Here is a 127,285-nt window from a genome sequence, read left to right on the forward strand (position 1 = left end):
CCTGTGCATATATTCTTTGGGGGATCTCTCCCAGTCCTCCCCACGCCCCGCTCCTGGGAGATCTGCCAGTCTGTTCCAGTTAACCAGGCCTCTGGCCCCATCTTGTCCTTCCCCAGGACCACTTGCTGTACCACATCACCTTTATTCACTAGTGTCATTGGCCTGAATGCTAGCCCTCCCCTTGGCCTTTGAGAAAACTACATTACCCAGAAAGGAATGGGCCCACGTGGGCGGAGCTAACGGGTGTTTTTGGTGTCAGTGCATCCCGTTAAGGCGGGACTTCCACCTTCCTCCTCCTGGTGGGCATTTTGACCTCTTCAGTTCAAGGACTCACTGGCTTCAGCTCACTGGACCTGAGTAGGAGGAGGCCTGGGAGGCAGCGTCCTTGCTGTGCGGGGTGTGTCTGAGGCTGGTTGAGCACCAACAGGCCGGGAGTGGGGCCTCCGTGCCTCCGGGACTCCACTCTGCCCACAGCGTCCCCGCAGCCTGACCCCGTTTAACCCCCCAGCCTTGGGGACCGGAGCCGCTCAGGTCCCGCTGCCCAGGAAGCCGCATCCAGAACAGTGAGTCTCTCCTGGGTGACACAGGGTGTGATGGGGGATGAGGGCTACAGGCTGCAGTGCCACCTTTAAGGACACGGTGGTGGAGCTGAGGCAGGAGGATTAGGAAAACCCGGGCCTGTTTTGGGTCTAAAGGCAACAAAGAGATGAGGTGTGGGTTTTGCACGAGGAGGTTTACTTTCACTCTCAGAACGCTGGGAGCATAGATGGTTGTGAAAAAGGAGGGACATTTTGTGGGGTAAGATTCTAACTTTTCCTGACATTGCTCAGAGGAAGGACAGACTAGAAGACAGAGGACAGGAAGGTGAAGTCCTGTCAATGGTCAGGTAACTGGCAAGAGTGAGCACTGAGGACTGAGCTCAGAGATAACACCGGCATCTGGAGGGCACCTGGCCTCTGGGCTGGACAAGGGCACTGAGCAGCCTGAGCCCACAGATCCTGGCGGTGTTTGCCAGGCTCTCAACAGACCATTTTCTTTACAGGAATTCCTACTAATGCAGAATGAGTTGGGTGTACCGGACGGTGAAGATAATTTCAGGGCTTCAGAGTCTTGTGGCCTCTGAGATAGTTGTGTCCAGGGGCTGTCCCGCTGCTCTTGTATCCCTTGGGCCTGGGGACTTTGAACAGACACTAAGCCCAGACTCCTAAGGTCATGACTAGGGCTTCCTGTAGTGGACCATGTATTTAGCAACCAGTGTACTGAGTGGTAGGTCCTGCAGGGCATTGGTTACAGATTGTGCAAAGGCTTGTAGGGAAGAGTGAGCTGACTTAGGAACCCACAGATACTTAAATAAACATATATATATGTATATTTTAGATATAGAAAGGAAGGGAGAGGGAGAGGGAAGGAGAAGCACTGATGAGCAAGAGACAAGGATTGGTTGCAGCCTGCACAACCCCTATTGTGGATCCAGCCCACAACCAAGGCATGTGACTTCACCAGTGCATGGGTCTATACCAGTGATGGTGAACCTTTTGAGCTCAGCCTGTCAGCATTTTGAAAAACCCTAACTTAACCCTGGTTGCGGTCTCACATATAGAAATTTTTTGGTATTTTCAACCATAGTAAAACAAAGATTTATATTTTTGATATTTATTTTATATATTTAAATGCCATTTAACAAAGAAAAATCAACCAAAAAAATGAGTTCGCCCGTCAACTCTGACACGCGTGTCATAGGTTCCCCATCACTGGTCTATACTCACCCAACTGAGACAAATCAGCCAGGACTGTAGATCACTTTAATATAGGAGCCCTGGCCTGTTTAGCTCAGTGGATGGATCGTCGGCCTGTGGACTGAAGGCTCCCAGGTTCAGTTCTGGTCAAGGGCACATTCCCAGGTTGCAGGCTTGATCCCCAGTAGAGAGCATGCAGGATGCAGCCAATCAGTGATTCTCTCTCATCATTGATGTTTCTATCTCTTGCTCCCTCTCGCTCTCTGAAATCAATAAAAATATATTTTAAAAAATATATAGGAAATCATGGTCAGGTTGGTACCAGTAGTAGTAGCTCAGAAGGGACAGTGTGAGCCTGAGGTCTAGCTTTCCTGCTGGGGCCACTGTGGAAGGTGGGTATCACGACACAGCAGAGAGATAGAAGTTATCATGTAGAGTGTGGGGGAGAGGTAATCATTTTGCAGTGGCCAGGGCCTTTAAAAGATGAGTGGACCTTATATTATTTAGAGGCTGAAGAGGTATTCCAACAAAGTAAGACTAGTGCTGGTACATATTAACTTCTCTAAACACTCACCAGGATTTTGTTGTGACCCTTGGTGTGGCCTGGTTTTGGCGAGTTGCAGGCAGTCTTGTGGATTAGCTTAGAGGCTTGAGTGGTCATCTGCGAAACTCACTGGGCATGGTCAGAACGCCATCGGGTGTGGGACTTGAGTTGCGGTTAAGTGAGAGATGTTGGCAAGCATTCTCTGGACAGCAAATGCTGAGTTAACTCAGAGGACAAGGAGAGCACAGTGGGGGCTGGGGCTGAGGGAGTGCAGGTGTAAACCACGTATGGAAAAGAGTGATGTGCACTTGAAGAGGGAATGTGAATTGATGGCCACAGCCCCCTGACATTGACATAAGAGTGAATGACGAGAGAGTCCATTTCTGGTGGTGTCTGGATGATCCAGTACAGTGACTTTTAGTGATTGCTTGTAAAGAGGGGTGTTTTGGTGCTACATTCTAGGTACAGAGCTTCGTTGCCATTTAACTAACCATCTGTCTTTTGTTGTTGGGGGTGACACACAGCTTGATAGGAATGAGCTAGCCTACATCAATATTACCCAGGCTTCAAAATCTCCACTGGAGTGGGTAAGGGAGAAGGGTAAGGGCTAAGAGATTATGGATGTGGTGAACTATAATTTTGGAAAAAAGTGATTAGGAAGTAATTTGTCCTCACCACAGTAAATTTTCATTACCTTTGAAGTTGTGCTTCTGAGAATGAAGCTGTGTGAGAGAAGTGTTGTTCAAAGAACTCTGTGCAGCAGGTAGTGCAAAGACATGGCCTCCGTACCTTGGTATTGGCGTCAAGAGGGTGCAGTGTGATGCCATGTATTTGGTGTCTTTGAGAAACAATATGAGGGTATTGCTTGACAAGGCCAGTATCAAATCACTCACACTATCTTTATGGCCAGCAACTCTGTTTAACCTATGGTTTTGACACCCACTCTGCTGATAAAAGTCAGTGTGGTGTACACAGGAGTCCATAGCTCAGGTGACTTATCTGCCTTTATTATAGTGGGAAGACAAAATGTCAGTAGGAATATAAGAAGACAGTGGCTTTCATGGGATGAAGGCCTGGTATTTTCTCTGATGTGTGGAGTGGACAGAGCAGATGGATGTGGAGGGTGGGGAGTATGACAGACTAAGAATCTTAGGAGTGAAGCTGATCTTGGGCTGTACTGTCCCCATTATGACAGGATATGAACTTTGAGGACGTGGCCATTGTCTTCTCTCAGGAGGAATAGGTGCTCCTTGATGAGGCTCAGAGACTTCTGTACTATGATGTGAGGATGGAAGTGTTTGCACTTGTGTCATCTGTAGGTAAGACCTTGATGTTCTCCCAGTGTCCTGAGGTGATGACCTCTATTCCTTTATTCCTCAGGCAGAGCTTTCTCTCTCCCACAGTGGGAACATGGCCTGTGCTAATTTTCCCCACTGCCTTGTCAAATGTGCTGTGGTTGCCAGGGATGAGCTGGATGGAGAGCCCTGAATACAGGTCTCCATGAACATCCCTAACACCTGTTACCTCAAAAAGTAGAGGAAACAGAGAGTCAGGAGTCTTGCAGTGAACCTAATAGGTCCCAGCTTGCACTTTCACTTCATGGGAGGCTGACAGTGTCCATATGCATGGCTTCAACTTCTGCGCTCTTTCTCTGGGTAATGGTTCTTTGTGGCAACCTGGGTCATGTTATGGTCTTCACTTACATGAACTATGGCTGTTGTTTTAAGGCTTTCATTCAATTGTTTGTAATATTCTCTTCCCTGAATACTATAGCAAGCTGTATTGCTCTGGCCCAGTGATGACTGCTCACCTCTTCATCACCTGTTTCTCTGCACTGGTGCCCCTGTAATCATCTGCAACATTGACGTGCACATGTGTTATGTGGTGCACATATGTGGTAATTAGTCCTCGAAACCAGCTACTCCTTTATTGAATTTTACTTGGAGTAAGACGGAACCAACCTCTTGCTCAGCTTGCCCCCTTTCCCAGTCAACAAGCCCTGTTGAATGCTGTTAGTTGAAGGATTAGCCGGAGCACCATATTCTAATCCATGTGGTGCTTGCCATTTTTGTTTCATATTTCTGGCGAGGCCTTTCTGTTTGTGATCTTCATTAGCCCAGAAAGTTATAAGAGCCTCTTATTAATCCTTCCTGCACATCTCTTGTTTTCAGAGAATTGCATGTACCAACTGTGATGTTTAACACACCTTTGCAATGGGAATTCCCCCTGTCTCCCCATTGAACATTCATTTCTTCACCCCTTCTCACTTTGCAGGTTGTTGGCATAACATGGGTGATAAGGAGGCCTGTTCTGGTCAAAGTGTATCTATACAAGGAGAGTCACAGGTCAGGGCTTCTAAGACAGCTCCAGCCACCCAGAAGACCCTTCTGTGTAAGCGGTGTTTCTCTGTGTTACAACATATTTTGCACCTGACTGAGTCAGATGTAGCATATTTTAAGCAGAAAACATTCTGTAGTGATGCACGTGTTGGAGACATTTGTTTCAGTGCAAACCCTCACTGTACTCGGCTGCATATCTGGCACTTTGGCCAGAAGGGGCGCTCTGTGCTGCCTGTTCCTAAAACACATAGATAGGAAGGTACTGACATCAGGCCAGGCCTTGACGTATGGTCTCATGGCCCCTTCCCGGCAGTCTGTACTCTCTGTTCCTAGATCACATAGATAGGAAGGTAGTCACTGTATGATGCTATACTGTGTCGAGAAGTAATTATGTAAACAAGGCTTTGTAACTTTGTGGTTTTTGCAAATAAAAATGCTGTAATTCTTGTAGTCTGGGCTGCAGTTCGGCCTCTGCTCTAGCAGGGTGCTGTAACTGTAGCCAGCTGGCCAGCGTAATAAAGGCTCTTAAATTTAAATTCTGATTCGGTAGTCTATCTCGCTGAGTGAACCCATAACATTTGGAGGTCCCAGTGAGATACCCACATCCCAATGGGGAACGAATACCAAGGAGGCCTCCAGTCTCCGTTCTGTGTTCCCGGGAGGCGGAGGAGACTCCACCCAAAAGTTTCAATTCGGAAACCGAGCCACCTGGACTCGGGAGAGAGGTAAGGAAGACCTGTCGTTAAGCAGGAATTGGGACGTCCCCTGGAAGGACCTATACGGAGGGCTGGATTCAGCAGTACTCCTGCTCCTGACGCGCGGCCAGGATGGTGGCCGGGGTCTCTGGTTTGTGCTGCTTTAGGCTGCACCGGGTTTGTCTGTCTGGTGTTTGTTATCTTGGTGTTTGTTGTCAAAAAGTGATCCGGTTCTGTGTGCACCCCGCTGCAATGTTTTTTGAAAAATTTTCATGACTTCAAGGAGCGAGCTGCAGGTTCTGGGCAACCTTCGGTTGCATTTGTCTAGTTTGTTTTGTCTTTGTTCCTTGTTGTCTTTGTCTTTGTCAAAATGGGTTAGGGTCAGTCGTCTTCTTCGACCCCCTATCAATTAGGCCCACTCCAAGCGAGTGGAAGGGGAGCTTGATCACCTCCCGGGAAACCATAGAGCTCCCTTAGGCAATTAGTCAGGAATTGGTGGAAGTCAAAAACTCGGACTGTCTGGTGTATGAATATAAGATGAGAGTCTGTGTGAAGCGAAAGCTACTATGTGCTGTCTGGCTGTACACATGAGAGTATTTGTTATCTCTTTCTGTTTCTCTAGCCACTGAGCCAAACCAGCCAGGGCTACACAGATATTTTGAGATTCAACACAAAAGCTTATGTGAATATTGAATTTGTTTTGTTCCTGATTAGTATTGCATTCTATGCATAACTACCTCATCTATGGATCTGTCTCTAAAATTGGTTATTTCGAGGTTTGGGGTATGATAAATCAATCTGTTTGCAATATTTACATTCAGTTATCTTTATAGATATGCATTCGACTAATCAAACTATTGTAGTGTAGGTGGATATTTCACATTTTAACATATGCAGAACTGTCATTTAAAATTGTCATGCACTTTGCCTTCCCACCCACACCCAGCATATAAAAATTCCAGTTTTGTTCAACCCTGCAAGGATAGGCAATGGTTAATTTTTTTAAATAGTAGGTCCGGAATTATCTATATATGAACTTGCTTTTGCTTTCATTTCATTTCTGAAGAATTTTTGGTGGTGAACATTTTTTCATACATTTACTTTCATTTTCTTTATCTCCTCTGTTGAGATGTTGGCTTGTAAATTTGCCTATTTTTAAAATTACTTATTATTTTAAGCAATATCCGGACAGTTCACAATCTAAGACATATATTTGAATTTCACTCATTCCTCCATAACTGAATGACTTCTTGCTGTATGGAACTATGGGTTTTGAATACTGTAAGGAAAATGTTTTTCTCAATTTGTAACCTATGTACAATTTAAATCCATATGTACCATATACTTACAGGTTTTATATGCGTTGTTCCCATTCTCCACCACACTTTTCTAAGTATAAGCATTCAGTAATACATTAAGTGAAGTCTAGGTTTGTAATCTTTGTTAACTTCCCTCATGTAAATACCCTCGTTGTGGTTAGTTTCAAAATGGCAAAATGATGGCACTGAACAAGGATATGATAAGATATTTCAGTAGGCAAATCATCATATTTTATTTCCCACATATGATAAGGTAGGAATCAATAACCCCAAGAACATCTGTATATCTAAAAGCCTACTATGCAAATTATCCCCACTAGAGTTTGACTGGGAGTCTGATCACTCATATGACATGTGTTGACCACTAAGGGGCGGCATGGAATGAAGGAAGTCCCCGGCTGGCAGCCTGAAGGCCCTGATCAGCCCTGATTGGTGGCCAGGTCTAGGGACGCTCCCCATGCATGCATTTTGTGCACCAGGCCTCCAGTTTATAATAAAATAGTAAAATAATTGGGAAATGCAGGTGGTAAATATTTCTTTAAAGTTTTTTTACATATTATTGATTTAAAAAATACATTTCAAAATGTTTTTATTGATTTCAGAGAGGTTATGGAAAGAGAGAGAGGTAGAAATATCAATGATGAGAAAGAATCATCGATAGGCTGCCTCCCACAGGCCACTGACTGGGGTGGAACCCACAGTTCAGCATGTGCTTTGACCAGGAAGCTGACGATAGTCACTGTGGTGGGTTTTGACAGCCAGGATCAGAAAGTGGGGTCATGGTTGAACTGTGGGCACTGTGGACGGACTTGACCTTCTCTGCAGGAGGCCTCACATTTTGCCTTGAGCCCTAGATTCCCTTCTGATGGGTTCCTCTGTACCAAGGGAACTTTCCTGAACTGAATACAAATAAAATGTCCAGGTGCTGACACTTTTGGTTAAAGGTGTGTCTGTAAGGTACTTTAGTATACACACCACAATGATAGTACCCCAGAAGGAAATGACTTACACAGAGGCATCCACAGAAGTTCAGAGGATCTGCCCAAAATTCACAACAATGGGACAGGATATGGAATAAAAGAGACAAAATTTGAGATAATGAGCAGCCTCAGACATTCACAATAAATCAAGCTCAATAAATCATCTTTAGAAAGCCAAAATCAGCCTCGAAGATGCCCCTATTGGATTCCTGTTTTTTAAGTAAGACTACAAGACCTGGCCAGTTAACTCAGTGGTTATAGCTTTGACTCAAGGAGCAAATGGTCTCTGGTTCCATTACGGTCAAGGGCAAAGACCTCAGTTTCAGGTTGAATAATAGGGCCATGTCAGGGCACATAAGGGAGGCAAGCCATCGATGTTTCTCTTTCTTGCGGATGTTTCTCTCTCTCTCCCTCTCTCTCCAACTCCTCCTACCATTCAACTCTCTCTAGAAGTAAATGGAAAAAGAATTGTAGGGTCTGGGAGGAAAACAGAAAGTCTGCTAGTTGGCCGATTCATGCTTCCTACTTAGTGTTTTTAGACATTAGAAACAGGGTTTCTCTAGGGAAAGCAGTTTCTACTACACCATGGGCTCTACACTCTCCAGTTTCCAAAGTTATGTTGCAATCCCTCAGAATCACCTTCTCTCACAGGTCAGTTAATTTTTATCACTCAAAGACTAACCTAAGTTAAAAAATGAACAGATTATTTTATTCAAAAAGCATTGGGGATTTTTGTCCTTAAATAAAAGCAATGAGGGGATCAAGATGATAGCACAAATTGTGTGGGTTTATTCTGACATTCCTGGTCTTCATTCTAGTAGCCTCTTATGTGAATGAAGACAGACTTCCACTGAGATCAGATGATTCTGGTAAATGTTCTTCATATTGTTGTATGTTTTACTTATCAAACTGTTGAAGTATAGGTGAATGTTTTACCTTTTCATATATGCAGAACTGTGCTCAGAGAACATATGCCCCGTATGCACTTATCCTGGCCCTACCACCTCTTCCCAGTCTTTTTCTGGAGGACTCCAGTGACCCCCCTGGCTTCACATTTCTGTCTTATCACCTGTTGTACCAACCTTGCCCCATTGTTTTTGGGGTGTCCTCCACTAGAACTTTAGCTCCCAAGGAAAGAGAACTAGATACTTCCCGAATTATCAATGTCCACACACTCAGTCCTTACAGGTCACAGCGGTGACTTATTGAGAAAGATGCCTTCTGTGAAGCCTAATTCATTTTCTGATGCATATGGATGAATATGAGACAACACTGAGGGGTAGAACTCTTAGGACCATAATTATCCCTTTTAGGAATAGGGAACTGGACATTCCTGGAGAGGACACGGACAGTCCTGTGAACTCCTGGTCCCTGTAAAACAGGTCACATCCTTGCCCATGTGACAAAAGGTGTGATGGGGAAAAGAGGTTCATAGGCTGCAATACCTCCATGCGAGGTCGAGACGGTGTGACCAAACTCGGAGAATTTGGGAAACCCAGTGCTTGTTTTGTGTCTAAAGGAACAAAGAACATGAGGCAGAGTTTTGCACGAGGAGTTTTACTTTCATTCTCGGGAAACTGGGGACAGGAATGTTCGTGACCTAAAGAGGGACATTGTGTGAGGTAGTTCTTTAAACTTTTCCAAAAGCAGCTCAAAAGGGGAACCGACTAGAAGAGAGATGATAGCAGTTGGGGACAGGAGGCAGAAGTCCTATAAAAGATAAGGTAACTGGCAAGAGTGTGCACTGAGGACTGAGTCTTGAAGTAATGTGCTCATCTCCTGGACACATGGACGTATTGACTGGGAAACGGTACTGAGCAGTCTGAGCCCATGGGTCCTGGGGTTGGTGGCCAGAGTCTCAACAGATCTTTCTCTGAACACAGATTCCTGCAAATGCAGGGTGGTTTAAGGATGCTGTTTTGTGGAACTGATATCAGGGCCTCACACTCTTACAACTTCTGAGATAGTGGTATCATGGGATTGTCTGGCCTCTCTTCTGGCCCTTATATCTGGGGACCTTGATAAGACACAAAGCCCAGAATTCTAAGTACATGTCTAAGTTTGTCTGAAATGATCCCAGTTTTTGGCAAACAGTGGAATAAGATGTGAGTAGACTTTCCAGTCATAGGTTCCTTTATGCGCAAAGGCTTAGATTGAAGACAGCTCCTTCAGGAACCAACTGGCGTCCTTTAAAAAAAATAGTTTTCATTGATTCCAGAGAGGAAGGGAGAAGGAGAAATAGAAACCAGAATGATCAGAGAGAATCATTGGTGGGTTGACACCTGCAGGCCCGCCCCTGGAGATCAGGGCCACAAGCCTGGCATGTGCCCCTGACCCGAATCAAACCCGAGACCCTTCAGTTCACAGGCTGGTGCCCTATCCAGCTGAGCAAACCAGCTGGGGCTTGTGTCCATTTTTTTAAAATAGGAACTGGTAACAATGGAACAGTGGTGACGTCTAGAGGAGCTTGTGCTACCTTTGGAGTCTCTTCTGCAGGTGATGGGAGTAATGGAAGAGTTGGAGCAGCAGAGGCAGGTGATCTGACCCAGGTCTCATTTGGCTTCTGGTGGTTAAAGAATAACAAAGCAAATGGATGTGAGGGAGGGGGTACAAATTCTATGATGGAGTTTGCTGTGGCGAGCATGATGGTTAGTGGCCCATGCTGGTGACTGTGGGGTTGAAATAAGGTGTTGGAATCTGGGTTGGTGTTTTATGTGCAACCAAGTGGATTTTCTAATTTTCAGGCTGAGAGAGAGGTAAGAGCCAGGGATGACTTGAAGGTTTGCATTTGGACCTGCAGGTATGGAAGCACCATCAACTGAGATGCAGATATTCAGAGTAGAAGTGTAATGTTCATTGAGGATAGCAAACTTTCATTTTTTGTCTGTTTGGTGTGCAATATTACAGAGAGCATTTCATGAGCATCTGGTACTCTGAGGAGAAATTCAGGTAGAAAACTACTTAAAATCATGGGTGTAGTGACCACGGTAGAGTAGTACATCATCTTAAAAACTTTTTTTTCTCTTTACTTGGAGAAAAAGAGCAATTAAAACAAGATAGGAAGGCAGCTGTTGCATCTTTACTTGTGAATCACAAACCATGATTGTGTTGAGAGCTCTGGTGTTGTCAGTAGTCTGACTAAATTACATACGGGAGTCAGTGGTCATATGTGAGACACACTGGACGTGGCAGAGAGGGCCATAGGTGATGGAACTTGAGTGCTGAAGGCTGTGACTGGTGAAGGGATATCAAGTGCAGCACCAGAATGGGTTGGCTCTGAATATGTGAGATTTGATGTGGTTCTCAGTAGGTGAGGTTGAAGGGAAAAAAACAATCAGGGAAAGAGGTTTTCATAGAAGCACTGAAGGCTCCTCAATGATTGTGGATGGAAGGACTGTAGGCATCTGATTGAGTGTGGACGGAAGGACTGAAGGCGCCTCATTGAGTGTGGACTATGAGAGTTGTTATAGAACTTAATTGAGTTTGAATTTTCCAGGCATTAACCAAACCACACTTACTGAGTAATGAGTAGGAAGTCAGGGAGATGACTATGGGGGCTGGGTCTGTGGGAGTGTAGGTTTGAGAGAGTTATGGTAGGAAGAGTGATGTGTACTTGGATAGGGCATGTGCATTCATGGCTGCAGGGCCACTGAAATCAACATAAGAAGGAATGAAAGTGGAGTTCATTTCTGGTGATACCTCGATAATGTGATATGGTGAATTTCAGATTAATTCCTGAAAAGAGGGTAGATTACAGTTGAACTTTCTTGTCCCAGATATTAGGTGAAATATAGGTGCAACCTGCCTTTTGTTGTAGAGGAGAGTTACAGTGATCAATAGGAATGAGAGAGCCTACATCAGTGTCATCTTGGCTGGCGTTGGGAAGGGTGAAGGGTAAGAGAGAAATACATTACTGAAGGGGTGAATTGGAGTATTGCAAAAGAAGATGATTAAGATGAACCATCCAAGTCACGACGTATTTGTGTTACCTTTGGCATTATGACTCTGGGAATGAAGCTGTGTGAGAGAAGTGTGGTGCAAAGATTTCTGTGCAGCAGGAAGTGCAAAGTGATGGCTCAGCACCCTAGGATTGGTGTCAAACGGGTAAAGTCTGATGCCAAGATGTTCAGGGTCTTGGAATGAGAAACTAGGGAACAACAAGGTAATTGCCTGACAAAAACAGTGTCAAATAACTCACACTCTCATTATGGACATCATCTCTCCGTACCCTATGTTCCTGACTCCCACTGTATTGAAAGACGCAGTGTGGAAAACATGTTTGTAGTAGAGAGCAGGTAGGATCTATATGCTCATTGCCCTTATTGTCGTGGGAAGACACTGCATCAGTAGGAATATAAGGTTGAGTGTCTTTGGTGAAACAAAGGCCTGATATCTTCTTTGTAGTCAGAAGTCTAGGGAGCAGATGGATATGGAAGTTGTGGTGTATGATCAATGCTAAATCTTAGGAGAGAAGCTGATAATGGACTAAACTATCCCCATTATGACAGGATATGAACTTTGAGGATGTGGCCATTGCCTTCTCTCCAGAGGAGTGGGGAATCCTTGATGAGGCTCAGAGACTTCAGTACTGCAAAGTGATGCTGGAAGTATTTGCACTTGTATCATCTGTAGGTAAGACCCTCACATCTCTCCTAATGGACTGTGGTGATGGCCTCTCTTCCTTTATATTCCACCTTTATCTTTCTCTCTCCTGAAGCCACACCATGGGATCTGCAAATTTTCCTCAACCTCATATGAAATGTGCTTTGGATGCCCGTTCTGAGCTGTGTGGAGAGCCCTGAGAAATAAACTCCACAAACTTCTTTAACATTATTTTCCACAGAAACTTCAGGATGCCTCTGGGAGCCAGTCTTCTTACAGACAGCTTAATGGGTCCCACTTGCTGTTTCTCTCCCTGGGAGAGTGACTATGTCCAGATCCATGGCTTCCACTTCTGCACCTTTCCTCCAGATAAAGGTTCTGGGTGACTGCCTGTGCCTGATTATGTTCTTTACTTACATGAACCATGGGCTGTTCTTGTAAGACCCTTCTTCAATTGGTGTTTGTAATATTACCTTCCCTCAAAACTATTCCAAGTGTATTTGCTCTAAACCAGGGCTGGATTGTACCCTCTGTCATCTTTCATTAATTCTTGGAATATTTCAGTTTTGGGTATTTGTAGAGAAGGTGGTACAAGAAGAACCGTGTTTTTTTTTTCACAGTGTGAACATGCAGGATGGTCTTAGTGGAGGCCTGTCCCACCTTAGTGGAAACTAGCAGAACGTATGACACAAGGGCTCATTTGAAATTATACTAGGAATCAGCTAGATTTCATCACTGCTCAGATGGAGGTGCTACTGCCTACACCTCATTTTTACCTTTCCTTTTAACTACATTACACTTTCTGACATGTCATTTCACATATGACTTCCTAGCATTCAGTCATGTTCACCTCTGTGGCATTTTTCCATCGCCTGCTCCTCTGCACTGTTGCCCCTGCAGTATTCATCAACTTTGCCTGCACATGTGTTATGAGGTTTACATACATACTTAAGTAGTCCTCAAAAAACAGCTACTCGTTTATTGAATTTTTTTTGGAATAAGATATAAACAAAATTCTGCAGAGCATGTCTATGTCACCTGCAGACAAGCCCTACTAAACACTGTTAGCGTAAGGAAGGGCTGGAAGTCTTACCTCTCTTCCATGTGGTGTTTGCCATCTTTGTGTCATATTCCTGGTGTGGTCTTCCTTCCTGTATGATCTTCAGAGGCCCAGAACTTCGCATCAGCCTGTTATAACGATTCCTGCACATCTCTTCTTTTCAGAAAATTGCAGGAAGCCGAGGTGTCATGGGCAAAACACTTTTGTAATGGAACTTCGCTCTGTCACCAAAATCCACATTCATTTCCTCACCTTTTTTCTGTTTTCAGATTGTTGGCATAAAAAGGATGATGAAGAGACCTGTGCTTCTCAGAGTGTATATATGGAAGGAGAGTCACAGGTCATGGCTTCTAAGACAGCTCCATCAACCCAGAAGAACCATCCTTGTAAGCAGTGTTTCTCGGTGTTAAAAGATACTTTGCACCTGAATGAGTTACAAGAAGCACAGTTGGAGCACAAAGGCTTCATAAGTGAGGCATTTGTGAGTGAGTTCTGTTCCATAGAAAACTCTCACCAGCAACAGAGATATACCACAGGAAAGATATCCTGGAAAGAAGCTACAGACAAGGCCTCATTTGTGACGAGGTGCAGCTTTTACTTATCAGAGCTGACTTCAACCAACAGGGTCGTTGAGGAACATTCCCAAACTTCCTCAGAGCTTCTACAGCACCAGGCAACTCATAACACTGAGTTGCTACACTGTGGCAGTGAGATTTCACAGGAATTTCTCAGTGGAAAAAGTCATCACCAGTGGGATGAATGTGAAAACGCTGCTAGCCACAACTTGAAAGTTGTTGGATGTCAGGATGTGTGTTCTAGAGAGTGTGGCAAATGTAGGAAAAATTATGGAGGAATCTTTAACCTCACTCGACATAAAGGAGTTCACTCTGGAGGAAAGCGGTATGAGTGCACAGATTGTGGGAAGTCCTTCAGTCAGAGTTCCAACCTCATTCGACATCAGAGAATTCACACTGGAGAAAAGCCTTATGAGTGTTGTGAATGTGGGAAGACTTTTACCCGCAATAATTCCCTTCTTGTACACAAGAGAGTTCACACTGGAGAAAAACCTTATGAATGTGGTGAATGTGGGAAGTCTTTTAGGGAAAATAGTCAGCTCCTTATCCACAAGAGAGTTCACACTGGAGAAAAACCATATGAATGTGGTGAATGTGGCAAGTCTTTTAGGTATAATAGTCAGCTCCTTATCCACAAGGCAGTTCACAGTGGAGGAAAGCCTCATGTGTGTAGTGAATGTGGGAAAGGTTTTACCCACAATAAATCCCTTGTTATCCACAAGAGAGTTCACACTGGAGAAAAACCTTATGAATGTGGTGAATGTGGGAAGTCTTTTAGGGATAATACGCAGCTCCTTATCCACAAAAGAGTTCACACTGGAGAAAAACCTTACGAGTGTGGTGAATGTGGGAAGTCTTTTAGGGATAATAGTCAGCTCCTTATCCACAAGAGAGTTCACACTGGAGAAAAACCTTATGAATGTGGTGAATGTGGGAAGCCTTTTAGGCAAAATAGTCACCTCCTTATCCACAACAGAGTTCACACTGGAGAAAAACCTTACAAATGTGGTGAATGTGGAAAGTCCTTTAGGCAAAATAGTCACCTCCGTATCCACAAGAGACTTCACACTGGAGAAAAACATTATGAATGTGGTGAATGTGGGAAGTCTTTTACCCACTATAATTCCCTTCTTAGCCACAAGAGATTTCACACTGGAGAAAAACCTTATGAATGTTGAGAATGTGGGAAGTGCTTTAGTCAAAATTGTCAGCTCCTTTTCCATAAGAGAGTTCACACTGGAGAAAAACCTTATGAATGTGGTGAATGTGGGAAGTCTTTTAGGGATTATAAGCAGCTCCTTATCCACACCCATGTTCACCTTGAGGAAAAGCCTTATGAGTGTACGGATTTGGGAAATATTTTAGTTGAAAATATAGACTGATGAGACACCTGCAACTTCACACTGGAGAAAAGCCATAAATGTGAAGGGAATGTTTCATTTTTCTTACTCAGAATAACCACACTGAAAGAGACTCTATGATACACAGTTCCCTTAATATGATCCCTTTTTATCAGGACGGACACTCTGCTAGATTCCTCATAAGTTTCAGGTACAAGTGAGTCTTTAAGGAGCTACTTGAACTTGCCATTCTGTCCAGGCCTCCTATTCAATTGATGTCACTATGAGTGATTGTGGCTGAAGTGATTTCTCCTCTACCACCTGGCCCAACTGAAAAGTGTGAATCAGTCACAATCTCTGTGTGCTCCCTTGAGCTTGAATAAATACTGAATACTCTGAACTCTTGGCAGGATCTTCATTCATTTCTCTCTGACTAGGGAATGGGCCTGGTCCATGGTTTGTTCAGAACACCCATCCTCAGAAAAGAAGTGGTACCTCTTTCAGGGAGTTCATGGTTCTCACAGTATGCTGTGATATTTGGCTTAGGTTCTATTTCACCAATCTGAACAGCTCTGGCTGTGGTTTATGATATTTTGTTAAAGGTGTTTTTCCTGTTGAACCTTTAATTGTGATGGTTCTATTCACTGCCTTCAATGTTTTGAAAGCACTGTTGTGATTTGTCAGCATGTAGATGTGAACCAATATTGTGGGGATGTCAAACCTTCAGTGCTTTGGAAAGGAGAATATGCCGGCAGAAAATCATTCTTCATCCAAAACTGGCTTATTTTGCATTGCTGCCCAAGGTGTTGAAAGATAGATTGCATACCTTTGTGGTATTAATTTATACCCTGGTACCTTGGGTCAATGGTCACCCAGAAGAGGAGGCCTTTGCTCTCCTTCCGTGAACAATATGAATTATGTTCTTTGTTCACAGTATGGATTACTTAAATCTTATCAATATTTAGGGGAACTCCTCCCCACATACTGCAAAGATGCCAAGTCCCATGAAGTACGAAATTTCATAGTCTTGTGGCATTTGTTGTAAGAGTTTGAGGTTGACCTACCATTGAGACAGAAACACTGTATTCATAGTGATGAGAGAGACTGCAGTCAATTATATGGAAAGTGGCTCTTCTGAACATAAATCCACAAATATTCCTGGGCCTGTCTCTTGTGTGACCTTTGTGTGCAGAGATTCTCAGCACCCCCAAAAATGTTTGCTGTAGCTGAAGTCATTGTCAGAGAAAATTATGTAATGAATTTGTGGATTCCCCTGGTCTCTGTAAGGTGTTCACCACAAAGTCATTTCTCAATATGTAAGAACTCAAAGCTAAAAGAAGGATAATCCTGTAAACAGTCCCAGGAGGTGTCTTTTGTAACCAGTCATCAATCCTTTGGATTCCAAGACAGTAGTCTTCACTGCCTGCCAATATTTGCTTCCGCTGAGAAAATGATGTTCCTCTCAGGATATAGAAACTGACATGCAAGAAAGTGCACTGAAGCTGTGAAGCCATCACACGTGAAATACTCTTATCTGTTACTATATTCAAAGTGTGGCAAAAGTAGACTTTCAGTTGTGAGTACAGAAAACACAGCTCTTGTTCTTTTAAAAAATATTTTTAGAAATACCTTTGTTTCAGTTTACTTAGGAAAAGAGGAAGCCTCTGGGGGGAGAGAGAGATAAACATCCATGAGCTCTGTCCCACACACCCCTTCCTGCGGACCCAGGCGGGTCTGTGCACTGACCTGGAATTCAACCAGGAACCTTGTAGTTCACTGGATGTCACCCACCCAACTGAAGCACAAGGTGAAAGCAGAGTTTATTCCTGTATTTTTATTTGTTGTTATTTTCCATACCAACTCTAACCCTACAATTTCCACACTCTTCATTTTCTTCTTGCCCTTTTATAATTCCTTTTTCTGACTTGCCCAGTCTTTCATACAATCATTAATTTCCCATCATTTACATTAGATTAGTTCATATTCTTCATAGTTTACTACGTGCTATATGGTGTGTACTTTTGAACCAACACTGGTGTTCATAATGCTACACAGATATATTTTAAAACATTTTATTTGTGTTCAGAGAGGAAGGGAGGGACAGAGAGAGAGGATGGGGAAGAAAGGGAGAGAGATTTACATCAATGATGAGAGAGAATCATTGATCCGCTGCCTCCTCATGCTCCCTACTGGGGATCAAGCTTTCAACCCAGGCATGTGCCCTTGACTGGAATTTGTCCTGTGACACTTCAGTCCACGGGCCGACGCTCCTCTGTCCACTGAGCCAAACCAGCCAGGGCTACACAGATATTTTGAGATTCAACACAAATGTTATGTGAATATTGAATTTGTTTTTTTTTTCCTGATTAGTATTGCATTCTATGAGTAACTACTTCAATTATTGGTCTGTCCATAAAATTGTTTATTTCCAGGAAATGGGTATCCTATCTAATAATAGACAAACGTAGTAATTGATTGTACTTAACTATGCCTCACATTGGCAAATCAGAGCGTTGTGCAAATTTGCCAACAATAAAGTTGGCGGTTAACTTTCATACTTTAGGCAGGGAAGTACAGTGGGAGCGACCATCCAGGCGCCTGTGTGCGGCCCCAGGGGGTGCGGGGCTCAGGCTTGGCATGGCGAATGTGGGGGCCCCACTCCATGTGTGGCCCAGGGTGGCGTGGGGCTTAGGATGTGCGATCAGTAAAGCTGGACTGGGGATTGGTGAATAGGCGCAAGGCAAACCTCCTGGTCCTTCCCTTCAGCCAGCAGGCTCCTATCAATCTTCAGTTTCTACTGAAAGGAGTGTGGCACCTCCACTGTGCCACCTCCCAGGACTCGGACTTGCAGGTTCCAGAGTGGACACTTCAGCAAGGCCTTTAGTGTCTGCTCAGAAAAAAACTGCCACCTCCCTACTCCACAGCTGCTTCAGTGTCTGCAAGAAACTACACATGCTCCTCCTGTGACATGGGGGGGTCAGAGCCTGAGTTGATCGGTTCCACTATAGTGATAGCAGCTGGACCAGTGCAGGGAGGGAGGATGGGAAAGGGGCATGGGGGAAGCACTGGTTCCCTGCTCCTCCTCCCACAGTCATGGCCCTTGGTGCTGTTATGATAAAAGGAGTTGTGTTTTTCTAACTCTGTCTGGGTAAAGGAAACAAGTGTCTGCTGACTTCTGATCTTACTCTCAGAGCTGCCAGTTAATCCCTCTGGATGCAGCATATCCAACCTCCAAAGGATCCGAGGGGCAGGATCAACCTCCGTTCCATAGCTGAGGAAACTGAGCAATAAACACATGTGTCTCATGCCTCAGTGTCAACTCCCACAGAAATCTCTGGGTAATGAATCAGATTCTATATCTAAGGGTATATTTTCTTCTGCTTTCATGTTGAATTCAGCCCCAGGAATCAAATAATATAATAAAGAATAAAATGACTTCAGAGGGCTCAGCATTGTATTCCCAGAGCATTTGGTCCCACACAAACCGCAGAGCTCAGTTATCCCAAGATGAAAGGAAAGGAAAGAGAAATGTGACAGGTTTCCCAGCTCAGTCACAGAGACATCTGATAACCACATATTAAGGACATGACATTAACTTAGGGTAGGAAAGGACACAACTGAAATAGGAGATGGAGCCATTTGGAGTGAGCAGGCCGCAGGCGGGCAGTTGTGGGCAAGCAGGCCAGAAGGGTGGGACAGTTAGGGGTGAGCAGGCTGGTAGAGGGTGTTGTGGGGTGAGGACACTGGTACAGGAGGCAGTAGGATGTGATCAGGCTGGCGGGGCGGCATTTGGTGGCAAATAGGTCAGCGGCCGGGGGGGAGGCGGATGGGGGCAAGCAGGCTGGCAGGCAGAGTGGTTAGGTGCAGTCAGGTAGACACACAGGTGAGTGGTTAGGAGCCAGAAGTCCCAGAGTGTCAGAGGGATGTCCGACTGCCAGTTTAGGCCTGATCCCTGTAAACCGGCAGTAGGACATCCTTCCAGGGGTCCCAGATTGGAGAGGGTGCTGGCTGGGCTGAGGGACCCCCACCCCGAGTGCACAAATTTTTGTGTACCAGGCCCCAAGTTATAAATAAATCTGCTTGGATTATTTGCATTCAGTTATTTTTATTGATATGCATTCTACTAATCAAACTGTTGCGGTGTATGTGAATGTTTCACATTTTAACATATGAAGAACTGTGATTTAAAATTGTCATGCAATTTGCCTTCCCACCCATGCCCAGCATATAAAAATTCCAGTTTTTGTTCAACCCTGCAAGGACATGCAGTGGTTAATCTTTTTAAATAGTAGGTCTGGAATTATCTGTATATGAACTTGCTTTTGCTTTCATTTCATTTCCCAAGAATTTTTTGTGGTGAACATTTTTTTCATACATTTACTTCCATTTTCTTTATCTCCTTTGTTAAGATGTTGGCTCAGAAATTTGCCTATTTTTAAAATTACTTTTTATTTTTTACCAATAAAAGGACAGTTCACAATCTAAACTATATATGTGAATTTCACTCATTCCTCAGTAACAGATTAACTTCTTGCTGTACGGAATTATGGGATTTGAATACTGTAAGGAAAATGTTTTTCTCAACTTTTCACCTATGTACAATTTAAATCCACATGTACCGTATACTCACAGGTTTTATATGCGTTGTTCACATTCTCCACCACACTTTTCTAAGTATAAGCATTCAGTAATACATTAAGTGGAGTCTAGGTTTGTAATCTTTGTTAACTTCCCTCATGTAAATACCCTCGTTGTGGTTAGTTTCAAAATGCCAAAATGATGGCACTGAACAAGGATATGATAAGATATTTCAGTAGCAAATCATCATATTTTACTTCCCACATATTGATAAGGTAGCAATCGGTATCCCCAAGAACATCTATATATCTAAAATCCTAATGTGCATGTTGTCCCCACAAGAGTTTGACTGGGATACTGATCCCTCACTATGACATGTGCTGACCACCAGGGGGCGGCATGGAATGAAGGAAAGCCTCCATCAGCCCTGATTGCTGGCCAGTTCTGGGGGGGATACCCATGCATGCATTTTGTGCACCCGGCCTCCAGTTTATAATAAAATAGTAAACTAATTGGGAAATGCAAGTTTTAAATATTTCTTTTAAAGTTTTGTTTATATATTATTGATTTTAAAAATACATTTGTAAATGTTTTTATTGAGTGCAGAGAGGTTAGGGAGAGAGAGATAGAAACATCAATGATGAGAGAGAATCATTTTTTTTTAATTAAATCTTTATTGTTCATATTATTACATTTGTTCCTTTTTTTCCCCCCCCATAACTCCCCTCCTCCCAGTTCCCGCCCCACCCTCCGCCCTCACTCCCCACCCACTGTCCTCATCCATAGGTGCACGATTTTTGTCCAGTCTCTTCCCACATCTCCCACACCCCTTTCTCCCCCCAAGAATAGTCAGTCCATTCCCTTTCTATGTCCCTGATTCTATTATAATCAACAGTTCATTCTGTTCATCAGATTATTTATTCACTTGATTCTTAGATTCACTTGTTGATAGATGCATATTTGTTGTTCATAATTTGTATCTTTACCTTTTTCTTCCTCTTCCTCTTCTTAAAGGATACCTTTCAGCATTTCATATAATCCTGGTTTGGTGGTGATGAACTCCTTTAGCTTTTCCTTATCTGTGAAGCTCTTTATCTGACCTTCAATTCTGAATGATAGCTTTGCTGGATAAAGTAATCTTGGTTGTAGGTTCTTGGTATTCATCACTTTGAATATTTCTTGCCACTCCCTTCTGGCCTGCAAAGTTTCTGTTGAGAAATCAGCTGACAGTCGTATGGGTATTCCCTTGTAGGTAACTGAGTTTCTTTCTCTTGCTGTTTTTAAGATTCTCTCTTTATCTTTTGCTCTTGGCATTTTAATTATGATGTGTCTTGGTGTGGTCCTCTTTGGATTCCTTTTGTTTGGGGTTCTCCGCGCTTCTTGGACCTGTAAGTCCATTTCTTTCACCAGGTGGGGGAAGTTTTCTGTCATTATTTCTTCAAATAGGTTTTCAATATCTTGCTCTCTCTCATCTTCTGGCACCCCTATAATTCTGATGTTGGTACGCTTGAAGCTGTCCCAGAGGCTCCTTACCCTATCCTTGCATTTTTGGATTCTTTTTTCAATTTGCTTTTCCGGTTGGATGTTTTTTGCTTCCTCGCATTTCAAATCATTGACTTGATTCTTGCGCTCCTCTGGTCTGCTGTCAGGCGTCTGTATAATATTCGTTATTTCAGTCCGTGTGTGCTTAATTTCTAGTTGGTTCCCCAATATAAGATCGAGGGTCTTATTAGTTTTCGTGTAGATCTCATTAAGTTTATCGGCAGCTTCTAAACAGTTCTTGAGAGACCTTAAAAGTGTGGTTCTGAACTCTATTTCTTCCATTGACAATTTTGTCCTGTTTCTTTGTCTCCGCATTTTGTTATGCTTCCTTGGTGCACCCCCTAGTGGTCTTTGTTCGCAGTCTTATAGATAAATCTTGATTGTTGTAGCTAATTCCAGGGAGGGTTTGACCTCCAGGCCAAGTGGCTATGAGAATCAGCTGTGTCAGCAGTGAGAGAACTTCTGTCCTCTAGGGAGGTGCTAATCTAGCCTTTGCCTGAGGCTATCCGGCAAATGCCTCTGTGCAGGGCTTGGGCAGGGCGGGTCGCACAGGATCAACAGGGTGGGCCTGAGAGAGCAGTTATGGTGGCTCTCAGCCCTGTCCCAAGGGGCTCTGCCTCTCTGAGTCCCAGCACCCGCTGCAAAGCTCGGAGAGAAAGCTGCACTCGCTCTGACCGAAGCCAGACAGTCCCGCTTCTCCCGTTTGGGTCTGGGTCCCTAAAGACTCGCCCGGATCTGGTGCTCAGAGTCTGCGACTCCCTCCCGATTGAAAACAACAACCGCGCCCTCCGCTGCCAGCCCGCTCCACGCACTCCGCACCTCAGAATTTGACTTCAGCACTGCGCCTCCTCTGAGTGTCCGTGTGCGTTTCTCTTTCCTCCTAGTTGTAGGACTTCCACTCAGCCAGCGTTCCTGTGGTTCTGGGTGATGTCCCTTCCGTTTTTTGGTTTCACTTTTGAAGTAGTTGTTCAAAGCAGCAAACTCCGGCGTTAACCTATGCCGCCATCTTGGTTCTCGAGAGAGAATCATTGATAGGCTGCCTCCCACAGGCCACTGACTGGGGTGGAACCCACAGTTCAGCATGTGCTTTGACCAGGAAGCTGACGATAGTCACTGTGGTTGGTTTTGACAGCCAGGATCAGAAAGTGGGGTCATGGCTGAACTGTGGGCACTGTGGACAGACTTGACCTTCTCTGCAGGACGCCTCACAGTTTGCCTTGAGCCTCAGATTCCCTTCTGATGGGTTCCACTGTACCAGAGGGAAATTTCCAGAACTGAATGCAAATAAAAAGTCCAGTGTCTGACACTTTGCTTAAAGGTGTATCTGTAAGGTACTTTAGTATACTCACCACAATGATAGTACCCCAGAAGGAAATGACATACACAGAGGCCGTATTGATGATAAGCATCCACAGAATTTCAGAGGATATGCCCAAAATTTACAACAATGGGGAAGGATATGGAATAAAAGAGATAAAATTGGAGATACTGAGGAGCCTCGGACATTCACAATAACTCAAGCTCAATAAATCATCTCTAGAGAGCCAAAATAAGCCTCCAAGATGCCCCTATTGGATTCCTGTGTTTTAAGCAAGACTGCAAGACCTGGCCAGATAATGCAGTGGTTAGAGCTTTGCCTCCAGGAGCAAAAGGTCTCTGGTTCCATTACGGTCAAGGGCAAAGACCTCAGTTGCAGGTTTAATACCAGGGCCATGTCAGGGCACATAAGGGAGGCAAGCCTTTGATGTGTCTCTCCCTTGCGGATGTTCCTTTCCCTATCTCTCTCCCTCTCTCTCCAACTCCTCCCACCATTCAACTCTGTCAAGAAGTAAATGGAAAAAGAATCTTAGGGTGAGAGGGAAATAAGAAAAAATTCTGCGAGTTGGCCGGTTCATGCTTCCTACTTAGTGTTTTTAGACATTAGAAACCTGGGTTTCTCTAGGGAAAGCAATTTCTAGTTCACCACAGGCTCTACACTTTCCAGTTTCCAAAGTTATGTTGCAATCCCTCAGAATCACCTTGTGTCACAGGTAAGTTAATTTTTATCACTCAAAGAGTAATCTAAGTTAAAAATAAACAAATTATTTTATTCAAAAAGCATTGGGGCTTTTTGTACTTAAAAAAAAGCAGTGAGTGGATCATGACGATAACACAAATTGTGTGGGTTTATTCTGTGATTTGTGGTCTTGTTTCTAGAAGCCTCTTATGTGAAAGAACACAGACTTCCACTGAGATCAGATGATTCTGGTAAATGTTCTTCATATAGATGTGTGTTTTACTCATCAAACTGTTGCAGTATAGGTGAATGTTTTACATTTTAATATATGCAGAGCTGTGCTCAGAGAACATATGCCCCATATGCACTTATCCTGGCCCTACCATCTCTTCCCAGACTTTCTCTGGGAGACTCCAGTGACCACACTCTTCACGTTCCTGTCTTATCACCTGTTGTAGCAACCCTGCCCCATTGTTTTTGGGATGTCCTCCACTAGAACAATAGCTCCAAAGGACAGACAACTTGATACTTCCCGAGTCATCAGTGTCCACACTCTCAGTCCTTACAGGTCATAGCTGTGCCTGCCCTTCACTGCTGCCCTCTGTGCAGCCTGATTCATTTTCTGATGCATATGGATAAATATGGGGCAACGCTGATGGGAAGAACTCTTAGGCCCATAATTATCCCTTTTAGGAATAAGGAACTGGACATCCATGGAGAGGACAGGGACAGTCCTGTGAGACTCCTCTTCCCTGGAGAACAGGTCACACCCTTGCCCATGTGAAATCTCTGCTGACACCTAATAGAGGAAGGTACCTAGGGATGCTCAGTGCATCACTCCAGAACTTCTGCGTCCTGGTAATTAGTGGGAGTGCATGGCCATCCGGGAGCACTGTGACCAGCAGGAGGAAGGAACCCCAGTGGGGATGGGGTGAACAATGGAGAAACCACATTGAGCACATGTTCATGCACAGAATGATTGGAAAGCACAGGATCACCATTGATGTAATAGTCAGCATATTTTACTGTGATCCCCAGTGGGAGGGCCCACCAGGGCAATTGAAATGATCAAGAGACTTGGATGCTGGGTAGTGACTGATGTTGATGTAAAAGAACATCGATGCTGGAATGCTTGCAGTCCTGTGTGCTTCCTGATCAACTCTCTTATCATATGTGTCTTCTCCCTCACCACAGTGTAGGAACTGAGACAGCCAGGGATTTAAACAACTTCTCACTCAATAGTAGTTCTGAGTTTACTGCCAGTGAACAATGACCAAACGCTTTTTTTTTTTTGAAGTCCACGCCTTTGAATCTTGCCCGTGATGGCTTAGGGCAGTGGTCTGGAAAGTCATCAGTCACCAGAGCCAAATATCAACAGTACAACGATTGACATTTCTTTTAGAGCCACATTTTTTAAACTTAAACTATATAGGTAGGTACATTGTTACTCACTTAATTAGGGTACTCCTCAGGCTTACGAAGAGCCACACTCAAGGGGTCTAAAAGCTGCATGTGGCTCGCGAGCCGCAGTTTGCCGACCACGGGCTTAGGGGATCTAAGGGAAAAAGTGCACCTGGATGAAGAGAAAGCAATCCATGCTGACTCATGCAGTTATTTCCTACCAATGCACGTTCCTCTCCTTCAACCCTGTACAGTCCCCCAGATTGATTGGCATCATGCGGTGTCCTTCAAGGGTCGCATTACGTTTATCAGGTTCGTTCCCCTACAGACCCCATGAATTTGGCTGCAGCCCCGTGATGTGCTTTGACCAATGAAGAGTGTTGGAGTAAAGACTGTCACTACTAATACAAGAGTCTGGAACCAGCGACTGGCATTCTCTCTGTTCATTGCTACTAACACCTAGCAGGTACCTACATGGTGCCTGCACCTTTATCCTGGTCCCTGAGAACCAGGGAGGACATGTGGCATGAACAAGAAAGAGACCTTCTTTAGTATAAGCAACTGAAGTTTTGGGCCTGTTTGATACTCACCATAACATCTAACCCAGTGGTTCTCAACCTGTGGGTCGACACCCCTTTGGGGGTCGAACGACACAACCCTTTCACAGAGGTCGCCTAAGACCATTGCAAAACACATATGTAATTACATATTGTTTTTGTGATGAATCACTATGCTTTCATTATGTTCAATTTGTAACAATGAAAATACATCCTGCATAGCAGATATTTACATTATGATTCATGAAAGGAGTAAAACTACAGTCATGAGGTAGCATCAAAAATAATTTTATGATTGGGGGTGACCACAACAAGAGGAATTGTATTAAAGGGTCGCAGCATGAGGAAGGTTGAGAACCACTGATCTAGCTGGTCCTAATGGGTGTGTATTAACAATTCTGCTCTCCAGGAGGCAGCAGAGCCTAATGATATAAGTCAGAGCTCTGTTACCAAAAACACTTGGGTTTGCCTTTTATCCCTGCCTTTATTTAACTCTACTAACAGGCAATTTACATAAAGCCTCTGAGCCTCAATTTGCTGTACATAAAATCTTAGGTTGCAGAGAGGGATAAATGACATAATGATGCATGTAAAGCATTGAATTCCAGGCCTGGCACATGTAGTAAACATGCAGTAGCTATTAGCTCCATAGTTTCACAATGTGTACTGAATACAAACATTCTAACAATTTACGAAGTGTTAACTTTTTGTTCTTCGTAGAATTTCAAATGTTGTTTTTAAACAAATGAAATTGGATTGTGTATGTTCTCTCATAGCCTGATTTGTCTCTTAATAATGTGATATGTTTATATTAAACATAAAAAAATCTGACAGCTGGAATAGCTCAGATGTTTGAGCATCTTCCCGTGCTGGGAAGGTTTCTGGTTAAGTTGTTTATGAGTTAGAAGCCTGGTGTTCTGGCTGGATTCCCAGTGGGAGGGTGAGGGGTTGACAGGAGGCAGCTGATGCATACTTCTCTTTTTCCTGTCCCATCCTATCTCTCAAAAATCAACTTAACCAAAAAATCAGTTGGAGAGAACAAACCCCAGAAACTACCACCAGCCACACGATCCTAATGTTGTCATTTTCCAGCAACATTCTGGCTTCCAAACACCAATATTCACAATGTTCAGTGAGTGATTGGGATCCTGCTTACATCTGGGAGGCCTGGAAAGGTATATTACCCAAAGGGCTATGCGCCTAATGATGGCTGGATTTAGCCAATGAAAACCCAGGAGAGGCATATTATCCAGTTGTAAGTGGGTGAGGGTGGGACTTCCTGCATTTACCTGATGCTCCTGTTGACCACTTTGGTCTGTTCACAGAGACTGAGGCTTCCCAGCGCCACGTCTCCAGTAGGACAAGGCATCAGAGGCAGTATCTCCCTATGCAGTGATGTGTCTGAGGATTGCGGAGCCCCAACCCGCCAGAATTGGGCTTTTGTGACTCCTGGACTCCTCCCTGCTTACACAGTCGGATGCAGCCTCACTGGAGGTAACCCTCCAGCCTGGGATGTGGACTCCTCTGGGATCCTGCAGTCCAGGTCACACTGCCAGTAACAGTGAGTAGCACATGTGTGACATAAGGTGTCATGGGGGAAAGAGGTTAATAGGCTGCAATACTTCCATGTGAGGACGTGATGGTGTGACCGAACCAGGAGAATTTGGGAAACCCAGGACTTGTTTCGTGTCTAATGGAACAAAGCAGATGAGGCAGAGTTTTGCAGGAGGAGTTTTACTTTCATTCTCAGGAAAATGGGGACTTGAATGGTCCTGACCAAAAGAGGGACATTGTGTGAGGTAGTTCTTTAAACTTTTCCCAAAGCAGCTCAGAAGAAGAACAGACTAGTAGAGAGATGATAGCAGTAGGGGACAGGAGGCAGAAGTCCTATAAAAGATAAGGTAACTGGCAAGAGTGTGTACTGAGGACTGAGTCTTGAGATAATGTGGTCATCTCCAGGACACATGGGCCTATTGGCTGGGAAACGGTACTGAGCAGTCTGAGCCCATGGGTCCTGGCTTGGTGGCCAGAGTCTCAACAGATCTTTCTCTGAACACAGATTCCTGCAAAGGCAGAGTGGTTTAATGTTGCTGTTTTGTGGAACTAATATCAGGGCCTCACACTCTTACAACTTCTGAGATAGTGGTGTCCTGCGATTGTCTTGCCTCTCTTCTAGCCCTTATATATGGGGAACTTGAGAGACCCCAAGTCCAAAATTCTAAGTAAATGTCTACGGTTGTATGAAATGATCCCTCTTTTTAGCCAACAGTGGAATCAGATGTGAGAAGACCTTCCAGTCATAGGTTCCTATGTGTGCAATGGCTTAGAGCAGCATGGGCAAACTACGGCCCACGGGCCGGATCTGGCCCGTTTGAAATGAATAAAACTAAAAAAAAAACACCAAAAAACCGTACCCTTTTATGTAATGATGTTTCCTTTGAATTTATATTAGTTCACACAAACACTCCATCCATGCTTTAGTTCTGGCCCTCCGGTCCAGTTCAAGAACCCATTGTGGCCATCAAGTCAAAAAGTTTGCCCACCCCTGGGATAGAGTGAAGACTGAGCTCATTCAGGAACCAACTGGTGTCCTTTTTTAAAAATATATGTTTTAATTGATTCCAGAGAGGAAGGGAGAAGGAGAAATAGAAACAAGAATGATCAGAGAGAATCATTGGTGGGCTGACTCCTGCACGCCTACCCTCTGGGCATCAAGCCCACAAGCCTGGCATGTGTCCCTGAGGAGAATCAAACCCGGGACCGTTCAGTTCACAGGCTGGTGCTCTATCCACTGAGCCAAACCAGCTGGCACATGTGTCCATTTTTTAAAATAGGAACTGGTAACAAAGGGAAAGTGGTGAGGTCTAGAGGAGCTTGTGCTACCTTTGGAGTCTGTTCTGCAGGTGATGGGAGTAATGGGAGATTTGGAGCAGCAGAGGCAGGTGATCTGACCCAGGTCTCATTAGTCTTCCTGTGGCTGAAGGATAACAAACCATATGGCTGTGAGGGAGGTGGTAGAAAGTCTAGGATGGAGGTTTCTGTGGTAAGCATGATGTTAAGTGGCCCATGATGGTGTCTGAGCGGTTGAAATAAGCTGTTGGATTCTGGGTTTGTGTTTTATGCTCGGCCAACTGGATTTTCTAAATTTGAGGCTGACAGAGAAGTAAGAGCCATGGACTGAAGGTTTGCATTTGGCAGCTGCAGGTATGGAAGCACCATCAATTGAGATGCAGATATTCAGAGTAGAAGTGTAATGTTCATTGGGGATACCCAACTTTTATTTTTATCTGTTTTGGTGTGCGATATTTCAGAGAGATCTTCATGAGCATCTGGTACTCTGAGGAGAAGTACAGGTTGAAAACGCCTTTAAAGTTGGGGGGAAAGTGACCAGGGCAGAGTTGTAGATCATCTATTTAAAAACTTTTTTTTCTGTTTAATTGGAGACCAAAGAGCAATTAAAACAAGATGAGAATGTAGCTGTTGCATCTTTACTTGTGAATCGCACACCAGGATTGTGTTGAGAGCCTTGGTGTGCTCAGTAGTCTGACTGATTTATATACAGGAATGAGTGGTCATATGTGAGACACACTGGACCTGGGAGAGAGGGCCATAGGTGATGGAACTTGAGTGCTGATGGCTGTGACTGGTGAAGGGACATCAAGTGCAGCACCAGAAGTGGTGGGCTCTGGATATCTGAGATTTGATGTGGTTCTCAATAGGTGAGGTTGAAGGAAAAAAACAATCAGGGAGGGAGGTAATCAGGATTGAAGGTGTCTTATTGAGTGTGGACTGAAGGACTGAGGGAGCCTCATTGATTGTGGACTATTAGAGTTGGTGTAGACCTTAATTCAGTTTGAATTTTCCGGGCATTAACAAAACCACACTTACTGAGTAATGAGTAGGAAGTCAGGGAGATGACTATGGGGTCTGCAACTAAGGGAGTGTAGGATTGAGAGAGTTATGGTAGAAAGAGTGATGTGTACTTGGAGAGGGCATGTGCATTCATGGCTGCAGGGCCACTGAACTCAACTTAACAGGAAATGAAGATGGAGTTCACTTCTGGTGATGTCTGGATAATGTGATATGGTGAATTTCAGATTAATTCCTGAAAACAGGGTTGATTACAGTGGTACTTGCTTGGTCCAGAGATTTGGTGAAATATATGTGCTACTTGCCTTTTGTTGTGGAGGGCAGTGACAGTGATTAATAGGAATCTGAGAGCATACATCAGTGTCATCTTGGCTGGCGTTGGGAAGGGTGGAGGGTAAGAGAGAAATACATTACTGAAGGGGTGAATTGGAGTATTGGAAAAGAAGATGATTTAGATAAGCTGTCCAAGTCACGATGTTTTTGTCTAACCTTTGGCATTATGCCTCTGGGAATGAAGCTGTGTGAGAGAAGTGTGGTGCAAAGATTTATGTGCGGCAGGAAGTGCAAAGTGATGGCTCAGCACCCTAGGATTGGTGTCAGATGGGTAAAGTGTGAGGCCAAAATGTTCAGGGACTTGGAATGAGAATCTAAAGAACAAAAAGGTTATTGCCTTACAAGAACAGTGTCAAATCACTCACAATCTCATTATGGACATCATCTCTCCGTACCCTATGTTCATGACTCCCACTGTATTGAAAGGTGCAGTGTGGACAACATGTTTGTAGTAGAGAGCGGGTAGGATCTATATGCTCATTGCCCTTATTGTCGTGGGAAGACACTGTATCAGTAGGAATATAAGGAGTGAGTGTCTTTGATGAAACAAAGGCCTGATATCTTCTTTGTAGTCAGAAGTGTAGGGAGCAGATGGATATGGAAGTTGTGGTGTATGATCAATGCAAAATCCTTGGAGAGAAGCTGATAATGGACTAAACTGTCCCCATTATGACAGGATATGAACTTTGAGGATGTGGCCATTGCCTTCTCTCCAGAGGAGTGGGGAATCCTTGATGAGGATCAGAGACTTCTGTATTGCAAACTGATACTGGAAGTATTTGCACTTGTATCATCTGTAGGTAAGACCCTCACATCTCTCCTAATGGACTGAGATGATGGCCTGTCTTCCTTTATATTCCACCTGTAGCTTTCTCTCTCCTGCAGCCAGACCTTGGGCTCTGAAAATTGTCCTCACTCTCATGTGAAATGTGCTATGGATGCCAGTGCTGAGCTGTGTGGAGAGCCCTGAGGAATAGACTCCACAAACTTCTTTAACACTCTTTTCCTCAGAAAGTGCTGGATGTGTCTGGGAGCCAGGCATCTTACAGACAGCTTAATGGGTCCCCCTTGCTGTTTTTCTCACTAGTGGGATGACTATGTCTAGATTAATGGCTTCCACTTCTGCACCTTTCCTCTAGATAAAGATTCTGGGTGACTGCCTGTGCCAGGTTATGTTTTTTTACTTACATGAATGATGGGCTCTTCTTGTAAGACCATCCTTCAATTGGTGTTTGTAACATTACCTTCCCTGAATACTATTCCAAGTGTATTTGCTCTGGACCAGGGCTGGATGGTCACCTCTGTCATGTTTCATTAATACTTGGAATATTTAGGTTTTATGTATTTGTAGAGAAGGTGCTCCCGGGAGAACCCTAGTTTTTTTCCACAGGGTGAACATGCAGGATGGTCTCAGAGGAGGCCTGGCCCAGCTGAGTGGAAACTAGCAGAATGTATGACACAAGGGCTGTGCTCAAATTATACCAGGAACCAGCTCGATTCCATCACTGATCACATGCAGATGCCACTGCCTGCACCTCATTTTAACCTTTCCTTTTAACTATTTTACACTTTCTGACATGTTACTTCACCTGTCATTTCCTATCATTCTGCCATGTTGCCTTCGTGGCATTTTTATATCACCTGCTCCTCTGCACTGCTGACTCCTCAGTATTCTTCAACATTGACCTGCACATGTGTTATGAAGTGCCCATACATACTTAAGTAGTCCTCAATAAAATGCTACTCATTTATTAAATTTTTCTTCGAATAAGACATAAACAAAATTCTGCAGAGCTTGTCTATGTCACCTGCAGACAAGCCCTACTGAACACTGTTAGCATAAGGAAGGGCTGGAAGTCTTACCTCTCTTCCATGTGGTGTTTGCCATCTCTGTGTCATATTCCTGGTGTGGTCTTCCTTCCTTTATGATCTTCAGAGGCCCAGAACTTCGCAGAAGCCTGTTCTAAACCTTCCTGCACATCTCTTCTTTTCAGAAAATTACATGAAGCCGAGGTATCATGGGCAAAACACTTTTCTAATGCAACTTCGCTCTGTCACCACAATCAACATTCATTTCCTCACCTTTTTTCTGTTTTCAGATTGTTGGCATAAAAAGGATGATGAGGAGACCTGTGCTTCTCAGAGTGTATATATAGAAGGAGATTCACAGGGCCCCAGAGCACTGCTCAAATAAGTCACAATCTGAGTCCAAGTCCCTAACTCCCAAGGCAGCCTTTCTTTTACTTACACAAAGATGTTGGTTTATGCCTCTAAAGAAAAACCACTTACCAGACTGATGTTAAGAAAGGCCTATCAAAATGGAATAAAGAAAAAGTATCATGACTACATCTGACAATTACATGTTTTTTCTCTATTTTTAACATTGGAAGAAAAATGATGCTGACTAAATTATAAAAATAATAAAGCGTAATTATGTATTGTATTATATATTAACTAGTGGCCCGGTGCATGAAATTCGTGCATGGGAGGAGGTGTCCCTCAGCCCAACCTGCACCCTCTCCAATCTCGGACCCTTTGGGGGATGTCGACTGTTGGTTTAGGCCTGATCCCAGGATGTCCGACTGCCGGGATCGGGCCTAAACCGACAGTTGGACATCCCTTTCACAATCCTGGACCGCTGTCTCCTAACCACTCACCTGTGTGCCTGCCTGATTGCCCCTAAGTGCTTCAGCCTGCCAGCCTGATCGCCCCCTAACAGCTCCCCTGCCAGCCTGATCATCCCCAACTGCCCTCCCCTGCTGGCCAGATCACCTCCAAGGCTTTTATTAGTATAGATATGACCCCTCATAGAAAATTTCACTAACCCTGCAGCCCCTGCTCTACTCAGCTCTCCTGCCGCCCACCTGTCAGGAAGCTGCCAGGAGCTTGATGGGGGCAGTGTGGTTCTGGGGCAGGAGCGGGAGTGTGGGGAGCAGCTCCAGAAAAGTTTAGTAAACCCCAGGTCCCCAGCCCCTCCTTGAGCAGAGCTCAGGGCAGGCTGGAGGCCTGGGTCCAAACACTGCAGCTGCGGAGGCCCCACCCGCCCTGGGCCCCACACTGGGGTCCCGGCTGGGGGTGTGGTTTAGTCGGCTTGTTCGTGCCACCAAGCCCCCCCCAACCCCTCCTCATGCCCCCCTCCCCTGCCGCCCAGGGTGCACACAGGGGGCTTGGCGGTCTGCCGGTGAAAGCGGGTCGGGGCGTCTGCCTGCAGTCATGCCCCAACCCGCTCTACCTGGAGAGCGGGTTGGGGGCGTGACTGCAGGCAGACGCTGTAGCTGCCCCGCCAGCCCTGGTCTGCCTGCGGGGAGCGGGTTGGGGTCTTGGCCAGTGGGGGACAGCTGCGGTCATGCCCCGCCAGCCCTGGGTTGGGTCGCCCGCCATCCAGGTCACAGATAGCAGGCCTGGATGGCGGAGGGTCAGGCAGCATGGCGCTGTCCCATCCTGCCTGCAGTATGCAAATTAGCCGCCATCTTTGTTGGTGGTTAACCGCCATCTTAGTTGGCAGTAAATTTGCATATCGCCCTGATTAGCCTATGGGAAGGGTAGCGGTTGTACGCCAATTACCATGTTCCTCTTTTATTAGATAGGACTAGAGGCCCAGTGCACGAATTTGTGCACAGGTAGGGTCCCTCAGCCTGGCCGGTGATAGGGGCCTATGGGGACCTTCTCGCACAGTCCCGATCAGGCCAGCTGGCTGGGGGGGAGGGCCCACGAGAGGTTGGCCAGCTGCTGGAGGTTGGCTGTGGGAGCGCACTGACCACCACGGGGCAGTTCCTGAATTGAGCATCTATCCCAGGGGTGGGCAAACTTTTTGCCTCGAGGGCCACAATGGGTTCTTAAACTGGACCGGAGAGCTGGAACAAATGCATGGTTGGAGTGTTTGTGTGAACTAATATAAATTCAAAGTAAACATCATTACATAAAAGGGTACTTTTTTTTTTTTTTAGTTTTATTCATTTCAAACGGGCCGGATCCGGCCCGCGGGCCATAGTTTGCCCACGGCTGGTCTAGGATATAGGGTGGAAATGATTGTAAAATACCCTACGGTGAGTGAGTACGAAGGCCGCCAATGCTGTTCTGTGCCAAGATTGACTGTCCCACAGCAGTTTCTCTCCATCACCTGCTCCTCTTGTCCACTCTTCTAAGATGATGCCCAACAGATATCAGGAAGATTTTATGCTCCAGAAATAGGACTCTGATAGTCCTTTACATGAAAAACCAGTCACAGTTTTGTGGTGCAGGGTCTGGCTGGGACTTCTAAAGGGAGGAGGGATGTGACACCACTAAGGGGCAGGGGCAGAAGTGGGGCAGGGTTTTTTTGTCAGAAGGGAGGTGTCTAGCTCTAGTCTTGATAGGGAAGGAGGTTCAGCATAGATTATGGGGTCTGACATTCAGGACTGATGCGTTGAAACCACTTACTCAGTGGTGTCATTGCCCTTTTAGGGTCAAACTTTCCCACTCCTGATGCAGTGATGTATTAGGAAAGACTCAGAAGTCTGCTGAATAAGGAACTTGCCTCTGGGTCAGCCAAAAATCTTAATCAGAGAACCTCTCCCAACACACACACACTCAATGTCTCCAGGCTAAATGGGCTCCTGTATTAGAGAACCTATTCTAACAACCTTGGAATCACTCTAGACTATGCATTCTTTTCATGCTGCACATCAGATTTCTTCACTCCTTGAAATGTTCCCCTCCTATGTTTCCCTTCTTCTACTTTAAGTCATGCTACCTTTATTTCTTTGTAATGGCAAAGAACTTTCACTCCAATAAATTCTTTATAGACCTGTCAGTTTAATATTATTAAAACAATTCTTTCATCACCTCATGATGAAAAGCTCAGAAAGGTTATCATTTATCTATGTAATAATACCCAAATTCCTCAGCCTGGAACTCAAGGTCATTCACAATCCACCAATTTTTCATTCTCATTTCCCAACATTTCTCAGTGAATCCTCTTTTACATACTAGGGGGATTCATTGTCCCTGTAACAAACTCCACCCTTTGTTCATCCATGGCTCATCCTCTAACACCATTCACTTTCTTTCCCTCTTCTATCAAAGCCAGTATTGCCAAAGTGTGATGTGTGTATATCTCTAGTGTTTACATAATATAATTAGGTATTAGACAAAACTTTAAATAACTTTAAGATATAAAGTTGAAACAAGTATGTATTAGGGAATAAGCAAATGATCACATCACACCCACAACTTCATGGATATCATTGTCCAGGACTGGCAAGAGCTGGTAATGCCACAGGTAACCCACTTCTACAAACTCTGTAATGATGGGTATTTTTGCATTATAAGGTTTTAAATGTGGTAATTCCATATCCTTGCCAAACTGAATGGTTCAGGAAGGGGCACATGGTTCAATTAAATCCAATGACAAGAAGTCCAACAGGGACTTTGAGAAAGAAATTTCCTCTCAAGAGCTAGCTAGCAGGCGTGATAGCTTCCCTTGCCCCCCCGCCCCTCCAACCTTTTTCTGGATGTAGAAGCTGTAGATATGAAGAGAGAAACTTCTGTACTTACTTTGGTACCATAAGGGAAGGCAGCCTGAGGACAAAGACAGCCCCCATGGTGAGGACAAAGCTGAGAGAACAGAGTATCAAATCTCAGGAAGGTGGGGGTGGGTAGGTGGGAAGAGATCAACCAAAGAACTTGTATGCATTTATGCATAACCCATGGACATAGACTATAGGATGGTTAAGGCCTGGAGCAGTGGGCAGGATCAGGTTAGAAGTGGGCAATGGGGAAAAAAGGGGACATATGTAATACTTTCAACAATACTTAAAAAGAAATTAAAAGAAAAAGAAAAGTCTGACTAGAACAGGTCATGACGCTTAAGGGAAAAAAAAAGCTGTGCTATTAATAGTGAAAATATTTATGACTGATAACTCTAAACTCCCAGTGCCTTTACACATTACAGTTTATTTCTCTCTTATGTAATGATCTGATGCAGGTGGGAGAGGGACCCAGGAACCATGCTCCTTTGCATCCTGTAAGTTTTGTTCAGCACACAAGTCAATGGAGAAGAGAGAGGAACACATGTTGGAAGTAAGGGCTGGATTGAAAATGGCTCACTTCACTTCCACTCAGCTTCTACTGGCCAGAACTAATCATAGGACCAGATTAGTTTCATGCCAAACTTTATGCCAAGGAAGTAAGAATTTTGTTGAGGAACCAGCTTTCTCTACACAGTTATAACAAAAAGGCATCTATATAGTTAACTAAATTGGCAAACCATTATGGACTCTAACAAGGCATTGTGCTAGAGTCAGAGCCTATAATGTCTGTCTACTACGAGAATGTTCTAGAGCCCAGCCAGTGTTGCTCAGTGGTTAAGAACTGACCCATGCACCAGGAGGACCCCGGTTTGATTCCTGATCAGGGCACACAGCTGAGTTTCAGACTCAATCCCCAGCAGGGGGCATGCAGGAGGCAGCTAATCAATGTGGATGCATCTATGTTTTTCTCTCTCTCAAATCACTTTTAAAAAATCAAAAAAAGAATGCTCTAGAGCAGTAGTTCTCAACCTTCTGGTCCTTTAAGTACAGTTACTCATGTTGTGACCCAACCATACAATTATTTTCATTGCTACTTCATAACTGTAATGTTGCTACTGTTATGAATCATAATGTAAATATTTGATATGCAGGATGGTTTTAGGCGACCCCTGTGAAAGGGTCGTTTGACTGCCAAAGGGGTCGCGACCCACAGGTTGAGAACTGCTGCTCTAGAGACTCAGCATCCTGTTTGTGGCTCCCACCAGAGAGTGACAGGATCACAAGCAACTTCCACAATTCTTCAGAGAATCGTGGCCTCACATATGATACAGTCCTTAAGTACTGGGCCTGGCTCACACCTTTCTAACAAAAAAGTTGTTAGGTGATAGGCATAGACATGAGGAATATGAGAACCCAATTTGTTTTCAGAGTATGAAACATTAGAAAAACGTATAATGTCTTTGGAATTTTCCTAAGACTTGCCAAGATAATAGGCTCTGGACAGTCTGCATGTGCTCAGCTGGAAGCCTCCCGGAATAAACTGTGGTTCTTCTATTTTTCATTCAAAATATATCTTGTCTCAAAGATGTTTCCTCATACTGGTTGAAAATAGAAGTCTAAGAAAGAAATGAAAATGGTTTTACAATGACAGGTCAAGGCAGGCAGCAATTATTGACAAGGCATGGAAGCTGTGATGGGATGAAAGTGATTTTACCGTCCTCTTACTTTAAAGAGAATAATTAAGGGCCAGATACTACTCTTTGAAAACTGTTTTGGTTTTGCACTGAGGCCACACTTCCCATGAGCAGTTCTCTGCTTCTGACAGCCACCTTTGGCTCAAGATCTCCCTGGTGCATTTGCTGAACTTTCCCTTGACTTTATGAAAAAATCAGACACTTCTTCCCAACTTTCTTTTTCTCTCTCACCTGAGATATGACTTGTGTCACAGTCTGATGTTCCTCAAAGCCTATCCTGGCTTCTTCCTTATTTCTTTTCATGTGGGCATTTTGTGTCAGACCCAGACTGTCACAAAAGATCATGCTTAATATTACTTTGTTGACTATGACTTGAAAAGGAAACACATACACAAACATATGCATACCACAAATTTCCAGGAAGGTCAGTCCAAGAACCTGTGAAGAGGGATGTTGGAGAGCTCATGATCCTTGGGGGTACTGGAGAGTCGTATTTGGATAGGGGAACCAGGGAGTCTGAATTCTATCTCTAGAGGTCCTCAAGAAAAGAACATGTACAGGAAACAATAACAAGTGGGTAATAGTGTACCACTTTAATATTTATTATTGGCTGGCTCAAGCTCAATGAAGAACTCGCTAGTAGGCTGGGCTGGGTTGGGCTTGAGCACCCAACCTAACCTACTCTAAAGATCTAATAGACTCTTCAAAATCTTTAGCTCAAACCTAAATTTCAGAATCCACCTACCCTACATCCAGACACATAAGATCGGAGACAGCAAGATTACCTAAGCTCAGTTCAGCCAGTGTGGCTCAGTGGTTGAACATCAACCACTGAGGGCAAGATGGAAATATGGGAACCAGGAGGTCTCAGTTCATTCTGGGTCAGGGCACATGCTGGGTTGCAGGCTCCATACCCAGTAGGGGGCGTGCAGGAGACATTTGATCAATTATTCTCTCTCATTGCTGATGTTTCTATATCTCCCTCTCCTTTTCTCTCTGAAATATATATCCTTATCTAATAAAAGAGAAACATGGTAATGGGCGTACGACCGCTACCCTTCCCATTGGCTAATCAGCGAGATATGCAAATTAACTGAAAGCCAAGACGGCGGCCGGCAGCCAGGCAGCTTGAAACTAACATGAGGCTTGCTTGCTTCAGTGACGGAGGACTCCAACGTTCCCCGCCTCCCTTGCAGGCCTCTGAGCCTGCAGTTTGCACATTGTAACAAATATAGAAGCTAAAAAAAAACCCAGAAACCAGCTTTCAGCGAACTGGGATCTCAGAGCTGGAGTCAGAGCTGGAGTTATACATTGTTTCGATAATAGAACCGAAACAAACCAGATACCTACTTTCAGCAGAGGAGGCCTAAAAGCTGGAGCCTTAGAGCTAAAGCTGGCCCAGAATTAAAAAAAAAAAAAAGATAAAAAGGAGCGGTTGGGAGCTTCCGTCACCCGCCAGCCTGAAAACAGCCCTCAGCCCCTCACCCAGGTTGGCCAGGCACCCCAGTGGGGAATCCTACCCTGAAGAGTGTGTGACCAGCTGCAAACAGCCATCATCCCCTCACCCAGGCTGGCCAGGCACCCCAGTGGGGACCCCCACCCTGATCCAGGACACCCTTCAGGGCAAACCAGCCAGCCCCACCCTTGCACCTGGCCTCTATCCTATATAGTAAAAGGGTAATATGCCTCCCAGCACCGGGATCAGCGTGACAGGGGGCAGCGCCCAAACCCCCTGATCACCCTGTGGCTCTGTGTGTGACAGGGGGTGGGGCTCCAACCTCCCTATCTGCCCTGCTCTGTTCGTGACAGGGGAAGGCACCCCAACCTCCTGATCAGCCCTGCTCTGTGCCTGATGTGAGGGAGCTCCCCAACCTCTGATCGTCCTGCACCTCTGTGTGTGACAGGGTGGGGTGCCCCAACCCCCCCTTCCCCGCCCTCCATGGGCCCTGCTCTGTGAGTGACAGGGTAGAGCCATAACCTCCCCATCGGCCCTGCCCTGAGTGTGACAGTTGCGGCATCCCAAACCCCTGATCAGCCCTGCTCTGTGGGTGATAGAGGGCAGCGCCCCAACCCCCTGATCTGCCCTGCTCTGTGTGTGACAGGGGGCGGTGCCCCAACTCCCCTGTCGGCCCTACTCTGTGAGTGACAGGGTGGAGCTCCTCAACCCCCTGATGGGCCCTGCTCTGTGCGTGACAAGGGGGAGCTCCCCAACCCCCTGATCGACCCTGCTCTGTGCGTGACAGGGTAAGGATCCCCAACCCTCCTGATGGACCCTGCTCTGTGTGTGACAGGAGGCAGTGCCCCAACCCCCTGATTGGCCCTGCTCTGTGCGTGACGGGCTGGCGCCGCAACCTCCCCATCAATCCTGCCTTGAGTGTGACAGGGGGTGGTGCCCCAACCCCCCAATCGGCCCTACCCTGAGCTTGACTGGGGGAGGCATCGCAATCTCCCAATCCGCCCTGCTCTGTGCATGACAGGGGGCGGCACCCCAACTCCCCACTTGGCCCTGCTCTGAGCCCGACCAGGGGCTACACCTAGGGATTGGGCCTGCCCTCTGCCACCCGGGAGCAGGCCTAAGCCAGCAGGGCGTTATCTCCCGAGGGGTCCCAGACTGCGAGAGGGCGCAGGCCAGGCTGAGGGACCCTCCCTTTCCCCCGAGTGCACAATTTTTTTTGCACTGGGACTCTAGAATATATATATATATGTATATATATATATATATTAAAAAAGAGTACCTCTCACCTGGGAGTTGATTTTGTCTTACTTTGCCACATAAACCACATGGAGAAAAGAAGGAATAAAGTGGGGCATCCTGGAATTTCACACTGATCCCACTCACTAGTCTTGGAAACCAGTCCAATCAGATTACTGTTGCCTCTTCTCAGAGTAGGAGAATAGGGAGGGGTGAATGATCCCCCCTCAGGGAGCATACCTAGATCCTTAATAAAATATATACCAGTAACCTAAGTGCTCTACGTGTGTGTTTTGTGTCAGGAGTCTTATCAGTTAGTTCCCTTGAATTGAAAATTCAGTTGTGAGATGAAACAGATACAAACAGAGCAATCAGATCACAATTCAGTGTTCAGCTCTATGGTTCTGACCAATAGGATAGGTGGGAACAATGTGGGCCTGGCTGTCAGTCTGAGTTTCCAAAAAGCGTTAGGTCTCAGTGGGACCCCAGAAGTTATACCACAGAGATGGGAGGAAAAGCAGTTATTAAATGCTCAGATTCTGGCATGCAACAGACCTGGGTTCAAATCCTGGTTCCACATTTTGTGAGGTTTGTCAGGTTCCTGAGTCTGAGCCTTCATTTCCTTATCTATACAATAGGAATAATAATGCTATATGACAGATGATTGCATATATTGAGATACAGCATGGAAAATGTCCAGCCTTTGTGGTAGATGGCCACTTACCATGATGGGTGGTGGGGAGGAACCATTCTAGCTGAGAGGATCAGCAGCAGCAGAGATGAATATGAGGACAGGAGAAGACCAGCTGGACAGAGAGAATGCACTTTGCAAGGTCATGGGGAGTGAGGCTGGCTGATATAACAGCCTAGGTCAGTGATGGCGAACCCGTGACACGCATGTCAGAGGTGACACGCAAACTCATTTTTTGGTTGATTTTTCTTTGTTAAATGGCATTTAAATATACAAAATAAATATCAAAAATATAAGTCTTTGTTTTACTATGGTTGCAAATATCAAAAAATTTCTATATGTGACACGGCACCAGAGCTAAGTTAGGGTTTTTCAAAACGCTGACACGCCGAGCTCAAAAGGATCACCATCACTGGCCTAGGTAAAACAGTCATGTAAGGCTGGATGAAATTCAAACTTGATGCAGAAAGACATAAGGAGACAGAGAAGTTTTTCTAGTAAAGAGTAGTGGTTGGGGATAGGTGTTTACTTAAAATGTTGGTTACAGTAGGGTATAAGAGTTCAAGGGGACTTTCTTTTTGTTTTGTCAGAAATGAGGCTGCATTCTTCTTTCTCTAAGGGTCCTACACACAGGATCCCAGACACAGGATCTACGGCATGGGAGGGAAGATTGCATTTCTTCATCTCAAACAATCAGGGATGCTATTAGAGAAACCTGCAGAAGGCTAAGCAGAGTTTGTCTGTTACAATACCAATTGCTTGCAGAATTGTTTTAGCATTCTCTAGCTATAGATGCACTTGCAATGAAGGTACATAAGGAAATAAATGTGACGTGACAGTGTGAAGTCTTATTGAAAAAGTTATTTCCCAAATGTTTACAATTTACATTTTTAAAATCACAACAAATCCAGATATCAGGCACTTGGCCTCTAATTTGTATTCCAACCTACAATACTTGCCTGGCAAGTATTAAGCCACCCACCGTATTCACCAGACCTTGATCCTTAAGATTACCACTTGTTCCAATCGATGGCACATGCACTTTCTGAGCAGCACTTCAAAACGTATGAAGAAGTGGAAAATTGGGTCTCAAAACAAGAAAAGTTCTATTGAGACAGTATCCACAAATTACCTGAAAGATGGGGGAAATGTGTAGCTAGTGATGTACATTACTTTGAATAAAGCATTTTTGATGTTTCTCTTGAAATTATCATTTTTTGATTACAAAATCCACCTTATTAACCGGTACACCTGGTATATAGGTATCAGTTTCAAACGGGACAGAACACATCAGACATCGTCCTGATGCTTTAGGTGGGCCTGCATCTGTTCACTCTAAGGGATGAAGTATGGACACAGACATGTATGTGTCTGATTGATTGCACAGGCAGAGGAAATGCTGTGAAGAAAAACCAAGCCAGAAGCATCCTTCCAAGTCAGGGCTCAGATAGACCTACCACAGTCTGTCTTTTGACAGTGTAATTGGAAAGGGCCCTTAAATTGGAGTGGCATCCAAGAACCTCAAAAACCTGGAAGAGAACAGGATGACACTTGGCAAATAACAACTCTACTTTCAGAGAAATGCGCAAAAAGTACTAGCATCAGAAATTCCCACCAGGATTTCTGGCCCTATGGGGGTTATGTCAAATACAAGTATTCAAAACATATTGAAGATTCACTATCAGCCTGGCACTCTACAAAAACTTGATAAGAATTATCTCATTTAAACCATCCAATGACTCTATGGTACAGTTTGCAGTTAATCCCATTTTATAGAAGGGAAAATTGAGGCACAAAGAGGCTAAATAACTTGACCAGGGTCTAAAGCTAGTAAGTGGTAGAATCAAAGAAGTATGACCCCAGAGCCTGTCCTCTTATCAGATTTGCTTTGCTGCCTTATGGGGATGAAATTACTGGGCAATGAACACTATTAAAACTCTCCAGGGACTGTAGGGCCCACACAGAAACACTTTCCCTGGGATATCCTCTAATACTGTTCTCTCTGCTTTGCTGGAATGTAAATGAGAAAATAACCTGGGTCAACCATGTCCTTGAATTATTTGTGGAAATGTGGTAAAAGGTATTGGTTTCCTGCTATTCACTAATCTAATGCAAGGAATGATTTAATTCATTTCTAACTAGCTTTACAAATGAATTTGGAGGCAGTGCCTCTGGAGCCAGCCTGCCAGGGACAACTACCAGCCTTGGCTCTTTCAGCTAATCTGCCAGACCCTCAGACACTTGATCTGTAGAATATAGCTCCCACTTCAGACGACTGCTGTGAAAATTCAAATACTTGGAAGTGTACTGGGCATGGGAAAGCCCTCAATTAACTGTTACCTTGCTTTCTTTAGAAATTAAGTATTGTTTCATAATGTTACACCTAAAATTCTTGTAGCCAGATATACTTTGGAATTAGAATTTGGGGGATTTTTAGAAAGGAAACAGGGCATCTAGACTGGACACATGTTATGAAAGTCACATAACACGTGGGATTTGGGACAGGGATATGTATGACTTTTTTAAAAAAATATATCTTATTGATTTTTTACAGAGAGGAAGGGAGAGGGATAGAGAGTTAGAAACATCGATGAGAGAGAAACATCGATCAGCCACCTTCTGCACACCTCCTACTGGGGATGTGTCTGCAACCAAGGTACATGCCCTTGACCGGAATCAAACCTGGGACCTTTCAGTCGCAGGCCAACGCTCTATCCACTGAGCCAAACCGGTCAGGGCAGACTTTTTAATCTCAGTGGGATATCTAGAGATAATAAGCCTCATATCAGGTTTTGTGATGAAGTGAATTTGCTTGACACTACAAATAAATAAATAAATAAGCTCATTTTTAGAGCTTTTGCATTTCTGAATGGTGGACAAGAGACTGTAGATTTTAACTGCACTACAGGGGTTTTACTGGGCATCTGCTCCCAGCATTAGCCATGTCCTCATTGAAGCGGGTCTCTCATTTACTCTTCCAGGACTTGCTCACCTCCTCATGTCTCACTGCAGAAAGGACACTGCAGGCCTGACTCATTGTTTTCTTCCCCACCAAGGCTTCTTCCTTAGCCCATATTTCTTCTCTTGAATAATGGCTCCCCAGCATCCAGTCCCTTTGGAATCCCACCTCTCTACCCAGCCAACTGCTCTGAGCTGTTGCTGGTGCTTTCTAACTGTCCCTCTGCCTCTCCCACATTGTCTGGCTGGGACCCCCATTACTGCTATCCTCATTGGTCATTTGTACCTTTTGAAATCCAAGGATGTGTGTATTAAGAAATACACTCCATTTTAGTAGAGCTCAGGAAGTGTGTCTCAGCGCTGTGGCTGTTGCAATGGTGTGAGCACACTCCACCATGGCATGCTTCCTCGGCACACCAGGAAGTAGCAATGCCCGCCTGAACTAACTCCTAGAGCCATGTGCACAGTACCCCAGCCTTTCAGCCATTGGTCGCCTATAGCAATGTGTCTCCCTCTGATTGGCCGCCTATAGAAACGTGTCTCCTTCTGATTGGTCCCCTCATGCTATATATACCCCTGTAGTTCCTCAATTAAACGGATCTGCATCAATGAACCTGGTCCCCGGGGTCGTGCATGCAGACGCCCTAGTGCGTTGGGGCCCCGTCATCCTCACCCCCGAGGGATCCCCTGCTTCATCTGGAGCCCGAACGTGGGGCCCCCCGGAATGGCTGGACGGGTGAGCGACCCTCTACAGTAAAATGGGAATCTTTCCCCCTTTGGCGAGAGTGCCACAAGCGCGCGCGCGCTCCACGCCTTACTGCAGAGCAGGCAAGTTAAGGTCTCTGAAAAGGAACTCCAAACTCATTGGGAGTATCTATTAAAGTCCAATCTGTGGTTAATCAAGGCCCCCATTTGGGACCCCTCCACTTGGGAGAAGGTCTTGAAAAGGATTCGACCCGCTGAGGTCCACGAGGAAAAACTGTTACCCCCTTCTCTAACATTCCGGCCTCGTCGCCCGGAAGCCATGTCTCCATCCCTCCCTCCACCCTGCGCTCAGCTCCCAAACCGTCATGGTTTTGTTACTGTTGGTGGGATTTGCAAAAGGCACCACCAACTCCTCCATTCCACCGTCAACTGTCAACGGCTGCTGCAAAGGGCACCAACTCCCGCATTCCACCTCCAACTGTCAACGGCTCCCTCAAAGGGCACCCAGTGCCTTCACTGACGCGGGGAAGCATTACTGTGCAGCAATAATAAAGTCCCCTAAAACGTCCACCAACCCCACTTATCTTAGATATACTTAACAAGGCTCAGCATAAGTAGGAGAACTCAGAGCTATAATATACGCCCTTCTCTACTGTCAAAATAGTCCAGTCAACTTATTCTCAGATAGTGCTTACACGGTGCATACAGCAAAAAAATATAGGGTATTCCACCTTAAGAGTTAAAGATACCCCGCTAGATCAGAGCCTCCAACTCCTAAAGGACATCCTAGAGAACCGTAAACAGCCCTGATATATCCAACACTTACGGTCTCATACTGGCCTACCAGGCCCACTTTCCCTAGGCAACGCAGAAGCGGACAAGCTAGTTCTTACCCTACAACCCATAGAAGAGGCCAGACTCCTACACACCAAATTCCATATGTCAGCCTCCTCTCTCCATAAGCTCTTCCCCCATCTTCCCCTAGCTCAGTGCAAGCACCTCATACGTGCTTGCCGATCCTGTGGCCCTCTACTACCCCTCGGGCCTTTACAACCCAGAGGGGCCAATCCCCAAGGACTACAGCCCAATGCCATATGGCAAGCAAATGTCACGCATGTCCCAGCATTTGGCAAATCATATGTCCACACAGTCATAGATACTTGCTCAGGAGCTACGTTCGCCCAGGCCCAAACGGGGGAAAAAGTCAAACATAGCATTGCCACCTTCAAGGCTGCCTTTCTCATCCTTGGATTCCCGTGGGAGGTAAAAACTGACAATGGACCATGCTACACCAGCACTCTATTTCAAGACTTCTTAAAATCACATGACATCAAGCATACCATGGGCATCCCCTATAACCCCCAGGGACAGGCAATTATTGAAAGACTACACAGGGAACTCAAGGCCCAACTGATTAAAGAAAAAGGGGGAGTGATAGGGAAAAATCCTCATACACTGCTAACCCAAGCCTTAACTACCCTCAATTATTTTCATTTTGATGAGCATGGATTAACCCCTATGTATAAACATTGGGGAGGACTCCGGGACATACCATCACCTCTTCCTTTGGTCCGGTAGAGAGACCCACTCACTGGAGCCTGGAAAGGCCCTGACCCACTCTTAACCCAGGGGAGAGGGTTTGCTTGTATTTTTCCAGAAGGCGACAAAAGTCCCGCGTGGATCCCTGCTCGTGACGTCAAACCCTACACCATCAACGATGAGCCGTAGATCGCCACCATTGCCCCCCATGGAGGAAATGGAGGACCTGACCATAGAAGAGAACCAGCCCCGACGGTGGAGACGACCTGGACACCGATGAGCTCACCCCATCACCTGGGGTGACATCAAGGCTCTACAGGACCAAGCTGCGCGCATGGCGCCAGAGGGGAACCCTTCGGCAGGAACGTTATTCTTATTAATGTGTGCTATCATCACTGGTAATAGCACAGGTGCACACAGATAAGGACTGTGGACTGTGATACCTCACCCTGGCGTTCTCATGCCAGTTAGTGTTTCCCAGTTTCCAGTGGCACGTGCCTCTGCTACTCCTTTTACCCGTCTATAAGGCCACCCTTCTATCTCCTTCTGAGTAGTGACAACTCCTTTGCTTTGGTGCCAATTAGGAAGGGGGAGATGTAGTAGAGCTCAGGAAGTATGTCTCAGTGCTGTGGCGGTTGCAATGGTGTGAGCACACTCCACCATGACATGCTTCCTCGGCACACCAGGAAGTAGCAACGCCCGCCTGAACTAACTCCTAGAGCCACGTGCACAGTACCCCAGCCTTTCAGCCATTGGTCGCCTATAGCAATGTGTCTCCCTCTGATTGGTCGCCTATAGCAACGTGTCTCCCTCTGATTGGTCGCCTATAGCAACGTGTCTCCCTCTGATTGGTCCCCTCATGCTATATATACCCCTGTAGTTCCTCAATTAAATGGATCTGGGTCAATGAACCTGGTCCCCGGGGTCGTGCATGCAGATGCCCTAGTGCGTTGGGGCCCCATCGTCCTCACCCCCGAGGGATCCCCTGCTTCACTCCATCTCTTAATGAGAGGCAATTGATGCTTTTTTATTGAAGATTGCTTTGATGATTCCAGAAAGAAGTGTCCTCTCCTCACCTGACATCCTTTTGTTTGTTGCTTTGTTCATACTCCAGTTCTCCTGTTCATTGTGGATATTGGCTGGGAGGCTGTGTAGCATCATGGTCAGGAGTCCAGGCACACGGCCTCCATCCAGTCCTGCCTCTTGCTTTTGCTTATGTGGTCTCTTTATAAGCCTAGGCTTCCTCGTCTATCAAGTGAAGGGACTAAAACAGCTTCTTCATTATTTAGCTTCCCTCATGGTGACACAGTCACTGGTTTGCTATATGTAAAGGAAACCACTGAGCAGAGTGCCTGAGAACAGTATTATGTACATTATGCCAGGAGATCTCCACTGAAGAAACATGTCTCGTTCACGGTCCAAATCCTCCACAGTGCTTTTCATAATTTCTCACACATCATAGGTACAATGAACACTTGTCAAATTTAACTTTTCTCCATTATACTCTTCCTTAATATTTAAGTTGCTTCTAGCCCTTTTTGGAGTGAAGGTCTCAGATACTCAAAACAATGAAAAGATTATAGACAAAGTAGGAAGATTAGGTTCACAGATATACACAGTGTTTTATTTAAATAGGCATGAGTCACAAAGAAACATATTTATTTTTTTTGAATAGCTCAACCTAAATAAAAAATGGAAAAGTCCATACCCATCATCGCTACTGAAGAATAACAGAGTGAGGAATGAAGGAAAGAAATCAGAATGACTATCTGGCTGAGACAATGGGAAGCTTCATTAAGGTCTGTTAAGCCCCAAATACTAGGTCAGTTATGGCGGGGGTGCTTTGAGCTCTGTGAAACTGTAAGTATACATAATTGCACTGTGTAATCCAGTCAAACCTTGGTCTTGTGGAACTCTGCTACCAATCCAGCTGCTGTTCCAGCTGTTTCTTTTCATCCCAAATGGCTCCTCTAGGTTCAAGTGACCCAAGGCAGCAAAGGAGATAGAAACCTTTCCTTTCTCTAGTTTTGGATACCTATGTGACTGACCCTCTGATTAGGTCATCCTCTGCTGTGGCTGTGAAAGCGGTAGCTGGGGAGATGAGGATAGAGGCATAACAGAGACCAAAACAGAAAAACAGCATCTAATCCAAGTTACCAGGTTCACAGAGGAATGCCCCCCTTTCCAGATGCCTGGCTTCTGGGCATACAGTTGACCTGCCATGTGAAAATGACAGAGTGACTGATGAAAGAGAGAGCTTGCCTTCACCTACCATCTTCAGCCCTCAAGGTAGGTGGGCACTTCCAGGACCCCTCAGAATTCCAAGCTGGACACAGTGAAGGCCTAAATATACTGCCCTGAGTGTGCAGGGCTTTTGATGGGGTTTTCTACCACTAGTCATTTATTCCTAAGAGCACCCAATTACTTTTGGGGGGGAATTGTTTCATGCCATAGTGTGCAATCAAGATATGGTGGAAAATCTGGGTTGTGTGTCCTCCCATTTTGCAATGGAATATTTCAAACCAAGCCCTTGAGCCTTCAGTTTGATCCTGTAAGCAGCCCCAGAGCCTTTTAGAAAATTCCCTTTCTACTGGTTTCCCAGAATAAGTTTCTATGGTTTGAATCAAAGAATGCAAACTCAGACCCCATCTGAAACAAGAATTTTGACCTTGATCTTTCTACTAACATCACTTATATTCCTTCTAGACTAGAGGTGGGCAACCCCTGGCACCTGTGCCAAACATGGCACGCCAGTAACTTTTGCTGGCACACTAAACCCTCTCTTATAATCTTCAATTTGCAATTTTTGTGAACATTTGAATGACTTCGATGTTAAATTACAAGGAACTGGCAAGACATTTGATGTTATGTTTGGTTACATAAAGGCTTTTGAAAAGAAACTGGAAGTCTTTAAGAGGGATGTGGATGGTGAGAGATTTAGATATTTCCCAAACCTCAAGAGGCACATCAAAGACCTCCCACAAGATGACAGAACAGACTGTCAAAGCCTTCAAAAGCTGGTTTTAAACATCATCGAGACAACTATTGAGCAGTTCTTCTCAAGATTTGCGAAATTCAGAGACCTGGAAGAGACAGCAAAATTCATGAGGTTTCCAGACAGCATGAAAGTGGAGGAACTAAATTTCAAAATGCTTTCATGAATAGACATGGCTCACTTTGAAATGCAGTTGATTGAATTTCAGGAGTAGCTCAATTTGGAAGCAGAAATTTATTGACCTTAGAGTTGACTTGGAAATCATTGAAAAAAAGCTATTAAGAACAGGAGTACCAGAGAGAAGTGTCGAAAATAAACTATTGAGGACTTCCAATGCCATTCCAGAAAATTGTTTCTGTTTAAAAAACTTTGCAACAGCGTTAATCTCCATGTTTTCATCCACGTACGCTTGTGAATCTTTGTTCTAAGTGATGCATTTTGTTAAGTCTCGTAATAGGAGTAGCCTGACGGATGAATGTAGTAGCTTGTGCATATCTATGAAGGTCATGAAATATAAACCTGATGTGAAATCTCTGTCATCAGTGATGCAGCAGCAAAAGTCCCACTGATAATGTCAAATGGAGTCATAAAGTTTTCTGTCGGACTATCAGTGTACACGTATACATTAAAAAATAAATGTATTTTTCATCATTATATACTGTGTTTTTGTCGCTCGAGTGAATTTTATTATTTCTTCAAGATTCTTCACATACGTACACCTTAAGAGATACCAAGTAGGCATAAAATGTTCTCAAAAAATTAGGGTTGGCACGCAGAAGAATTTTGAGTCAGAGATTTTGCTGGTTTTGGCACGCACTCACAAAAAGGTTGCCCACCCCTGTTCTAGACCTACTTTCCTTTCAAGCTTCCAGGTGTTAAGGGAGCATTCCCCAGAGAAGTAGGAAAAAAAATGAAAGACACCCATAAGCAAGTAAGCCAGGGAGCCGTGACAGGCAGTTTGAGGAGCAAGTCTGCGCTCACTGAGGGTCTGGAGCAGTTAGGCTGGATAGATCCTGTGGAACTGTGTGGGCTGAGCTTACCAGCTCACTGAAGGCTGGCCAAGCTAAGCATCCAAACTGAGTTTTGTTTTTTTTTTTTGGTTGAAAACCTTTTCTCAAGTGAACTGATATGATTTAATTTTCAGTATCAAGATATAATGCAGTGGTGTCCTCAATGCTTATTTCTTGGGACACATGGACATGTTTGATTCTATACTAATCCCTGTACCACTTGAGTCCATATGTAATTTTTGGCATTCTCCCCTTCCCTGTTTTATTTTGAGTACTTATCTCTCATTTCTCATTACTAAATTCATGTCTGCACAATGTATGCCTCTTCTACTTTCATGCTGGCTTAGAAACAAGGAAATGAAGCTGGTTAAAACTAAGTGTAAAGCAAGAGTGAAGAGGGATTTGGTTGTGAGTACAGTCCGTACATCTCAGTGCAAGGCATCACTTTTCCTCCTATAAAACCAGTTTTGTGTTGTATTTTGAAATGACAAGGTTATCCTCCAGACACAGGAGATGTTACTGCGTTCAGAAACACATTTTATTTCTCTCAAATTTTACTCAACTTCCTCAGCTGCTTTCCCTCTCACATGAACTGTTCATCATCTCGGCAGAAATCACTGGAAATCACTGAGTTCTATTTTTGTGTAGATATATACATCAGAGTCTTGTCAGAGAGGAGGCATGGAAGATGTATCAGGTAGCTTTTGTTACTTAACAAGGCACTGTGAAACAGGCGTTTAAAGTCACAATCTTTTGTTTATTTGTTCATTTATGATTCTGTGGATCAGAAGTCAGGCTCCACTGAGGTCTTATTCTTGCTCCACTTGTGTCACTTGCAGACTTAAGCTGGGACATCTGAGATGGCTGGGAAGACTGGCCCTGTCTTACCTCAAGATCTCTCATCCTCCAGGAGGACAGGGAGCCAGCTCAGGTTCTCCCTGTGGGTGCTGGGTTCTAAGATGGTGAGAACGGAAGCGGTGAGGCCACTTGAGACCTAAGCTGAGAAGTCCCACATTGTCACCTCAGCCATAGTCTGTAGGTCAAAGCAGGTCCCAAGACCAATCCCAACTCAAGTAGTGGAGAAATACACTACATCTCTGAATGAGAGAAGCTGCAAAGAAATTGTGATTATTTTCTCTGTTTGCCCCCAATTCTGTGAGAGAGGGCAATTTCCAAACGTATGAGTGGGGAAACAGTCTCTGAGGAGTTAAGTGGCTGTTCTAAATTCACAAATCTAGTCATGTCAAAGGAGGAGCTAAAAACCCATACTATGACTCCTTCCACCTGTCATATTGCTTTTAAAAATATATAATAAGTTATTTTTTTCTAAACATGAAAGAAACCAATGCACTTAAAAACAAAAGACTAAAATAGACAATAAAAATTACCTAGGATCCCCACCCAGAAATGACCCCTGTTCCTCTGCCATCATTTGGCTCTCTTTTCTTTGTGTTTAGTTTGACACAGTTATGTGAATATATAGATTTTACACCTGGTGTTTGTTGTTTAGCTTGTGTTTAAACTTAGGTCAGGAATATTTTTCCATGCTAGTAAAAAAAAATCTTTGGAAATGTAATTGTAAAATGCTGCAGTGATATGATGTCATATGTGTTTTCCATAAACCATTCAGTCCATGCTCTTTTGTTTGACACACAGAGAATATGTTACTTTTATTATAGTAAATAGCAATAGGGTGAAAAATTAAAGATAAATCTTCTTTTATATTTCTGGGTTTTTCCTTTGATCATATTTTTATGGGACTATATGGTAAAAGCTATTATGATTATGAAGGCACTGGGACATTTTTTTTAACTATGAATTCTGCATTAAACTCAAGTGTAATTCAGATTGTGCAAGAAAACATCTCAGTAGTAAACAGCAGGGTTCTAACTACTGGAAATTCTTTTCTACTAGAGTTGGGAACATATTCAATGGATAGGGGCTTCATCTCACGATTAGATCCTCTTCTATAGATATTAATAATTTCCTTAATGGGCTTCACTGTATTACTTCTGTTCACTGTATCCCTGTTCCAAGATTCTGCTATCAAATCCACAAAATTCACCACTATGAGAGTAAAAATGGGGAGTGAAAGAAATAACTCAAGGATAGAAAACTGGTGAGAAGGCTGTTGTAGTTATCCCTTCCTTTACATTTATTCCTTCTGCCTGAAATACTAAACATGGGGTTTGTTTGTAACCCCAACACTTGTTTATTTGCACACTCAATTAATACAAAGAAGTACTCTGCCCACTAGAAACCATAAGAGACTTTCATTTCTAATAAAGTTAATATCAATCTTTAATATCCCACATTCAAAAAAAAACAAAACAACTCTTTCGTGGTGCTTTTACTTTTTTACCAAAGTTTAAGGGTCATGGGACCACAAAGAGAGAAAACCACTGTGGTCCATCCCCAGCCCTGATTGGTCCATTTCTTGCTCTGACCTCATAAGGCGCCATTGTGATCCGATTGCCAACCAACCCTATATAAGGTGCTGGCTGAGCCCAGGAAGCTGTGGGTAGACGTGGTTGTTTGGATTTGTTGTTAGTAGTGGATTGGCGGATTGATTGGTTGTTGCTTTTGACCTCTTCCTTCTCCTCATTCTCCTCTTCCCCCTCCTCCTCCTCTTCCTCTTCCTCGCCCTCCTCCTCCTGCTCCCCTCCTACCACTGATCCCCTTCAGTGGAAATTTTTAAATCACCATGTGTGATTTTTTTGAAGACATCCCGGCCAAAGTGGACTGCCAGTTTGGCAATTATGCCCTCCTCAGTAAAATCAGGAGGGGCTCCTTTGGCCAGGTGAGACTGGCCCAGCACCTCATAACCAGCATGAAGGTGGCGGTGAAAATAGTCAACTGTGAAGATCCCGCAGACGTGGCCGAAGAAATTGATTGTCTGAAAGAACTAAACCACCCGAACATCATAAAACTATTTGAGGTGGTCAACACCAACCACCAGGTATACATGTTTATGGAATATGCCCGGGGAGGTACCTTATACAATTATCTAAAGAAGTGGGGTCCTATCTTGGAGACGGAAGCACAAGCCCCATTCCGGCAGCTGCTGTCGGCTGTCCACTACTGTCACCAAAAACATATCGTCCACCATGACATAAAACCCGAAAACATCCTGCTGGACATGGGGTTGAATATCAAACTGGCTGACTTCGGACTGAGTGCTGTGTTCTGCAAGGAGGAGAAACTCAGCATCTTCTGTGGCACTCCCAACTACAAGGCCCCAGAACTGTTCGGGCTTGAACCATACGAGGGCCCGAAGGTGGACGTCTGGAGCATGGGGGTTGTGCTATACAAGATGCTGACCGGAGTACGTCCGTTTGGGGGAAAAACCTTAGAAGAACTGGAGGAGCACATCTTGAGTGGGCACTTTTCTCTTCCGGCTTTTCTATCTGTACCGTGCCACACACTCTTAAAGACAACGATCGACATCGACCCCGGCCGAAGACCCAACGTGGGATTTCTTCTGCAAGATGCCTGGGTGAATATCGGGGAGGCTGACCAAATGACCCCATACATTGAACCAGCCTGCACTGACATCGACCCCCAGGTCACTGAAATCATGCGGACACTTGGGTATGAGCAGGAAGAGATAGAGTCATCCCTCACGGAGAAGAAGTTTAATAGTGTGATGGGCACGTACAGGATATTAAACATGCAACTTAACACCGGCATCCAAACAGTAAAAGTAAGCCCCAGGTCCTCCTGTGACTCCAACATAACAGTTTGTACATCCGAGGGGACTTGGAGATCAGAGACGGAAGGCAGCGACCCTCGGAATACACCAACGAGCCCAGAGTTCAGTGTGCCCACCACCACACCACCGGGGGGCCTGGACTGGGGTATTGCCACCCCTCCAATTAGAGTGGAGGTGAAGAGGGTCATCCGGTCATGCAGTGCGCACTTGCAGAACATCAGCCAGCCTGGCAGTGCGCACCTGCAGAACATCAGCCAGGCTGGCAGTGCGCACCTGCAGAACATCAGCCAGGCTGGCAGTGCGCACCTGCAGAACATCAGCCAGGCTGGCAGTGCGCACCTGCAGAACATCAGCCAGGCTGGCAGTGCGCACCTGCAGAACATCAGTCAGGCTGGCAGTGCGCACGTGCAGAACATCAGCCAGGCTGGCAGAGAACAGTTGCAGAACACCAGCCAGCATGCCAGCGAACAATTGAAGAGTACTTCCCAGCCAGACACCAGGGGGGAATTAAGGAAACAGAAACTGAAGCCAGAACTCCAAGGTGACAGTAACATGTTGCCTGTCACCCAGAACAGTAGCAGCCCCAGAAGCTGCAGTGGAGGCACAGAGAGAACCACCAACAAAGGCGAAGCTAGGCCATCTTGTGAGGAGACCCGAGCCTCCTCACCTGACCATAGCCAGCGCAGAAAAGGGATGGTGAGGAGGCTTTTAGGGTTTTTAAAAAGATGCTACTGCTGCACAGGAGAAACTAAAAAACCACGCGTAAAAATTACGCGTGTGGTACCGATTTAACATTCAAACATGGAGTGTTGGTGGCCACGCTTCACACACCAAGACCAAGAGGAAAAGAGGGTTAAATTGGCCACAGAGTAAAGAGAAGACAATGAACTGAGTGAGACCATGACCGGACAGTACACCACAGCACACTAGACCAAAAGCGAGGGGAGGTCAGTTCACCGCCGCTCACATGCCAGAACCTGAGGGGAGGACGGCTAACCACAGCTCACTCGGCCAAGACGTGGGCAGGTCTGTTCACCTGCTACAATACAAATAAACCTTGAGAAAATTATCCTAAGTGAAATATGTCAGACACAAAAACACAGATACTGTATGATTCCACTTATATGAGGTACCTAGTCAACCTCAGAAAATAGATTTGGTGGTTGTCATGGGTTGGTGGTAGGAGGAATGGGCAGTTCAAGGTATAGTTTCAGTTTTGCAAGGAAAAAATTCTGGGGGTTGGTTACACAAAAGTGTGAATATAGTTAATAATAATGAACTGCAACCATTTAAAAATAGTTAAGGTAATAAATTGTATGTCATGTGTACTTGACCACAATTAAAAGTTTTTTAAAAAAATTTTTTTAGAAGCAGAAGCAATAGAATCTCAATTTCCTGTTTTGGCAATATATGATATATAGGTAGGGTATTTTTTTTGTTGTTAGATATCTTTTTTTTTTATTGCTTAAAGTATTACAAAGGGTATTACATATGTATCCATTTTATCCCCAAGCCCTAGACAGTCCCCTAGTCTCCCCTATCCCCCAGTGTCTTATGTCCATTGGTTATGCTTATATGCATGAATACAAGTCCTTTAGTTGATCTCTTACCCCCCTACCTCCTGCCCCCCAACCCTCCCCGGCCTTCCCGCTGCAGTTTGACAATCTGTATAGGTAGGGTATTACCATTGGGGTCACTGGGTGATGGGTACAGAAACTTCCTGTGCTATTTTGCAATTTCTTGTGAGTTTATAATTATTTCTAGATAAAAATGTTTTTTAAACAATACTCAAAAATCATCATTTCCTAATTATTTTACTACGATTTGCAATGAACTGTATTCTTGAGATTTTTTTAAGTCTCTTGTACTTCTCTAGTGTTGCACATCACCTCTCCAAAATCTACATTCAGTTGGAAGCTGGAAATCAGTGGGAGTATTTATACCACGAAAATTAGTGAATGCTACAAGCAAGGGCTCCACACTAACAACCCCCAGCCGGTTGTTAAGCTTTTGCCAGGAGCCTGTGGTCCAGGTGTCCTCAGGATTAAAATTAGGTTAGCTCTGAATCCTATGCTTGTGAGAGGATGAGACAAATAAGTGGCGACTAGCTGACCATAGCAGTAACTTAGAAACTTCAAAGCTGGGGATTACACCCCTAGGGGTGTTTCTCCCTAGAGAGCTGTGATAGTTAATGTTTGTGTTCACTTGGCTGAGCTGAGGGAGGCCCAGATAGCTGGTAAAACATTATTTCTGGGTGAATTCTGGAGGCTGTTGCCAGAAGAGAGTAGCATTTAAATTGTGTATTAGACTGAGTACAGAGGATCTACCCTCACCAATGTGGACAGGTATCACCCAATGCATTTTGAGGGCCCGAATAGAACAGAAGGTGGAGGGGAAAATTCTGTTTCTCTTCTGGAGCTGGGATGTCCACTTTCTCTTGTCTTTCTCTGAGTATCAGACATCGGAGCTCCTGGTTCTCCAGCCTTCAGACTCTGGGACTTACACTAGCAGCCCTGGTTCTCAGGCCTTCACATTGGGCTGAATTATACAACCGCTTTCCTGGTTCTCTAAGCTTGCAGACGGCAGATCATGGGACTTCTCGGCCTCCATACCACGGTGAGTCAATTCCTATAATAAATGTCCTCTTACATATGTGTATCTATTTATCTATAGTTTCTCAACTGGCTCTGTTCCCCTGGAGAACTCTGACTCATACAGAGGGAAAGGGGACAGACCTGACCTGCAGGGTTGTTTTGAGAGGTGAGGGTCGACTGAGTGTGCGTTTTCTTGACAGCGGGTTTTCTCATGCTTGGAGCTCTCTCTCCCCCAGGGCTCACCTGCTCTCCATCTCCTGAATTCATTGGAAGTGAAGCAGAGTGGGGGGCGGCGGGGAGGGGGTCTGGCTTTCCTCCATTTCCTGCTCTTGTGGTGGAGACATCTCTTTTCTTTTCATTCCCATTGAAGATTTTATTACACCTGTGTGGCTCTTAGATAAAGTGAGGTAAGAGTCCACGAGGGTTGAGGATCTCAGGGCAAGGCGTTCCACCAGCTAAAGCAGTGGTTCTCAACCTTCCTAATGCCGCGACCCTTTAATACAGTTCCTCATGTTGTGGTGACCTCCAACCATAAAATCATTTTCGTTGCTACTTCATCACTGTAATTTTGCTACTGTAAACAATATGTAATTATAGATGTGTTTTCCGATGGTCTTAGGCGACCCCTGTGAAAGGGTCATTCGACCCCCAAAGGGGTCGCGACCCACAGGTTGAGAACCGCTGGTCTAGAGGCAGTTCTCCCTGCAGTTCACTCCAGTGATGGGAAGGAGTCAGTTGCCCTAGGCTGAGCCCTTTTCTCCTTGATTGTGTCTCACGGAAGTTGGGAAACATTCCTTCCTGGGTGGTGCTCTTGCATGGCTGAATGTGGGAAAGAAACTCAGAATAACTGTTGGATAAGCCAGGTCAGATGGTTGAGTGAGTTTGTATCCGCATTGCTCAAAAGTTCCTATCGCTGCTCTTTTGAAGTTGCAGTTTTGACTGACAACTTGGGCCTTGGGTCTGCAGGCCTTGTCCACCCTGCTGGTAGAAAATCCTTATCCTCTTGCTTTGCGATGTGACTGCTCATAGTTGGGATGAGTTGGTTGAGCGGCCGGTCCGGTTCCTTCTCTTTCCCGCGGCGCCGCCGACCCTTCTTTCCCCCCCCGGGGAAACCGACATGCCCACGAGCAATGCGGCGCCCGGTGCCTACCTGGTCGTCCTCAAAAATGATTTTGGCGGGGATTTCCTTGCGAATGATCTTCCCGAAGATCGTGTGGCCACCAGGCCGAGCGGCCTCAGCCTTGGCGATCTCATCTGCCTTCGTGGCCTCGCTTCCTCAAGGCTACCAGGGGCGCAGCGCGGGCGGAGGGAGGAGCTGGGAGCCGGCCCAAGACCCAGCCTGGGGGAGGTCCTCCATCCCGGGCTTCAGGAGCCGGGGGAGACCGTTTTCTTTATTCTTTTTTTAAATTTATTTATTTATTTTTTAATATGTTTTTATTGACGTCTTACAGAGAGGAAGGGAGAGGGAGAGGGATAGAGAGAAACAACGATGAGAGAGAAACATCCATCAGTTGCCTCCTGCACACCCCCTCCTGGGGATGTGCCCGCAACCAAGGTGCATGCCCTTGGCCGGAATCGAACCTGGAACCCTTGAGTCCAAAGGCCGAGGCTCTATCCACTGAGCCAAACCGGTCAGGGCTTCTTTATTCTTTTCCTGTCTCTCAGAGTGGAGTTGCTAGTGTAAGCCGGCTCTCGCTGGCTTTAAGGACCCTTGCGGGGAACACTGGAGGCTGTGCCTGGGAAGATCCGCTAATCCAGGCAGGGTTTGCGGGGTGAGGCGCCCTGGCCCTTTCATTTCTCAGCTATGGGAGGTCTTGGCTCCAGGACGTAAGCCCTCCCTGCATCATTTTTATTTTTCTCCCTCCAACAGTGATTCTCAACCTGAACTGCGCGTTAAAATCACTTGGAGAGTTTTTAACAAAACCTGGCTGCAACCCAGGTCAACTCAACCAGACTCTGGGGTAAGACCCAGGCATCGGCGGTAAGGTAAGCCTCCCCACCCTGATGTACAAAGACTCTTTCCCAGCAGTCACCCACTTGATGTCAAATGCCCGACCTTAAAGTACCTAAACCTGCCCTAACCCCACATCCTCCTCCGCATTTTTGCTCCTTTTTAAGATATATATATATATATATATTTCTCATCTTTTTGGAGCCCATTTCCCTCTTGTTGAAACCATTGAGGACCGCTGCTTACAAAATCCTATAGGTAATTGCAGTTATCATACTGGACCTCTTGGCGTCATTGGCCACTGTTGGCCATTACCTCTCCCCACCCTCTCTGGGTGCTGTTTCTCCTTCACAGGGAGCCTCCTGTTCCAGCCTCTCGTGCACTCTGTTCTTGGTCCTCTTCTCTAGCTAGCAGTCTCCAAGTGTCCTTATTAAGAAGAATTAACCACACCTCCCGGACGACCCTAAATTATTGTATTTTACCACTCTGTCTTGGCAGAATGACTGATAGCGGCCCCCTTTCATATCAGCAGTTCCCCATTGGTTATTTTTGCTGTCAAAATTAATAGGGCAATTGGTAAAATCTAAATAATGCCTGTAAATTATATAATAGTTTTGAAAATCATGCTAATTTCTTCACATATCCACAGCAAAATTATCAAAATCAGTTGATATATGCTGGGGCTCTATAACTGAAGTTTCTAAAATGTTTCCCAGTGATGCAGTTGCTGCTGGGCCTGAAACCATACTTTGAGAACCACTGATGTAAGAGAGTGGCCTTTTTTATAGGAAACAACCCACTAAAATATTTAGGCGTATAAGGGTTTCATGTTTGCATGAAAGAGATTTTTTAAAAACCCACATCCGTATATAGATTAAAAAACTAAAGCAATTGTGGTAAAATATTAACATTTGGGGAACATGAGTGAAAGGTATATGCAAATTCTATTGCAATTTCCTGTAAGTCTGAAATTGTCAAAAAGTAAAAAGAAAAATATGTACTGGTTGAGATAATAAATGATATGGTCACCTTTCATTAAGTCTGAGGGCTGAGACTTACTGACTCTCCAGTATTTATCATCTAACCTATTCTTCACTTAATTCCAATTTGGTCTATGGTATATATTACTGCCCACTCACCACCTCCATTTGGGTGTCTATTAGGCACTTCAAATTTATTTTTGCTTTCAATTGTTTGTGTCACAATAAACAATCCAACAAAAAGCCCCTCCTGCAGAATTCCATATCTATTGTAATGCCATTCATGGAATTGCTCAAGCCAAAAGCCTTGAAATCAGCCTTAACTCTTCTGTCTGTACTTTCAGCACATTTCATGCGTGTAATCATTTCTCACCTCTACTCCACCACCTTAACCCAAGCTACTATCATATAGATGGCCATGTCCTAATCTCAGGAGCCTATAAGTATGTTACTTTATATGGTAATGGGGTTTTGCTTGTGTAATTAAGTTAAGGATCTTGAAGTAAGGAGATTCCTGGATTTTTTTTTTCAAAACTTGAATATAATATACTATTGTCTTCTCACACTGACCTGAGAAGTCAGGTGCCATTCTGATCACATGCCAGTGTATGTGAACTGTTTTTTTCTCTCCGATTTTTCCTTTTATCAGCATTGTGCTGACCTTACATCATGAGCCATAGTATGGGTTTTGTGTTGGGCACTTGGTGGAGCCCTTTCAATCTAGTAACTCAAGCACCTCACTTGGTGAAATTTTCTTAATTTATTCTCCCTTTTAATTTCTGTTTTCTCTGTTCTCTCTTGTTGGAGCCATCTAGATCACTCCCTTAATTATCTTTTCTCTCCTCAATTTTTATTTGTCAACTTAATCTCTGCTTTTACTAATTTGACATCCGTAAGCTTTTGGGAGTTACTGAACATTCCTTTTTAAAAAGTCCTCATCTGAGGATATGTTTACTGATTTTTTAGAGAGGGAGGAGAGAAAGAGAGAAACGTCAACGTGAAAGATAGACGTCAATCGGGCTGCCTCCCACACTCTCCCTGACCGGAGATCAAATCCAAAACCAAGCATCTGCTCCAACGGGAAATAGAACCTGAAGCTTTCTGGTGTGCAGGACGATGCTTCAACCAACTGAGCCACCCGGCCAGGGCCTAAAGGCTCCTTTTTAAATTTTTCTTTTTGTTTTTATTGCATGTTTGCAATAACTTGGGAGTTAAGTGTAGTTGTCTCTATGTTTTCTGCTCCTTGTTTCCTGTTTCTGTTTTGCTGTATGCCTTTGAAGTTAGAGGAGTTCAAAAATATATAAAATATTTAAAACAGTACCTAGCACACATGATATACTCAGTAAATGTTAGATATTGTCTGGTGAATGGACTGGAGAAAAGGAGGAATGGTGACAGAGTAACAAACCTTTTTAAGTAGTCTAAGAAACGGATGGGGCCCTAACCGGTTTGGCTCAGTGGATAGAGCGTCAGCCTGCGGACTGAAAGGTCCCAGGTTCGATTCTGGTCAAGGGCATGTACCTGGGTTGCGGGCACATCCCCAGTAGGGGGCGTGCAGGAGGCAGCTGATCGATGTTTCTCTCTCATCCATGTTTCTAACTCTCTATCCCTCTCCCTTCCTCTCTGTAAAAATTCAATAAAATATATTTTTAAAAAAGAAAGAAAGAAACGGATGGGGAGCATCTGAACTTAAATAGGTTGGGGCTATGGTGGATATACAAAAATTAGACATCCTAAAGTTCCCACAGGAAGAGTAAGGTACATTTAGAGATGATTTTAAAATTTCTGGCTTGAGAAAGACTGTGTCTTCCATTACTGAAATTGAGAAGACAGGAGAAAAAGCAGTATTGGGGGAATAACATTGAGTATTCTTTTGGACTTGAGAAGTATGAGGTGGCTTTTGGCTAGGCTCCGCCCTTCAGTACTGACTGGCTATGCGGGACTAGGTTGGGTCTTAGAGTCTAGGCTCGCACTTCGGAACTAGTGTCAGCCCTTAGGCCTTAGCTGGGCTAGTCCGGGCTAGGGCCATGACAATCATATTGATCCGGGCCTGGGGGAAGCCCCGGTCTCCACCAGAGTGCCTTACAGGAAAGGACCCATCAGGGAGCATCCTGGCCTAGGAGCCAGAGGTTGAAAGGGCTGCTGACTCTCAAGGAGAGGTGCCTGTGGAAATCACTGACACAGGCTGGGTTCCTTGGGCCTGCGGGAAGAACAGGTATTGCTTAGGGGCTGGGTCTTTGGGGCGAGGTTCCGCCCTCCAGACAGGGTTTGGCTGTTCGGGGCTGGGCTCTTTAGTGCTGGGCTCCCCAGTCAGGACTGGCTACAGCTGTTGGGGTTAGGGCTCAGCTGGGCTCTGCCAGGCTCCGCTCCGCCTTTCGGGACTAGTTTGTGTGTTTTTTAAGGAAGTGCGAGGTGGCCTCAGTCTTTCGCTAAATCCTCCTCACAATCTGACTCCTACCAAAGTGCCAGGCTCTTTTCTCTCCATTTTTTAACATAATCTTGTAAAAATCAGGTGTCAGCATTCTACTTATTTTTTGAGAAATCACAATGGAACTTGCCTGAATTACCCAAAACATCTTCCTTCTGAGCTCTCTTAAGATTTAATAAGTTCACGAATTTGTGGATACTAGTATGTGCCTCACTTTAAGAACAGAAGAAGGCCTCCATATCTTAAGAAAAATGATAAAACATACCAGACAGGTAGAGTTGTTTACCTTGGCAGACTGGTTTTGCAGGGGAATTACTAACTTTTTAACTATCTTTATATTGTTTTGTTTCAAAGACCTGGGTATTATTTTTGTAAATAAAGGTTTTTAATTTAAAGATAAATAATCAATGTAAAGGTATTTCCAGAAACCCTGGTTTTCATCAGCTACTTTGAAAAATAGTCAATGAAACGAACAGAACAGAATTACTACTTATGTAATTATGTAATTACATACTTGTAATTATGTAAAATGTGATTTTTTTTTCTTTTGCTGTCTGACTTCTTATTTTCTTGATAGGCTTTACAGCTCTTTAAAAGATTGCACAGGACCAGACAACCAGTTTTTAAAAATGAAACCAGAGCATTAGAAGGTAAGCTTACTTATTTTCCTTTGGAACAAGTCTATTCTTCAGATGGCTGCTCATATATCCAAGAGACCCTGTATAGTCAAGCCTCATCTTATGGAATGGCCTTCACTACATCTTCCCTGATGTTGTTATGTGTTATAAAGATTAGTTTACAATTACACTGTTTTGAGGAGTATACACTTAAAGAAAATTAAAGTCCTTTCTCTATTTTATTATCACAATTTCACACACTCTAGGACTAGATACTACCATATTGTTAATGCCTTGTGTCATTCTAGAAGTGACAGCACCTAAGAAAGAGAATCTATTCCAAGCAATTCCACATTTAGCATTTCACTGTTTTAAGTGATTTCTATCTTACCTGGTTCTGTGTTGGTCATGTTCACTTCTAATCCTCATACATTTCTAAACCTCTTTACCTAGGTTAAGTGTCGCCACTGTCCCAGGAAATTCTAGTTTTTGTAATTCACCAAAAAGAATTTCTTGAATATTAAAATATATGCCATATATTGTACTTTACACAAATTCCTCATTTAATTATTATAACAACCCTGTGATATAGTTGCTATTACAGTAAACCCTTGATTTTGTGGAGATTGATTTAACAGAATTAGGATTTAATGGAAAAATTTCTAGCCTGGCCAAAACCGGTTTGGCTCAGTGGATAGAGCGTCGGCCTGCGGACTGAAAGGTCCCAGGTTCGATTCTGGTCAAGGGCATGTACCTGGGTTGCGGGCACTTCCCCAGTAGGGGGCGTGCAGGAGGCAGCTGATTGATGTTTCTCTCTCATCGATGTTTCTGACTCTCTATCTCTCTCCCTTCCTCTCTATAAAAAAATCAGTAAAATATATTTTAAAAAAAAATTTCTAGCCTGTATCTCATGTGAAATTAATTTAACACCCTATTAAGTTTAAAATGCTTTAAACCAAGATTTGTTTATAATTAAATTGATCAATTTGTTTTTTTGTTTATTTGTTATTAAAAAATTTATTTTTAACAAATTTTAGGGAATAAGCCATATGTTTGAAAAATACTAGTAATTTCACCAACGTAAATAAGTGTTACATATCTACAACCATAGTCTGCATATTTAAATCCAAGAGTGATTGCTCATAAACAATGTTCAGCAAATGATTAGCATTTGATCACAGATACCAAAGCATTAGAAGTTAAGTATTTGTTTGTTTTCCCTTTGTAACATCCCATGGGGTAATTGGTTCTAGTGTTGCATGGCGTGACTTTCTGCAGCAGTTTTAAGGCATGCCACCCATCTTCCGACATGAGCTAAGCCATGCCTGCCCCGGACGTGTGCATTTGTTTATTCACAGTGACTGGTGAATGCACACATTTACTAGACCTATTTAGTATAAATTTAAAAGTACAGTCATACATGTAGAAAAGTTTTCTGTGAAATTAAACTTTCATACATAATTTCAATTACACAAATGCATCTACATTTGTCAATTTTTTAACATAGACATTTGGAAAACCTGTCTACTACATATATATAAAAGGCTAATATGCATAGTGTCCCCTCGGGAGTTCAACCAGGAGACCGGGAGTTCGATCACTCACTATGTCGTGCGCTGACCACCAGGAGGCAGCACAGAACAAAGGAAGGCCCCGGCCGGCAGCCAGAAGGCCCCAATCGGCTCTGATCACCAGCCAGATCTAGGGACCCTACCTGTGCACGAATTTCGTGCACCAGACCTCTAGTTTTATTATAAAATGGACTGTCAGCTTTAACAGACACCCTGCCTCACCTGAATTAGTGCATTATATCGAGGTTTTACTGTATGATTTCTGTTAAGATAAGAAACTAAAAAAGGTGAAAGAATTTTCCCCACATTTACTTAGCAAGAGGTAGAGCTAGGATTCAGCCTAAGCAGTCTGGTTCCAATGCCCAAACTCTGAACCACCTTGCATATTGAAATTCGGAAGCATAAAAGGAAGGTTTTATGACTATTCTCCCATCAAAATAGCATATTTTTGTTGCTTTAAATGTTTTTAAGTGAAGTAATTTTAAGAACAGGTAACATTGTATGTTTACTAAGCACTTTATATGGATCATTCCATTAAATGCTTACAGCAATACAGTAAGGCAGTTTGTCAGGTTCAACTGAATGATGCTGCTGTAATGATGCTGAAGTCTCAGTGGTATACATGAACAAAAGTTTTATTTATCATTTACTTTACATGTCAGCCACGGTGCTCAGAGCTGCTATATATTTATTTTAATTTGTATATGTATGTCTGGGTTAATGTGCTTGTAAGTATTGAGTTTTGCCATCTTAAAAACATTTTAAGTTAAATTCTTAGATTTATAGAAACAAAGAATTACATTGGATTTATTGAATCTAATATCTTGAAGTACACCAATGAAATTGGAAGTGAAAAGCAGGAAACAAAAGTATTAGAGTGCTGAAGGTTTATATTAGATTTCATTACAAACTTGCCCGCCTGTCATAAGTTCTCCAAGAGGCTTCTGTAATAAATTTCTGATTTTTATACTTTGTTTTACATGGAGCAAATATATTTCCTCTACTAGAGAAGTAGTCATTCATAATGAATAACATGTAAATTATTGGGGCAGGAATTACAAATTAGAAAAGCAAATAACTTTATGTATTTTTCTTACTGTAGCAGCCAGAATAAAAATAAATGAAGAATTCAAAAATAATAAAAATGAAGCTTCTTCTAAGAAAATAGAAGAGGTACAGTAATTGAATTTTTCAATTTTACAATAAAATGCTTGTAAATTGTATTAGCAACTAGAGCAGTGGTTCTCAACCTTCTGGCCCTTTCAATACAGTTCCTCGTGTTGTGACCCAACCATAACATTATTTTTGTTGCTACTTCATAACTGCAATGTTGCTACTGTTATGAATCGTCATGTAAATATCTGATATGCAGGATGGTCTTAGGCCACCCCTGTGAAAGGGTCGTTCAACGCCAAAGGGGTCGCGACCCACAGATTGAGAACCGCAGAACTAGAGGACATGATGAAAATAGAGGGGTTATGTGAAATACAAACCGGATAGTTAAAGCAACTGTAGATAACCTTCACTTGTTTGGTACTGCTCACCTCCTCTGGATCATCTCCCTACAGCCATAAGAAAACAAGTTGCCTGGTAAAAAGAACAAGGATGGTATCCCTGGTCAAAACAAGAGCAGCTGAATAAACTCAGACACCCACAGAAGTGCTATCTTCACTTAAGGCAACTGACTGAAACTGAAAAGAATGAGTGCTGTGGTACCTCAGAACTATAGAGGAAACTCCTACTCATTTAGCTCAACTAGACAGATTTTTTTTTAAAAAAAATTCCTGTCTTGGCAATGGAAGTTAACCAGCCACAGTTCATGAACACTCTTGGTTTGCCTTTAATATCTGCATTTTAGTCAATTGTTTAAGACAGTCTACTGAAATTAGTCCGTGAGCTCCCTGGTACTCCCAATGCATATTCATTGAAAACATTCACAATGATTTGTTTCCTGTATAAAATCATGCTGCGTATATACACTATCTCAGTTTTGAGCTTCCTAAATATTCCTGTTTCTAACCTTGGATAAATATAGGGAAAGGACCCATAGGAAGAAAAAGAAAAATGGAAAACTATTTGCAGGGGTAGTTATGATTCCAGAATTGGTTTGATAAAAAGGAAAGTATAAATTAGAGAAATTCTTCTGTGTTTAAATAAAATTTCCGAATGTTAATTTTTTTATGAAAATCATTTATATTTTGAAAAAATGTATTTTTGAAATAGTAAATATCTATGATAATCCAACGAGACAAAATGAAATAGCTTAAGAATTTCTATTCCTGTAATATAAACAAAAAAGGGAAATATTTCCCTTAAGCATATGATAGGGCAAACAGGGACTATGAAATTTTTACTCATGTAGAAGTTAAGATGACATTAGAGTAAAGTTATGAATTGAAGTTAAAAGGTATATATGGAGGTTTGTCCTATTTGTTATTTAGTAAACTGATAACAATTTGGCAATTTCTAAATTTTTAAATCATGATTTAAACTTCTAAAATTTTTTACATTTTAAATTGTTCATATCAACTAAACTGAGAAAATGAACTAAAACCTCCCAAGTTCATTTTACTTTTAGAGTACTAATTTAACATTAAGCAATCTAGAAATTAGAGATTTGTTATATATAAATACATATGGTACTTTCTACAACTCTTCATATGTTAAATATTTAGTAGCTTTTGGATAATTACATTGTCATATATTAGAGGGTTTGTTAGACTTGGCACCAAAAGGAAACTTAAGCATCCTCTATACCAGCAGTTTTCAAACTTTTTGGTCTCAAGACCCCTTTACCTTCTTAAAAATTGAGTACCCTAAAAAGTGCTGTTTGTGTGTTATACTTATCAGTATTTACTATATTAGAATTTAAAGCTGAAAAATTTAAAATAGATATTGATTGAATCATTTGAAAACAATAGACCCATTACATGTTAAAAAAATACATTATTTATGAAAAATACTACATTTTCAAAATAATTTAGAAGAATGGCATGCTTTACATTTTTTAAATCTCTTTCATGTCTGGCTTAATAGAAGTCAGCTATATTGTATCTGCTTCCTCATTCAACATGTTTTTTAGGTTGAAGTATATGAAGAAAATTCAGTCTCACACAAGTAGTTGGAAAGGTAAAGGAGTATATAATAGCCTTTTCCAGAAATTGTGAATATTCTCTGAAACTATACATCACCAAGTGATAAACTGCCTTAAAAGTTAGTTTCAATGTAGAACTCTATTCCTATTAGTCCAATGGAAGTTATATATTTAAAATATATATATATATTGGCTCTAGAATTCATACACACCACCTCTTGGTCTCCTCTAATCCCTTGCTCCTCATTTATCCTTGTTCCCAGCCGTAGACCTAGGACTCCACTCAGCTTCTGCACCTCCAAGGAGGAGGCCCTTTTTCCCCCATTCTCTGCCTTGCCAAGAAGCTTCTCAAGTCTGTCAGTGTGTGAGGTTTTGGTCACCCACAGGCTTTCATGTCAATTAATGGCAGCTCCCTCCTCTTGATGTTCAGACCAATATCCTTTGTGCTGTCTTGACTGCTTTCCTTCTCTCACACTTTAATCTGGCAGCAGATCCTATTGGCTTAACCTTCAAAATATACATAGAATTCAACCACTTCTCCCCCTCCTCATCATTATCTCCAGGTTCAAGTTACCATCATTTCTCACTGAGTTGTTACAACAGCCTCCTCCTGGGTCTTTCTTCTTTTGCCCTAAATTCCTACAGCCTGGTCTCAATACTTTTAAAGGCAGAGTGAACCTTTTTTTTTTTTTTTAAGGCATATTCTATCCTTCCTCTGCTCACAACCTCCATGACTCCTCATCCCATGACCTATAAGAGCATATCATCTGACCTCTGTTAACTTCCCTCCTCACTTCACTCATTTTCAAGAAAAAAATCTAGCAAATACCCAAGTCTGAATAATCATAGTTTGTCTGCCTATCAGTGGTTCATTCAAGGACAAATGGTATTTCATAGAGAAAACTCTACTTCTCACAACTCAAACAGTGTAGAAGTGTCTAGGCCAGTGGTCAGCAAACTGCGGCTCGCGAGCCACATGCGGCTCTTTGGCCCCTTGAGTGTGGCTCTTCCACCAAATACCACATGCGGGTGCGCACATACAGTGAGATTGAAACTTCATGGCTCATGCGCAGAAGTCGGTATTTTGTGGAAGAGCCACACTCAAGGGGCCAAAGAGCTGCATGTGGCTTGCGAGCCGCAGTTTGCCGACCACTGGTCTAGGCTCTAGTATCCTGAAAATAAATTTGACATCATGGATCCTCTGAAAGGGTGTTAAGGTGCCTCAAGGGGTCCACAGTGTTGAGAATTGCTGTTCTAGTCCATTTCTTCATTTTGCAAATAATGAGGTCTGAAAATCAGAGCAGGTTATTAAACCAAGGCCATACACTTAATGACAGAACCAGAATTGGAATCCAAGTATTCTGACTCCTAATCCAACACTCTTTCTAGTGTTCAGAACATCCAAGTCTATAAAAGAAAGATTCACTTCCACCACCTCCAAAAAACTATGTGTTTTAAACACATTGTAAAATATATATGTACAACAAAAAAATACTCTAAACCTGTTTTGGATCAAAATATAAACGGGTGGATAAAAGTTAAAAGTATATGCCTGTCTGAGCTTTCTGCACACTTAGAATGGTTATAAAAAGTTAAAGGCAGATTATTACATAAAAAATTTGTAGTAAACCTATACTTTTCAAAAACAGTACATTCATATGAACCATTGAAAAACACCTGAAGGATTTATTCTGTGTTTGGTTTTCTTAACAGCTAATAAAAATAGGTTCTGATGTGGAATTGTTGCTCAGAACATCTGTTGTACAAGGTATTCACACAGACCACAATACACTGAGTAAGTAAAGTAAAAGAAAAATGTTTTCTGATTGCAATGTGTTTTAAAATATTGAGCAATTACAGTGCTTTTAATGCTGATTGGCAAAAGAGATTGATTTTGCCAATGTGGTATATATTATACATATTTGTAAGGCTACCATTTAAAAATACTCAAGTAAGAAACTTTGTTTTACCAGATTTTTTCTTTTTAAAGTTTTTTAAAAAAACTTTCCTGATTATATTACAAAACTACAGTTACACAAACAGTATGACTATTTTTATCATATTTATTTGGGGTTCTTAATATTTCTAGTACCATTTACCACTTACCTAGACTAAGTCTGTTTCTCTATCTTTTATCCTATGACTAGAGGCCTGGTGCACAAAAATTTGTGCACTGGCGGGGTGGGGGAAGGAGGATAGAGGGGTGTCCCTCAGTCCCACTTGTGTCCTCTCACAGTCTGGGACCCCTTGGGAGATAACCACCTGCTGGCTTAAGCCCGCTCCCCAGGTGGCAGATGGCAGGCCGAACCCTAGGTGCCTGCCCTGCCTCCCCAGGTCGCACTCAGGGCAGGGCTGATCCGGGGGTTGGGGCGCCGCCCTGGGTCGCATACTCGGCAGGGCGGATCTGGGAGTTGGTGCCCTGGTCCCAGTCGCACACAGGGCAGGGCGGATCCGGGTGTTGGGGCCCCGCTCCTAGTCACACACAGGGCAGGGCGGATCTGGGGGTTGGGGCTCCTCCCTGGGTCGCACATGGGACGCCCGGGTGGGCTGGCGGATCACTGCTGCCCCACCCGGCAGCCTCGGGTCCGGTCGCACATAGGACCCCCCCCACCCCCCCGCCTAGGATCGCAGATAGCAGGCCCAGATGGCGGCAGGGCAGGCGGGATGGCGCTGTCCCGCCTTGCCTGCAGTATGCAAAGTAGCCGCCATCTTTGTTGGTGGTTAATTTGCATATTGCGCTGATTAGCCCATGGGAGGTGTAGCGAAGGTACAGTCAATTACCATGTTTGACTATTATTAGATAGGATTAGAGTTATTTTAATTCAGAACAATTGGGATTATAAGAAATAAAAATAGAGCATAGGATCTGTCATTAGACCTCAAGACGCCTGGTGGGGCTCCGGCAGAATCTCATATTATACTAGAGGCCCGGTGCATGAAAATCCGTGAAATCGAAGGGGTCCCTCAGCCCGGCTTGCGCACTCTCACAATCTGGGAGCCCTCAGGGGATGTCCAACATGCAGGAAGTGGGCTTAAGCCGCAGTCTGGCCTCCCTCTGCAGGAGGTGACCAGCAGGCCGATCTGTGGACAGCAAGTGGCCGGCCCGGCCCCGGATCACACCGCCGCCATCACCGATGGCCTCCCTCTGTGGGAGGCAACCCTGGCAGGCCAATCTCTGGATGTTGAGTGGCCGGCCCCTCCCTGAATCACCCTGCCACTATGCTGCCACCCACCACCTCCCTCTGAGGGAGGTGACTGGTCGGGTGATCAGGGGATGGGATTTGTTTTTATTCCCTAGAGTTTCTGTGGGGACAACAATAACAACGAAGAAGATGACATTAGCATTGTTTGAAAGGCTTTTTTCTTTCAAGTATAACATGCAAACAGAAAAGTGCCCAATGTATAACTGTATAGCCCACTGAATTTTCACAAAGTGAAATACTCATGTAACCAACATCCATATCAAGCTATATAGTACTACCATACCTCAAAATCCCCCACATGACCTTATGCCCCTCCCGGTCATTCCACCCCACAAGCATTACCACTGTCCTGACTTTTAACACAATCAATTTTTAACCTAATAAATATTTTAACTTTATATAAATTACATCATACAGCATTACTGTTTTATCTGGCTTTTTTCAACATGATATTTGTGAGAATCTATATTGTTGTGTATAGCAAAATTTCTATAAATATTGCTTGAATATACTACAGTTTATTCATTCTACTATTGTTTGGGTTGTTTCTGATTTTGGACTATAATAAATAATGATTCTGTGAATATTTTATATGTACCTTCTGGTTTAAAAAATATGTATGTGCATGGATATATATATATATATATGCACACACACACAAATACAAATATAATGCATTTCTTGGAGATATCAGTGAATTGTCCAGGTCAAAGGGATTATGTGTTTACTACAGGCACAGTGCACGACAATGTGCACTGGCGGGGGGGGGGGCGTTTAGAGAAGGGAGGGTGGTGGCCCATCAGCCGGACTGCGCCATCTCACAGTCTGGGACCCCTCAGGGGATGTCCACCTGCTGGCTAGGGCTCCAGTTGCTTTATATCCTAATACAAGAGTCTGGAACCAGGGACTGGCATTCTCTCTGTTCATTGCAACTAACACCTAGCAGGTACCTACATGGTGCCTGCACCTTTATCCTGGTCCCTGGAGAACCAGGGAGGACATGTGGCATGAACAAGAAAGAGACCTTCTTTAGTATAAGCTACTGAAGCTTTGGGCCTGTTTGATATTCACCATAACATCTAGCCCAGTGGTTCTCAACCTGTGGGTCGACACCCCTTTGGGGGTGGAACGACACGACCCTTTCACAGGGGTCGCCTAAGACCATCCGAAAACACACATGTAATTACATATTGTTTTTGTGATGAATCACTATGCTTTCATTATGTTCAATTTGTAACAATGAAAATACATCCTGCATATCAGATATTTACATTCCGATTCATAAAAGGAGTAAAACTACAGTCATGAGGTAGCATCCAAAATAATTTTATGATTGGGGGTCACCACAACATGAAGAACTCTATTAAAGGATCGCAGCATTAGGAAGGTTGAGAACCACTGATCGAGCTGGTCCTAATGGGTGTGTATTAACAATTCTGCTCTCCAGGAGGCAGCAGAGCCTAATGATATAAGTCAGAGCTCTGTTATTAGAAACACTTGGGTTTGCCTTCCAGCCCTGCCTTTATTTAACTCTACTAACAGGCAATTTACATAAAGCCTCTGAGCCTCAATTTGCTGTACATAAAATCTCAGGTTGCAGAGAGGAATAAATGACATAATACTGCATGTAAAGCATTTAATTCCAGGCCTGGCTCATGTAGTAAACATGCGGTAGCTATTAGCTCCTAGTTCCACAATGTGTACTGAATACAAACATTCTAACAATTTACGAAGTGTTAACGTTTTGTTCTTTGTAGCATTTCAAATGTTGTTTATAAACAAATGAAATTGGATTGTATATATTCTCTCATAGCCTGATTTGTCTCTTAATAATGTGATATGTTTATATGAAATATAAAAAATCTGACAGCTAGAATAACCCAGATGTTTGAGCATCTTCCTGTGCTGGGAAGGTTTCTGGTTAAGTTGTTTATGAGGCAGAAGCCTGGTGTTCTGGCTGGATTCCCAGTGGGAGGGTGAGGGGTTGACAGGAGGCAGCTGATCCATATTTCTCTTTTTCCTGTCCCATCCTATCTCTCAAAAATCAACTTTACCAAAAAATCAGTTAGAGAGAACAAACCCCAGAAACTACCACCAGCCACACGATCCTAATATTATCATTTCCCAGCAACATTCTGGCTTCCAAACACCAATATTCACAATGTTCAGTGAGTGATTGGGATCCTGCTTACATCTGGGAGTCCTGGAAAGGTATATTACCCAAAGGGCTATGCGCCTAATGATGGCTGGATTTAGCCAATGAAAACCAAGGAGGGGCATATTATCCAGGTGTACGTGGGTGAGGGTGGGACTCCGTGCATCTACCTGGAATTCATGTTGACCTCTTTGGTCTGTTCACAGAGACTGAGGCTTCCCAGCGTCAGGTCCCCATTAGGACAAGGCATCGGAGGCAGTATCTCCCTATGCAGTGGTGTATCTGACGTTTTCTGAGACCCAACATGCCAGAATTTGGGATTTTGTGACTCCTGGACTCCTCTCTGCTTACAGAATTCCAAGCAGCCTCACTGGTGTTAACCCTCCAGCCTGGGGTGTGGACACCTCTGGGATCCTGTAGTCCAGGTCACACTGCCAGGAACAGTGAGTAGCTCATGTGTGACAAAAGGTGTGATGGGGGAAAGAGGGTAATAGGCGGCAATACCTCCATGTGAGGACGTGATGGTGTTACCAAACCAGGAGAATTCAGGAAACCCAGGACTTGTTTTGTGTCTAAAGGAACAAAGAAGATGCGGCAAAGTTTTGCATGAGGAGTTTCACTTTCATTCTCAGGAAACTGGGGACATGAATGGTCCTGAACAAAAGAGGGACATTGTGTGAGGTAGTTCTTTAAAGTTTTCCCAAAGCAGCTCAGAAGAGGAAGAGACTATAAGATAGATGATAGCAGTTGAAGACAGGAGGCAAAAGTCGTATAAGAGATAAGCTAACTGGCAAGAGTGTGCACTGAGGACTGAGTCTTGAAGTAATGTGGTCATCTCCAGGACACATGGGCCTATTGACTGGGAGACGGTACTGAGCAGTCTGAGCCCATGGGTCCTGGGGTTGGTGGCCAGAGTCTCAACAGATCTTTCTCTGAACACAGATTGCTGCCCATGCAGAGTGGTTTAAGGGTGCCGTTTTGTGGAACTGATATCAGGGCCTCACAGTCTTACAACTTCTGAGACAGTGGTATCTTGGGATTGTCTTGCCTTTCTTCTAGCCCCTATATCTGGGGACCTCAATAAGACACCAAGCCCAGAATTCTAAGTACATGTGTAAGGTTGTATGAAATGGTCCCTGTTTTTGGCCAAGAGCGGAATCAGATGTGAGAAGACCTTCCAGTCAGAGGTTCCTATATGTGCAATGGCTTAGAGTGAAGACTGAGCTCATTCAGGAACCAACTGGTGTCCTTTTTAAAAAATATATGTTTTTATTGATTCCAGAGAGGAAGGGAGAAGGAGAGAGAAATAGAAACATCAATTATCAGAGAGAGCCCTAACCAGTTTGGCTCAGTGGAGAGTGCCAGCCTGCGGACTCAAAGGTCCCAGGTTCAATTCAGGTCAAGAGCATGTACCTTGGCTGCAGGCACATCCCCAGTAGGGAGTGTGCTGGAGGCAGCTGATCGATGTTTCTCTCTCAGCGATGTTTCTATTTCTCTATCCTTCTCCGTCCTCTTTGTAAAAAAATTAATAAAATGTATTTTTAAAAAAAGGATCAGAGAGAATCATTGGTGGGCAGACCCACTGGGGATCAAGCCACAACCCTGGCATGTGTCCCTGACCAGAATCAAACCCGGGATCCTTCAGGTCACAGGCTGGCTCTCTACCCACTGAGAAAAAACAGCTAGGGCTTCTGTTCATTTTTAAAAATCAGAACTGGTAACAATGGGACAGGAATGAGTTCTAGAGGAACTTGTTATACCTTTGGAGTCTGGTCTGCAGGAGATGGGAGTAATGGAAGATTTGGAGCAGCAGAGGCAGGTGATCTGACCTATGTCTCATTAGACTTTCTGTGGCTGGAGCATAACAAACCATATGTCTGTGAGGGAGGTGGTAGAAAGTCTAGGATGGAGGTTGCTGTGGTGAGCATGATGGTAACTGGCCCATGCTGGTGACTGTGGGGGTGAAATAAGCTTTTGGATTCTGGATTGGTGTTTTATCTGGGGCCAACTGGATTTTCATATTTTGAGGCTGAGAGAGAGGTAAGAGCCAGGATTGACTTGAAGTTTTGCATTTGGAGCTGCAGGTATGGAAGCACCAACAACTGAGATGCAGATATTCAGAGTAGAAGTGTAATGTTCATTGGGTATACCAAACTTGTTTTTTATCTGTTTTCGGGTGCGATATTTCAGAGAGCATTTCATGAGCATCTGGTACTCTGAGGAGAAGTTCAGGTGGAAAACTACTTAAAGTCGGGGGTGTAGTGAGCAGGGTAGAGTAGTAGATCATCTTTTTAAAAACTTTTATTTCTGTTTAATTGGAGAGCAAAGAGCAATTAAAACAAGAAGAGATGGCAGCTCTTGCATCTTTACTTGTGAATCGCACACCAGGATAGTGTTGAGAGCCTCGGTGGGGTCAGTAGTCTGACTGATATACAAACGGGAATTAGTGGTCATATGTGAGACACACTGGACCTGGGAGAGAGGGCCACAGGTGATGGGACTTGAGTGTTGAAGGCTGTGACTGGTGAAGGGACCTCAAGTGCAGCACCAGAAGAGGTGGGCTCTGGATCTGAGATTTAATGTAGTTCTCAATAGGTGAGGTTGAAGGGAAAAAAACAATCAGGGAGGGAAGTTATCATAGAAGGACTGAAGGCGCCTCATTGAGTGTGGACAATGAGAGTTGGTGTAGAACTTAATTCAGTTTGAATTTTCCAGGCATTAACAAAACCACACTTACTGAGTAATGATTAGGAAGTCAGGGAGATGACTATGGGTGCTGGGATTGTGGGAGTGTAGGTTTGAGAGAGTTATGGTAGAAAGAGTGATGTGTACTTGGAGAGGGCATGTGCATTCATGGCTGCAGGGCCACTGAAATCAACATAAGAGGAAATGAAGGTGGAGTTCATTTCTGGTGATATCTGGATAATGTGATATGGTGAATTTCAGATTAATTTCTGAAAAGAGGGTCTATTCCAGTGTTACTATCTTGGTCCAGAGATTAGGTGAAATATATGTGCAACCTGCCTTTTGTTGTGGAGGGCAGTCACAGTGATCAATAGGAATGAGAGAGCATACATCAGAGTCTTTTTGTCTGGCGTTGGGTAGGGTGAAGTATAAGAGAGAAATACACTACTGAAGGGTTGAATTGGAGTATTGGAAAAAAAGATGATTAAGATAAGCCGTCCAAGTCACGATGTATTTGTTATACCTTTGGCATTATGCCTCTGGGAATGAAGATGTGTGGTGCAAAGTTTTATGTTCGGCAGGAAGTGCAAAGTGATGGCTCAGCACCTAGGCTTGGTGTCAAAAGGGTAAAGTCTGATGCCAAAATGTTCATGGTCTTGGAATGAGAACCTAGGGAACAACAAGGTTATCGCCTGACAAGAACAGTGTCTGATCACTCACACTGGCATTATGGACAACATCTACCCATATCCTATGTTCATGACACCCACTGTATTGAAAACGCGCAGTGTGGAAAACGTGATTGTACAAGAGAGCAGGTAGGATCTTTATGCTCATTGCCCTTATTGTCGTGGGAAGACACTGTATCAGCAGGAATATAAGGAGTGAGTGTCTCTGATGAAACAAAGGCCTGATATCTTCTTCGTAGTCAGAAGTGTAGGGAGCAGATGGATATGGAAGTGGGGGTGTATGATGAATGTAAAATCCTAGGAGACAATCTGATAACGGACTAAACTTTCCCCATTATATGACAGGATATGAACTTTGAGGATGTGGCCATTGCCTTCTCTCCAGAAGAGTGGGGAATCCTTGATGAGGCTCAGAGACTTCTGTACTGCAAAGTGATGCTGGAAGTATTTGCTCTTGTATCATCTGGAGGTAAGACCCTCACATCTCTCCTAATGGACTGAGATAATTGCATCTCTTCCTTTATATTCCACCTGTAGCTTTCTCTCTCCTACAGCCAGACCATGGACTCAGAAAACTTTCCTCACTCTCATGGGAAATGTGCTATGGATACCAGTGCTGAGCTATGTGGAGAGCCCTGAGAAATAAACTTCACAAAATTATTTAACACTATTTTCCTCAGAAAGTGCAGGATGTGTCTGGGAGCCACAAATCTTAGAGACAACTTAATGGGTCCCACTTGAGGTTTCACTCCCTGGGAGGGTGACTTGTCTAGATCCATGGCTTCCACTTCTGCACCTTTCCTCTGTATTAAGGTTCTGGGTGACTGCCTGTGCCAGGTTATGTTTTTTACTTACATGAACTATGGGCTGTTCTTGTAAGACCCTCCTTTTATTTGGTGTTTGTTATATTACCTTCCCTGAATACTAATCCAAGTGGATTTGCACTGGAACAGGCCTGGATGGTCACCTCTATCATCTTTCATTAATACTTGGCATATTGCCGTTTTATGTATTTGTAGAGAAGGTGGTACAGGGAGAACCCTGGTTTTTTTTCACAGGGTGAACATGCAGGATGGTCTTAGAGGAGGCCTGGCCCAGCTGAGTGGAAACTAGCAGAATGTATGACACAAGGGCTGTTTTCAAGTTATACCCGGAACCAGATCGATTCCATTACTGCTGAGATGCAGGTGCCACTGCCCACACCACATTTTTACCTTTCCCTTTACCTACTTTACACTTTCTGACATGTCATTTCACCTGTGATTTCCTAGCATTCCGCCATGTTCACCTTCGTGGCATTTTTACATCACCTGCTCCTCTGCACTGCTGCCTCCACAGTATTCTTCAACATTGACCTGCACCTGTGTTATGAGGTGCACATCCATACTAACGTAGTCCTGAAAAACAGCTACTCATTTACTGATATTTTCTTCGAATAAGACAAAAAGAAAATTCTGCAGAGCTTGCCTATGTCACCAGCAGACAAGCCCTACTGAACACTGTTAGCCTGAGGAAGGGCTGGAAGTCTTACCTCGCTTCTATGTGGTGCTTGTCATCTCTGTGTCATATTCCTGGTGTGGTCTTCCTTCCTTTATGATCTTCAGAGGCCCAGAACGTCACAGAAGCCTCTTATTAATCCTTCCTGCATATGTCCTCTTTTCAGATAATTACATGGAGCCACGGTGTCATGGGCAACACACTTTTGTAATGGAACTTCCCTCTGTCACCACAATCAATATTCATTCCCTGACCTTTTATATTTTTCAGGTTGTTGGCATAAAAAGGATGATGATGAGGCCTGTTTTAATCAGAGCGTATCTATAGAAGGAGAGTCAAAAGTCAGAGCTTCTAAGACAGCTCCAGCACCCCAGAAGAACCATCCTTGTAAGCAGTGTTTCTCGGTGTTAAAAGATATTTTGCACCTGAATGACTTACAAGCAGCACACTTGGAGCACAAAGACTTCTTCAGTGAGGCATGTGTGAGAGACTTCTGTTTTAGTGCAAACCCTCACCAGCAACACAGGGATGCCTGGGGAAAGACGTTCTGGAAAGAAGCTATGGACAAGGCCTCATTTGTGACCAGGTGCAGCTTCAAATTATCAGAGGTTCCTTCAAACAGCAGGGTTGTTGGGGAAGATTCCCAAACTCCCTCAGAGCTTCTCCAGCACCAGGCAACGCATAACAATAAGGAGCAACACTGTGGCAGTGAGAATTCCCAGGATTTTCTCAGTGGAAAAAGTCCTCACCTGTGGGGAGATGTGAAAACGCTGCCAGCCACAGCCTCAACATTGTTGAATGTCAGGGTGTGTGCTCTGGAGAGTGTGGAAAATGTAGGAAAAATTATAGACGAATCTTTAACCTCATTCGACATAAAAGAGTTCACACGGGAGAAAAGCGGTATGAGTGTACAGATTGTGGGAAGTCCTTCAGTGAGAGTTCCACCCTCATTCGACATCAGAGAGTTCACAATGGAGAAAAGCCATATGAATGTACAGATTGTGGGAAGTCCTTCAGTCGGAGTTCCACCCTCATTCAACACCACGGAGTTCACAGCAGAGAAAAGCCTTATGAGTGTAGTGAATGTAGGAAATCTTTTACGCGCAATAGTCAGCTCTTTATCCACAAGAGAGTTCACACTGGAGAAAAACCTTATGGATGTGGTGAATGTGGGAAATCCTTTAGGCAAAATAGTCAGCTCCGTATCCACAAGAGAGTTCACACTGGAGAAAAACCTTATGGATATAGTGAATGTGGGAAGTACTTTAGGGATAATAGTCAGCTCCTTATCCACAATAGATTTCACACTGGAGAAAAGCCTTATGTGTGTAGTGAATGTGGAAAGTCTTTTAGGCAAAATAGACATCTCATTATCCACAAGCTTGTTCACACTGGGGAAAAGCCTTATGAGTATACGGATTGTGGGAAATATTTTAGTCAAAGATATGTCCTTATGAGACACCTGCGAGGTCACACAGCAGAAAAGCCTTAAATGTGAAGGGAATGGTTCCTTAATCTTACTCAGAATAACAACCATGAAGGAGACTCTATGATTCACAGTTGCGGAAATCTGATCCCTTTTTATCAGCACAGACACTCTGCTAGATTCCTCATAAGTTTCAGGTACAAGTGAGGCTTTAAGGAACTACTTGAACTTGCCATTCTGTCCAGGCCTCCTATTCGATTGATGTCACTATGAGTGATTGTGGCTGAAGTGATTTCACCGCTACCACCTGTTCACCTGAAGAGTGTGGATCAGTCACAATCCCTGTGTGCTCTCTTGTGCTTTAATAAATTCTAAATACTCTTAACTCTTGGCAGGATCTTCATTCCTTTCTGTCTGACTAAGGTGTGGGCCTGGTCCAGAGTTGTCCAGAACAGCCATCCTCAGAAAAGAAGTGGTATCTCTCTCAGGGAGGTCGTGGTTCTCACATGATGATGTGATGATTGGCTTATGTTCCATTTCACCAATTTGAACAGCTCTGGCTCAGGTTTATGATATTTTGTTGGCAGTATCTTCATTTCTTTATCTCTGATGAGGGAATGCACCTGATACAGGCTTCATACGGGGCACTCATCCTCAGCTAAAAAGTGCTACCTCTGTCAGGAACATTGTGGTTTGCACATTATGCTGTGATGAATTGTTTCAGGTTCTAATTCACCAATCTGCAAACCGCTTGCTGTCCTCTGTTCTGGGTTATGATCATTCAGTAAAGGTGTTTTTTTTTTCTTTTGCACCTTTAATTTTGGGGATTATATTCACTGCCTGGGATGGCTATAAAGGAAAGTTGTGACCTGTCAGCATGGAGAGGTGAACAGATATGAGGGGTTCCCAAACATTCTGTGCTTTGGAAGGCACATAGTAATGGCAGAAAATCAGTTTGTCCAATTTTGGCTTTTTTTTAACTTCTGCCCAAGGCCTTGTAAAATTATCTGCATGACTTTGTGGTTCTAATTTGCAGCCTGGTGCCTCTATTATTGGTGAAGTCAACATTCACACTGGAAAGGAGGCCTTTGTTGTCTTTCGGTGCACAATAGTAATTATAGTCTCTGGTCACAATAAGTATTACATAATTCTCAACAATGTTTAGGGGAATTCTTCCCAACAAACACTGAAGGAGCCATGTCCTGTGATGTATGAAATTTCATACACTGGTGTCATTCTTGATATATATTTTTTTAATTGATTTCACAGAGGAAGGGACAGGGAGAGAGAGATAGAAACATTAATGATGAGAGAGAATCATTGATTGGCTGCCTCCTGCATGCCCCCTACTGGGGATCAAGCCTGCAATCCATGCGTGTGCCCCTGACCAGAATTGAACCTGGGACCCTTCAGTCTGCAGGTTGATGCTCTATCACCTGGGCTCTGGTGTCATTTTTTGTATGACTCAGAGGTTTAAATATAACCACCAGTATGACAGAAACATTGCATTCATAGTGAGTGTGAAAGATTGTAGTGAATTAGATGAAAAGTGCCTCTTGACTTTGGTGTTGTTGAATCAAATCAATCTTAACACTATTCTTTTTAAAATGTTTTTATTGCTTTTTTAGAGAGTGAAGGAGATGGAGAAACATCAATGATGAGAGAGAATCATTGATCAGTTGCCTCCTGCATGCCCCCTGCAGGGATGGAGCTCTCCAACCTGGGCATGTGCCTTACCTGGATTCAAACCAGTGATCTCATGGTTCATGGGTCCACATCCAAGCACTGAACCATGCCATGTGGGAAAACTACTCGTTTTTATTATTGATTATTGACTCTATTACAGATGTTCCCAATTTTCCCCGTCTCCATCCTCTTTGCCTCCCTCTACCCTGCCCCCACTGCTTCTAGACCCTCAGCACATTATTGTGTATGTCCTTGGGATGATTATACTTTAAAAATATAATTTTATTGATTTTAGAGAAAGGGAGGGAGAAGGAGAGATAAAAACATCAATTATGAAAGAGAATCACTGATTAGCTGCCTCCTGCACGTATCTCTCCCCTATCTGAGAATAGAACCTACAGCCCGCATATGTTCCCTGACCAGGAATAGAACCATGACCTCCTGGTTCATAGGTTGCCGATCAACCATTGAGTCACAGCAGCTGCGCTATATTATTTAAAAATTGAAAAAACAATGTATTCATTGTTGCTAGTTTACAGATGTCTCCCATTTTCCCCTGTGCATATATTCTTTGGGGGATCTCTCCCAGTCCTCCCCACGCCCCGCTCCTGGGAGATCTGCCCGTCTGTTCCAGTTAACCAGGTCTCTGGCCCCATCTTGTCCTTCCCCAGGGCCGCTTGCTGAACCACATCACCTTTATTCACTAGTGTCCTTGGCCTGGATGCTAGCCCTCCCCTTGGCGTTTGAGAAAACTACATTACCCAGAAAGGAATGGGCCCACGTGGGCGGAGCTTACGGGTGTTTTTGGTGTCCCTGCATCCGGTTAGGGCGGGACTTCCACCTTCCTCCTCCTGGCGGGCATTTTGACCTCTTCAGTTCAAGGTCTCACAGGCTTCAGTCCACTGGATGTGAGTAGGAGGAGGCCTGGGAGGCAGCGTCCTTGCTGTGCGGGGTGTGTGTGAAGCTGGTTGAGCACCAACAGGCCGGGAGTGGGGCCTCCGTGCCTCCGGGACTCCTCTCTGCCCACAGCATTCCCGCAGCCTGACCCCGTTTAACCCCCCAGCCTTGGGGACCGGCGCCTCTCAGGTCCCGCCCCCCAGGAAGCCGCATCCAGAACAGTGAGTCTCTCCTGGGTGACACAGGGTGTGATGGGGGATGAGGGCCACAGGCTGCAGTGCCACCTTTAAGGACACGGTGGTGGGGCTGAGGCAGGAGGATTAGGAAAACCCGGGCCTGTTTTGGGTCTAAAGCAACAAAGAGATGGGGTGTGGTTTTGCACGAGGAGGTTTACTTTCACTCTCAGAACGCTGGGAGCATAGATGGTTGTGAAAAAAGGAGGGACATTTTGTGGGGTAAGATTCTAACTTTTCCTGACATTGCTCAGAGGAAGGACAGACTAGAAGATTGTGGACAAGAAGGTGAAGTCCTGTAAATGGTCAGGTAACTGGCAGGAGTGAGCACTGAGGACTGAGCCCTGAGATAACACAGGCATCTGGAGGGCACCTGGCCTGTGGGCTGGGCAAGGGCACTGAGCAGCCTGAGCCCATAGATCCTGGCGGTGTTTGCCAGGCTCTCAACAGACCATTTTCTTTACAGGAATTCCTACAAATGCAGAATGAGTTGGGTGTACTGGACGGTGAAGATAATTTCAGGGCTTCACACTCTTGTGGCCTCTGAGATGTTGTGTCCAGGGGCTGTCCCGCTGCTCTTGTATCCCTTGGACCTGGGGACTTTGAACAGACACTAGGCCAGACTCTTAAGGTCATGACTAGGGCTTCATGTAGTGGACCTTGTATTTAGCAACCAGTGTACTGAGTGGTACGTCCTGCAGGGCATTGGTTACAGATTGTGCAAAGGCTTGTAGGGAAGAGTGAGCTGATTTAGGAACCAGCAGATACTTAAATAAACATATATATATATATGTAAATTTTAGATATAGAAAGGCAGGGAGAGGGAGAGGGACAGAGAAACACTGATAAGCAAGAAACAAGCATTGTTTGCAGCCTGCACAACCCCTATTGTGGATCTAGCCTACAACCAAGGCATGTGACTTCACCAGTGCATGGGTCTATACCAGTGATGGCGAACCTTTTGAGCTCAGCGTGTCAGCATATTGAAAAACCCTAATTTAACTCTGCTGCCGTGTCACATATAGAAATTTTTTGGTCTTTGCAACCATCGTAAAACAAAGATTTATATTTTTGATATTTATTTTATATATTTAAGTGCCATTTAACAAAGAAAAATCAACCAAAAAAATGAGTTCGCCAGTCACCTCTGACACACTTGTCATAGGTTCGCCATCACTGGTCTATACTCAACCAACTGAGACGCATCAGCCAGGACTGTAGATCACTTGAATACAGGAGCCCTGGCCAGTTTAGTTCAGTGGATGGATCATGGGCCTGTGGACTGAAGGCTCCCAGGTTCGATTCTGGTCAAGGGCACATGCCCAGGTTGCAGGCTTGATCCCCAGTAGAGAGCATGCAGGAGGCAGCCAATCAGTGATTCTCTCTCATCATTGATGTTTCTATCTCTCTCGCCCTCTCCCTCTCTGAAATCAATAAAAATATATTTTTAAAAATATATAGAAAATCATGGTCAGGTTGGTAACGGTAGTAGTAGCAGCTCAGAACGGACAGTGTGATCCTGAGGTCTAGCTTTCCTGCTGTGGCCACTGTGGAAGGTGGGTGTCACAAGACAGCAGAGAGATAGAAGTTGTCATGTAGAGTGTCGGGGAGAGGTAATCATTTTGCAGTGGCCAAGGCCTTTAGAAGATGAGTGGACCTGATATTATTTAGAGGCTGAAGAGTTATTCAAACAAAGTAAGACTAGGGCTGGTACATATTAACTTTTCTAAACACTCACCAGGATTTTGTTGTGACCCTTGGTGTGGCCTGGTTTTGGAGAGTTGAAAACAGTCTTGTGGATTAGCTTAGAGGCTTGAGTGGTCATCTGTGAAACTCACTGGGCATGGTCAGAACGCCATCGAGTATGGGACTTGAGTTGCGGTTAAGTGAGACATGTTGGTAAGCATTCTCTGGACAACAAATGCTGAGTTAACTCAGAGGACAAGGAGAGCACTATGGGGGCTGGGGCTGGGGGAGTGCAGGTGTGAGCCATGTGTGGAAAAGAGTGATGTGCACTTGAAGAGGGAATGTGAATTGATGGCCACAGCCCCCTGACATTGACATAAGAGTGAATGATGAGAGAGTCCCCCTGTGGTGGTGTCTGGATGATCCAATACAGTGACTTTTAGGGTGATTGCCTCTAAAGAGGGGTGTTTTGGTGCTACATTCTAGGTACAGAGCTTCGTTGCCATTTAACTAACCACCTGTCTTTTGTTGTTGAGGGTGACACACAGGTTGATAGGAATGAGATAGCCTACACCAGTATTTCCCAGGCTTCAAAATCTCCACGGAATGGGTAAGGGAGAAGGGTAAGGGGTAAGAGATTATGGATGTGGTGAAGTATAATTTTGGAAAAAAGTGATTAGGAAACTATTTTCCTCACCACAGTAAATTTGCATTACCTTCAAGTTGTGCTTCTGCGAATGAAGCTGTGTGAGAGAAGTGTTGTTCAAAGAACTCTGTGCAACAGGTAGTGCAAAGCCATGGCCTCAGTACCTTGGGATTGTACTCAAGAGGGTGCAGTGTGATGCCATGTATTTGGTGTCCTTGAGAAACAATATGAGGGTATTGCCTGACAAGACCAGTATCAAATCACTCACACTGTCTTAATGGCCAGCATCTCTCTTGAACCTATGGTTTTGACACGCACTCTGTTGATAAAAGTCAGTGTGGTGCACACAGGAGTCCATAGCTCAGGTGTCTTATCTGCCTTTATTATAGTGGGAAGACAAAATGTCAGTAGGAATAAAGAAGACAATGGCTTTCATGGGATGAAGGCCTGGTATTTTCTCTGATGTGTGGAGTGGCCAGAGCAGATGGATGTGGAGGGTGGGGAGTATGACAGACTAAGAATCTTAGGAGTGAAGCTGATCTTGGGCTGTACTGTCCCCATTATGACAGGATATGAACTTTGAGGACGTGGCGATTGTCTTCTCTCAGAGGAATGGGGGCTCCTTGATGAGGCTCAGAGACTTCTGTACTATGATGTGAGGCTGGAAGTGTTTGCACTTGTGTCATCTCTAGGTAAGACCTGGATGTTCTCCCAGTGTCCTGAGGTGATGACCTCTCTTCCTTTATTCCTCAGGCAGAGCTTTCTCTCTCCCACAGTGGGGACATGGCCTGTGCTAATTTTCTCCACTGCCTTGTCAAATGTGCTGTGGCTGCCAGGGATGAGCTGGATGGAGAGCCCTAAACAAAGGACTCCATGAACATCCCTAACACCTGTTACCTCAAGGAGTAGAGGAAACAGAGAGTCAGGAGTCTTGCAGTGAACTTCATAGGTCCCAGCTTGCACTTTCTCTTCATGGGAGGCTGACAGTGTCCATATGCATGGCTTCAACTTCTGTACTCTTTCTCTGGGTAACGGTTCTTTGTGGCAACCTGGGTCATGTTATGGTCTTCACTTACATGAACTGTGGGCTGTTCTTTTAAGGCTTTCATTCAATTGTTTGTAATATTCTCTTCCCTGAATACTATAGCAAGCTGTGTAGCTCTCGCCCAGTGATCACTGCTCACCTCTTCATCACCTGTTTCTCTGCACTGGTTCCTCTGCAGTCATCTGGAACATTGACATGCACATGTGTTATGTGGTGCACATATGTGGTAATTAGTCCTCGAAACCAGCTACTCCTTTCTTGAATTTTACTCGGAGTAAGACGGAACCAACCTCTTGCTCAGCTTGACCCCTTCCCCAGTCAACAGGCCATGCTGAATGCTGTTAGTTGAAGGATTAGCCGGAGCACCATATTCTAATCCATGTGGTGCTTGCCATGTTTGTGTCATATTTCTGGCGAGGCCTTTCTGTTTTTTGATCTTCATTACCCAGAAAGTTATAAGAGCCTCTTATTAATCCTTCCTGCACATCTCTTATTTTCAGACAATTGCATGTACCAACTGTGATGTGTAACACACCTTTCCAATGGGAATTCCCCCTGTCTTCACATTCAACATTCATTTCCTCACCCTTTCTCACTTTTCAGGTTGTTGGCACAACATGGGTGATAAGGAGGCCTGTTCTGGTCAAAGTGTACCTATACAAGGAGAGTCACAGGTCAGGGCTTCTAAGACAGCTCCAGCCACCCAGAAGACCCTTCTGTGTACGCGGTGTTTCTCTGTGTTACAACATAATTTGCACCTAACTGAGTCAGATGTAGCATATTTTCAGCAGAAAGCATTCTGTAGTGATGCACGTGTTGGAGACATCTGTTTCAGTGCTAACCCTCACTGTACTGGGCTGCATATCTGGCACTATGGCCAGAAGGGGCGTGCTGTGCTGCCTGTTCCTAAAACACATAGATAGGAAGGTAGTGACATCATGCCTGGTCTTGAGATATGGTCTCATGGCCCCTTCCCGGCACTCTGTACTCTCTGTTCCTAGAACACATAGGAAGGTAGTCACTGTATGATGCTATACTGTGTCAAGAAGTAATAATGTAAACAAGGCTTTGTAACTTTGTGGTTTTTGCAAACAAAAATGCTGTAATTCTTGTAGTCTGGGCTGCAATTTGGCCTCTGCTCCGGCAGGGTGCTGTAACTGTAGTCGCTGGCCATGGAATTCCCTGGCTTTTTCTGGGAGACTCCAGTGAACCCCCTGGCTTCACGTTTCTGTCTTATCACCTGTTGTACCAACCTTGCCCCATTTGTTTTGGGATGTCCTCCACTAGAACTCTAGCTCCCTAGGAAATAGAACTAGATACTTCCCGAATCATCAATGTCCACACACTCAGTCCTTACAGGTCACAGCTGTGCCTTCCTGAGAAAGCTGCCTTCCGTGAAGCCTAATTCATTTTCTGATGCATACAGATGAATATGAGGCAACGCTGAAAGGATGAACTCGTAGGACCATAATTATCCCTTTAAGGAATAGGGAACTGGACATTCCTGGAGAGGACAGGGACAGTCCTGTGAACTCCTGTTCTCTGGAGAACAGGTCACACATCCTTGCCCATGTGACAAAAGGTGTGATGGGGAAAAGAGGTTCATAGGCTGCAATACCTCCAGCTCAAAAGAGGAACAGCCTTGAAGAGAGATGATAGCAGTTGGGGACAGGAGGCAGAAGTCCTATAACAGATAAGGTAACTGGCAAGAGAGTGCACTGAGGACTGAGTCTTAAAGTAATGTGATCATCTCCTAGACACATGGGCCTATTGACGGGGACACAGTACTGAGCAGTCTGAGCCCATGGGTCCTGGGGTTGGTGGCCAGAATCTCAATAGATCTTTCTCTGAACACAGATTGCTGCCCATGCAGGGTGGTTTAAGGATGCTGTCTTTTGGAACTAATATCAGGGCCTCACACTCTTACAACTTCTGAGATAGTGGTATCATGGGATTGTCTTGCCTCTCTTCTAGCCCTTATATCTGGGGACCTTGATGAGACCCCAGCCCAGAATTCTAAGTACATGTCTAAGTTTGTCTGAAATGATTCCTGTTTTGGCCAACAGTTGAATCAGATGTGAGTTGACCTTCCAGTAATAGGTTCCTTTATGTGCAAAGGCATAGAGTGAAGACTGAGCTCATTCAGGAACCAACCGGCGTCCTTTAAAAAAGTAGTTTTTATTGATTCCAGAGAGGACGGGAGAAGGAGAAATAGAAACAAGAATGATCAGAGAGAATCATTGGTGAGCTGACTCCTGAACGCCCCACACTGGGGATCAAGCCCACAAGCCTGGCATGTACCCCTGACCCGAATCAAACCCGAGACCCTTCAGTTCATAGGCTGGTGCTCTATCCACTGAGGGAAACCAGCTGAGGATTGTCTGTATTTTTTTTCCTACCAATGCCCACTGATCAAGCCGGTCCTAATGGGTGTGTAGTAACAAGTCTGCTTTCCAGGAGGCAGCAGAGCCTAACGTTATAAGTCAGAGCTTTGTTATTAGATACATTTGGGTTTGCCTTCCAGCCCTGCCTTTGTGTAACTCTACTATCAGGCAATTTACATAAAGCCTCTGAGCCTCAATTTGCTCTTCATAAATTCTCAGCTTGTAGAGACGATTAAATGACGTAATAATGCATGTAAAGCATTGAATTCCAGGCCTGGCACATGTAGTAAGCATTCAGTAGCTATTAGCTGCATAGTTCCACAATGTGTAATGAATACAGACATTCTAAGAATGTATGAAGTGTCAACATTTTGTTCTCTGTAGCATTTCAAATGTTGTTTTTAAGCAAATAAAATTGGATGGTATGTATTCTCTCATAGCCTGCTTTATCTTAATTATGTGATCCTCCTATCTAATAATAGACAAACATGGTAAGTAACCATAACTTCGCTACCATTCCGATTGGCTAATCAGGGCTATATGCAAATTAACTGCCAACTAAGATGGAGGTTAACCACCAACAGTGATGGCGGCTAATTTGCATACTGCAGGCAGGGCGCCACAGCGCCATCCCTCCTGCCCCGCTGTAATCTGGGCCTGCTATTCGCGACCCGGTCTGCAGGCAGCCGGTATTAAAACAGACCCAGGGCTGGCAGCGGGACCACAGCTATTGGCCACTGGCCATGCCCACAAGCGGCCCTCCCGCAGGGATCCCCGGCTGACAGTTGCTAACGCACTGATCCCCCACCAACCACACCCACAAACGTCCATCCCAAGGGAATTCGAGGCTGGTGGATGGTAATGCACCGACCGATCTGCCACCGGCCACGTCCACAAACGGACCTCCAGTGCGGATCCCTGGCTGACAGGTGCTCGTGCACCGATCTGCCACTGGCCACGCCCACAAACCGCCCTCCAGCAGGGATCTCTGGCTGACCAGTGTTAACGCGCAGATCCGCCACCAGCCACACCCCCAAACGTCCATCCCAAGGGGATCCGAGGCTGGCGGGTGCTAATGGACCGATCTGCCACTGGCCACACCCACCAACGGCCATCCAGCAGGAATCCCCGTCTGACTGGTGCTAATACACCGATCTGCCACCGGCCATGCCCACAAACCGCCCTCCAGCGGGGATCCCCGGCTGACCAGTGTTAACGCGCAGATCCGCCACCAGCCACACCCCCAAACGTCCATCCCAAGGGCATCCGAGGCTGGTGGGTGCTAATGGACCAATCTGCCACTGGCCACACCCACAAACGGCCATCCAGCAGGGATCCCCGGCTGACAGGTGCTCATGCACCGATCTGCCACTGGCCACACCCACAAACAGCCCTCGGAGGGATCCCTGGCTGACAGGTGCTAATGAACCGATCTGCTACTGGCCACCCCTACAAAAGGCCCTCCCAGGGTCATGTGGGCTGGCAGGTGCTAACACACTGATCCGCCACCAGCCACACCTGCAAACGTCCATCGGGAGGGTATCCGAGGTTGGCGGGTGCACATGCACAGATCTGCAACTGGCCACGCCCAAATATGGCCCTGGGGGGGGAGGAGATCCCTGCCTGACAGGTGCTAATGCATCGATCTGCCATAACGCACACCCTGGCCACCTTTGCCCTGCGGGAACTATGCAGCCAGGAGAGGAGAGTGGGGTCACTGGGAGGAGGGCGGAAACTTCCCGGGGTTTGCGACAGGCAGCCCATAGCAGAGTGTGAACTATTCCCACCAGTAGTTGCTTGCTCATTCACTTACTTGCTCATTCATTCACTCATTCACTCACTCATTATTCACTCACTCAGCAAACCTTCTCAGGTCCCTGGCACCAGGGCAGGCACTGAAGTTGAAGCAGGATAAGACGGAGCTATGTCCTCAAGGTGTCAGTAATTCAGTAGGGCGAAGCAGGCACATGAACGAGACAGTTGTATGCACAGATGCAGTGTACTGGGTTCTGTGAGGGCTGCAACTAACACCGACTTTGTTCTCTTGATAAAATGAAGCCCCGGGAGCCAGGCCGCCCCAAGCCTGTAGGCCTGTGCCTAGGCCAGGAGTGGCCGGAGTCCCGGAACATGACAGAGGGTGCAGGTCGGGCTGAGGGATCTGGCCCCACTCTTCACCCTCACCCCCGAGTGCACAAATTTTTGTGCACGGGGCTACTAGTATGTTTATAAGAAACATAAAAAATCGGACAGCTGGAATAGCTCAGATGTTTGAGCATTTTCCCATGCACAGAAAGGTTCTGGTTAAAATTCTTCATGAGACACAAGCCTGGTGTTCTGGCTCGATTCCAAGTGGGAGGGTGAGGGGTTGACAGGAGGCAGCTGATCCATGTTTCTCTCTTCCCTGTCCCATCCTATCTCTCAAAATAAATTCACAAAAAAATCAGTTGGAGACAACAAACCCCAGAGACAACCACCAGCCACACAATCCTAATGTTGTCATTTCCCAGCAACATTCTGGCTACCAAACACCAATAGTCAGTTAGTGATTGGGATCCTATTCACACCTGGGAGGCCTGGAAAGGTATATTACCCAAAGGGCTATGCGCCTAATGATGGCTGGATTTAGCCAATGAAAGCCCAGGACAGGCATATTATCCAGGTGTACGTGGGTGAGGGTGGGAGTTCCTGCATCTACCTGGTGCTCCTGTTGACCTCTGTGGTCTGTGCACAGAGACTGAGTCTTCCCAGCGCCAGGTCTCCAGTAGGACAAGGCATCAGAGGCAGCATCTCCCTATGCAGTGGAGTGTCAGAGGTTTGCTGCACCCCAACACGCCAGAATTTGGGGTTTTGCGACTCCTGGACTCCTCTCTGCTTACAGAGTTTGACCCAGCCTCATTGGAGTTAACCGTCCAGCCTGGTGTGTGGACACCACTGGGATCCTGCAGTCCAGGTCACACTGCCAGGAACAGTGAGTAGCTCGTGTGTGACAAAAGGTGTGATGGGGGAAAGAGGTTCATAGGCTGCAGTACCTTCATGAGAGGACATGATGGTGTGACCGAACCAGGAGAATTTGGGAAACCCAGGACTTGTTTTGTATCTAAAAGAACAAAGAAGATGAGGCAGAGTTTTGCAGGAGGAGTTTTACTTTCATTCTCAGGATACTGGGGACATGAATGGTTCTGACCAAAAGAGGGATATTGTGGGAGGTAGTTCTTTAAACTTTTCCCAAAGCGGCTCAGAAGAGGAATAGTCTAGAAGAGAGATGATGAGAACTTAGAAGTCAGAACCAAGAGAGACAGAACCTAGGCACAGAACCTACACAGAACGTTCTCTAGAGACAGAAGAACTTCGCTGGAGAGAACATGGCAAAAGATCCTGGACTGAACCTGACTACAGAAATTGGCAAGAGAACCTGACTATAACCTGGTGACTGAACCTGGATGGAGAACCTGGACAGAACCTGGCTGGAGAACCTAGCGAGGGAACATGGCTACAGAACCTGGCTGGAGAACCTGGAGAACCTAGCAAGAGAACATGGACACAGAACCTGGCTGGAGTTCCTAACCAGAACTTTGCCGGAGATCCTGACCAGAACTTGGCTAGAGGTCCTGGCTAGGCTGCTGATCAACTGAACGCTATCTCCATGTCATTCCTTCTTCGCCGACTCCGTCCACACCTTTGGGGACCCCTGGACCTGCTGGGGTTGGACCTCGGCAAGCAGACACTTAGAAAGGAGTGACTTACATTTAACTAAAATCTGCTTCCTGAGAAACTGCACATTCAAGACAACTCAGCTGTGACATCTGCCACTTAACCTTCTGAAGAAAAGAGACTCGGGGTTTCAGGTGTAACTTTTCAACCATCTGAGTGATGACCAGATACTGCCTCTTCCCCTCCACTGCATACATGCTCTTTGATGGTCAAAATGTGTTTAGGAGAGAAACTAAGAATGCGGCATAGGGAAACGCCGAGATTGGTGCCTCCTACAACAACTTCGAAACACAATAAAGGGACAGAACAGACATCGTCCGGAACTTACAGGAGGGCTGGCGGAGTGGAAATTCTACAACTAGAAGGAAAGAGGAAAGCACATTGAGGGTCAGGAGCTTCGGAAGTAAAGTGCAGAGGTACGGAGGCTCGAGAGTGCGCAGAAAGGGGCTGGTACCTGAGGACACGGCTGTCTTTTTGAATCGGGAGGGAGTCACAAGCTCCCGACTGCTCTGAACTCCGGTTCCGGGAAGTATCTGGGGACCCAAGACTCCTTCATGGAGAGACTGGACTGTCTGGCAGCGGGCAGAACTCGGAACTCGGGGGCGGCTTTCCCTCAGAGGTGCTTGCAGCAATTATCTGGACACTGAGACGCACGCGGCCCCTAAGGCAGGGCTGAGAATCCACCATAGTTCCTTGCTCCGCCCTTTGATTCCCTGAGACCCCGCCCCACCCAGGCTCTGGCAGAGGCTTTTGCATATGAATGCCCTGGCCCTTTGCAACCTGAAAATTACCTAACAAACCACAGCTGGGCCACAGACCCAGAACTTCCAAGAGAAGGCCCAAGGCCCCACAGCAGCTTGCATTGCTTCACAGCTGGGCCTCGTCAGGGCATCTCCAAACTCCAAAAAAGGAAGGGGAATCTGCAGTTCTCTTCATAGCTCCTGCTGGGTAACCTCCAAGTGCCAGTGTACCCAGCAGTCAGAGGGGGCCCATCCAGATTACAACTCCTCAGATCCATAAGGGACACACCCAGGGGGCAGACTCAGTGAGCACCAAAGCCCCACTGAAGCAAGTCTTGCCCCAGAAGGGTGTCTTCAGCACAGAAGTTCTCCCACTGCAGACACAGCCGATTCTCACTGCCAATTGGCGTGGAGGTCAACTCCTCCCAGTGATCCTACAACAATCAAGGCATAACTAGTCTTGTTGTAGGTGCACCAAGAGTGTCCACCTCAGGTAACGGGGGAGGCTGAGCCACTGGGCCCTACAGGACACCTAGCACACAAAACCACTCTACCAATACAGGGAAGCATAAAAAAATGCGGAGACAAAGAAACAGGTCACAAATGACAGAAATGGAGGAAAGCAAATGACTGAATGTAGAGTTCAAACCCACGTTTATTAGGTTTTTCAAGAATTTTATGGAAACCGCCGATAAATTTAGTGAGACCCTCAAGAAATCTAGTGAGACCCTCGAGGATATGAAAAAGGACCAACTAGGAATTAAGCATACACTGACTGAAATAAAGAATAATATACAGAGATCCAACAGCAGACAAGAGGATCCCAAGAATCAAGTCAAAGATTTGAAATACGAAGAAACAAAAAATACCCAACCGAAAAAGAAAAAAGATTCCAAAAATATGAAGATAGTGTAAAGAGCCTCTGGGACAACTTCAAGCGTACCAACATCAGAATTATAGGGATACCAGAAGAAGAGAGAGGGCAAGATATTGAAAACCTATTTGAAGAAATAATGATAGAAAACTTCCCCTACCTGGTGAAAGAAATTGACTTACAAGTCCAGGAAGTGCAGAGAACCCCAAACAAAAGGAACCAAAAGAGGACCACACCAAGACACATCATAATTAAAATGCAAAGAGCAAAAGACAAAGAGAGAGTCTTAAAAGCAGCAAGAAAAAAACAGTCAATTACCTACAGGGGAGTACCCATACGACTGTCAGCTGATTTCTCAACAGAAACCATGCAGGCCAGAAGAGAGTGGCAAGAAATATTCAAAGTGATGAATAGCAAGAACCTACAACCAAGATTACTTTATCCAGCAAAGCTATCATTCAGAATAGAAGGTCATATAAAGAGCTTCACAAATAAGAAAAAGCTAAAGAAGTTCATTACCACCAAACCAGCATTATATGAAATGCTGAAAGGTATTCTTTAAGAAGAGGAAGAATAAAAAGGAACTCTTACCATTTGCCACAGCATGGATGGAACTGGAAAGCGGATAAATACCACATGATCTCACTCATTTGTGGAATATAATGAACAACATAAACTGATGAACAAGGACTGATCCAGAGATGGAGAGGCATTGATTGGACTGTCGGGCCTTGGAAGGAAGGTAGGGGAGGGTGGGGGTAAGGGGGAAAGATCAACCAAAGGACTTATATGCAAGCATATAGGCCTAACCAATGGACACGGACAACGGGGGGGAGGGAGGTGAGGGGATGAGTGGGGGGGGGGTAGGGGGTAACGTGGGGATAAGGACACATATGTAATATCTTAATCAATAAAAAATATATTTAAAAAAAATAGAAGAGAGATGATAGCAGTTGGGAACAGGAGGCAGAAGTCCTATAAAAGATAAGGTAACTGGCAAGAGAGTGCACTGAGGACTGAGTCTTAAAGTAATGTGATCATCTCCTAGACACATGGGCCTATTGACGGGGACACGGTACTGAGCAGTCTGAGCCCATGGATCCTTGGGTTGGTGGCCAGAATCTCAACAGATCTTTCTCTGAACACAGATTCCTGCAAATGCAGGGTGGTTTAAGGATGCTGTTTGGTGGAACTGATATCAGGGCCTCACACTCTTACAACTTCTGAGATAGTGGTATCATGGGATTGTCTTGCCTCTCTTCTAGCCCTTATATCTGGGGACCTTGATGAGACCCCAGCCCAGAATTCTAAGTACATGTCTAAGTTTGTCTGAAATGATCCCTGTTTTGGCAAACAGTGGAATAAGATGTGAGTAGACCTTCCAGTCATAGGTTCCTTTATGTGGAAAGGCTTAGAGTGACGACATCTCATTCAGGAACCAACCAGCGTCCTTTAAAAAAACACTTTTATTGATTCCAGAGAGGAAGGGAGAAGGAGAAATAGAAACCAGAATGATCAGAGAGAATCATTGGTGGGCTGAATCCTGCAGGCCCCCCACTGGTGATCAAGCCCCCAAGCCTGGCATGTGCCCCTGACCCGAATCAAACCTGAGACCCTTCAGTTCACAGGCTGGTGCTCTATCCACTGAGCCAAACCACCTGGGGCTTATGTCCATTTTTCAAAATAGGAACTGGTAACAAAGGGACAGTGGTGAGGTCTAGAGGAGTGTGTGCTACCTTTGGAGTCTGTTCTGCAGGTGATGGGAGTAATGGAAGATTTGGAGCAGCAGAGGCAGGTGATCTGACCCAGGTCTCATTAGACTTCTGGTGGCTAAAGAATAACAAAGCAAATGGATGTGAGGGAGGGGGTACAAATTCTATGATGGAGGTTGCTGTGGCGAGCATGACAGTAAGTGGCCCATGCTGGTGACTGTGGGGGTGAAATAAGGTGTTGGATTCTGGGTTGTTGTTTTATGTGCAGCCAAGTGGATTTTCTAATTTTCAGGCTGAGAGGGAGGTAAGATCCAGGGATGACTTGAAGGTTTGCATTTGGAGCTGCAGGTATGGAAGCACCATCAACTGAGATGCATATATTCAGAGTAGAAGTGTAATGTTCATTGAGGATAGAAAACTTATTTTTTGTCTGTTGTGGTGTGCGATATTTCAGAGAGCATTTCATGAGCATCTGGTACTCTGAGGAGAAGTTCAGGTAGAAAACTACTTAAAGTCGTGGGTGTAGTGACCAGGGCAGAGTAGTAGATCATCTTTTTAAAGCCTTTTTTTTTTCTGTTTAATTGGAGACAAAGAGCAATTAAAACAAGACAGGAAGGCAGCTGTTGCATCTTTACTTGTGAATCACAAAGCAGCATTGTGTTGAGAGCTCTGGTGTGGTCAGTAGTCTGACTAAATTACATACAGGAATGAGTGGTCATATGTGAGACACACTGGACCAGGGAGAGAGGGCCATAGGTGATCGAACTTGAGTGCTGAAGGCTGTGACTGGTGAAGGGATATCAAGTGCAGCACCAGAATAGGTGGGCTCTGAATATCTGAGATTTGATCAGGTTCTCAATAGGTGAGGTTGAACGGAAAAAACACAATCAGGGAAGGAGGTTTTAATAGAAGCACTCAAGGCACCTCATTGAGTGTGGACGGAAGGACTGGAGGCGCCTCATTGAGTGTGGACTATGAGATTTGGTGTAGAACTTAATTGAGTTTGAATTTTCCAGGCATTAACCAAACCACACTTTCTGAGTAATGAGTAGGAAGTCAGGGAGATTACCATGGGGGCTGGGACTGTGGGAGTGTAGGTTTGAGAGAGTTATGGTAGGAAGAGTGATGTGTATTTGGATAGGGCATGTGCATTCATGGCTCCATGGCCACTGAAATCAACATAAGAGTGAATGAAAATGGAGTTCATTTCTGGTGATACCTCGATAATGTGATATGGTGAATTTCAGGTTAATTCCTGAAAAGAGGGTCGATTACAGTGGAACTTTCTTGGTCCAGAGATTAGGTGAAATATATGTGCAACCTGCCTTTTGTTGTAGAGGAGAGGTACAGTGATCAATAGGAATGAGAGAGGCTACATCAGTGTCATCTTGGCTGGCTTTGGGAAGGGTGAAGCGTAAGAGAAAAATACATTACTGAAGGGGTGAATTGGAGTATTGCAAAAGAAGATGATGAAGATAAACCGTCCAAGTCACGACGTATTTGTGTTACCATTGGCATTATGACTCTGTGAATGAAGCTGTGTGAGAGAAGTGTGGTGCAAAGATTTATGTGCGGCAGGAAGTGCAAAGAGATGTCTCAGCACCCTAGGATTGGTGTCAAATGGGTAAAGTCTGATGCCAAGATGTTCAGGGTCTTGGAATGAGAATCTAGGGAACAACAAGGTCATTGCCTGACAAAAACAGTGTCAAATCACTCACACTCTCATTATGGACATCATCTCTCCGTACCCTATGTTCATGACTCCCACTGTATTGAAAGATGCAGTGTGGACAACATGTTTGTACTAGAGAGCAGGTATGATCTATATGCCCATTGTCCATATTGTCGTGGGAAGACACTGTATCAGTAGGAATGTAAGGAGTGAGTGTCTTTGATGAAACAAAGGCCTGATATCTTCTTCGTAGTCAGAAGGGTAGGGGGCAGATGGATATGGAAGTTGTGGTGTATGATCAATGCTAAATCTTAGGAGAGAAGATGATAATGGACTAAACTATCCTCATTATGACAGGATATGAACTTTGAGGATGTGGCCATTGCCTTCTCTCCAGAGGAGTGGGGAATCCTTGATGAGGCTCAGAGACTTCTGTACTGCAAAGTGATGCTGGAAGTATTTGCACTTGTATCATCTGTAGGTAAGACCCTCACATATCTCCTAATGGACTGAGGTGATGGCATCTCTTTCTTTATATTCCACCTGTATCTTTCTCTCTCCTGCAGCCAGACCTTGGGCTCTGCAAATTTTCCTCAACCTCATGTGAAATGTGCTTTGGATGCCAGTTCTGAGCTGTGTGGAGAGCCCTGAGAAATAAACTCCACAATCTTCTTTAACATTATTTTCCACAGAAACTTCAGGATGCCTCTGGGAGACAGGCGTCTTACAGACAGCTTAATGGGTCCCACTTGCTGTTTCTCTCCCTGGGAGGGTGACTATGTTCAGATCCATGGCTTCCACTTCTGCACCTTTCCTCCAGATAAAGGTTCTGGGTGACGGCCTGTGCCTGATTATGTTCTTTACTTACATGAACCATGGGCTGTTCTTGTAAGACCCTTCTTCAATTGGTGTTTGTAATATTACCGTCCCTCAAAACTATTCCAAGTGTATTTGCTCTAAACCAGGGCTGGATGGTACCCTCTGTCATCTTTCATTAATACTTGGAATATTTCGGTTTTGTGTATTTGTAGAGAAGGTGGTACAAGAAGAACCCTGGTTTTTTTCACAGGGTGAACATGCAGGATGGTCTTAGTGAAGGCCTCGCCCAGCTGAGTGGAAACCAGGAGAACGTGTGACACAAGGGCTCTTTTCAAATTATACCAGGAATCAGCTGGATTTCATCACTGCTCAGATGGAGGTGCTACTGCCTACACCTCATTTTTACCTTTCCTTTTAACTACATTACACTTTCTGACATGTCATTTCACATATGACTTCCTAGCATTCAGTCATGTTCACCTCTGTGGCATTTTTCCATCGCCTGATCCTCTGCACTGTTGCCCCTGCAGTATTCATCAACTTTGACCTGCACATGTGTTATGAGGTTTACATACATACTTAAGTAGTCCACAAAAAACAGCTACTCGTTTATTGAATTTTTTTTGGAATAAGATATAAACAAAATTCTGCAGAGCTTGTCTATGTCACCTGCAGACAAGCCCTACTAAACACTGTTAGGGTAAGGAAGAGCTGGAAGTCTTACCTCTCTTCCATGTGGTGTTTGCCATCTTTGTGTCATATTCCTGGTGTGGTCTTCCTTCCTTCATGTCTTCAGAGGCCCAGAACTTCGCAGAAGCCTGTTCTAAACCTTCCTGAACATCTCTTCTTTTCAGAAAATAGCATAAAGCCGAGGTGTCATGGGCAACACACTTTTGTAATGCAACTTCCCTCTGTCACCAAAATCAACATTCATTTTCTCACCTTTTTTCTGTTTTCAGATTGTTGGCATAAAAAGGATGATGAGGAGACCTGTGCTTCTCAGAGTGTATATTTAGAAGGAGAGTCACAGGTCAGGGATTCTAAGACAGCTGCATCAACCCAGAAGAACCATCCTTGTAAGCAGTGTTTCTCGGTGTTAAAAGATATTTTGCACCTGAATGAGTTACAAGCAGCACACTTGGAGCACAAAGGCTTCATAAGTGAGGCATTTGTGAGCGAATTCTGTTCCAGTGAAAACTCCCACCAGCAACAGAGGGATCTCAGGGGAAATATATCCTGGAAAGAAGCTACGGACAAGGTCTCATTTGTGACGAGGTGCAGCTTTTACTTATCAGAGCTGACTTCAAGCAGCAGGGTGGTTGAGGAACATTCCCAAACTTCCTCAGAGCTTCTCCATCACCAGGCAACTCATAACACTGAGGAGCTACACTGTTGCAGTGAGATTTCACAGGAATTTCTCAGTGGAAATAGTCATCACCAGTGGGATGAATGTGAAAACGCTGCTAGCCACAACTTGAAAGTTGTTGGATGTCAGGATGTGTGTTCTGGAGAGTGTGGCAAATGTAGGAAAAATTATGGAGGAATCTTTAACCTCATTCGACATAAAAGAGTTCACTCTGGAGGAAAGCGGTATGCGTACACAGATTGTGGGAAGTCCTTCAGTCAGAGTTCCAACCTCATTCGACATCAGAGAATTCACACTGGAGAAAAGCCTTATGAGTGTTGTGAATGTGGGAAAACTTTTACACGCAATAATTCCCTTCTTGTACACAAGAGAGTTCACACTGGAGAAAAACCTTATGAATGTGGTGAATGTGGGAAGTCTTTTAGGGATAATCGGCAGCTCCTTATCCACAAGAGAGTTCACACTGGAGAAAAACCTTATAAATGCAGTGAATGTGGGAAAGGTTTTACCAGCAATAAATCCCTTCTTATCCACAAGAGAGGTCACACTGGAGAAAAAACTTATGAATGTTGTGAATGTGGGAAGTCTTTTAGGGGTAATATGCAGCTCCTTATCCACAAGAGAGTTCACACTGGAGAAAAACCTTATGAATGTGGTGAATGTGGGAAGTCTTTTAGGGATAATAGTCAGCTCCGTATCCACAAGAGAGTTCACACGGGTGGAAAGCCTCATGTGTGTAGTGAATGTGGGAAAGCTTTTAACCGCAATTATTCTCTTCTTATCCACAAGAGAGTTCACACTGGAGAAAAACCTTATTAATGTGGTGAATGTGGCAATTCTTTTAGGTATAATAGTCAATTTCTTATCCACAAGACAGTTCACAGTGGAGGAAAGCCTCATGTGTGTAGTCAATGTGGGAAAGGTTTTACCCGCAATAAATCCCTTCTTATCCACAAGAGAGTTCACACTGGAGAAAAACCTTATAAATGTGACCAATGTGGGAAGTCTTTTAGGGATAATACGCAGCTCCTTATCCACAAGAGAGTTCACACTGGAGAAAAACCTTATGAATGTGGTCAATGTGGGAAGTCTTTTAGGGATAATACGCAGCTCCTTATCCACAAGAGAGTTCACACTGGAGAAAAACCTTTGGAATGTTGTGAATGTGGGAAGTCTTTCAGGCAAAATAATCACCTCCTTATCCACAACAGAGTTCACACTGGAGAAAAACCTTATGAATGTGGTGAATGTGGGAAGTCTTTTAGGGATAATAAGCAGCTCCTTATCCACACGAGAGTTCACACTGGAGAAAAACCTTATAAATGTTGTGAATGTGGAAAGTCCTTTAGGCAAAATAGTCACCTCCTTATCCACAAGAGAGTTCACACTGGAGAAAAACCTTATGAATGTGGTGAATGTTGGAAGTCTTTTCCCTACTATAATTCCCTTCTTAGCCACAAGAGATTTCACACTTGGGAAAAACCTTATGAATGTTGTGAATGTGGGAATTGCTTTAGTGAAAATTGTCAGCTCCTTATCCATAAGAGAGTTCACAGTGGAGAAAAGCCTTATGTGTGTAGTGAATGTGGGAAGTCTTTTTTGCAAAATAGTCACCTCCTTATCCACAAGCCAGTTCACTCTGGGGAAAAGCCTTATGAGTGGACAGATTGTGGGAAATCTTTTAGCCAAAAATATAGCCTTATGAGACACCTGTGACTTCACACTGGAGAAAAGCCATAAATGTGAAGGGAATGTTCCATTTTTCTTACTCAGAATAACAACACTGAAAGAGACTCTATGAAACACAGTTGGCTTAATATGATCCCTTTTGATCAGGACAGACACTCTGCTAGATTCCTCATAAGTTTCAGGTACAAGTGAGTTTTGAAGGAGCTACTTGAACTTACTATTCTGTCCAGGCCCTCTATTCGGTTGATGTCCCTATGTGTGATTGTGGCTGAAGTGATTTCACCTCTACCACCTGGCTCAACTGAAAAGTGTGAATCAGTCACAATCCCTGTGTGCTCCCTTGAGCTTGAATAAATACTGAATACTCTGAACTCTTGGCAGGATCTTCATTCCTTTCTCTCTGACTAGGGAATGGTCCTGGCCCATGGTTTTTTCAGTACACCCATCCTCAGAAAAGAAGTGGTACCTCTTTCAGGGAGTTCGTGGTTCTCACAGTATGCTGTGATGATTGGCTTAGGTTCTATTTCACAGATCTGAACATCTCTGGCTCAGGTTTATGATATTTTGTTAAAGGTGTTTTTCCTGTTGAATCGTTAATTGTGATGGTTCTATTCACTGCCTGCAATGTTTTGAAAGCACTGTTGAGATTTGTCAGCATGTAGATGTGGCGCAATATTGTGGGGACATTAAACCTTCAGTGCTTTGGAAAGGAGAATATGACGGCAGAAAATCATTCTTCATCCAAAACTGGCTTATTTTGCATTGCTGCCCAAGGTTTTGAAAGATAGATTGCATACCTTTGTGGTATTAATTTATATCCTGGTACCTTGGTTATGAGTGGGGTTAATGATCACCCATAAGGGGAGGCCTTTGCTCTCCTTCCGTGAACAATATGAATTATGTTCTTTGTTCACAGTATGTATTACTTAAATCTTATCAATGTTTAGGAGAACTCCTCCCCACGTACTGCAAAGAAGCCAAGTGCCATGAAGTACGAAATTTCATAATCTTGTAACATTTGTTGTAAGACTCTGACGTTAACCTACCATTGAGACAGAAAGAAACACTGTATTCATAGTGATGAGAGAGACTGCAGTGAATTATATGGAAAGTGTCTCTTCTGAACATAAATCCACACTCTCTCTTGTGGCATTCCTATGAATTCCATGGCAGTAGTCTTCACTGCTTGCCAACATTTTCTGCCACTGAGGCAAAGCTGTTCCTCCCAGGAAATGAGCACTGATATGCAAGAAAGCGCACGTTTCTAAAGTGTGTTATTTTCTGAGCCTTTACCTACAGATAAAGCTGTGAAACATCACAGGTGAAATAATTTTATCTGTCACTATATTCAAGGTGTGGCATAAGGTGTCTTTGAGTTATGAGTACACAAACCGCAGCACTTGTGCTTTTAAAAAATACCTTTATTTTATTTTTTTAGGAAAAGAGGTGGGAAGGGGGAGATATATAGATAAAAATACATGAGCTGCCTCCTGCACACTCCCTACTGGGGCCACAGGTGTGGCTGTGCACCGACCTGGAATTGAACCAGGACTTGTCAGTGCACTGGATGATAGCCACCCAACTGAGGTGTGTCTGTGCACAATATTAATTATAGTCTCTGGTCACATTATTATTACATAATTCTCAACAATGTTTAGGGGAATTGTTCCCCACATACACTAAAGGAGCCATGTCCTGTGATGTATGAAATTTCATACACTGGTGTCATTCTTGATATATATATTTTTAATTGATTTCAGAGAGGAAGGGACAGGGAGAGAGAGATAGAAACATTAATGATGAGAGAGAATCATTGATTGGCTGCCTCCTGCATGCCCCCTACTGGGGATCAAGCCTGCAATCCATGCGTGTGCCCCTGACCAGAATTGAACCTGGGACCCTTCAGTCTGCAGGTTGATGCTCTATCAACTGGGCTCTGGTGTCATTTTTTGTATGACTCTGAGGTTTAAATATAACCACCAGTATGACAGAAACATTGCATTCATAGTGAGTGTGAAAGATTGCAGTGAATTAGATGAAAATTGATTATTCACTTTGGTGTTGTTGAATCAAATCAATCTTAACACTATTATATTTTAAACGTTTTTATTGCTTTTTTAGAGAGTGAAGGAGATGGAGAAACATCAATGATGAGAGAGAATCATTGATCAGTTGCCTCCTGCACGCCGCTGCCGGGATGGAGCTCTCCAACCTGGGCATGTGCCGGACCTGGAATTAAACCAGTGATCTCATGGTTCATGGGTCCACGTCCAAGCACTGAACCATGCCATGTGGCAAACTATTCTTTTTATTATTGATTATTAACTCTATTACAGATGTTCCCAATTTCCCCCATCCCCATCCCTCTTTGCCTCCCTCTACCCTGCCCCCACTGCTTCTAGACCCTCACCACATTATTGTCTCTGTCCTTGGGCTATGCATATATGATTACACTTTAAATATATAATTTTATTGATTTTAGAGAAAGGGAGGTAGGAGAGATAAAAACATCAACGATGAGAGAGAATCACTGATTAACTGCCTCCTGCATGTACCTCTCCCCTAACTGAGAATTGAACCTACAGCCCATGTATGTTCCCTGACCAGGAATACAACCATGACCTCCTGGTTCATAGGTTGCCGCTCAACCATTGAGTCACACCAGCAGCGCTATATTATTTAAAAATAAAAATAAAAAACAGTGTATTAATTGTTGCTAGTTTACAGATGTCTCCCATTTTCCCCTGTGCATATATTCTTTGGGGGATCTCTCCCAGTCCTCCCCACGCCCTGCTCCTGGGAGATCTGCCAGTCTGTTCCAGTTAACCAGGCCTCTGGCCCCATCTTGTCCTTCCCCAGGGCCACTTGCTGAACCACATCACCTTTATTCACTAGTGTCATTGGCCTGGATACTAGCCCTCCCCTTTGCTTTTGAGAAAACTACATTACCCAGAAAGGAATGGGCCCACGTGGGCGGAGCTAACGGGTGTTTTTGGTGTCAGTGCATCCGGTTAGGGCGGGACTTCCACCTTCCTCCTCCTGGTGGGCATTTTGACCTCTTCAGTTCAAGGACTTGCAGGCTTCAGCCCACTGGACTTGAGTAGGAGGAGGCCTAGGAGGCAGCGTCCTTGCTGTGCGGGGTGTGTCTGAGGCTGGTTGGGCACCAACAGGCCGGGATTGGGGCCTCCGTGCCTCCGGGACTCCACTCTGCCCACAGCGTTCCCGCAGCCTGACCCCGTTTAACCCCCCAGCCTTGGGGACCGGCGCCTCTCAGGTCCCGCCGCCCAGGAAGCCGCATCCATAACAGTGAGACTCTCCTGGGTGGCACAGGGTGTCATGGGGGATGAGGGCCACAGGCTGCAGTGCCACCTTTAAGGACACGGGGGAGGGGCCGAGGCAGGAGGATTAGGAAAACCCAGACCTGTTTTGGGTCTAAAGCAATGAAGAGATGGGGTGTGGGTTTTACACGAGGAGTTTTACTTTCACTCTCAGAACTCTGGGAGCATAGATGGTTGTGAAAAAAGGAGGGACATTTTGTGGGGTAGGGTTCTAACTTTTCCTGACATTGCTCAGAGGAAGGACAGACTAGAAGACAGAGGACAGGAAGGTGAAGTCCTGTCAATGGTCAGGTAACTGGCAAAAGCTGAGGACTGAGCCCTGAGATAACACCGGCATCTGGAGGGCACCTGGCCTCTGGGCTGGACAAGGGCACTGAGCAGCCTGAGCCCACAGATCCTGGCGGTGTTTGCCAGGCTCTCAACAGACCATTTTCTTTACAGGAATTCCTACTAATGCAGAATGAGTTGGGTGTACCGGATGGTGAAGATAATTTCAGGGCTTCACACTCTTGTGGCCTCCGAGATAGTTGTGTCCTGGGGCTGTCCCGCTGCTCTTGTATCCCTTGGACCTGGGGACTTTGAACAGACACTAAGCCCAGACTCTTAAGGTCATGACTAGGGAGGGTTTCATGTAGTGGACCTGGAATTTAGCAACCAGTGTAATGAGTGGTAGGTCCTGCAGGGCATTGGTTACAGATTGTGCAAAGGCTTGTAGGGAAGGAAGAGGGAGCTGATTTAGGAACCGGCAGTTACTTAAATATATATACATATATATGTATGTGTGTAAATTTTCGATATAGAAAGGAAGGGAGACGGAGAGGGACAGAGAAACGCTGATAAGCAAGAAACAAGGATTGGTTACAGCCTGCACAACCCCTATTGTGGATCTAGCCTACAACCAAGGCATGTGACTTCACCAGTGCATGGCTCTATACCAGTGATGGCGAACCTTTTGAGCACAGCGTCTCAGCATTTTGAAAACCCTAATTTATCTCTGCTGCTGTGTCACATATAGAAATATGTCACATATAGAAATATTTTGGTCTTTGCAACCATAGTAAAACAAAGATTTATATTTTTGATATTTATTTTATAGATTTAAGTGCCATTTAACAAAGAAAAATCAACCAAAAAAATGAGTTCGCGTGTTACCTCAGACACGCGTGTCATAGGTTCACCATCACTGGTGTATACTCAACCAACTGAGACACATTAGCAGGACTGTAGATCACTTTAATATAGGAGCCCTGGCCGGTTTAGCTCAGTGGATGGAGTGTCGGCCTGTGGACTGAAGGGTCCCAGGTTCAGTTCTGGTCAAGGGCACCTGCACATGTTGCAGGCTTGATCCCCAGTAGAGAGCATGCAGGAGGCTGTCAATCAGTGATTCTCTCTCATCATTGATGTTTCTATCTCTCGCTCCCTCTCCCTCTCTGAAATCAATAAAAATATATTTTAAAAAATGTATAGGAAATCATGGTCAGGTTGGTAACAGTAGTAGTAGCTCAGAAGGGACAGTGTGAGCCTGAGGTCTAGCTTTCCTGCTGGGGCCAGTGTGGAAGGTGGGTGTCACAACACAGCAGAGAGATAGAAGGTGTCATGTAGAGTGTGGGGGAGTGGTAATCATTTTGCAGTGGCCAAGGCCTTTAAAAGATGAGTGGACCTGATATTATTTAGAGGCTGAAGAGTTATTCTAACAAAGTGAGACTGGGGCTGGTACATATTAACTTCTCTAAACACTCACCAGGATTTTGTTGTGACCCTTGGTGTGTCCTGGTTTTGGCGAGTTTCAGACAGTCTTGTGGATTAGCTTAGAGGCTTGAGTGGTCATCTGTGAAACTCACTGGGCATGGTCAGAACGCCATCGGGTGTGGGACATCAGTTTCGGTTAAGTGAGAGATGTTGGCAAGCATTCTCTGGACAACAAATGCTGAGTTAAGTCAGAGGCCAAGGAGAGAACTGTGTGGGCTTGGGCTGAGGGAGTGCAGGTGTAAACCACGTATGGAAAAGAGTGATGTACACTTGAAGAGGGAATGTGAATTGATGGCCAAGCACCCTGTCATTGACATAAGAGTGAATGATGAGAGAGTCCATTTCTGGTGGTGTCTGGATGATTCAGTACAGTGACTTTTAGGGTGATTGCCTGTAAAGAGGGGTGTTTTGGTGATACATTCTAAGTGCAGAGCTTCGTTGCAATTTAACTAACCATCTGCCTTTTATTGTTGGGGGTGACACACAGATTGATAGGAATGAGCTAGCCTATACCAGTATTACCCAGGCTTCAAAATCTCCACTGGAATGGGTAAGGGAGAAGGGTAAGGGGTAAGAGATTATGGATGTGGTGAACTATAATTTTGGAAAAAAGTGATTTGGAAGTAATTTGTCCTCACCACAGCAAATTTGCATTACCTTTGAAGTTGTGCTTCTGAGAATGAAGCTGTGTGAGAGAAGTGTTGTTCAAAGGACTCTGTGCAGCAGGTAGTGCAAAGCCATGGCCTCAGTACCTTGGGATTGTAGTCAAGAGGGTGCAGTGTGATGCCATGTATTTGGTGTCTTTGAGAAACAATATGAGGGTATTGCCTGACAAAACCAGTATCAAATCACTCACACTATCTTTATGGCCAGCATCTCTCTTTAACCTGTGGTTTTGACACCCACTCTGCTGATAAAAGTCAGTGTGGTGTACACAGGAGTCCATAGCTCAGGTGTCTTATCTGCCTTTATTACAGTGGGAAGACAAAATGTCAGTAGGAATATAAGAAGACAATGGCTTTCATGGGATGAAGGCCTGGTATTTTCTCTGATGTGTGGAGTGGACAGAGCAGATGGATGTGGAGGGTGGGGAGTATGACAGACTAAGAATCTTAGGAGTGAAGCTGATCTTGGGCTGTACTGTCCCCATTATGACGGGATACGAACTTTGAGGACGTGGCCATTGTCTTCTCTCAGGAGGAATGGGGGCTCCTTGATGAGGCTCAGAGACTTGTGTACTATGATGTGATGCTGGAAGTGTTTGCACTTGTGTCATCTGTAGGTAAGACCTGGATGTTCTCCCAGTGTCCTGAGGTGATGACCTCTCTTCCTTTATTCCTCAGGCAGAGCTTTCTCTCTCCCACAGTGGGAACATGGCCTGTGCTAATTTTAATTTTCCCCACTGCCTTGTCAAATGTGCTGTGGCTGCCAGGTATGAGCTGGATGTAGAGCCCTGAACAAAGGACTCCATGAACATCCCTAACATCTATTTCCTCAAAAGTAGAGGAAACAGAGAGTCAGGAGTCTTGCAGTGAACTTAATAAGTCCCCGCTTGCACTTTCTCTTCATGGGAGGCTGACAGTGTCCATATGCATGGCTTCAACTTCTGTACTCTTTCTCTGGGTAACGGTTCTTTGTGGCAACCTGGGTCATGTTATGGTCTTCACTTACATGAACTATGACTGTTCTTTTAAGGCTTTCATTCAATTGTTTGTAATATTCTCTTCCCTGAATACTATAGCAAGTTGTGTAGCTCTGGCCCAGTGATGACTGCTCACCTCTTCATCACATGTTTTTCTTCACTGGTGCCTCTGCAATCATCTGCAACATTGACGTGCACATGTGTTATGTGGTGCACATATGTGGTAATTAGTCCTCGAAACCAGCTACTCCTTTATTGAATGTTACTTGGAGTGAGCGGGAACCAACCTCTTGCTCAGCTTGCCCCCTTCCCCAGTCAACAAGCCCTTTTGAATGCTGCTCGTTGAAGGATTAGCCCGAGCTTCATATTCTAATCCATGTGGTGCTTGCCATATTTTGTGTCGTATATCTGGCGAGTCCTTTCTGTTTTGTGATCTTCATTAGCCCAGAAAGTTTCAAGAGCCTCTTATTAATCCTTCCTGCACATCTCTGATTTTCAGAGAACTGCATGTACCAACTGTGATGTGTAACACACCTTTGCAATGGGAATTCCCCCTGTCACCACATTCAACATTCATTCCCTCACCCTTTCTCACTTTTCAGGTTGTTGGCACAACATGGGTGCTAAGGAGGCCTGTTCTGGTCAAAGTGTATCTATACAAGGAGAGTCACAGGTCAGGGCTTCTAAGACAGCTCCAGCCACCCATAAGACCCTTCTGTGTAAGCGGAGTTTCTCTGTGTTACAACATATTTTGCACCTGACTGAGTCAGATGTAGCATATTTTCAGCAGAAAGCATTCTGTAGTGATGCACGGGTTGGAGACATCTGTTTCAGTGCAAACCCTCACTGTACTGGGCTGCATATCTGGCCCTTTGGCCAGAAGGGGCGCGCTGTGCTTCCTGATCCTGAAACACATTAATAGGAAGGTACTGACAATCAGGCCAGGCCTTGAGATATGGTCTCTTGGCCCCTTCCCCGCACTCTGTACTCTCTGTTTCTAGAACACATAGATAGGAAGGTAGTCACTGTATGATGCTATACTGTGTCGAGAAGTAATTATGTAAACAAGGCTTTGTAACTTTGTGGTTTTTGCAAATAAAAATGCTGTACTTCTTGTAGTCTGGGCTGCAGTTCGGCCTCTGCTCCAGCAGGGTGTAACTGTAGTCGCTCGCCATTGAATTCGGGGCTGCAGTTCAGCCATTGCTTCGACAGGGTGCTGTAACTGTAGCTAGCTGGCCAGCTTAATAAAGGCTCTTAAATTTAAATTCTGAGTCGGTGGTCTGTCTCGCTGAGTGAACCCATAACTTTTAGAGGTCCCACCGAGATACCCCACCCACATCCCTGTGGGGAAGGACTACCAAGGAGGCCTCCAGTCTTTGTTCCGGGTTCCAGGGAGGCGGAGGAGACTCCACCCAAAACTTTCAATTCGGAAACCGAGCCACCTGGACTCTCGAGGGAGGTAAGGAAGACCAGTCGTTAAACAGGAATTGGGACGGCCCATAGAAGGACCCTTATAGAGGGCTGAATGCAGCAGTACTCATGGTCCAGACCCGCGGCCACCATGGTGGCCGGGGTCTCTGGTTTGTGCTGCTTTAGACTGAACCAGGTTTGTCTGTGTGGTGTTTGTTATCTTGGTGTTTGTTGTCAAAAAGTCATCTGCTTCTGTGTGCACCCCGCTGCAATGTTTTTTGAAAAATTTTCATGACTTCAAGGAGCGAGCTGCAGGTTCTGGGCAACCTTCGGTTGCATTTGTCTAGTTTGTTTTGTCTTTGTTCTTTGTTGCCTTTGTCTTTGTCAAAATGGGTTAGGGTCAGTCATCTTCTTCGACCCCCTATCAATTAGGCCCACTCCAAGCGAGTGGAAGGGGAGCTTGATCACCTCCCGGGAAACCATAGAGCTCCCTTAGGCAATTAGTCAGAAATTAGTGGAAGTCAAAAACTCACACTGTCTGGTGTATGAATATAAGATGAGAGTCTGTGTGAAGCGAAAGCTACTTTGTGCTGTCTGGCTGTACACATGAGAGTATTTGTTATCTCTTTCTATTTCTCTATCCATTGAGCCAAACCAGCCAGGGCTACACAGATATTTTGAGATTCAACACAAAAGTTTATGTGAATATTGAATTTTTTTTTGTTCTTGATTAGTATTGTATTCTATGGATAACTACCTCATCTATTGATCTGTCTATAAAATTGGTTATTTCCAGGTTTGGGGTATTATAAATCAATCTGTTTGCAATATTTGCATTCAGTTATCTTTATAGATATGCATTCAACTAATCAGACTATTGTAGTGTAGGTGGATATTTCACATTTTAACATATGCAGAACTGTGATTTAAAATTGTCATGCACCTTGCCTTCCCACCCATACCTAGCATATTAAAATTCCAGTTTTGTTCAACCCTGCAAGGACAGGCAGTGGTTAATCTTTTTAAATAGTAGGTCTCGAATTATCTATATATGAACTTGCTTTTGCTTTCATTTCATTTCCGAAGAGTTTTTGGTGGTGAACATTTTTTCATACATTTACTTTCATTTTCTTTATCTCCTCTCTTGAGATGTTGGCTTATAAATTTGCCTAATTTTAAAATTACTTATTATTTTAACCAATATCCGGAAAGTTCACAATCTAAGACATATGTTTGAATTTCACTCATTCCTCCATAACTGAATGACTTCTTGCTTTATGGAACTATGGGTTTTGAATACTGTAAGGAAAATGTTTTTCTCAATTTTTAACCTATGTACAGTTTAAATCCACATGTATCATATACTTACAGGTTTTATATGCATTGTTCACATTCTCCACCACACTTTTCTAAGTATAAGCATTCAGTAACACATTAAGTGAAGTCTAGGTTTGTAATCTTTGTTGACTTCCCTCATGTAAATACCCTCTTTGTGATTAGTTTCAAAATGCCGAAATGATGGCCATGAACAAGGATATGATAAGATATTTCAGTAGGCAAATCATCGTATTTTATTTCCCACATATGATAAAGTAGCAGTCGGTATCCGCAAAAACATCTATATATCTAAAAGCCTAATATGCAAATTGTCCCCACAAGAGTTTGACTGGGAGACTGGTCACTCATATGACATGTGCTGACCACCAGAGGCCAGCATGGAATGAAGGAAGTCCCCCGGCTGGCAGCCTGAAGGCCCCGATCAGCACTGACTGCTGCCCAGGTTTGGGACGCTACTCATGCATGCATTTTGTGCACCAGGCCTCCAGTTTATAATAAAATAGTAAACTAATTGGGAAATGCAGGTGGTAAATATTTCTTTATAGTTTTGTTTACATATTATTCATTTTAAAAATACATTTCAAAATGTTTTTATTGATTTCAGAGAGGTTAGGGAAAGAGAGAGACATAGAAATATCAATGATGAGAGAGAATCATTGATAGGCTGCCTCCCACAGGCCACTGACTGGGGTGGAACGCACCGTTCAGCATGTGCTTTGACCAGGAAGCTGACGAGAGTCCCCGTGGTTGGTTTTGACAACCCGGATGAGAAAGTGGGGTCATGGCTGAACTGTGGACACTGTGGACGGTCTTGTCCTTCACTGCAGGAGGCCTCACAGTTTGCCTTGAGGCCCAGACTGCCTTCCGATGGGTACCTCTGTACCCTAGGGAACTTTTCAGAACTGAATACAAATAAAAAGTCCAGTTGCTGTCACTTTTGCTTCAAGGTGTATCTGTAAGGTTCTTTAGTATACACACCACAATGCTAGTACCCCAGAAGAAAATGACTTACACAGAGGCATCCACAGAAGTTCAGAGGATCTACCCAAAATTCACAACAATGGGACAGGACATGGAATAAAAGAGACAAAATTTGAGATAATGAACAGCCTCAGACATTCACAATAAATCAGGCTCAATAAATCATATTTAGAAAGCCAAAATCAGCCTCCAAGATGCCGCTATTGCATTCCTGTTTTTTAAGTAAGACTGCAAGACCTGGCCAGTTAACTCATTGGTTAGAGCTTTGGCTTACGAGAGAATGGTCTCTGGTTCCATTACGGTCAAGGGCAAAGACCTCAGTTTCAGGTTGAATAACAGGGCCATGTCAGGGCACATAAGGGAGGCAAGCCATTGATGTGTCTCTCTCTTGCGGATGTTTCTCTCCCTCTCTCTCTTTCTGTCTCTCCACCTCCTTCTACCATTCAACTCTCTCTAGAACTAAATGGAAAAAGAATTGTAGGGTCTGGGGGTGGGGGAAGAAAACAGAAAGACTGCTAGTTGGCCGATTCATGCTTCCAACTTAGTGTTTTTAGACAATAGAAACAGGGTTTCTCTAGGGAAATCAGTTTCTACTACACCATGGGCTCTACACTCTCCAGTTTCCAAAGTTATGTTGCAATCCCTCAGAATCACCTTCTCTCACAGGTAAGTTAATTTTTATCATTCAAAGACTAACCTAAGTTAAAAAATGAACAGATTATTTTATTCAAAAAGCATTGGGGATTTTTGTCCTTAAATGAAAGCAATGAGGGGATCATGACGATAGCACAAATTGTGTGGGTTTATTCTGAGATTCCTGGTCTTCATTCTAGTAGCCTCTTATGTGAAAGAAGACAGACTTCCATTGAGATCAGATGATTCTGGTAAATGTTCTTTATATAGTTGTATGTTTTACTTATCAAACTGTTGAAGTATAGGTGAATGTTTTACCTTTTCATATATGCAGAACTGTGCTCAGAGAACATATGCCCCGTATGCACTTATCCTGGCCCTACCACCTCTTCCAGGCTTTTTCTGGGAGACTATAGTGACCCCCCTCACTTCACGTTTCTGTCTTATCACCTGTTGTACCAACCCTGCCCCATTGCTTTTGGGATGTCCTCCACTAGAACTCTAGCTCCCAAAGAAAGAGAACTAGATACTTTCCGAATCATCAGTGGCCACACACTCAGTCCTTACAGGTCGCAGCTGTGCCTTCCTGAGAAAGCAGCCTTCCATGAAGCCTAATTCATTTTCTGATGAATATGGATGAATATGAGGCAACGCTGAGGGGAAGAACTCTTAGGACCATAATTATCCCTTTTAGGAATAGGGAACTGGACATCCCTGGAGAGGACAGGGACAGTCCTGTGAACTCCTGGTCCCTGGAGAACAGGTCACATCCTTGCCCATGTGACAAAAGGTGTGATGGGGAAAAGAGGTTCATAGGCTGCAATACCTCCATGCGAGGACGTGACAGTGTGACCGAACCGGGAGAATTTGGGAAACCCAGTGCTTGTTTTGTGTCTAAAGGAACAAAGAAGATGAGGCAGAGTTTGGCACGAGTTCTTTACTTTCATTCTCAGGAAAATGGGGATATGATTGGTCCTGACCAAAAGAGGGACATTGTGTAAGGTAGTTCTTTAAACTTTTCCGAAAGCAGCTCAAAGGAGGAACATACTAGAAGAGAGATGATAGCAGTTGGGGACAGGAGGCAGAAGTCCTATCAAAGATAAGGTAACTGGCAAGAGTGTGCACTGAAGACTGAGTCTTGAAGTAATGTGGTCATCTCCAGGACACATGGGCCTATTGACTGGGAAACAGTACTGAGCAGTCTGAGCCCATGGGTCCTGGGGTTGGTGGCCAGAGTCTCAACAGATCTTTCTCCGAACACAGATTCCTGCAAATGCAGGGTGGTTTAAGGATGCTGTTTTGTGGAACTGATATCCGGGCCTCACAGTCTTACAACTTCTGAGATAGTGTTATCCTGGGATTGTCTGGCCTCTCTTCTGGCCCTTATATCTGGGGACCTTGATGAGACACCAAGCCCAGAATTCTAAGTACATGTCTAAGTTTGTCTGAAATGATCCCTGTTTTTGGCAAACAGTGGAATCAGTTGTGAGTAGACCTTCCAGTCATAGGTTCCTTTATGTGCAAAGGCTTAGAGTGAAGACTGAGCTCATTCTGGAACCAACCGGCGTCCTTTAAAGAAAAAGTTTTTATTGATTCCTGAAAGAAAGAGAAAAGCAGAAATAGAAACCAGAATGATCACAGAGAATCACTGGTGGGCTGACTCCTGCAAGCCCCCCACTGGGGATCAAGGCCACAAGCCTGGCATGTGCCCCTGACGAGAATCAAACCCGAGACCCTTCAGTTCACAGGCTGGTGCTCTATCCACTGAGCAAACCAGCTGGGGCTTGTGTCCATTTTTTAAAAAATAGGAACTGGTAACAATGGGACAGGAGTGAGGTCTAGAGGAGCTTGTGATACCTTTGGCGTCTGTTCTGCAGGTGATGGGAGTAATGGAAGATTTCGAGCAGTAGAGTCAGGTGATCTGACCCAGGTTTCATTAGACTTCCGGTGGCTGAAGAATAACAAAACAAATGGCTGTGAGGGAGGTGGTAGAAAGTGTAGGATGGAGGTTGCTGTGGTGAGCATGATGCTTAGTGGCCCATGCTGGTGACTGTGGCGGTGAAATAAGCTGTTGGATTCTGGGTTTGTGTTTTATGTGCAGCGAAGTACATTTTCTAATTTTCCGGCTGAGAGAGAGGTAAGAGCCAGGGATGACTTGAAGGTTTGCATTTGAAGCTGCAGGCATGGAAGCACCATCAACTGAGATGCAGATATTCAGAGTAGAAGTGTAATGTTCATTGAGGATACCAAACTTATTTTTTATCTGTTTTGGTGTGTGATATTTCAGAGATTACTTCATGAGCATCTGGTACTCTGAGGAGAAGTTCAGGTTGAAAACTTCTTTAAAGTCGAGGTATAGTGAGCAGGGTAGTGTTGTAGATCATCTTTTTAAAAACTTTTTTTTCCCTGTTTAATTGGAGACAAAGAGCAGTTAAAACAAGATGAGAATGCAGCTGTTGCATCTTTACTTGTGAATCACACACCAGGATTGTGTTGAGAGCTTTGGTGTGGTCAGTAGTCTAACTAATTTACATATGGGAATGAGTGGTCATATGTGAGACACACTGGACCTGGGAGAGAGGGCCATAGGTGATGGGACTTGAGTGCTGATGGCTGTGACTGGTGATGGGACATCGAATGCAGCACCAGAAGAGGTGGGCTCTGGATATCTGAGATTTGATGTGGTTCTCAATAGGTGAGGTTGAGGGGAAAAAAACAGTCAGGGAGGTAGGTTATCATAGAAGGACTGAAGGCTCCTCATTGATTGTGGGCGAAAAGACAGAAGGCGCCTCATTGAGTGTGGACTATGATGTTGGTGTAGAACTTAATTGAGTTTGAATTTTCCAGGCGTTAACCAAACCACACTTACTGAGTAATGAGTAGGAAGTCAGGGAGATGACTATGGGGTCTGCGACTGTGGGAGTGTAGGATTGAGAGAGTTACGGTAGGAAGAGTAATGTGTACTTGGATAGGGCATGAGCATTCATGGCTGCAGGGCCACTGAAATCAACATAAGAGGGAATGAGAGTGGAGTTCATTTCTGGTGATATCTGGATAATGTGATATGGTTAATTTCAGATTAATTCCTGAAAAGAGGGTCTACTGCAGTAGTACTTTCTTGGTCCAGAGATTAGGTGAAACATATGTGCAACCTGCCTTTTGTTGTGAGGGCAGTTGCAGTGATCTATAGGAATGAGAGAGCATACATCAGTGTCATCTTGGCTGCCGTTGGGAATAGTGAAGGTTAAGAGAGAAATACATTACTGAGGGGGTGAATTGGAGTGTTGCAAAACAAGATGATTAAGAAAAACGGTCCAAGTCACGACGTATTTGTGTTACCTTTGGCATTATGCCTCTGGTAATGAAGCTGTGTGAGAGAAGTGTGGTGCAAAGATTTATCTGCGGCAGGAAGTGCAAAGTGATGTCTCAGCACCCTAGGATTGGTATTAAACGGGAAAAATGTGAGGCCAAAATGTTCAGGGTCTTGGAATGAGAATCTAAGGAACAACAAGGTTATTGCCTTACAAGAAAAGTGCCAAATCACTCACAAACTCATTATGGACATCATCTCTCCGTACCCTATGTTCCTGACTCCCACTGTTTTGAAAGGCGCAGTGTGCACAACATGTTTGTAGTAGAGAGCGGGTAGGATCTATATGCTCATTGCCCTTATTGTCGTGGGAAGACACTGTATCAGTAGGAATGTAAGGAGTGAGTGTCTTTGTTGAAACAAAGGCCTGATATCTTCTTTGTAGTCAGAAGTGTAGGGAGCAGATGGATATGGAAGTTGTGGTGTATGATCAATGCTAAATCTTAGGAGAAAAGCTGATAATGGACTAAACTATCTGCATTATGACAGGATATGAACTTTGAGGATGTGGCCATTGCCTTCTCTCCAGAGGAGTGGGGAATCCTTGATGAGGCTCAGAGACTTCTGTACTGCAAAGTGATGCTGGAAGTATTTGCACTTGTATCATCTGTAGGTAAGACCCTCACATCTCCCCTAATGGACTGAGATGATGGCCTGTCTTCCTTTATATTCCACCTGTGTCTTTCTCTCTCCTGCAGCGAGACCTTGGGCTCTGCAAATTTTCCTCAACCTCATGTGAAATGTGCTGCAGATGTCAGTTCTGAGCTTTGTGGAGAGCCCCGAGAAATAAACTCCACAAACGTCTTTAAGATTATTTCCCACAGAAACTTCAGGATGCCTCTGGGAGCCAGTCGTCTTACAGACAGCTTAACGGGTCGCACTTGCTGTTTCTCTCCATGGGAGAGTGACTATGTCTAGATACATGGCTTCCACTTCTGCACCTTTCCTACAGATAAAGGTTCTGGGTGACTGCCTGTGCCTGATTATGTTCTTTACTTACATGAACCATGGGCTGTTCTTGTAAGACCCTTCTTCAATTGGTGTTTGTAATATTACCTTCCCTCAAAACTATTCCTAGTGGATTTGCTCTAAACCTAGGCTGGATGGTCACCTCTGCCATTTTCATTAATACTTGGAATATTTCGGTTTTATGTATTTGAAGAGAAGGTGGTACAGGGAGAACCCTAGGTTTTTTTTCACAGGGTGAACATGCAGAATGGTTTTAGTGGAGGCCTGGCCCAGCTGAGTGGAAACTAGCAGAACGTATGACACAAAGGCTCTTTTCAAATTATACCAGGGATCAGCTAGATTTCATCACTGCTCAGAAGGAGGTGCTACTGCCTACACCTCATTTTTACCTTTCCTTTTAACTACATTTCACTTTCTGACATGTCATTTCACATATGACTTCCTAGCATTCAGTCATGTTCACCTCTGTGGCATTCTTCCATCGCCTGCTTCTCTGCACTGTTTCCCCTGCAGTATTCATCAACTTTTACCTGCACATGTGTTATGAGGTTTACATACATACTTACGTAGTCCTCAAAAAACAGCTACTCGTTTATTGAATTTTTTTTGGAATGAGATATAAACAAAATTCTGCAGAGCTTGTCTGTGTCACCTGCAGACATGCCCTACTAAACACTGTTAGCGTAAGGAAGGGCTGGAAGTCTTACCTCTCTTCCATGTGGTGTTTGCCATCTTTTGTCATATTCCTGGTGTGGTCTTCCTTTCTTTATGATCTTCAGAGGCCCAGAACTTCGCATCAGCCTGTTCTAAACCTTCCTGCACACCTCTTCTTTTCAGAAAATTGCAGGAAGCCGAGGTGTCATGGGCAACACACTTTTGTAATGCAACTTCCCTCTGTCACCAAAATCCACATTCATTTCCTCACCCTTTTTCTGTTTTCAGATTGTTGGCATAAAAAGGATGATGAGGAGTCCTGTGCTTCTCAGAGTGTATATATAGAAGGAGAGTCACAGGTCAGTGATTCTAAGACACTTCCAGCAACCCAGAAGAACCATCCATGTAAGCAGTGTTTATCGGTGTTAAAAGATATTTTGCACCTGAATGAGTTACAAGCAGCACACTTGGAGCACAAAGGCTTCATAAGTGAGGCATTTGTGAGAGACTTCTGTTCCATTAAAAACTTTCACCAGCAACAGAGGGATGCCAGGGGAAAGATATCCTGGAAAGAAGCTACGGACAAGGCCTCATTTGTGACCAGCTGCAGCTTTTACTCATCAGGGTTGACTTCAACCAACAGGGCAGTTGAGGAACATTCCCAAACTTCCTCAGAGCTTCTCCAGCACCAGGCAACTTATAACACTGAGGAGCTACACTGTGGCAGTGAGACTTCACAGGAATTTCTCAGTGGAAAAAGTCATCACCAGTGGGATGAATGTGAAAACGCTGCTAGACACAACTTGAAAGTTGTTGGATGTCAGGATGTGTGTTTTGGAGAGTGTGGCAAATGTAGGAAAAATTATGGAGGAATCTTTAACCTCATTCGACATAAAAGAGTTCATTCTGGAGGAAAGCGGTATGAGTGCACAGATTGTGGGAAGTCCTTCAGTCAAAGATCCAACCTCATTCGACATCAGAGAATTCACACTGGAGAAAAGCCTTATGAGTGTTGTGAATGTGGGAAAGCTTTTTCCCGCAAATATTCCCTTCTTATACACAAGAGAGTTCACACTGGAGAAAAACCTTATGAATGTGGTGAATGTGAGAAGTCTTTTAGGGATAATAGTCAGCTCCTTATCCATAAGAGAATTCACACTGGAGAAAAGCCCTATGTGTGTAGTGAATGTGGGAAAGCATTTAACCGTAATTATTCTCTTCTTATCCACAAGAGAGTTCACACTGGAGAAAAACCTTATATATGTGGTGAATGTGGGAAGTCGTTTAGGAAAAATAGTCACCTCCTTATCCACAAGAGAGTTCACACTGGAGAAAAACCTTGTGAATGTGGTGAATGTGGCAAGTCTTTTAGGGATATTACTCAGCTCCTTATCCACAAGAGAGTTCACACTGGAGAAAAACCTTATGAATGTGGTGAATGTGGGAAGTGTTTTAGGGATAATAGTCAGCTCCTTATCCACAAGAGAGTTCACACTGGGGAAAAACCTTATGAATGTAGTGAATGTGGGAAGTCTTTTAGGCAAAATAGTCACCTCCTTATCCACAAGAGAGTTCACACTGGAGAAAAACCTTATGAATGTGGTAATAGTGGGAAGACTTCTACCCACTGTAATTCCCTTCTTAGCCACAAGTGATTTCACACTGGATAAAAACCTTATGGATGTGGTGAATGTGGGAGGTGCTTTAGTGAAAATTGTCAGCTCCTTATCCATAAGAGAGTTCACACTGGAGAAAAGCCTTATGTGTGTAGTGAATGTGTGAAGTCTTTTAGGCAAAATGGTCACCTCCTTATCCACAACCAAGTTCACTCTGGGGAAAAGCTTATGAGTGTACGGACTGTGGGAAATCTTTTAGTCGAAAATATAGCCTTATGAGACACCTGAGACTTCATACTGGAGAAAAGCCATAAATATGAAGGAAATGTTTCATTTTTCTTACTCAGAATAACAACACTGAAAGAGACTCTATGATACATAGTTCCCTTAATATGATCCCTTTTGATCATATTACAAATATTCAGGTACAAATGAGGCTTTAAAGAGTTACTTGAACTTGCCATTCTTTCCACGCCTCCTATTCGATTGATGTCACTATGAGTGATTGTGGCTGAAGTGATTTCTCCTCTACCACCTTGCTCAACTGAAAAGTGTGAATCAGTCACAATCCCTGTGTGCTCCCTTGAGCTTGAATAAATACTGAATACTCTGAACTCTTCGTAGGATCTTCATTCCTTTCTCTCTGACTAGGGAATGGGCCTGGTCCATGGTTTGTTCAGAACACCCATCCTCAGAAAAGAAGTGGTACCTCTTTCAGGGAGTTCATGGTTCTCACAGTATACTCTGATGATTGGCTTAGCTTCTATTTCACCGATCTGAAAATCTCTGTCTCATGTTTATGATATTTTGTTAAAGGTGTTTTTCCTGTTGAACCTTTAATTGTGATGGTTCTATTCACTGCCTGCAATGTTTTGAAAGCACTGTTGTGATTTTTCAGCATGTAGATGTGAATCAATATTGTGGGGACATTAAAGCTTCAGTGCTTTGGAAAGGACAATATGACAGCAGAAAATCATTCTTCATCCAAAAACTGGCTTATTTTGCATTGCTGCCCAAGGTGTTGAAAGAAAGATTGCATACCTTTATGGTATTAATTTATATCCTGGTACCTTGGTTATGAGTGGGGTCAATGGTCACCCATAAGAGGAGGCCTTTGCTCTCCTTCCGTGAACAATATGAATTATGTTCTTTGTTCACAGTATGTATTACTTAAATCTTATCAATGTTTAGGGGAACTCCTCCCCACGTACTGCAAAGAAACCAAGTGCCATGAAGTAAGAAATTTCATAGTCTCGTGGCATTTGTTGTAAGACTCTGAGGTTAACCTACCATTGAGACAGAAACACCGTATTCATAGTGATGAGAGAGACTGCAGTAAGTTATATGGAAAGTGTCTCTTCTGAACATAAATCCACACTCTCTCTTGTGGCATTCCTATGAATTCCATGGCAGTAGTCTTCACTGCTTGCCAACATTTTCTGCCACTGAGGCAAAGCTGTTCCTCCCAGGAAATGAGCACTGATATACAAGAAAGCACACTTTTCTAATGTGTGTTAATTCTGAGCCTTTACCTACAGATAAAGCTGTGAAACATCACAGGTGAAATAATTTTATCTGTCACTATATTCAAGTTGTGGCATAAGGTGTCTTTGAGTTATGAGTACACAAACCGCAGCACTCGTGCTTTTAAAAAATACCTTTATTTTATTTTTTTAGGAAAAGAGGAGGGAGGGGGGAGATATATAGTTAAAAATACATGAGCTGCCTCCTGCACACTCCCTACTGGGGCACAGGTGTGGCTTTGCACCGACCTGGAATTGAACCAGGACTTTAAAATGCACTGGATGATACCCACCCACCCAGCTGAGGTGTTTCTGTGCACAATATTAATTATAGTGTTTGGTCACAATAAGTATTACATAATTCTCAACAATGTTTAGGGGAATTGTTCCCCACATACATTAAAGGAGCCATGTCCTGTGATGTATGAAATTTCATACACTGGTGTCATTCTTTATATCTATTTTTTAATTGATTTCAGAGAGGTAGGGAGAGGGAGAAAGAGATAGAAACATTAATGATGGGAGAGAATCATTGATTGGCTGCCTCCTGCATGCCCCCTACTGGGGATCAAACCTGCAATTCGGGCATGTGCCCCTGACCAGAATTGAACCTGGGACCCTTCAGTCTGCAGTTTGATGCTCTATCAACTGGGCTCTGGTGTCATTTTTTGTATGACTCTGAGGTTTAAATATAACCACCAGTATGACAGAAACATTGCATTCATAGTGAGTGTGAAAGATTGCAGTGAATTAGATGAAAAGTGCCTCTTCACTTTGGTGTTGTTGAATCAAATCAATCTTAACACTATTATTTTTTAAATGTTCTTATTGATTTTTTAGAGAGTGAGCGAGAAGGAGAAACATCAATGATGAGAGAGAATCATTGATCAGTTGCCTCATGCATGCCCCCTGCCGGGATGAGGTCTCCAACCTGGCCATGTGCCAGAGCTGGAATCAAACCAGTGATCTCATGGTTCATGGGTCCACGTCCAAGCACTGAACCACGCCATGTGGCAAACTATTCTTTTTATTATTGATTATAGACTATTACAGATGTTCCCAATTTCCCCCGTCTCCATCCCCTTTGCCTCCCTCTACCCTGCCCCCACTGCTTCTAGGCCCTCACCACATTATTGTCTCTGTCCTTGGGCTATGCATATATGATTATACTTTAAAAATATAATTTTATTGATTTTAGAGAGAGGGAGGGAGAAGGAGAGATAAAAACATCAATGATGAGAATCACTGATTACCTGCCTCCTGCATGTACCTCTCCCCTAACTGAGAATTGAACCTACAGCCCGCGTATGTTCTCTGACCAGGAATAGAACCATGACCTCCTGGTTAATAGCTTGCCGATCAACCATTGAGTCACACCAGCTGCGCTATATTATTTAAAAATTGAAAAAAACAATGTATTTATTGTTGCTAGTTTACAGATGTCTTCCATTTTCCCCTGTGCATATATTCTTTGGAGGATCTCTCCCAGTCCTCCCCACGCCCCGCTCCTGGGAGATCTGCCAGTCTGTTCCAGTTAACCAGGCCTCTGGCCCCATCTTGTCCTTCCCCAGGACCACTTGCTGAACCACATCACCTTTATTCACTAGTGTCATTGGTCTGGATGCTAGCCCTCCCCTTGGCGTTTGAGAAAACTACATTACCCAGAAAGGAATGGGCCCACGTGGGCGGAGCTAACGGGTGTTTTTGGTGTCAGTGCATCCCGTTAAGGCGGGACTTCCACCTTCCTCCTCCTGGTGGGCATTTTGACCTCTTCAGTTCAAGGACTCACAGGCTTCAGCCCACTGGATGTGAGTAGGAGGAGGCCTGGGAGGCAGCGTCCTTGCTGTGCGGGGTGTGTCTGAGGCTGGTTGGGCACCAACAGGCCGGGATTGGGGCCTCCGTGCCTCCGCGACTCCTCTGCCCACAGCGTTCCTGCAGCCTGACCCCGTTTAACCCCCCAGCCTTGGGGACAGGCGCCTCTCAGGTCCCGCCGCCCAGGAAGCCGCATCCAGAACAGTGAGTCTCTCCTGGGTGACCCAGGGTGTGATGGGGGATGAGGGCCACAGGCTGCAATGCCACCTTCTAAGAACACGGTGGTGGGGCTGAGGCAGGAGGATTAGGAAAACCCGGGCCTGTTTTGGGTCTAAAGGCAACAAAGAGATGAGGTGTGGGTTTTGCGCAAGGAGGCTTACTTTCACTCTCAGAACGCTGGGAGCATAGATGGTTGTGAAAAAAGGAGGGACATTTTGTGGGGTAAGATTCTAACTTTTCCTGACATTGCTAAAAGGAAGGACAGACTAGAAGACAGAGGACAGGAAGGTGAAGTCCTGTAAATGGTCAGGTAACTGGCAAGAGGGAGCACTGAGGACTGAGCCCTGAGATAACACAGGCATCTGGAGGGCACCTGGACTGTGGGCGGGACAAGGGCACTGAGCAGCCTGAGCCCATAGACCCTGGCGGTGTTTGCCAGGCTCTCAACAGACCATTTTCCTTACAGGAATTCCTACTAATGCAGAATGAGTTGGGTGTACTGGACGGTGAAGATAATTTCAGGGCTTCACACTCTTGTGGCCTCTGAGATAGTTGTGTCCAGGGGCTGTCCAGCTGCTCTTGTATCCCTTGGACCTGGGGACTTTGAACAGACACTAAGCCCAGACTCCTAAGGTCATGACTAGGGCTTCATGTAGTGGACCTTGTATTTAGCAACCAGTGTACTGAGTGGTAGGTCCTGCAGGGCATTGGTTACAGATTGTGCAGAGGCTTGTAGGGAAGAGTGAGCAGACTTAGGAACCGGCAGATACTTAAATATATATATCTGTGTGTAAATTTTCGATATAGAAAGGAAGGGAGAGGGAGAGGGACAGAGAAACGCTGATAAGCAAGAAACAAGGATTGGTTACAGCCTGCACAACCCCTATTGTGGATTTAGCCTACAACCAAGGCATGTGACTTCACCAGTGCATGGCTGTATACCAGTGACGGCGAACTTTTGAGCTCAGCCTGTCAGCATTTTGAAAACCCTAATTTATCTCTGCTGCCGTGTCACATATAGAAATATGTCACATATAGAAATATTTTGGTCTTTGCAACCATAGTAAAACAAAGATTTATATTTTTGATATTTATTTTATATATTTAAGTGCCATTTAACAAAGAAAAATCAACCAAAAAAATGAGTTCGCCTGTCACCTCAGACACGCGTGTCATAGGTTCGCCATCACTGGTCCATACTCAACCAACTGAGACACATCAGCAGGACTGTAGATCACTTGAATATAGGAGCCCTGGCTGGTTTACCTCAGTGGATGGAGTGTCGGCCTGTGAACTGAAGGGTCCCAGGTTCAGTTCTGGTCAAGGGCACATGCCCATGTTGCAGGCTTGATCCCCAGTAGAGAGCATGCAGGAGGCTGCCAATCAGTGATTCTCTCTCATCATTGATGTTTCTATCTCTCGCTCCCTCTCCCTCTCTGAAATCAATAAAAATATATTTTAAAAAATATATAGGAAATCATGGTCAGGTTGGTAACAGTAGTAGTAGCTCAGAGGGGACAGTGTGAGCCTGAGATCTAGCTTTCCTGCTGGGGCCACTGTGGAAGTTGGGTATCACAACACAGCAGAGAGACAGAAGTTGTCATGTAGAGTGTGGGGGAGAGGAAATCATTTTGCAGTGGCCAGGACGTTTAAAAGATGAGTGGATGTGATATTATTTAGAGGCTGAAGAGTTATTCCAACAAAGTGAGACTAGGGCTGGTACATATTAACTTCTCTAAACACTCACCAGGATTTTGTTGTGACCTTTGGTGTGGCCTGGTTTTGGCGAGTTTCAGACAGTCTTGTGGATTAGCTTAGAGGCTTGAGTGGTCATCTGTGAAACTTAGTGGGCATGGTCAGAACACCATCGGGTGTTGGACTTGAGTTGCGGTTAAGTGAGAGATGTTGGCAAGCATTCTCTGGACAAGAAATGCTGAGTTAACTCAGAGGCCAAGGAGAGCACTGTGGGGGCTGGGGCTGAGGGAGTGCAGGTGTAAATCACGTATGGAAAAGAGTGATGTGCACTTGAAAAGGGAATGTGAATTGATGGCCACAGCCCCCTGACATTGACATAAGAGTGAATGATGAGAGAGTCCATTTCTGGTGGTGTCTGGATGATCCAGTGCAGTGACTTTTAGTGATTGCCTGTAATGAGGGGTGTTTTGGTGCTACATTCTAGGTACAGAGCTTCGTTGCCATTTAACTAACCATCTGTCTTTTGTTGTTGAGGGTGACACACAGGTTGATAGGAATGAGCTAGCCTACACCAGTATTACCCAGGCTTCAAAATCTCCACTGGAATGGGTAAGGGAGAAAGGTAAGGGGTACGAGATTATGGATGTGGTGTACTATAATTTTGGAAAAAAAGTGATTAGGAAGTAATTTGTCCTCACCACAGTAAATTTTCATTACCTTTGAAGTTGTGCTTTTGAAAATAAAGCTGTGTGAGAGAAGTGTTGTTCGCAGAACTCTGTGCAACAGGTAGTGCAAAGCCATGGCCTCAGTACCTTGGGATTGGAGTCAAGAGGGTGCAGTGTGATGCCATGTATTTGGTGTCTTTGAGAAACAATATGAGGGTATTGCCTGACAAGACCAGTATCAAATCACTCACACTATCTTTATGGCTAGCATCTCTCTTTAACCTATGGTTTTGACACCTACTCTGCTGGTAAACGTCAGTGTGGTGTACACAGGAGTCCATAGCTCAGGTGTCTTACCTGCCTTTATTATAGTGGGAAGACAAAATGTCAGTAGGAATATAAGAAGACAATGGCTTTCATGGGATGAAGGCCTGGTATTTTCTCTGATGTGTGGAGTGGACAGAGCAGATGGATGTGGAGGGTGGGGAGTATGACAGACTAAGAATCTTAGGAGTGAAGCTGATCTTGGGCTGTACTGTCCCCATTATGACGGGATATGAACTTTGAGGACGTGGCCATTGTCTTCTGTCAGGAGGAATGGGGGCTCCTTGATGAGGCTCAGAGACTTTTGTACTATGATGTGAGGCTGGAAGTGTTTGCACTTGTGTCATCTGTAGGTAAGACCTTGATGTTCTCCCAGTGTCCTGAGGGGATGACCTCTCTTCCTTTATTCCTCAGGCAGAGCTTTCTCTCTCCCACAGTGGGAACATGGCCTCTGCTAATTTTCCCCACTGCCTTGTCAAATGTGCTGTGGCTGCCAGGGATGAGCTGGATGGAGAGCCCTGAACAAAGGACTCCATGAACATCCCTACCACCTGTTACCTCAAAAGGTAGAGGAAACAGAGAGTCAGGAGTCTTGCAGTGAACTTCATAGGTCCCAGCTTGCTCTTTCTCTTCATGGGAGGCTGACAGTGTCCATATGCATGGCTTCAACTTCTGTACTCTTTCTCTGGGTAACGGTTCCTTGTGGCCACCTGGGTCATGTTATGGTCTTCACTTACATGAACTATGGCTGTTCTTTTAAGGCTTTCATTCAATTGTTTGTAATATTCTCTTCCCTGAATACTATAGCAAGCTGTGTAGCTCTGGCCCAGTGATGACTGCTCACCTCTTCATCACCTGTTTTTCTTCACTGGTGCCTCTGCAATCATCTGCAACATTGACGTGCACAAGTGTTATGAGGTGCACATATGTGGTAATTAGTCCTCGAAACCAGCTACTCCTTTGTTGAATTTTACTTGGAGTAAGAGGGAGCCAACCTCTTGCTCAGCTTGCCCCCTTCCCCAGTCAACAAGCCCTGCTGAATGCTGTTAGTTGAAGGATTAGCCCGGGGTCCATATTCTAATCCATGTGGTGTTTCCCATTTTGTGTCATATTTCTGGCGAGGCCTTTCTGTTTTGTGATCTTCATTAGCCCAGAAAGTTACAGGAGCCTCTTATTAATCCTTTCTTCACATCTCTGATTTTCAGAGAATTGCATGTACCAACTGTGATGTGTAACATACCTCTACAATGGGAATTTCCCCTGTCACCACATTGAACATTCATTTCTTCACCCTTTCTCACTTTTCAGGTTGTTGGCACAACATGGGTGATAAGGAGGCCTGTTCTGGTCAAAGTGTATCTATACAAGGAGGGTAACAGGTCAGGGCTTCTAAGACAGCTCCAGCCACCCAGAAGACCCTTCTGTGTAAGTGGTGTTTCTCTGTGTTACAACATGTTTTGCACCTGACTGAGTCAGATGTAGCATATTTTCAGCAGAAAGCATTCTGTAGTGATGCACGTGTTGGAGACATCTGTTTCTTTGCAAACCCTCACTGTACTGGGCTGCATAACTGGCACTTTGGCCAGTAGGGGCGTGCTGTCCTGCCTGTTCCTAAAACACATAGATAGGAAGTTACTGACATCAGGCCAGGCCTTGAGATATGGTCTCATGGCCCCTTCCCCGCACTCTGTACTCTCTGTTCCTAGAACACATAGATAGGAAGGTAGTCACTGTATGATGCTATACTGTGTCGAGAAGTAATTATGTAAAGAAGGCTTTGTAATTTTGTGGTTTTTGCAAATTAAAATGCTGTAATTCTTGTAGTCTGGGCTGCAGTTCGGCCTCTGCTCCGGCAGGGTGCTGTAACTGTCGTCGCTGGCTATGGAATTCCCAGGCTTTTTCTGGGAGACTCCAGTGAACCCCCTGGCTTCACGTTTCTGTCTTGTCACCTGTTGTACCAACCCTCCCCCATTGTTTTTGGGATGTCCTCCATAGAACTCTAGCTCCCAAAGAAAGAGAACGAGATACTTCCCGAATCATCAATGTCCACACACTCAGTCCTTACAGGTCACAGCTGTGCCTTATTGAGAAAGATGCCTTCTGTGAAGCCTAATTCATTTTCTGATGCATATGGATGAATATGAGGCAACACTAAGGGGAAGAACTCTTAAGACCATAAGAGTTCTTTTAGGAATAGGGAACTGGACATCCCTGGAGAGGACACAGACAGTCCTGTGAACTCCTGGTCCCTGGAGAATAGGTCACATCCTTGCCCATGTGACAAAAGGTGTGATGGGGAAAAGAGGTTCATAGGCTGCAATACCTCCATGCGAGGTCGTGACGGTGTGACCAAACCCGGAGAATTTGGGAAACCCAGTGCTTGTTTTGTGTCTAAAGGAACAAAGAAGATGAGGCAGAGTTTGGCACAAGGAGTTTTACTTTCATTCTCGGGAAACTGGGGACATGAATGGTCCTGACCAAAAGGGGGACATTGTGTGAGGTAGTTCTTTAAACTTTTCCCAAAGCAGCTCAAAAGAGGAACAGACTAGAAGAGAAATGATTGCAGTTGGGGACAGGAGGCAGAAGTCCTATAAAGATAAGGTACCTGGCAAGAGTGTGCACTGAGGACTGAGTCTTGAAGTAATGTGATCATCTCCTGGACACATGGGCCTATTGACCGGGAAACGGTACTGAGCAGTCTGAGCCCATGGGTCCTGGGGTTGGTGGCCAGAGTCTCAACAGATCTTTCTCTGAACACAGATTGCTGCCCATGCAGAGTGGTTTAAGGGTGCTGTTTTGTGGAACTGATATCAGGGCCTCACACTCTTACAACTTCTGAGATAGTGGTACCATGGGAATATCTTGCCTCTCTTCTAGCCCTTATATCTGGGGACCTTGATAAGACACCAAACCCAGAATTCTAAGTACATGTCTAAGTTTGTCTGAAATGATCCCAGTTTTTGGCAAACAGTGGAATAAGATGTGAGTAGACTTTCCAGTCATAGGTTCCTTTATGTGCAAAGGCTTAGAGTGAAGACAGCTCATTCAGGAACTAACCGGCGTCCTTTAAAAAAATAGATTTTATTGATTCCAGAGAGGAAGGGAGAAGCAGAAGTAGACACCAGAATGATCAGAGAGAATGATTGGTGGGTTGACACCTGCAGGCCCGCCACTGGAGATCAAACCCACAAGCCTGGCATGTGCCTCTGACCGGAATCAAACCCGAGACCCTTCAGTTCACAGGCTGGTGCTCTATCCACTGAGCCAAACCAGCTGGGGCTTGTGTCCATTTCTTTAAACAGGAACTGGTAACAATGGGACAGTGGTGAGGTCTAGAGGAGCTTGTGATACCTTTGGAGTCTGTTCTGCAGGTGATGGGAGTAATGGAAGATTTGGAGCAGCTGGAGCAGGTGATCTGACCCAGGTCTCATTAGACTTCTGGTGGCTAAAGAATAACAAAGCAAATGGATGTGAGGGAGGGGGTACAAATTCTATGATGGAGGTTGCTGTGGCGAGCATGATAGTAAGTGGCCCATGCTGGTGACTGTGGGGTTGAAATAAGGTGTTGGATTCTGGGTTGGTGTTTTATGTGCAACCAAGTGGATTTTCTAATTTTCAGGCTGAGAGAGAGGTAAGAGCCACGGATGACTTGAAGGTTTGCATTTGGAGCTGCAGGTATGGAACTGAGATGCAGATATTCAGAGTAGAAGTGTAGTGTTCATTGAGGATAGCAAACTTTCATTTTTTGTCTGTTTTGGTGTGCGATATTTCAGAGAGCATTTCATGAGCATCTGGTACTCTGAGGAGAAGTTCAGGTAGAAAACTACTTAAAATCGTGGGTGTAGTGACCACGGTAGAGTAGTACATCATCTTAAAAACTTTTTTTTCTCTTTAATTGGAGACAAAGAGCAATTAAAACAAGATAGGAAGGCAGCTGTTGCATCTTTACTTGTGAATCACAAACCAGGATTGTGTTGAGAGCTCTGGTGTGGTCAGTAGTCTGACTAAATTACATACGGGAGTCAGTGGTCATATGTGAGACACACTGGACGTGGCAGAGAGGGCCATAGGTGATGGAACTTGAGTGCTGAAGGCTGTGACTGGTGAAGGGATATCAAGTGCAGCACCAGAATGGGTTGGCTCTGAATATCTGAGATTTGATGTGGTTCTCAGTAGGTGAGGTTGAAGGGAAAAAAACAATCAGGGAAAGAGGTTTTCATAGAAGCACTGAAGGCTCCTCAATGATTGTGGACAGAAGGACTGTAGGCATTTCATTGAGTGTGGACGGAAGGACTGAAGGCGCCTCATTGAGTGTGGACTATGA

The 127,285-nt window shown here is 44.4% G+C and overlaps 1 protein-coding gene across 1 annotated transcript; it reads left to right on the forward strand.

The window, feature by feature from the left end:
- Window positions 1-14,254: 14,254 nt before the first annotated feature.
- LOC132222840 (zinc finger protein 135-like) lies at window positions 14,255-77,608 on the forward strand (the record flags this gene model as incomplete). The annotated part of the gene is given in 2 exon segments (XM_059678101.1): window positions 14,255-15,116; window positions 77,352-77,608. Coding segments are annotated over 2 exon segments (1,119 nt in total), but the record flags the coding sequence as incomplete, so codon positions are not given.
- Between the last annotated feature and the right edge of the window lie 49,677 nt (window positions 77,609-127,285).

Source organism: Myotis daubentonii, chromosome 21, assembly GCF_963259705.1.
Source record: "Myotis daubentonii chromosome 21, mMyoDau2.1, whole genome shotgun sequence".
NCBI lineage: Eukaryota > Metazoa > Chordata > Mammalia > Chiroptera > Vespertilionidae > Myotis > Myotis daubentonii.